Raw genomic sequence first — 144179 nt, 5'->3', positions numbered from 1 at the left:
CCAGCCGTCAAGCCCTACTAAGCCTGCTGCGCGCTACAATCTTCGTAAGGACGGTGACAAAGCCGCGGGGTCGAAGTGAATAGCCGCGCCACATCCTGGTAACACTGTGTCTTCAGTCGTATCTAGCCATTTTTTACGAATACGGAAGGTTGTCGAGAAGCGCACTGGTTACAAAATGCATGCGTCAACTCTCAAGACGTACATAGATAATGGTGTAGTTACGAAAGGTTTAAGAATTTACGTAAATCCCGCTACTTCCAAAATGTCCGCTAACAACGCTTCTACGATGCTTCTAAAGGATGCTTCTCTCGGATTAGCAGCTGTTCTTATTAATCACCACCAATCAACTAGTAAACACTTGCTTAATAAAGAGAACCAATTACGACGCGCATCTGACCTAACGCCATTCGAATGCGACGCGTTGGAAACATATAGGCAGAAACAATTCCACGAAATCAATGAAACTAATGCAAAAAAGTTATCGCGCGATGGTATATCCCCCTTAAATATTGCGTACACCCCCGCATATGCCCCGATCGGTCGTCAACCTGATTTCAGCGCAAAACCTGATTGCCTATCCAGTGTAAACATTGTCAACTTGTCAAGTGTAGATTTATCCGACGCAGAAACTAGTGTCTTGTCGCACGGGTTAAGTTTTTGCCCGGCCACTGGCGGTTATAACGAGTTCCAGTTGCTAAAAGATTTAGATGACTTCGCACGTAGGATGCGCCTGCCTACGAGAATTTTTTCACGACCGTCCGGCTTCAAATCACGAACCTTCGTTACTCCCTTCCTGCAAACATTGGACCCCACCCACCCAACGAGATAAGTTCCTTGATATTTACATTAAAGCAGTACAGCAGGATGTTATCGAAAGCTATCAAGGCCGCAGATCTTTCCGCAGAAATCTTTCTAGTAATGAAACTACAGCTACTGATAAACTGAGAGAGCGGTGTGATATAATTATTAAGCCTGCCCATAAGGGAGGCGCTATTGTTATAATGAACACCAGTGACTATGTCAATGAAGCACACAGGCAAATTGCTGATAATTTGTTCTATAGGCGCCTTGATTACGACCCAACGCCAGAATTCAAAGCCACCATCTAAAATACTCTTAAGAGCCTCTTAGAGACAGGGAATATAACTTCGCATCTTGTTAAATCGCTCATCCCACTCAGCCGTGTTGCTGGTCGTTTTTATCTGTTACCCAAAATCCATGAAAAGACAACCCGGGGCGTCCCATTATTTCTGAAATAGGCACTGTGACACAGAATCTCTCGCGCTTTGTTTATAACCTCGTAAACAAAATACCTCCAACTCTGGCGTCTTTCATTAAAGACACGAATCACTTCCCATCTGATATAGCCGATCTTAACATTCCCCATGGCTCGCTTCTTGTAACTCTTGACGTGTCGTCGCTTCACACTAACATCCCACACGCAGGCGGTATACAGGCTGTTCTTCACTGACATGAACGCTCAGTTGATGACAAGCCGATTGATAGTTCCGCGCTAGCAACCATGCTCAAATTAATACTTGAACTAAACAATTTTCAATGTTCCGATGACCACTACCTTGAAGTAAGTGGAACCTCTATGGGCACAAGAGTGGGCCCTAATTATGCAAATATCTTTATGGGTGTCCTAGAAGACAAATTTCTTGCTGACCGCTCCCTTCAACCATTTTTCCGCAAGCGTTTTATCGATGATATCTTCCTGATTTGGCAACATGGGGAATCTGAGCTTTATTCCTTTATCGCTGAGTTTAATAACGCCCACCCGTCTATTAACTTCTCGCACAATATCTCAGAATCTACAATTGACTTTCTCGACGTGACCGTGTCCCTAGTTAACGAAAAATTGTCGACTAAGCTCTATAGAAAGCCCACTGACAGGCATCAGTATCTGCACTTTGAAAGCTGCCATGTTAAACACAATAAAACTAGTATACCATACAGCCAAGCTCTTCGTTTCAAAACAATATGCTCTGAGCAATCACATTTTGTTGATAACTGCGGCATGCTCCGTGAATCTCTAACCAAGCAAAACTACCCTAATGAATTAATTGACGATGCTCTGAAGAGCGCGGATTCTCTGGACCGCAAAACGCTTCTCGAACCGCAGAATAACCCATCGCCTTATTCACAACCTAATCTTGTACTCACCCACTCTGATTCTGCGCTGAAAGTCACAGCTATTTTAAAGAAGCATCATAATATCCTTATGCAAAGCCAGCGACTGAGAAGAATTTTTAAAGAGCCTCCGCGCGTAGTCTATCGCCGTTCAAAAAACCTACGGGACATGCGATTGCAAAAAACCTACGATCGCATCGCCACCTTCGCATGGATGGTTTCCTTGCCAAAAAGCACGTTGAAAAGTGTGGGCTCATATGACCACGTCACTAACAGTAAACAGCACAGCTTCTGTTTTTTCCTTAAACATTCAAGGCGATTTTAATTGCGATACGTCGAATGTAGTATACCTCCTAGAATGCTCAGTCTGCGCACTCCAGTATATCGGCCAAGCAGAGACGTCTTTCAGGCTCCGCTTTAATAACCACCGGGCGCACGCACGTTCCTCTCCTGGGCTTCCTTTCTCTAAGCAGGTAATTATTCCCCGTCACTCTTTCGAAAAAATTAGGGCTACTATACTGGAATCAGGTTTCCATTCGCATCACGAAAGGGAAGTACGTGAGTCTTTTTTAATTCACAAATTTAAAGAGTAAACGCGGTATCAATCAAAGTGTAGGAAAGTTAACGTGCCTCTTGCCCTGATATGCCGGCGTCATTGCATTATTCCTATGGAAACCGTAGAAGCAGAGCCACCAGTTTTAATGCGGCTGTACCGCTTTTTTTTATTGCGCTTACGAAACTGATATAAAGTGTTTCCAGTAACAATGACATCTTTGCTTTTTTTTATATCTCTATACCGCTCCTGATGTGTTTGCGTATGAAGTGCTAAGCTGCAATACCCGAACGTTATTATTTTGTTTCAAAAGGGCAGGTGTTGATCCCCCTTGACCCGATTCAATATTCCGTACAAGTTCCGTATTTGAAAACTTCATGTTAATTCACACGTGCACAAACACCACGTGTGCTCTTCTTCTCTCTCGTTTTTCGTCTTTTTTCTCGCTTTTTTTCTTTTCTTCTTGTTATTTTTCTTCTTTTTTTGTGTGTGTGTTGATTTGTATCTGCAAAGTGGCAAGACTATTCGTCAGCCTTTATCATTTCGTGCCTATATATTCCGCGCGCTAAATTACCGAAGTTTACTCTGACGAAGACCGGACCCCGGTCGAAACGTTAGTTCAATCATCATTTTCATACGTGTGTCTACTCTCTCGTGTATTTTTGAAACCAAATCCCGGGTCTTATTCATTTCTCTCTCTCCCTCTCTCTCTCTCTCTCTCTCTCTCTATATATATATATATATATATATATATCAGGCACGTACCCAGGATTTTTTTCGGGGGGGGGGGGCCCAACCCAAGGTACCTTTTCTATGCAAATTAAGGGAGAAGGCGAGGGTACCCGCCGTCCCACCGTTACTGGTACAAACACCATGAACGCCCAGCGTTTACCATAAAGGCACGTAAACCTGTATGGAGAAATGAAATTAAGTCTATCCGGCCTTGTGAGGGAGGCGAAAAGGGAAAACACTCGTATGTTCGAGATTTCTGCGCACGTTAAAGATCCCTACGCGAAGTTTGGAAAATTAAAAAAAGAATGGCAGTAATTACAAAATTTACAGGAAAAGATACGCGTACTGCACAGTAGATATACAGTCCCTCTGCTATATTTCCGGAGCATCCAACACGTCATATGTAATCGAATTCGGCAGAAATGGAAGTGCATGTAGGCACTCGAGAGTTCAGATCTCCGTGGCAAACCTCTTGTGCTTTCATTTTTTTCTCCAAACAAAACCTGTAGCTACTAGTTATGAAGGAAGGAAACAAAATTCCAGGTGAATCGCAGATGTCATCAGCCTAATTCCACGTGTTATTACCCTAAACACTCTCAGAGTTCGGCGTTTAACGGTCTGCCATCCAAAGCGCCAACGATTGAGGCCTCGGAAATTGCAGTATCGAGACGCACTGGACTGCAGTAAATTTAGATAAAAAAACGCTGGCTGGCAAGCGCCAGCGCGTCAGCGCTTACCTATGGCAGTTTTGTAAATAGCCTTGTTATATCCATGCATGCGCCTTGTCGCTTCCTCGGCGTCGCAGCGTCTGTTCTCCTGCAAGGGGGGGAATGAGCTTCTCCTCTGTGCTCTCGTGCCACCCGTTGGTGAAGTAAACTAGTTGCTCTCTGCCGACACCTTGACAATACTCCGACATCGCGAGACTAAGCTATCATATGTACCCGGGGTTTCATAACCTCTCTAATACAAAGAGACAGTTCGCAGTCCAATTTTCAAGCCGAAATTTCTCTCGGATAAAAGTCTGGTAGGTGTCCGTCGAGATGTCCAGCCCGGGTTCATTTTCTCCGATCAACCGCTGCACACCCGTCTCTCTCATGTTGACCACTGGCCACCTTGACTCGGTTCCCTTCCCCGCTTAAGCCCGGAGTTCTCGAGGTCTGTTCATAGGAATGCAGCTCGGGGTACGTAAACCCGCCAGTAAAGTTTGGTTCGTTGTTGAGGTGGGTGGTGTCGTCGTGGAGGATGGTGAAGGACCCGATGATGAGGCAAGGCAAGTAGATGATGAAGAAAAAGTCTACACTTATTTACAGGAGACGACGAAGCATGAACATAAGATAACACAAGACAATGAAAATTGGATTACAATTAAAAGGTGCTGCAGCGCACAAAAAGGGTATCGCGGCATGATCCTGATGGGGGCCCGCGGGCCAAAAAGGGTAACGAACCGCCGCGCAGTTGGCGAGAAATTCGTGGGGCTCTGGCGCCCAGAAACTGCCACGAGAGCAAGTATTGATGCGACCGCTCTTGGTCGCAGCTCCGGACAAACTCAGCAAACTTCCGCATGCAGTCGCAAGCGAAGCAGCCTCCACACAGCAACACACGTACCAATTAGGACTTTGACCCCCGCTCCGCCCTGTCCGCCGCCCCAGAAAGTCGGGAAAAAACGAGTCTTTCCAAAAGCTGCGTAGAAAGTCGCCGGCGAGGCCGTCCCAAAGGGCTGCCACTCCGTGACGGCTTGGGGGACACGGCAAAGTGACGAGAAGGGAGGAGGGTCATCGCCCCGACGGGGTCCACCGGCTCAGGCATCACTACGCCGCCGTTGTGCATAACAGCCATTAACCACAATGGCTGTCAAAGAACAGTGCCGCTGTCGCTGCCTTTAGTTGTCCAAATGAATGCCGCCGGTGTCTCTTGCCGCCGTGCAACTGCGATGCGCGCCTTCACTTTGTCACCCTGCCGTCGCCGGGCTTGGTAACGTTCTTGCGCTTCCTTTTTGAGCGATCCTTCTTGTCCAGACGGACGCGCCGACTGTGGAATAGGGCTTTTGTATTCAGACGGTAGCTTTCCCTAAGCGGGCGTAATGTTAGAGGCGCCGGGCGATGGGGTCACGTATCCCCTCGCGCCACTCCGCTCGTCGCCATCCGGTTCTAAGCCCTTGTGTCGCCTTGGCTTGTTCGGCGGACGCTGAACACGTGCGCGAGCCGGACGTTGGAAGGCATTGCGTAGAGTGCGCCGAGAAACCCTACAGCGGGTTTCTCTGTGGCAAGTAGACTTCTTACCCTTCTTACCGACAAACGCAAAAGCAGCATTTCCACGAAAACTAGTGAAAAATGCGCTGTCAGTTCGGCTCAGTTCGGTTGAGCCACAAACACCAGGCATGGGCGACAGTATCCGCCGACACCATTGCACTAGGATGGAGGGATTTGTTGAATGTTTAAAGACGAAAATTTTCTTCCCCACCAAAACATATGCGACCCGAGCCGCTGAAACCGCCACCCTGGCGAAACAAGCGATAAGTTACTGCTGTCCCAGAGGACCCAAACACCGATTGCAGACGGACAGGGTAAAGGGGGTGCAGCGAATTTTAAGTGGCAGGCCGGCAGCAGAGCACGAAGCCAGTGTACAGCGGTACTGGCTTCTGCGTAAACGGAGCAAACAAACCTCGCCTGTTTTTGTTTTTTTAATCCCACGTTGACCACCAGATGAGGCGTCTTTTTTTACGAAATGAACCTAATCCACAAACCAAAACTAAGTCAGATAAAACTGCACTGCCAAGAAAATCCCTGGAACTTTCCCCTTAAAAAATGCGGCAAATAAATAGTTGAGACCATTCCCTGCAAACGTGTAGGCAGATCTTACTTCGTGTGGAAATTGAGGCAGACCCTGCTGTGGCACGGATCAAAATGAGACAAATTCATTTGCCCAATCGGATTTCCCGTTTGGTGTGACGTTTCGGGTGGTTTTGTGCGTTTTTGCACCAATTTCTTTTCTGCTTTTGAGAGCTGGCTTATCATGAGTTCAGAGAGCAATGAGGAGATCGGTAAATGATCTGCGGCCACACGTCTACGATAACGTGAACGGAAGTGAACGAAATGAAACTGAGAGGTGTGATACTATCATTTTATCTCGTTTCCCTCGTCTTTACGGAGTACATCTGGTTATTATTATTGTTATTACTCCCATATTTCCCATTTACGTACCTAACAAATTAGCTACCTCCTACAAGCCATGGCAAGCCATGGAAGATGATATGAGCAGGCTTCTTGTGAAGCGTTTTGGAAATTTATGGCAAGGCAATGAAGAGCTTCATGAGTGTTTTCAGGCGTGCCCAAAAAAGTACCCTACGGAGCCATTCGAAAAGAGCTGGTAATGCAGCCAAGAAGACTCACCGGCTCTTCATGTATGGTTTGACTGTTCTTTAAGCTCTGTTGCATATTTATTGCCTTTTTTGCCTAAACCTCTATGTACCGTTCCTTAAAGTCGATTTCAATAACATTTTCATAAGAATGCCGCACCAACTAGTCTGTTTCAACTGAGTACGAGCCAAATCTGAACTTATCTTAATATTGCTCAAATTCTCCTCATAATTCTTAATTACTTGTCGCTATAGATTTCCCCTAGCTGACATGTGAAACATGACATTTAATAATTTTGACAGCACTGCATTTAGGTCCGGTCCCAAACTTTCGTTTTTTCCCCCTAAAAAAAATGGCCGCGTCTCTGCTCTTTTCGTAGCAAATGTCGTCAAAAGACGATAGTCTTTATCGACTTTGGCCAGGTAAATGCCTCCCTTCGCTTTCCCGCTCACCTCTCATGTTCTTCCTCTTGCGTCGTGCTCCTCCCAAGGTAAATACGCCAAAGGTTTGCTTAAATCATTTGAAATTTCCCGCGTTCCACTGCTCCAAACCGGGTGTCCCGATGCGAACGCTGCCGCACGGCGAAGACGCGCGTTAATCGAGGCGCCCTACTTCAGGGTTTACAGAACCGCGTTTCCCTACTCCAGGTGCGTTGCAAGCAGAACGTGGAACCTATCTAGTGGAACCTTGCGTAACTGTTGCCGGTTGATTTCTTAAAATGGCGCCAGAAGCTATAGTGGCGCGGGCGACAGCAGGCGACGGCGGAGCGAATTCTTTTTGTACAGTTGATGAAGTATTTAATTTGGCAAATTCAAGCATGTATGATTTTTTATAAAGGAACACTGCAAATTTCACTTCTGTATTGATTTGTTGTCTCATATTTGCGTAATGTCTTGTTCTTCTTCAACAATGTTGACAAGTATGAACATTACACCGCACTTAGACGGGTAGATTTAGCTGTGACTATTTAAGACTATTGCGCAGGCATCGTTTTACTTTGGCCGGGTGGCTGAATCGAGTCACAGACAGACAGACAGACAGACAGACAGACATACAGACAGATCAAAATTTCTGGGTTTAAGTAGCCCAAGAAAGACTATCGTCTTTAAAACGCCTGCAATAGCTATCAAGCCCAGTATTCATAAAGCAGCGCTTTAGAGTGTATGAGAGGGGAGAGGAGAGGTGGCGCGAGGAAGGGGGTATGGCCCAAAAAATTTCTGGGGGGGGGGGCTCTGGTGGGCGCCCGTCTGGGTACGTCCCTGATTTGCCAATATATATATATATATATATATATATATATATATATATATATATATATATATATTGTTGCGACCGGGCGGGGCGAGCCGCAGCCGGGAAGAGGTCCAGAAGCCGTAGGCTAACGTAACTGTTTACTTCATAGCGAGAGGTGAGCCGAAGCCAAAGAACAATGCCCCGACGGGCGAGGTTACAAAACAGGACTCGAGCAGAGCGACAACATCGATTCGCTGCTCTAACAGGAATGGTTTACATTGCTTTGGCAGCTCTATTTATACCCAAGAGCGACAACGGTCAAACGAAACAAGTGGGAACAAGCACAACCCTCTTTCCAGAGTTCGTAAGCCGTTCATAGCCTCGGGCACGTTGAGTCCGAGAGAGGGGAGAGAGGAGGACTCCGTTGCGATCGACGGGGCCTCTGTGTCCTTGAAGAGCGTGGAGACGAGCCACACAGGCAGCCGCCGAAGTTCAGCCGCCGGCAGCCGCCGAATGCGCAGAGAGCGAAGCGTCTGACGAGGCTTTGTCGCAACTTGTTGCCGACATGATTGCGCCTGTTTCCGAAGGCGCCCGAGTGGCTTCGCCGCACAGCCGAGGAGCGATGCGGGGAAGTACTGCGGCGCTGGCCCATTCGTAACAGCTTCTCCGCCGGGGGTCCGAGATCCCGATGGATAAGGGTTTGCAACCGTTGTCCGGAGGGATGCTGTCGAAGTGAAGTATTCGGCAGACGCTCGACTCCAGGCCTTGGCTGTATGACACCGTGCTGGAGCTTCACCGGGCGGGTCACTGGACGAGTAGTGGCTCCCCAAGAACGTCTCTGGCTTGGTCAGGCAAGCAACAGAACAACACAGGAAGACACAACCGCATCGCCGGCAAGTGCGAAGACAAATCCACACTGAAGATCTACCAGGCTTTTAGTTGCGATAAAATACGCTAATAACTAACTACTCTAGTTATATTTTGGCCCAGCAGTACTTCAGACAAGTAACAAACTTGAAAGGTGACATTTCGCGTGATTGGAAATGTCCCACACAAAAAGAAATGTAATCGTAAAGGGCGAAACCTGTTCCAGGAAAAACAATGAAATTGAGAAAGTCAGGCGTCTACAGGCCATTTCTTGCCTTAAGGACTCCGACTTAAGCCATCAGCATTGCCATTCAGCTTCCCCTTTTTGTACCGCACTTCAAACGTATACTGCTGCAGAGCCAGACTCCAGCGTAGGAGGCGACCGTTCTTTGAGGACATCGTGTGCAGCCACGTGAGAGGGCAGTGGTCGGTCTCTACTATAAACTTCGAGCCGGCGAGGTAGCAGGCCAGTTTTTGCACCGCCCAGACGAGACACGCACACTCCTTTTCGGAGGCGCTGTACGCTTCTTCACGAATCGTCAGCTTACGACTTGCGTACAATACTGGGTGCTCCTCATTGTCGTCAGCTTTCTGACACAAAACTACGCCCATCCCACGGTCACTAGCATCACACTGGACCACGAAGGGCTTTGTGTAGTCTGGCGAGTTCAGTACAGGGTGGCTAGTTAGAGCGTTTTTCAGGCCGGCGAACGCCTGCTCTAGGCTGGTCGGTTCCCGACTTCGGCTCAGCCGCAGTCGACACCGCAACCTCAACTAGCTCAGCCGATGTTGGCCTATCATCGGGAGCATCAGCTGGGAGTGACAAGGGCACGACGTGCTCATTAGACACCTGGTAGCTTCGAACAGTCACTACCTCGTCGTCCCTAGCGCTTTCGGCGACAGCCTCAGCAAGCGAACACCGAAGGGTGTTTTCGTTCTGTTTTGCGGCTGTCAAGGCTACACTAGATCCAAGCGGCCCTGTCTCAAAGGACGGCTCAGCCGCCCCAGACGCCTGAATCTCTACGAGCTCGGCTGGCCGTTGCTCGAGATCAGCTACCTGAGCTGGTGGCAGGACGGAATCGGCTTGCTCAGTGGCGAGATCGTCATGACTCCCAGCTGAACCGTGCAAACCGTTTTCTGCCTCGACTTCAGGCTTTCCCACCACGTCGCTCGTTTCCGCACTACCGTCCGAAGGAACAACTTCCGTTTCAGCGGACTCGTGCGGCCTCTCGGTAACCTCATGGTTTACGCACTCCAGCGAAACCTCGCTATCTCGCGAAATGTTCACTTTCAAGTCGGTAGCCGTTCCCAAGGCCTCCCGCGAATTTGACCCGTCCGAACACTCCGCCGAGATCTCCAAAACAAACGCCGACACATTATCCCACTCAGTGAACACGCACTGCCCTCTGCCGCCTCTGCCGACAGTCTGAGCTAATGCGCCGTCGTTATCTCTCTCAGCAACCTTGACGCGCTGCTGGGCTGCAACCGTCACCTCCGACTAGCGCTCCCGAGAGTCTGCTACTGGCAGCGCTGGCACGGTGCTTTCCTGGACAACGAGGTCTTTCTCGAGCAACAATTCTAACTCAAGCTTCACGTCTTCCTGCTCGAGTTGAATTTCATGCTCTAAATGCTTGTTCTCCCGTTGGAGTCTCTTTTTTTCGAGCCTCTTTGCTTCCTGTTCAAGGCGCTCGAACTCGAGGTCGTACCATCGCATCTTTTCCTCGTGCTTGAGCTTGCGTTCCTGATCTTGTCTCTGCCACTCGAGCTCCTGTACTCGCTTTCTTTCCTCGCGTTCCTGCCTTTCGAGCTCCTCACGCTGACGCTCAGCCTCTGCCTCCGCCTCTGCGGCCTGACGTTTCGCGGTCTCCCTGCCATTGATCCGCTCAATGCATTCCGACAGCTCCTCATCGTCAGCACCAACAGCGAGTATAGCCTGTATCAGCTCTGGCTTTCTCAGCGCGTCCGTAACATCCAAGCGCAACTCTTTTGCAAGCTCCAACAACTGCGGTTTTTTCAACGCCTTCAAATTCATGGCCGGTCTAGAGTACTGCTTTCCCACTGCTCCAAAAATGTTTTGCGCGAATAACCCACGCGACAAAAACACGCCCTACCAGCTATCCTCGGAAGCCTGGTAAAACTCAGTGAAGAAAAGTCCCGCACTCACCCTTGACCGCCGTGAATTCTGCGAAGTCTGAAGCCGCCTTGACGTCCGTTGTGTTGGGTCTCGCACCGCTGGCTCCAGGTGTTACGAAGTTGCCATCCGACCGCTGCCAACCAGTTGTTGCGACCGGACGGGGCGAGCCGCAGCCGGGAAGAGGTCCAGAAGCCGTAGGCTAACGTAACTGTTTACTTCATAGCGAGAGGTGAGCCGAAGCCAAAGAACAAAGCCCCGACGGGCGAGGTTACAAAACAGGACTCGAGCAGAGCGACAACATCGATTCGCTGCTCTAACAGGAATGGTTTACAACGCTTGGGCAGCTCTATTTATACCCAAGAGCGACAACGGTCAAACGAAACAAGTAAGAACAAGCACAACCCTCTTTCCAGAGTTCGTAAGCCGTTCATAGCCTCGGGCACGTTGAGTCCGAGAGAGGGGAGAGAGGAGGACTCCGTTGCGATCGACGGGGCCTCTGTGTCTTTGAAGAGCGTGGAGACGAGCCACACAGGCAGCCGCCGAAGTTCAGCCGCCGAATGCGCAGAGAGCGAAGCGTCTGACGAGGCTTTGTCGCAACTTGTTGCCGACATGATTGCGCCTGTTTCCGAAGGCGCCCGAGTGGCTTCGCCGCACAGCCGAGGAGCGATGCGGGGAAGTACTGCGGCGCTGGCCCATTCGTAACAATATATATATATATATATATATATATTTCAGCATTTTTTTTCCACTTGATAGCTCGAAAAAACGATGCGTCAGACTGTCATCCTGCTCTAAACGAATACATGCCATTGCATGTAGCAGCAAACAGTGTTCCCTAATGGTTTCTGCGTGATTTTTCGCGTGTCTGGTTGTGGTTGTGGCGTTTTCTGGCTTCTATCTTGGTGCTTCGTCCATACGAAACATGACCGTGGTTTTTCCAGGCTTTGCTGCGCCTGTTTCGCCCGCTTTTTTGCTCTAATCCTTTTTTTTTTGTAGCTGCTTGAGCAGCGCCTGTTCGCTCTGTCTTACCTGTTTTTGCCCGATGCGCGCATGTCCTGGCGGTTCCTTTGGCAAGACGAGCGGTAGGAGGAATGAACTAATATAATTCGATGCTACAAAAGAAATTTGCAAAGAGGCTGGGCCTTTTCTTTTTCTGTATCGAGAGAAGATAAACGAAAAGGTAAGTTTCCGCGGCCGGTCCCGGAAGCGTTCGCTCCCAACCATGTTTTCTGAGCAAGCGGGCGCTAAGCGCGACTTTCTGTTTGTTCTTACCTAGGTTGTCGTTTTCAGGCGGCTCTATCGGAGCATCTTTCTGAGAAGTGCGTTCCTACGAGCAGTTAGCAGGAAAGCTTCATTTCATCAAGCGATGTAACGTAACGTAACGGAACGATCACAAGTAACGTAAGGCGTAGCGTTATTTTTTCCTACATCTTCGTTGTTTTGATTTGTTGCGTACTTCACCATGCACTAGTGTGTGATTGGGGAGCTCCGGCTGTGAGAGCAGAACATCGGTTGCGATGTCGCATCCACCCAAGCACACCGAATGTCTTCCCAAATAGATTCAAGTAGTCGTTATCGTGCTGGCACGGAACAAGTTACCAACAACAGCTTGCACCTTCCAATGGAAGGAACAGTATAGTACCAGTGCATACTTCTGGGGGCATCTTACAGGATATTTGCCTGGGAATTTATCGATTATCCACCTTGCTGTCAAACTCGCAAGCCTGAGGAACGATATTTAAGGGAAACGCTTAGACAGTGGACACGAGAGTCAATAATAAGAAAACAAACGTGCGCAGAAGACATCCTCAGGTGATAATTTGAAACAGAACTCAGTATAGTTTCACGCGGTGAATAGAAATCGGCGCAAGAGATGAACTGCGAGCACGTGGTGACCGCTAGTGAACCTTTTAGCGAGGACGCAGTTGTAGTGAAGGTTGTTATGAACATGCGAATGAGCAAATGTGTTCACACAGCAAAATTGTCTTCGGTCGTAATCAGGTATATAGCTCCGTAAGCACACATTCCTCGCAGCTAGGCGATATAAAAAGTTGTGCTGCCGCTTTGAAAGATGAACCGCCCTTTTCATGCTGGCTCGGCCTTCTTTCGCTCAGCAGGCGCGTCGCTCTGCGCATGCGCGATGCACATGAGCGTAGCCTGGCAAGATTTCCCGATGTGCCCGTGTCTGCACTACCTTAGCATGGTTTAGCAAAGCTGCAGTATTCACTGTATCTGCGCCAAGGCGAAGAAAGCTTGTCGCAGGGCTCGACAAGGCACCGGGGCGGTCCTCCGCTCCCTGCTTTCGTACAACGGCGGCCCCGTCGGTTTCAATTTGCTTCTGCTCTCTTATCCCGGCGCTATGCTTTACGACCAAGTGTCGACAGGGCCCGTCTATCCGTGTTTGCAACTGAGGCGGCTTGTGCGCGAACCTGAGAGAACCGGCGCCGTTGCGGCTAAGCACCCGAGAGCACACAAGCAGCAGACAGGAGCCGCAGTGTCCTTGGTGCACGCGCAACACACTCAGAGAGAGCTGTGCGAGGCGCCAGCCTAACTTGCTATAGTCGCTTTCTTTCTGGTGCGTCATCCTGAACTCCGTTGCCTTCATTGGTTTGTTCAGGAAGGTATGCATACTGGAGGGAATAAACATTATTACACTGAGCTTGTCCTCAGCGTGAGAAGTTGGTGTTTCTCTAGTGACGACGAGGCGGCCCTGACGATCAGGGGGCTCAATAACTGCCTATTATGGAAGGCGCCATTGCTATTATGGAAGGCTTTTCTCCAATGATCAGCCGTCGGTATTTGAGTGCATGGCTCTTGGGGGCACGCCCACCTTAAGTTGGATAGGTGGCACGGGCTGTCCAGATGGCGAAGCCTTGAAAGCACTTTTAGATGCGGAGCATCTCTTGCTCGGGGGATGTCACTTCTCCGTGCCCCGTCCGCAGCGCCTCTGATGAAGATTGTGGCAGGATGCCCCTAGGGATTGGCCAACCAAAAAATCCATCACGAGATAGCTTCGCGTTCAACCACCGTCGTCATCTTCCCGTAGGGGAACCGCTGAAGAAGAAAAACCAGAAGAAGACGAAGGTGCGAAGAGGAGGGCGTGTACGTTGCTCTCAGCTGGTGCACCAACGTCAACAACGTTTACCTCACCAACGCTTAGAGGCGAAGCATCTCTTGCTCGCTCGGGGGCATGTCACTTGTCCGTGCCCCGTCCGCAGCGCCTTTGATGATGATTGTGGCAGGATGCCCCTAGGGATTGGCCAACCATAGAATCCATCACGAGATAGCTTGGCGTTCAACCACCGTCGTCATCTTCCCGTAGGGGAACCGCTGAAGAAGAAAAACCAGAAGAACACAAAGCTTCGAAGAGGAGGGCGTGTACGGTGCTAATCCATGACGACATAGCTTCGCATTCAACCACCGTCGTCATCCTCCCGTAGAAGAACCGCTGAAGAAGAAGATGGAGAAGAAGACAAAGCTGCGAAGAGGAGGGCGTGTACGTTGCTCTCAGCCGGTGCACAACCTTTATCTCACCAACGCTGACGGAGGCTACCGATGCTACCACAGAGACGACAACATCGACAAGAACATGATAGACGAGTTTCGGCGCCTCGAGAACCACCACCTACTCACCGTGACACAACAGTACTTGCGTGCCTTTGCCACCGGTGTGGACGTAGATGCGGAATTCCCTCTGGCGCTACTAAACACCAGATCACTCACCATAACGGCAACACAATGGAACCACACGGAACCCCCATGATGCTTCGCATCCTCATCAGGGTGCACAGGAATCAATTGTTTCATTGTGGGGATTAAATAAAGTTCCGGTAATATTTCTCGGTGACTAATTTTTAATGGCTTAGAAAACCCTTTGTGCGCAGCGCACAGAAGCAGGACGAAAAAAGAGTCGCGGACACAGCGCTGTGATGCGCTCCGGTGTATTCACGTCCTGTTGCTGTGCGTTGAGCATAGAGAGTGTCCAAATTACAAAACAGCCCATCAGAAAACACGCCTCCACTTCGATAAGGCCGCGGTCGTTCCTCAAAGATCACAAAATACCAAAAGCTTCCTGTTTACGCCTAAACTTCCAGTTCAAGTTTCTGCGTCACTGTTGCGTAGGAGAACCGGCACGTCAATCACGATTTTGAATAGACTAACCAAAACGGGGGCTGTAGTGAAAACTGCGCAAAGTCACTGGGTCGACGCCAGACAATATCGGTTGCTTTACTAGACCAAAATTCGAAACCATTGTGGGACATAACAATGCAAAGAAGCGGGTTAAAGAAGCGGGTAGGCCCTATTAAGCTTCATGCTTTCCAGCACGGCGTGTCGCACGTTGCCGCAGACCTGCTTCTAAGCCTAAATCTCTGGTTTTCCCCCCTTTTTCCTTATGATTGGCGATGGCGGGGGTGGGGCGGAGGTCACAGTGGTTAAGGCGTCTCAGTTACGTTGTTAACATGCACAATGGGTTCCCTTAGAACGAGCTATGCTGCGTTGTGTTTCGCCTCTAACACGGCAGGAGCACACGAGACTGCTGTCTACCACAAAGGAAATGGAAACTCAAATTTTCAAGAGGCCTTAAATGGGCGTATGAGGAGTTCTTGAGAGGAAAAAAGGAGTCGATCAGCTCGTATACGCTGTCCGTAGTTCTAATGGAGACCAGCGAATGCTGTCCAGTGAAGCTCTTTCGCCACCCTATAAAAGCCCCGAATTATACGCTCCAGGAACTCTGGAGAATGCGCAGGAGCGGATGCAATAAGCGGGCCTCAAACACCGTCAGCCTGCCTTTCAGTGGTGTTATGCCCTAGATGACGAACAGGGCGAAGCATTCAAATAAACCAATGAACCGCTGGACAGCAGCCCCCGGTGGAAAAGGGAAATAGCAAGTTGCGTGGGCCGCAGCCAGCGCCGCCGCATGCCGGCTGCGCTGTTCAGCGCCTTCCTAATGAAGGCGTTTCGAGAACGCTCCTAACGACCACTTTAGGGCGAAGGCCACTTTCGGCGCTTTGAAAGCCCAATTCTCTCCCGCGCTGCCGTTTACCGCTTCGGCCTCGCTGAGGCGTGCATGCAAATCATACGGAGCGGTTCGCTAGGGTGCACTCTCCGAAAATCCTCACTCCAGGTTAGCTTCGATAGCGTCTTGATGGCCATGATTCCTCGCTATGTGCGCAGCGCCGCTCGTGGCAGCTGCTCGCTGGGCTGCCCGGGCCATCGTTTCATTAGCTCGGTGAGCGCGATGAACAGGGAAAGAAATAAAGACTAGTGTATGCCGCCGCAACGCGTGTGTAAGGTAGAGTGCTCAAAGTTCCGTGATGCTTAATTAATTAGCAGTTGATGCAAAGAATTTTTCTGTTCATAACAGGCCAGATGAAAGAAGGCACATTTCGTACCTCAGGTGGGAGTGTTCTTATGCTTGGATCGTATCTTGGTGAACCCCAGCAGGTTTTTGGCTCGACATTTACGCGTATTTGAAGCCATGTTCTCCTGCTGTTTCAGAAGCATTTCGGTCACAACAGAAAGGACGGCGTGAAGACGAAATATTCATTCAGGCAAGGACTTTGCAAACTACTAGCACTGGGGGCACCGCTTGCAAATGTCTTCATCGCTTAGCGCAAAGCGAGGCTTGGGCATAGTTGAGCCATAATATAAAGGAGCGTAACAGTGTTCCTTCATTTAAAGGTGCCACGTTGGGTGGGTTTTCGCGACCAGAATTCCAAACACAATTAAGTGACCCGGGTGTAAAAACTGCGTCGAAGAGACACGATATAAAAAAATCCGCGCCAATTTACCCTGTTAAGGTGGTTGGAGAGTGAAGCTGTAAGCGACACCCACAAGATTACCCATGCGACATCATTTGAATTCACACACATGGCTCTACAGAGAGTGAAACCAGAGACAAGTGAAAAGCCCTTTATTACTTTGAAGAAGTATTTTTTCGTAAGGATAAATCAATGCATGATTAATAAACGGTGATTGGTTGAGTTGTATTGGTGAAGTACATGAGTGGAAACTTTTTTTTATAAAATAAAGCAATACCATACCCGGTGTTAGACGATCTCATTTGTCCTCCGTCTTTGCCGCCGACGACGAAGGTGACGAGATCGGCGGCAGAGACGGAAGAGAAGAGAGATGTCATGCCTTGGTGTGAGCTTCCTTTAATTTTTATAACTCCTAGCGCATGCGCAAGGCGCGTGCACTGCCGTTACACTGTGCCATAGGCACTACAGCAGCGTTTTTTTTCTTTATTGCCGGTCTTCGACAGTGCAACACAACATAAGGTACTACAGAAAACACACAATCTACAAAAAGGCCGCCATGCCATGGTGGACTGGCGTTGTCATTTAAAATTCCCTAAGCATGGCGAGGGGTTCCACCCTTGGCAACCACTCAGGAGCAGAAAACTTCGCTCTCTGAATTTCAATGAACTTGGAAACAGTTTCGCGCAAATATTGTCGCGTTGGCCGCGCGTCTACATCACAATTGAGCCATGCTATGAGCGACCGCCAAATACTGTGCAGGCCCAACAACATGACGAGATCGTACGGCACCCCATCCTCTCTCTCGATACATAAAAACCGTATTCCATGGGGGTTCAGTGGAAAGTCCTTTCGCAGTGTCCTTTGGAGGACATCCCGTAGAAACACTGCTGCCTAACAATGGAGAAAGACATGGTCCACCGTTTCCGGTTGTTTGCAAATAGAGCAGTCAGTTCCTTATGGCATAGAAATCCCCTTACCCTCCATTCATGTTGCAACTGAAAGCGTACTCGAGTGTAGTTTAAAGAAGAAAGACTTCGCTCCTGGTGATACTTCCATTCGCTTAACCCTTTTTAGAACATCTTGTCCTGGGCCTGCACAGTATAAAACTCTATACATTGGTACAGGTATGACCTCATCGCATGCATCCTTATATAATTTTTTCCGCGTGACATTATCCAAATAGTGCATCGAAAATCGAGCAAACAAAAAACGGGATGACACAACAATCTCTTTAAAGTATCCATAGATGCCCCCTGTCATACTACTCGTAGAAACTACGAATTCAGGCAAAGCCCGCATTAGCCGCACTTGAAGTACTGTGCGCAGAAAAGGGTCTTGAACGTCCCGCAAAAACAGAAATCGATTCACAAGCTGTCTTACAAAAAGGTGCGTCAGCCCCAAGCCACCATCGCGGGTTCGTCGAAACAAATTCATTCGACTGGTCCTCTCCCAAGTAGAAGCCCAAAGAAATACAGCGAACACGCGGTGAAGTCGTTGTATCTTCACCCGAGAACAATGCAGCGCTTGCATAACATACCATAATTTGCTAGCCAGAAAAATGTTGCACACAGTTGCCCTAGCAAACATAGACAAACCATTGGCTCTCCATTTATTTGCTTTCTCACGCAGCTCCTGAGCTTGCGCACGCCAGTAGGGCTCGCTGTCTCTGTAAAACTCCAGTGGAATACCCAAGTATTTCACTGGATGGGTGACCCAAGTGACATTGGCGAAAATGTCTGGGGTTGTCAGCCAATCACCATGCCAGAATCCCACACACTTTCCCCAGTTTACAAAGCTACCTGTTGCAACACCGAACCGTTTCACGATTTCTACGACAAGAGTGACACTTTCCTTGTCTGAACAGAAAACTGCAACGTCATCAGCATAAGCGAGAAGCTTGACTTCAGAAGAGTGTACACGAAATCCTCGAACCTGGTTGTTTTGTATGATGGTTAAACACAACGTTTCTATGTAAATAAAAAAACAGCAGCGCGAAAGATCGCGTGACACCATCACGTGGCATTCGGAAAGAACGCACATGTTCTCGGTGAGCACACCGTCCGTCTCCCACGTGTCGGCGTGGGCTCGCAGCTCAATCGCTAAGACAACGGGCTCTCGTTCCGTTTCCCTATCCGTTCCAGGTTCGATTCCGGACGGTTCCAGCAACTTCTTTTATTGAAGACGATAGTCTTTCTTGGGCTTCTTAAACCCAGAAATTTCGGTCTGTCTGTCTGTCTGTAACTCGATTCAGCCACCCGGCTAAAGTAAAATGCTTACTGCGCAACAGTCTTATATACTATCAGCCAAATGTAAACCTCTAACCCCGGTTTATATGTTCATACTTGTCAACTTTGTTGAACAAAAACAAGACATTACGCAAATATAAGACAGGAAATTAGCACGCAAGGGATAGTTACTGTGTTCCCTTATTAAAAAGTTCCTCGATGCTTGGTTTTTCGATAGCAAATGACATTTTGCATGTACTGCAGAACAACGCGTACCGCCTGCTGTTGCCCGCGCCACCTCCGGGCGGCATATGAGAAATCACTCGGCAACAGCAAAGAAAGGTTCCACTAGCTAGGTTTCACGTTCTGCTTGGAACGCCCGTGGAGCAAGGCAACGCGGTTCTATAAACCTTGAAGTCGGCCGCCTCGATTCCCGCGCGTCTCCGCCGTACTGCAGCGCTGGCATCGAGGAATCCCGCCTGTAGCAGTGGAAAGCGGTAAATTGAAATCGCCTTCAGCAAACCTTTAGGGTGTTTACCTTGGAATGAGCGCGACGGAACAGGAACAATATGAGAGCTGAGAGGGAAAGCGAAGCGGGGCATTTCCTTGGCAAATGTCTGCAAAGACTATCGTCTTTTGACGACATTTGCAAGGAAAGGAGCAGATACGCGGCCACTGTTTTTGTTCCCGGAGTTTTCTGCTGACACCAACGGTCGGGACAGAACCCTTGGGGGTTGGAGGTAAAAAGCTTAGCTTTAAAAATAGTGACTGGATGAAAAAATCTTCGAACACTCAAGACAGCTCACGGGGTTAAAAGGCTAGCGATTATAAGAGAAAGTTGACGTGTCCGCGCTATTGCACAACGAAGACTTCCAAGCGTCTGGCGGCTGGATTCACCAATTTAAGGTGCGCCCCGAATTGTCGTACAAGGCAGCGCCCGGCGAAGGGAAAAATACCGCTAGCTTCTTTTTTGACGTTGCAATAGAATCTACTCCTGGACGATGAAAAGAAACAGTGCCGCACAAAGTGACCAGCAACTTCAACGTTGCTTAGTAAACGGAACTTTCTGACGGAGTATGCATATTTTCCTTCTGTTTTTAACCTGTTTGGATAATACGATTTTCGCGTAATATGTTTTATTTTTTATTTTCCGGTTCCCGTGAAAAATGTTGAAACGAGATTTTACTGTACACTGCAAGCTTCGCCCTTCCCCAGCCTTCACGTTAGGGGAGATGGTCCGGTCTTTCTTTCTTTTTTTTTTTGGTTGCTCCCTTTTCTTGCACACGTTCGCCTGAATAAATCTCTTTTCGCCCTTTACGACCCCGCTCCTATCTCCTCTTTTTCGCCTGCCCTCTCTTTCATCCCGAGTGTCGAGTGGCAATCCGGGCTCGAAAACTGGATAACCTCTCGGCCTTTCCGTTCGTTATTCTCTTCGTTCTCCTCCCGAACTGTCAATGCTTGACACGCAACAATATTGGGATGGCTCGTCCTTATAGGAGTCGCCGCTTCTGGCAGACGTGCCGGGTTCCACTCGACACAGATTCTGGTTGGCATGGTTGGTTGGAAACAGCGCGTTAAAACGGGATCACGAAGAAAAGAACCGGGCAGGACGAGCGCTAACTATCAACTGAGATTTATTGAAAAAGAACAAACATTTATACATTAAAATTCAAATCTGCGCATGCGCAATGGTGAGACTCACACTCAAACGCTGAACGAGATAACAGGAACGATTTACCCTTGCTTCGACGTTTAACAACAATCAAGGAAAGCCGCTTCTTTCTCAGAGGACTGACTAACACGCTTATCACTAAGCCTGGTTATGTTAAATGCATCTATAATCTCTGGCTTAAGCCGGTAGACATAAGTGCTCGGTTAATCACAAGAACAAATATGGGCCATGCTGTGTTGGTGTTGTTTACAAAATCCCTCCGTCATGTGGTCTGTTTTATGTTGGCCAGACGGGCCGGTGCTTAAATGTGCGTTTAAGAGAGCACTTAAATTCATTTTTAGGGGCGAAGCTCCTTAGGGCGTGGGTCTGTCCATCCTCGACGTATGTATGTATCCACCTCTAGTTTAGTTCTTGGATTGTTTACTAGATGGCGTGGCTACCTCTAGTTTAGTTCTTGGATTGTTTACTAGATGGCGGTACTTGTATATGATGAAAAGATGCGCTTGGATTGTTTACTAGATGGCGTGGCTACCTCTAGTTTAGTTCTTGGATTGTTTACTAGATGGCGGGGAGCGTTGTAATAAAATCCGTTCGCTGTTGGTGCGCGCTCAGAGTCGCCCGATGGATAAGGCTGCAGATGTGCGAGCCCGCGAGGCAGAAGCGCTCCGTGAAGCTGCGCGACGCCGCCGCCAAGATGCTGCCGTACGAGAGCGGGAGGCCGAAGCGTGTCGTCTGGCTGCGCGACGACGCCGCCAAGATCCCAGCGTTCGAGAACGAGAGGCCCAAGCGTCACGGCAACGGCGCGAGGACCCTGCCGTACGCGAAGCGGCACGGCTGCGGCGCGAAGAGGATCTCCAAAACGTCAGAGAACGGGAAGCGGCGAGAAAGCGCGCGTATCGGCAGGCAGACCCCGATGCAGTGAGAGCTCGTGAGGCGTCTGCAAAACGCATCAGGCGAGCTCAGCCCCAAGGTGCCGACGCGCGGTTTAAGCGAGACTTTCTAGACGTTACGTTCGGACACAGATGTAGTGGGCGAACTTTCACTGAAGAGTCACGGTTTTACCGATGATTTCCCCTCAGGAGCTTCGCCCACTCATCATCATTCACCCCGTGGATATGCTGTGAATTTTTTAAAATGAATTACACTATTTTAGCACTTGCCTTCCTTTGACAACTCATTTTTATAAACAGTGACTTGTTCTTATTTCTGGAACAGTGATTTCCTTGTTAATCATGTACCTACAAGACGATTACGACACCATATGCGCTTTGATGTACCCAGATGCTTCACCCGATTTGGACGCTTCGTTAGAAAATATTATGTTCCCGCCACTTTCAATTCACTTCCTGGTGCCATATTTTCTGTGCAATTAAAACGATCTTTGAAATTATTTATCCGTGGAAACCTGTTTTGGAATGTGAAATGCTTCGTGTCCTACGTGTTAGTTCAGTTTTATTTTATTTTCTTTTTTTTCTAGTTACCGGCAGGGATTGCAGTGCACTGATGTATACGCCTTCTATTTCTGCCTCTGACTGCCGGGTACAGCGCGACAAGCCTTTCTGGCTTGGGCTGACCCGACAATAACTGTACTATCACTATGCATCAACAAACAAATTATTAATAGTAATATTATTATTATTATTATTATTATTATTATTATTATTATTATTATTATTATTATTATTATTATTGATGGCGCAAGATGGCGCCTAGTGCGGATTTCTTTATTTTGTGCTCCCAGGCTTTCTTCGGTTAGCAAAAGTTTTTCCGGTGTGCCGCCTGTAAAAAAAGTGTGCACGCGAAGTGTGTTGCGTGGCCGGACGCGGAGCTGCAACTTCTGAAGTCCGGTGCCCGGCCGTTCAAGTGCAATCTGTGTGAGACGGCCGAGGCGGCGGCTAGGCCTAGCAGCAGAGCTTCACTGGCGAGCGACGACACCGGCCTATCCGCCACCAGGCGATCTTCCCCCTCTTCCCTCCGACGGAGGTCGCCGGCCGAAGAGGCCCCTGTTTCGCCGTCCCAACCGGTTGGCGTTGGGGCTCATGCTGCTGTCCTCCGTGCGCTCCTCACCGAAGCATTGGAGGGCATTTCTTTTTTGAGTGACCAAATGGCCCGACTGCGTGACGACAATGATCAGCTGCGCCGGGAGAATATGCAGGGTTTTGACAGCCTTCGTCGGGAGATTGAGCGGGAGCGGGCCCACTACACTGCCATCGTCGTTTCCCTTCGGCAAGAGGTACGCACTTTCCGAGAAGAGCTCGCCGCGCGGCAACCGGTTTCCCTGCCGGCCTCCCCCAAGGCCCCCTCTTCTCCCGGCGTGATGCTGTCAACCGTGGCGTCGGGTATGGCTGGGTGTGGGTCACCTGTAGTCCCCGTGACAGCGTCGTTCGCCGCTGCCGTCGCAGCCGCTCCTGCTGTTACTGTTAGTGGTGCGCCTAAAAACGTTGTCCACCGTCACCAGCCGGTGGCTGAACACGGACAGCAGCGTGTGCAACGGCAGCTTGCGTCGACCGGCTCCAGCCCGAATGCTGTCGTCACTGGTGCCGATGCGTGTTTCGCATCGCAGCCGTCAGCTGGAGGAGGAGGATCCACCGTGCGCCACACCAGCATTGGTGATGTCAACGGCAAGGCTCGTCAACCCGCATCCTTCGGAACCTCGGACTCATCTGAACTCACGGTTGTACAGCGGCGGCGGCTGCCGAAGGCTCTGTTTGTCACGAAACTTTCACCCGAAACAACGGAAGCCCAGCTGTGCTCGTACCTGACTGCCAGAGATGCTGCTCCTCTTGCTTGCAAGCGGATAAAAACTAAGTGCAATACCTATGCCTCCTTCTATGTTGCCGTAAGCAACGTGTGCTATGAATTACTGCAGGATCCAGCTCTGTGGCTAAATGAGTGTCTTTTTAAGCCCTTCCGGGGCGTACTACGTGAGTACATGCTGCACCTGTCTGAACTTTCCTCGCCCGCATGATCAGTGTTTGTTACCAAAATGTCCGTGGTTTGCGGACCAAATCTGCTGAGTTCTTTTTCTCTATAGCTTCGTCTTCACATAATGTAATCGTCCTCACCGAAACATGGCTATCCTCCGAAATTCCGTCTAGCGATTATTTTACCGATAATTATGTTGTTTTCCGAAGTGACCGTACTGGCCCCACTTCTAAAAATTGCGCTGGACAAGTCGTTGAACTGCCGTCGTCGGTCAGACCTCGAAACTGCTGCAGAATCAGTGTGGGTGGAGGTTCTTGGAGGTAGAAAAAATAGTATCCTAATTTCCACCTTTTATATACCTCCATCCATAAACTACGCCGAATTTCAGCGCTGTGTCACATCAATAGAGGATGTTGTTAATGCCTACCCGGACACTAAATTTCTTATATGCGGGGATTTCAACGTTCCCGGTGTAGACTGGGATGATCGCACTGTCAGACACGATCATCATTACATTTCCCAGAAGGGCTACTGTCTGTTAGACTTTATTTCTTTCACTGGTCTGGAACAAAGTAATAGGTGTAAAAACATTTGTGGTAATGTTTTAGACCTTTGTTTTTCCAACCAGGCGGACCTTACCATTTCTCTGTCGGATACCTTGCTGGTCCGTCCCGACAAATTTCATCCTGTCCTTCATATCTCACTGCCGTATGTGTCGGGGCAATCGAGATGCTCCGGCCATTCTGCACATCCGACGTACAATTATGCTGCTGGAGATTACGTTGCTTTTTATAACTACTTATGTAACACTGACTGGTCTCTCCTCGTCAAACTTCCCTCTGTTGATGACCAAGTCACAAAACTTTCTACAATTATTCAGCAAGGAATGCAAATGTTTATACCAAGAACGTCCGGAAAGAAATCTAAATTTCCGAGGTGGTTTTCTGCGGAACTGCGAAAGGCTTTAAAATGTAAAGCCCGTGCTCACAAGAAAATTCGCGGGCTACAATCCGAAGCTTGGAAAAAAGAGTTCAAGTATTTCAGAGCCCTGTGTAAAGAGCTGTATGATCGCGATCGGTCAGACTACATAGCCAATGTAGAAATCAGCGCTACACGCGACCAGAAAAGTTTCTGGCAGTATGTTCGCTCTCGACAAGGTTGCCGAAACCATTAACCTTCTAGACGACAATGGCAACCCGATTGGAGACGTTGCTAATGCCTTTGCGGATCATTTCAGCTCAGTATTTCCAAAGGGTAAAGTTAACATTTTGTCCAACTCTTCCTCTGAGTCGTCTAATTTCTGCGTTCCCAGAATAAGTGAGGGCGACGTTCGGAAAGCCCTGAAGCGCCTCAAACCGTCATTTTCCTGTGGCCCTGACGGCATTCCTCCCGCAATATTAAAAACCTATGGGGATCTTCTGATTCCCTCCCATACTAACCGCTATATTTAATAATTCAATTCAATCTGCTACTTTTCCAGCAGCCTGGAAGTTAGCACGCTTGGTCCCTGTCTTCAAAACTGGCGCTAAAGATAGTGCTAGAAACTATCGGCCTATTCGCTACTCTGTGCGGCGTCTAAGCTTTTTGAGACTGTGTTGCACGATGTTTTAATGCCCAGTGTTAAGGGCATACTAATTTCCGAACAGCACGGGTTTATGTCCAGACGTTCCACAACCACTAACCTCGTTTCTTTCATGCAGCGAGCGTCCGAAGCGGTTCATCATAGGAGGCTGCTTGATACTGTGTACTTTGACCTGAGCAAGGCTTTTGATGTGGTCAGTCACCCATTGTTAATTTCTAAACTGTCACTCCTGAACATAGATAATTCGATTCTTGACCTCCTAATTAGTTACTTGCGTGGGCGGACCTGCTACGTAAATGTTAACGGCCAGCAATCCTATCGGCACTGCGTTTCAAGTGGTGTGCCACAAGGGTCTGTTCTAGGCCCTCTTTTGTTTTCTTTATTTGTCAATGATGTTTCAGCTGCTATAAGGCATTCTTCTTTTTTACTTTATGCTGATGACATCAAGATTTTTAGGGAAGTTTCGGCTCTTAGCGACTGCGGGCATTTGCAAAGAGACGTGGATGCATTTACACTCTGGTGTAAAGAGAACGAACTGATAGTGAACGCGGCGAAAACCAAAGTGTTGTCATACACGCGTAAAACAGACTGCCTGCTTTATCACTACTCCGTTCACGATGTTACTTTGCCTTGAATCTCGACGGCAACTGATCTTGGCGTGCTCTTTGATAACCAGCTGACTTTTACACCGCACGTTCGATTCATCAAACAGCGAGCTCTCCGCCGCTTGGGCATGGTCTGCCGGATGTCTAAAGAATTCCGTAGTGCAAAGTCCTTCCTGAAACTGTACTCCGCTGTCTGTCGTCCAGTGCTGGAATATGCCTCGGTTGTCTGGAATGGTACATGCAAATCTAACAGCAGGGCCATTGATAAAGTGCAGAATAAGCTGCTGTCCATACTTAGACATCGCTTCCCTCACGAGTATCACCGTCTTGACTCTGGACCACGGTACTTGCAAGTGCTGCCTGAGCTAAAGGCTAGGCGCGATACAGCTGACCTCTTATTTCTTTTTAAGCTCATACATGGACAAATTAGCAGCGCGGAACTTCTTTCTGAGCTCCAACTAACAGTGCCTCTTAAAATCACAAGAAAATGTCATCCTTTTCGTACTCTCAGCTCCTGTAACCGACATTGCCCGCTGTTCAGGCTGCAGAGCACGTGTAACTTCTACTCGGCAGACGTAGATATTTTTAACAGCTCCCTGTTGGGACCGAGCGGGGGCACCCGGTCCTTTCTCCGTGGCCTCCAACATACGATGGGTAGCGTGTATGAAGCGAGCGGCCAGCCGGTGTTGCAGCCGTGAAGAAGTCTAGAGCAGTAGGGTAACGTAACTGTTTACTTCATAGCGAGAGGTGAGCCGAAGCCAAAAAAACATACAATGCCCCGACGGGCGAGGTTACAATACAGGACAGGAGCAGAGCGACCGCATGGATTCGCTGCTCAGACAGGAATGAATATCAGCGTTTGTGCTGCTTCTTTTATACCCAAAAAACGCCCCCAAGAGTAACACGCCACGAAATCTCAGACACACACACGCACAGTCTTTCCAAGATCGCGAGTCATCTTCGCCCCTCGTGGCGTCCGAGAGAGGGGGGAGAGTGTCCTTGAAAGGTGCCGGGGTCGCGCTATCAACTCTGATCGCGCTGATAGCGAAACGTCTAAGCCGGGAAGGTCAGGGCGGGATTCTCCGAAGCGCAGGTGCCTGAAGGGTGTGGCGCTGGCAGCCGCCGGAGGCACATTGCAAAGCGAGGTGACTGACCCGGCATGTCGAGACACGAAGTACGATTCACCGACACGTGGGCGCACATGGTAGATTCCCACGTGGTCGCTGATGCGGAAAAACACGTGTTGCTGGCCGATTCGTAACAGCTTCTCCGCCGGGGGTCCGAGATCCCGATGGATAAGGGTCTTACACCGTTGTCCGGAGGGATGCTTTCGCAGTGAAGTGCTCAGCAGACGCTCGACTCCAGGCCTGGGCTGTACGACACCGTGCTGGAGCTTCACAGGGCCGATCACTGGACGAGAAGTGGCTCCGCAAGAACGTCTCTGGATTGGTCAGGCAAGCAACAGAACAACACAGCAAGACACAACCGCATCGCCGGCAAGTGCGAAGACAAATCCTCACTGAAGATCTACCAGGCTTTTTGTTGCGAAAAAAATACGCTAATAACTAACTACACTAGGTATATTTTAGCCCAGCAGTACTTTAGACAAGTGCACAAACCTGAAAGGTGACATTTCGCGTGATTGGAAATGTCCCACACAAAAAAACGTAATCGTAAAGGGCGAAACCTGCTTCAGGAAAAAGAATGAACTTGAGAAAGTCAGGCGTCTAGAGGCCATTTCTCGCGCCGAGAGCTTCGATTTGAGCTCTCGTCAATGCCCCGAGCTTTTCCCCTTCGGTACCGCACTTTAGGTGCAGCCGTTCTCTCAACACTGCTGTGACCGCGTGACATGACACCGGTCGTTTTGTTCGACAAAGGTCGAGCGCGCGGAGGAGCGAGCGGGATTTTCCCCCGTTCATACGTTAGGCGTGCACTGCTTCTAGGCGGCGTTCCCTCGACGCGATGCGAGCTCACAGCTTTGCTCGCACTGAAACACGCGCCACAATTACGCGCTGAAGTTTTTGCTACCTCCTCGTTGCTCGCCTTTTTACGAACGCGTTTGGCAAACGAACCTCGGAACGCGTTTACGTTCACTCCTCTAGGCTGGTCGGTTCCAGACTTCGGTTCAGCCACAGGCGACACCGGAACCTTAACTAGCTCAGCTAATGTTGGCCTATCGACGGGAGCATCAGCTGGGAGTGAAACGGGCACGACGAGCCCATTAGACACCTTGGAGTTCCCAACAGTCACTACCTCGTCGTCCCTCGCGCTTTCAGCGACAACCTCGGCACGCGAAGACCGAAGCGTGTTTCCGTTCTCCTTCCTTCCTGCCAGAACCACACTACACCTAGGCTGCCCTGTCTCAAAAGACGGCTCAGTTGCCCGCGAACTGCTCGCGTTCGGGTCGACAGCCGTTTTCAGGGATTCCAGTGATCAAGCGCACTTTGAACATGGCGACGAAACATCTCCGCTCACCGTAGGGACCTTACACACAGTGTACTTACGCTGCCCTCCGTCGTGAGTCTCTAGAAATGCCCCATCATCGCTTTCTGTCTGAGTTTCGCCATTCCTCACAGAGGTGGCGACCCTATCGTTCCTCGATCTCTTCGCAGCGAGCCCCGCTGGTTCTTTCCTCGGCAGTTTCTCAAAATGGTACCCCTTTTCCCTTAACAGCTGATCCGACCTGTTCGAGAATAGGTACTTGTACTCCGGAAGTAGTTGTGGGGATACTGCTGCGTGCGTCACAAGTTCACCAAACGGACCTCCGATGCTGACCTTAGCAATCGGCAGACGAACGTTTCGTGCACCTACGGCTGGCTTCACCCAAACACACTTCCCTGTTAGCTGATCCGGTTCCACGTACGAAGGGTGGACCATGTCTACCGTCGCTGCGGAGTCACGAAGAACTCGGCACGGTTTACCATTGACGACTAGTTCCCGCACGTACGGCTCTAGAAACTGCCTGCTGTCCTCACTCTGATCTAGTACGTGAAAGACTAGTTTTCCCTTCTTACAACTGGCAGCAAAATGTCCCGTCTCGCCGCAGTTGTAACACGCAGCCTGTCTGCGTGCTTCGAAAGCATTTTTTCTGCGCTGCTCCGCAGCGTCTGCTGCTCTCTCTTCGTTATCGTGGCCAGTTTCTCTATCCACGAGAACGACTTCCCTTGCTCCACCGTCTACCTGGGGAGCTCTGCCTTTCGGCCCTGACTTATCAGGCCTCGGCCTGAACTCTTTTTGGCCGTCTTTCGGCCCCTGCGCACCTCGACGTGAGACAAAGTCGTCGGCTAGCTGAGCTGCCTGATCCACAGTACTTACCCCTGGCCTATCTTGCACCCAGAGTCTCAGGTTCTCTGGTAGACGGCGGTAAAACTGCTCAAGACCGAAGCACTCAACTACCTTGTCGTGCTCTCCGAAAGCTTCTGCCTCTTTGAGCCACTCTTCCATATTTGCCTTAAGCTTGTAGGCGAACTCCGAGTACGACTCACCTCTAGCTTTCTCGGCTTCCCGGAACTTCTGGCGAAACGCCTCTGCTGATAGCCTGTACTTACGCAGGAGGCTAGACTTGACTTTCTGGTAGTCCTCCGCCTCCTCCTTTGGCAAGCGGGCCATCACGTCGGATGCCTCACCTGGCAAAAGCGTAAGCAGCTTTTGCGGCCATGAGTCTCGGCTAAACTGGGCCCTCTCACACGTACGCTCGAAGTTGACCAAAAAAAGACCGATGTCTTCTCCTACCTTGTAGGGTCGCATTAGGTCACACATTCGCAACGTAGGTCGGTCAGTCGCCGCAGACTGCACGAAGCTGCCACTCTGACGTCTAGTTCGAGACGCCTCGACGTCTGGACGCTTCATTTCCAGCTCATGCTGTCGCTCCCGTTCCTTCTCCTCGCGTTCCTGTTTCTGCCTCTCTTGCTCCTGTTCTCGCTTTTTTTCCTCGCGTTCCTCACGCTGGCGCTCAGCCTCGGCAGCCTGACGTTTAGCGGTCTCCCTGTCATTGATCAGCTCAATGCGCTCAGACAGCTCGTCATCGTCAGCCCCAACAGCGAGTATAGCCTCTATCAGCTCTGGCTTTCTCAGCGCGTCCGTAACATCCAAGCGCAACTCTTTTGCAAGCTCCAACAACTGCGGTTTTTTCAACGCTTTCAAATTCATGGCCAGTCTAGAGTACTGCTTTCCCACTGTTCCAAAAAAATGTTTTGCGCGAATAACCCACGCGGCAAAAACAGACGCCCTACCAGCTATCCTCAGAAGCCTGGTAAAACTCAGTGAAGAAAAGTTTCGCACTCACCCTTGACCGCCGTGAATTCTGCGAAGGCCGAAGCCGCCTTGACGTCCGTGGTGTTGGGTCTCGCACCGCTGGCTCCAGGTGTCACGAAGTTGTCATCCGACCGCTGCCAACCAGTTGTTAGGACCGAGCGCGGGCACCCGGTCCTTTCTCCGTGGCCTCCAACATACGATGGGTAGCGTGTATGAAGCGAGCGGCCAGCCGGTGTTGCAGCCGTGAAGAAGTCTAGAGCAGTAGGGTAACGTAACTGTTTACTTCATAGCGAGAGGTGAGCCGAAGCCAAAAAAACATACAATGCCCCGACGGGCGAGGTTACAATACAGGACAGGAGCAGAGCGACCGCATGGATTCGCTGCTCAGACAGGAATGAATATCAGCGTTTGTGCTGCTTCTTTTATACCCAAAAAACGCCCCCAAGAGTAACACGCCACGAAATCTCAGACACACACACGCACAGTCTTTCCAAGATCGCGAGTCATCTTCGCCCCTCGTGGCGTCCGAGAGAGGGGGGAGAGTGTCCTTGAAAGGTGCCGGGGTCGCGCTATCAACTCTGATCGCGCTGATAGCGAAACGTCTAAGCCGGGAAGGTCAGGGCGGGATTCTCCGACGCGCAGGTGCCTGAAGGGTGTGGCGCTGGCAGCCGCCGGAGGCACATTGCAAAGCGAGGTGACTGACCCGGCATGTCGAGACACGAAGTACGATTCACCGACACGTGGGCGCACATGGTAGATTCCCACGTGGTCGCTGATGCGGAAAAACACGTGTTGCTGGCCGATTCGTAACATCCCTCAATCAGTTCAGTTCAGACACTTCCAGAATTCTCATTCGCTAATATGCTCCCTCTTATTCACTTACATGGAACTATATGGAATATTTCTTTGCTCAGTCATGCTGAATGGATCTTGTTCTAGTTATAGTAACTTCTTTTTACCTGCTTGCCTTACTGTATAGAGAGTATGCTGTTTATATGACTCTTTTGTTGTTTTCCATTTTATGGATTGCTGTTATAAGGTTACACGATTATCTGTAGTGTGCAGATGTTCTGTTTCATCGGTACGATGTAATTACCAATTCTGGTGTATCCTGTCAGTTTTGTTTGTGTTCATTGCATGTAGTGTATACGCTATCTACGTTTTGTAGTGATTTGTACGGTATACTTTGTAATATACATTCTAAAAGTTATTTTTTTCTACCTTTTATTTTATACGCGGTCAAAGTGTTCTTTGCTTTCAATTTTTCTTCTTTTTTTTTACCTGTATCCATCTGTGTACCAGCACCAAGGCCTCACGGCTGTTCCTGGGCACAATAAATATACATGATTGATTGATTGATTGATTATTATTATTATCTTGTGCCGAGATGTTTTTTACGGCAGACAGGAGTATTTTCGATGCACATCGTGCAAAAAACGTGCGCATTCCAAATGTATTCAGCTGCCCGACATGGAGCTGCAAGCTGTGAAGACTGGTGAGAGGCCCTTCCAGTATAATCTGTGCCTGTGTTCGGCGTCGGAGGTGGTGAGTAGGCCTAGTGACGATTTCGTACACGAGAGCCTGCCGGCCACGCAGCCACCCGATCCTCAGAACAGCGCTCCTCGACCAGGCGACCTTGGAGAGGACGCGACCGACATCCGCGAAATGCTGCTCCACGCTGTCGAGGGCCTTTCATTCCTGACGGACGAGGTGGCAAAGCTACGAGAGGCCAACGACCGCCTGAGCAGGGAGAACGCGCGTGCTTTCGTCCAGCAGTCAGGCATAATTGCTTCTCTGCGGGCGGAGGTTCGCAGGCTTCGAGGGGAGCGGCTCCCGCGGTTACCGCGGGCCGGTCCCTTGCCTCCCGAGCTGCCTGCCCCCTTCGACACATGAGCTCAACGTGACGATGGCGACCCCTTCCACGCAGCGAGTGGACCTTTCATCCTTTGCCACTGTTGTGGCGAAGATAAACGCAGCGTCTACGCTTTCAGCGAACGAGCAGCTGACCCCAGCCCCTTCCGAGGCTTGCCTTTTGTTAAATGATGCATCCGGCAAGCCACCTTCCAACGACTCGGCCCAGTCAAACAAACGCAGAGGGAGTGCAGTGTGTGTGGGTGCGTCAGATGCGTGTAGCATCTCCGTCGTTCGTCCATCTAAGCGTCCGAGACACATCTTCGTGTCTAAACTGTCACCGTGCACCACTTCAGCCCAACCGACGGAGCATCTTTCGACGGTACATGTCATACCTCTGGCTTGTCAGCGGCTGAAGACTAAGTACAGTTCATATTCTTCCTTCTGCGTTACGGTCGATGAGGACTCCTTCGAGCGTTTGAGCGATCCTTTGTTATGGCCGAAGGGCTGCCTTTTCAAACCTTTCCGCGGAAAGCTGCATGCCGAAATGTTCTATTCCACTGATGTCCCACAGGATGAAAAAAACTAACAATAGGGTGGACATTTATATCAAAATGCGCGCGGCCTTCGCACTAAAGCGTCCGAATTTCTTGCTAATGTACTTTCCTCAAATTTTCCAATTATTGTAATTTCTGAATCCTGGCTCTGTAGCGACATTAGCTCAAATGATTATTTCCCTCCAAATTACCAAGTTTTCCGCAAAGATAGGAACTTTACTGGGGCTAAACAAAAGGGAGGGGGCGTATTAGTTGCGGTCGATTGTGGTCTTCAGTGTAAGAGGCGTCAAGACCTTGAGGGCGACAATGAGTGTGTCTGGCTGGACATCCGACTGACTCGGGGCGAGAGGCTCTTAATAGGGGCGTTATATATTCCCCCCGATGTTCCTATTTCTTCGTTCAATGAGCTACTTACTTCTGTAGAAGAAGTTTGCGCTTCACACCAAAATCACCATTTTATCATTCTGGGGGATTTCAATGCACCTGGTGTACAATGGGACAGTCTAACTAACCAGCATTACAATTATTACGTACAGCAAAAATCTCGCATTGTTTTAGACTTCCTAGATTTCACATCCATGGCACAACTGAATAACATCAAAAACTGCTCCGAAAATATCTTAGACCTCTGCTTCTCAAACATTCAGAACGCGCGAGTATCAATGGTGGATATCTCTCTTGTCAAACCCGACAAGCTTCATCCTCCATTTTCAATTTCGGCTCCCGTTTCGATTCGGCATTGTGGTACCTCACTAAAGTATAATGAACGCTCTCCCTTCTGTTATGCACGTGGGGATTACATTGGCTTGTATAGCTTTTTTTTTCTTCGTTTGATTGGTCGGAATTTCAAAAACTCTCTGATTGCAATGCACAGGTCGAACGGTTCACCGGAATTGTGAAAAGCGGTATGGACCAATTGATTCCCAAGTATAAACCAAACCACTCCAAGCACCCACATTGGTTTTCGAAAGAACTTCGTACGACTCTTAAATTAAAAGACCGCTGCCACAGAAAGTATAAGAAAACCGGGAGTGACGAATGGAAACAGAACTTCTGCTCTTACCGTAAATTATGTAAAAACCTTTATGAGCAGGACCAGCCCTTCTATCTCAATTCTGTAGAGAGCAGTGCGAACTCTCAGCCTGAAACATTTTGAAGATACATCCGGTCCCGTAAGAACAACTCACATGATCTTATCAATCTTGTAGATTCCACTGGGGAAGAAGTTCATAATGTCGCCAACCACTTTGCTCAGCACTTCAGTGCCACATGCGGCCAGCGTGACGTCTCTGAAATGAACATATTGTTAAATCGCGTAGAGGGCTCTAGCTTAGTGCTTTTGGACGAGCAGTTGGTTTTGGAGAGCCTAAAGTGCATGAAACCGTCATTGTCGTGTGGAGCTGACGGAATACCTCCAGCTATTCTCAAAACATACGGCAGCATTTTTGTACCTGTTTTGACGGTGATATTTAACCAGTGTCTAAAAACAAACGTGTTCCCTCTCGCGTGGAAAATTTCTCGGGTGCGTAGTATTTTCAAGTCAGGCTCCAAATCGGATGCAACAAACTACCGAGCAGTTTCTCTCCTTTGTGCTTGTTCCAAGCTGTTTGAGACAGCGCTGTACAAATTACTGTCAAGTTCTGTACAGAATCTTCTTGTAAGTAAACAGCACGGCTTTATATCAGGAAGGTCGACAACAACTAATCTCTCCTGCTTCATGGAGCAGGCCTCGGCAGCCATTTTTGAGAGGGGCCAGCTCGACGTTGTCTACTGTGATCTGAGCAAAGCATTTGACGTTGTCTGCCACACGCTGTTACTTAAAAAATCTTTTACAGGTAGGAATTGATACACCACTCGTGGCATTGTTGGGTAGTTATCTAGATAACCGGTTCAGTTTCGTTAGCGTTAACGGGCAGACGCCTGCTCTGTACAGATCAACAAGCGGTGTGCCTCAAGGCTCCGTGTTGGGGCCTCTCTTGTTCTCCATTTTTGTTAATGATGTGTCAGCCGCAATTAAGATGTCTTCTTTCCTTCTTTACGCTGACTACATTAAAATATTCAGACGGATTGAGTCCATTAATGACTGCATTGCCCTGGAGCAAGATATATCCTCGGTTTCCAAGTGTTGCTCAGAGAATAGATTAAATCTTAACTCTACAAAAACAAAGGTCATGTCTTATAGCAGGAAAACTAACCGCACTTTATTTTGCTACAGTATTAACGGCGGTTACGTGTCTAGATTTGAAGAAATCAGAGACCTCGGCGTGCTTTTCGACAGTGCCTTAACTTTCTCACCTCATGTCACTCAACTTACTAGGCGGGCGCTACGCTCTCTTGGGGCTGTATTTAGGTTTTCTCGAGAATTCCGGTTTCCTTCTTTATTCCTAAAACTATTCAGAACGCTTTGTATTCCGCAACTAGAATATGGTTCTGTCGTTTGGAATGGAACCTGTAGTTCCAACTGTCAACGTATAGAGCATGTACAAACCAAATTTTCATCAATATTTAGGCATCGTTTACCTTCCGAGTCTATCCCTATAACTGTTTCTCTAAGTTCCCGGCGGACCCACTCAGACCTTCTTTTGATGTACAAATTGTTTCATGGTATTATTTTATGCCCGGAACTACTTGAATTAATCAGTTTTCGCGTTCCACAAAAAGCTACAAGGCTCGCCCACCCTTTTAAAGCAGTTGTAGCTCTCAGCACACGTTCTCCTCTTCAAAAGATGCAGCATCTGCATAATGTTCCCTCCGAGAAGCTCGATATCTTTCAGCGTCCTCTTCGGGAGTTTTTGGCCGGGTTGTTAGCTCTGACACACTAGGTTCATCTTGGCAGTGCTCTTTTTCTTCACTTATCGTCCTGACGTGTGCATTGACTTCACCGAGCTTGTTCTTGTTCCTGGTTATTCGTGTATTGTGCTGATACTGCGACGGTCATTATCGTAGAATTTTTCTTTTTCTGCCATTTTTATTATTAAAAGTTGCCATATCCACTTCATGCGTCCATTTGAAACTGAAAATGTACGCTTCCCGAATCTTGTAAAAACTTTCTTCTTTTCACTCACCCTTCCGTGTAGTTAGGCTTATTGTAAGATGTGTTCTTGCAATTGACCAGACATTACAGTTTCTATTGATTGTGTAATGTTGCCTAAAATTACAGTATGGTATTTTTATTCTTCTTTGAAGTTGTAGTTTCTTCTTATTTTTTGCTCACTCACTGTTCTTTTGCCAGCTGTTGATGCATTTCATTGCTGTCTTATACCTTTTCTGTGCGCCAGCACGACTTGATTGTGTAAAGTCGGTTGGATAGCACTATTTTATTTCTAATCTTATTTGCCATTTTTTGTAGGTCTTTCTTTCTTTCTTTTCTTTTTTTTTGCTCACTGAGTGTTTATTAGCAAATTGTTGATGTACTACAGTGCTGCATTTTCACCTCTGAGTGCTCCAGCACGAAGGCCTCCGCTGTTCCTGGGCACTATATTAAACATTGATTGATTGGTTGATTGATTATTATTATTATTATTATTATTATTATTATTATTATTATTATTATTATTATTATTATTATTATTATTATTATTATTATTATTATTATTATTATTAATATTATTATAAAAAGGCACACCCACATCTCATTTGTCGGATCATTGGCGTTCATGCTCCTCGCGCGCCTGTCAGCCCCATTTCGATAAAACAGTTGTATTATTCCGTCATCGCATTCAGTTTAAGTGAGAGAATATAGAGGCAGTTAACATAACCAGGTTTGGTGATAAGTGTGTTTGTCAGCCCTCTGTACGTCCACATGAGAAAGAAGCGGCTTTCCTTGATTGTTGTTAAACGTCGAAGCAAGGGTAAATCGTTCCTGTTATCTATTTCAGCGTTTGAGTGTGATTCTCACCATAGCGCATGCGCAGATTTAAATTTTAATATATAAATGTTTCTTCTTTTTCAATAAATGTCAGTTGATAGTTAGCGCTCGTCCTGTCTGGTTGGCGTCGGATTGCCGCCGCGAAAGCGGGAGAACAACGGATAGCCAATCTCCGGCACTGGGCAACGTTTTCAGCATGGTCAACAGCGCACCCAAAGGGCGTCTTTGGCGCATGAACTTAAGAAATCGAAGCACAGAGCGCATTCAGAGCAAGCCTCTTCATCATGTTAGGGCACCGTGATGGGCACAACATCGTTCGACACAACATCGTCACCGGTAACCGGTATCGAAAGCGCCACAAACTATGCTTGAATTCGCCGCCACTGGTGCACTTCTTGGCGTGGAAAAGGTTCACTGGCCGTCACTGTGAGGACGCTGTGCGGGTGTAAGGGCGGGTGCTCTGAAGCAAGCGTGGAAGCACGAATAGGCTGTGAGTGGCTGTCGAGAATAGAGCCGTGCAGCCGTTGATTGATCCTATCCGCCCTGCGTCTGCAGGTTAGAACAAGCCTCCGCGTGCCACCCTGCGTCTGCCGCCTGTGCCTGCCTCGGGAGTGCCAGAACCAAGAGGCGCAGACAGCGCCCGCAAACACTGTCCGCCGGTGGCATTGCTCGACAAACCCAGCGGGGGCAGTGAGAAATGGCGCACGCGCGATCCAATATCGCCAACCCGGGAGCAGATGCTCGAAGGCGCCCCCATGGGTGCCACTCTGGCCGTTGCTTTGAAAATTGTCGCTTGCACCGGCCATTCTTCAAGCGTACTTCCACCGGAGGCACGATGCGGGTGAACGAACGACCCTGGGGCGGAGGACAGGCCGAGGAGAATTTCCCAATATTAGCCCTCCCCTCACCCGATGCCCGCGCTCTGTGTCGCCTCTCGTCAGCTTTAATGGTGCGCAGCGGAAGAGATTCATGCCGCCGGTGTTTCCCGGCGCAGCAATTTCACCCGAGGCACGACGCGCTCTGGTCGGGGCGGAATCGCCAAGCAAGACATGAATCGTGTCAGCAATAACGCAATGCAAGAAGTTGAGAAGAATTTATCGATGACCGTCTAATTTTGTGGCGGCGATATCGGGCCTCCCCTTCTAGAGAAATCTAGGTGATTCAAAACTGGGTCGTTTTCCCGGGTTCGGCTAGAGCCACTAAAAACAGGCATAGAAAAATCGCGGCTTGTTCGGTCTGGCCGGCTGCATTTTAGCGGGCACATAAGCGCAGCCATGTTGGCCGACGTGACGTCACTGGGCATCGCTCGCCTTTTCGGCGTACCGGCGTTATGTGGGAATTGTGCAATTATTTAGGACTGTCGCTGTGAATGACGACTCATCGGACGCCTAGCTATTGTGCGCGAACCTTCAGAGAATACTTTTGTGCCGAAAAATGACCCTTAAATCTTCGGAAAAGCGCCCATCCCCAAACTCCTGTTCACGCGTGTTATAGCTCTTTGGCGGCATTTTTCCCCGATTCGCACGCACACAGCAACCATGTATATTGCCGCGAACCATGTACGGGTTTGTTTATTTATTGTTTGTTTTTAATGCCCGGCCGCGCGCGGCTTTGTTATCTGTGTCCCATGCGAGGCGCGTGTTCCATTCTTTATTTTTATGCCGGACGGGATATCTCATTCAGATAAGCAGACTGTTTCGCCCTAACACGTCGCTAGCCCAGAATAATCTTCTGTGATGTACAATGTTCTGGATGTGAATCGACGGTTCCACAAACACTCGCGCCGAAAGATAAAAGCCTGCAGAGCAGACGCCGCGGCATTCCTTTCGACGACACTCGCCCGCGCAAGTCAATTTGTTGACCGCTGCTTCGCCGCCACTGTATTCTTTCGAGTTGTTAGGGGAGCACAAGTTCGCTCCAATAAACTTGTTTTTCCTTGAAGACAACTGCGCCGTCTTTGGCCACGTGACAATATCAGGGGTGGCAACAGCGCGGGCCGCACGCGAGGAAATATTATGCGGACCCTAGCAAGACGTCACAACCTCCCTCCCGTTGTCACTTCTGAAGGCTGACATGGCATTCATTAGACAGGAGCAATTGAAGCAAGAACGCTTCCAGTTGTCATTGCTACTCATCTTCACACTTCACAAAATAACGTTTTCACTGCCTTTCTTTGCACCGGTCCCAATAAATCACCCCCCCCCCCCCCCCGACCTATACCTATTTGCCGTGCAGCCCTTGCCGTTTCGACTTCATGCAACTCGGCCTCCTCCACCTCGAAAGATTACCGATCCCTGACGATAATCGGACGGCTTTTAGCCACTGGTTGCCACAATTTTATCTCAGGAGCATGCACGGGTTCATTCGCAGACGGATTATTAACAGAGTTACGTCGAAGCTGCAGCGTAGAAGCTGCAGCCTCCGGCACCACGTACCTGCCGCGACGGCTTATATCTGATGCAACAACGTGCATAACACAGTCCTGCGCTGGGACGGAGCACATGCAATGCTTACTAAATCCAGGTTTCTGCGCTGGTAACGAATAGGAAGGGCGGGTTAGCGGCAGCGCCGAACGGCGGGGCTCCGGAGACGCCGGCGGTGCGATGAAAGGCGTTTGGTGCACAGTACGCCATGGCAAAACTGACATGCGCTGACTAGAAAAGGATCTGGAGCCCCCGCTCCGATCGGCTAGGTTAACGGGGACTCACCCAATTATATTCCTACGGCACTTACAAATTCATGACCCACTGGCTTAAAAAGCATCGTGTACCGATACAAAACGTTTTGCAGATACATGACAGTGTTCTTAACGGCCCAGTGTGTACGTTTAGAAATATATGATTTCTTTACTAAAATAAAAAATCAACAAGAAATACGTTTCGCTGTTTGTTAACCCGGGGTACGTTCTTAGCAGTCAGTTCTGGAGACCATAAACCAAAATGTTATGTAAAACAAAGCATAAACCAAAATGTAAGCGTTAGTTAACATTCAGTCATTGCATTATTAATTTGATCACTGGAATGCATTTTGACATAGCTATCACAGATCTCTGCGCCACTTTCATTTCATTTCATTTTACTCTCAGGGCCGTTCAGGCGTTACAGAGAGGAGTGGGGTAAAAAAAAGGCAAAGTACATAACAAACAATGGAGGGTTCAGTAAAAATGATTGGAAATTGCAGACTTGAATTTTTACAGTTCTGTCGTAGATACGATGCCTGTAGGAAGACTTCCAGTCCACACTGGTTTTCGGGAGGAATAAGCCGAAATAAAGGTTTGTGTGGCTACTTGGCACACCTACTTTTAAATGGTGGTCAAGGTGGGTAGACATGCATGCAGGGGTGCTGAAAAGAGACTGTTTTAGAGTTTTGTTGTCGTAAAAAATTTGTGGAAGAGGCACAATCGTGAAATGAGAACTTGGAATATGTCTCCGTTCCGCCTGAAGCCACTCATCATTCTTTCTGATAGACTGCGTAATCTCATTACAGGTTATAAGGTTGCGAACTTGCAGAATTCTTTTAAGCGGGAATGACGAGATGCATTCTTTTAGGGAGATGCTCTTTTATTCTTCAATAGCAGTACTCCCCTTCCGAAACGATTAGTAATAGTAGTTGATGAGCGACTGGCAGTAGCAAGTGAGAATTTATTTCCGAAAAAACAGGGCTAATAGAAACAAAAAAGCAGAACAAGCAGAAAAGATGAGCCCAGATGGGGCATTGTGGGGCCTTTCAGAATGTGTTATCTACTTTGGTGCTGCAAGGTCGGGGGTAAAAGTTCTGGCATCAGGATGAAATACGTATCATACCCTAACATTTTTCTCTGGTATGTCTATTATCGATCATTACTAAGATGCGCCAAAAAGCGCAAACTTGTACGCTCTACGCGTCGTGAACAACTGACGATTCAAGCAGGCACCACTGCGCTAGCTACATTTGCAGTGATGACATGTTTGGCTGTGAAACGTCCGACGTAGAAGGCGATGTTTAGAGTGAAATTTGCCCTTCGGTTTTCGGCTTATTGGATGGCTGAAAGCAGCAAACAGCAGAAATGGTTTGCTTATGAACCTTGCGCGAAATAATTTAAAGCCTCGTAATAGGGCTTTTAATTATTCTGCGTACTTCCTTGAAAGCGCACTTATGAAAAATATATTCGCTCGTTCTTGCCTCGGAGTACTCCTGCGCGTTGAGGCGCACCGTTTACTGCAGAGTGGCGGAGTGATTTATTTCGCCTGGGGATCTTTAACGTTCGTCGAAACTCTACGCATGAGCATTTTCGTTTATATTCTGCATCAGAGAAGCGGCTGCCATGTCCGCGATCCAACCCGCATCCTTACGGTCAACTGCCGACGGCTTAGCCACTGGAGCCACTCGTGCGGGTCACACTTGTTAAGTTGTTATACTTTACAGCTGTGCGGCTTTATAAAGCGCATTGTGAAATTCAACGAGGTCATACGTCTCGTGTGCGGGCCTTCGCCGCTGCGCAGTGCAGCAATCTTCGGGCCTGATTGCCCCTACACTGTCCGAACGAAGGGAGGACAAAATTGGCGCAGGCTGGCCAGAGTGTGACATTTATTTGCGCAGCCTCCCACTCTGTTCATACGACTATCAGCACCAACAAACCATTTCAATATCGGATTTTGAAGGTACGTTGCGCTTGCTGTGAACACAGAGACGGGCACGAGAAACCATGTTACACCAACTATCCCGACATCAAGCTTTACTGAACTCAATATCGGAGCGCATCCCTTGCCCCATGTTGCAACCACGAAGAAAGCGCTGTAGTGTTCTGATTAATCTTTCTCTTTTCTTTTCTTTTCTTTTCTTTATTTATTTGTCGTCACAAAAGTGGGAGGTGATTAGGGTGAAAGCCGTTCTGCGACGGCTTGAGGGTCCCTTGGCCACCCGCGGCAACGACTGGCGCCGATCACAAGCAAACACACATAGTCGGCATGAACAATTTCTGGAATTATTCAAGAGTACGCGAGAACAATCATCAAAACAACACTTACACAGCTACAACTGCAACTGCAAGTACGATAAATACGGGAAAAAAGTTTACAAATACAAGCGCTAAACAATTTTACATGCTTTAGTCTCAGAACTTGACATAAATCAAACAAATCATAATATACTTTTACAGGAATTCGCAAAACGTACAGGCACATCTTGTTCAGGTTATAGAAGGGTGGAATAGAAAAAGATATACAAGCATTTAGGAAACGATGCAAAAACTATATGCGAGTTCCGCGAAAATAATAAAGGACAAGACAGTTTCAGAAAGATGCAATGACAGCAAGGAGTATTAAAAGCACCTTCGTGTTAGGCTGTGTATAAATTAGTTAAATAAGCAGTGCGTAGCAATGTCAGCTCTATTCCCTGGCTACCAAACCGATTCAGCAAACGTGGCAGGTTATTTTCAAGCATTTGCATTGCATAGTTTGTGAAAGATTTTGGAACCTTCCATTTCTCTGCTTTTCTAGTTTTGTACAACAGTTCATTATTATCCAAATCAACTATTTCAGTTAATAAGGGCTAGTCAATTATTAAGGGCTAATCATTAAGGGCTAATCAGCTTTTTCAGTTAATGAGGGGAAAAGTGCGTGAGAGATCACGAAGCTCATGGTACGCAAATGAGCAAAGGCACTAATGACATTGATCGCGCATTATAAACAACGGGTGGTCGAACAGTCTGTTTCGTCGCGAACGGCTAACCGTTTTATCTTTTTTCGATCAGTTCCGGTTCTGGTTCAGAGGGCTAAAAATATAACGGTTAGGGTCTGCGTTGAGTTCCAGCGAAAATACCGGTTCGGTGCAGGTTCGACACACCGGGTTAAACAAGTGTCACGGTAGTTTCGTGTAACCATACGCACTCCTTAGAGGGCAACGTATTAATAATAATCAATCAATCAATCAATCAATCAATCAATCAATCAATCAATGTTTATTATAGTGCCAGGACCAGCGGAGGCCTTCGTGCTGGAGCACTCAGAGGGGAAAATGCAGCACTGTAGTACATCAACAATTTGCTAATAAACACTCCGTGAGCAAAAAAAACTACAAAAACGGCAAAGAAGATTAGAAATAAGATAGTGGAATCCAACCGACTTTACACAATCAATTCGTGCTGGCGCACAGAAAAGGTATAAGACAACAATGAAATACATCAACAGCTGGCAAATGAACAGTGAGTGAGCAAAAAATAAGAAGAAACTACAACTTCAAAGAAGAATAAAAATACCATAGTGTAATTTTAGCCAACATTACAAATCAATAGAAAATGTAATGTCTGGTCAATTGCAAGAAGACATCTTACAATAAGCGTAACTATACGGAAGGGTGAGTGAAAAGAAGACAGTTTTTACAAGATCCGGGAAGCGTACATTTTCAGTTTCAAATGGACGCATGAAGTGAATATGGCAACTTTTAATGATAAAAACGGCAGAAAAAGAAAAATTCTATGATAATTACAGCCGCAGTATCAGCACAATACACAAGCTCGGTGAAGTCAATGCACACGTCAGGACGATAAGTGAAGAAAAAGAGCACTGCCAAGATGAACCTAGTGTGTCAGAGCTAACAACCCGGCCAAAAACTCCCGAAGAGGACGATGAAATATATCGAGCTTATCGGAGTGAACATTATGCAGATGCTGCATTCTTTGAAGAGGAGAACGTGTGCTGAGAGCTCCAGCTGCTTTAAAAGGGTGGGCGAGCCTTGTAGCTTTTTGTGGAACGCGAAAACTGATTGATTCAAGTAGTTCCGGGTATAAAATAATACCATGAAGCAATTTGTACATGAAAAGAAGGTCTGAGGGGGTCCGCCCGGAGGTTAGAGAAACAGTTATAGGGATAGATTGATTGTAGGGTTTAACGCGCCGACGCAACGCAGGCGATGAGGCGCGCCGTAGTGGAGGGCTCCGGATTAATTTTGACCACCTGGGGATCTTTATCGTGCGCCGAAATCTCGTACACACGGGCGTTTTTGCTTTTCGCCAGTTATAGGGATAGGCACCGATTAAAAACAACAATCAATCAATCAATCAATCAATCAATCAATCAATCAATCAATCAATCAATCAATCAATCAATCAATCAATCAATCAATCAATCAATCAATCAATCAATCAATTAATCAATAAACCTTTATTTTCGGTGCCCAGGAACAACCCTAGGGTCTTGGTACTGGTACACCATATACAAGCATTCATAAAAACAAACTAAAATCAAGACAACACAACACAGAAAACCTTTTATGTGAAAGAAACAATAAAGTGAAAATAGTTACAGAAATCCCAGAAAGCAAAACAGCAAAAAAAAAGAAGCCTAGTGTTAGAAGCCATGACACCCGGCCAGGAAAACGCTGAAGGCACATGAAAAATTGAAAATACACAAGCAAATACTCAATGAACATGACGGAGATAGATTATACACATAAAACAAAGGTTTTCTAACAAAATGTTAGGAAATTTCAAAATGGAAAAACGAAGTTCAGCGTTACAAGCCCTGACACTTAAACCGACAGAAATTCAAGCAACACAAAATCAGGAAAAGTGAAAAACAAACAAGCAAGATGATGATTTGCATAAAATAAATACGGAACAGAAATACGGCACATAAATGACATAAAGGCACTTCAGCTACAACAGTTTTCAATTTATTAGAGAACAAACACAAAGAGCTCTGGAATATATCAAGACGATCGGAATATTCATTATATGCACATTGTATTCTGCAGATGAACGAGCGTCGTCTACTTAAAGCATCTGTTCTGAGAGTTCGAAATCTTCGGAAAAGTTTGTTCGGCAAGTTGACATTGATAAGTGCAACCAAGTCATCACACAAAATATCACCATGAAGAAGTTTATAAAGAAAGATAATGTCAGCTCTCATTCGTCGACACCAAAGGGAAGGAATACTTTTGAGACAAGACCCAAACAACAGAACCATGTTCGAGATGAGGTAAGCAGAGAGCCGAATACAACTTTAAGAAAGGAAGATGACTTTTAAACTCTCTAGAATACCTGCAAACAGCACCCAGACATCGAAGAGAGCGTCCGGTAATTTGTGTAACGTGGGAAGAGAAAGTCAGAGAAGAATCAAATAGTACTCCCAAGTCACGAATTTCGGTCACCCTCGGCAGTACAGTGCTTGCTATTTGATAGGAGTATTGCAGCTGTTGAGTTTTCCTACTATAGGAAACAACTTTCGTTTTTGAGGGGTTCAAAATTAAGTCGTTTCTGGTGCACCAACGATGGAATGACAGGATATCAGCCTGAAGAGAATTACAGTCCTGAACATTACGCACTTCTCTGAAGATTTTCATATCATCAGCATACAACAAAAAAGAAGAATTTTGAATGGCAGAAGCAACATCATTAATGAAAATGGAAAAAAGAAGGGGGCCCAGAACGGAGCCCTTGGGTACACCACTGGTTGCTTTGTACCTAAATGATGTTTGACCGTTAACACTTACAGAGCAATATCGCTCCTGGAGATAGCAACGTATAAGACCCACTAAAGAAGCGTGAACATCTAACAGAATGAGCTTGGCAAGCAATAACGAGTGGTTGACTACATCAAAGGCCTTGCTCATGTCACAGTAGACCGCATCAAGCTGGCTTCTACCAACGACTGCTGGGACAGCCTGCTCCATGAAGCATGCGAGGTTTGTGGAAGTTGAGCAACCACGCATGAAGCCATGTTGATTAGGAATGAGGACGTGTTTAAGTGAGAAAGACAAGACCGTATGAAGATTGATTGATTGTGGGGTTTAACGCGCCGACGCAACGCAGGCGATGAGGCGCGCCGTAGTGGAGGGCTCCGGATTAATTTTGACCACCTGGGGATCTTTATCGTGCGCCGAAATCTCGTACACACGGGCGTTTTTGCTTTTCGCCTCCATCAGAAAAGCGGCCGCTGCGGCCGGGAATCGAACCCGCGACCTCGTGCTCAGCAGCGCAACGCCTTAGCCACTGAGCCACCGCGGCGGGTGAGACCGTATGAAGAGATAACTCGACTATTTTAGAGGCAGAACAAAGGAGCGACACTGGCCTATAGTTCATGGGGTCCGTTTTTGGGCCTGGCTTGAAAACAGGGAATACACGAGAGATTTTGCATGAACGAGGGTACGTGCCAGACCGGAGACAGTTATTAAATATTGCGGTGAACACAGGAACGAATTTATTTGCATACGTTTTTAGAATTGCAGCAGGAATACCATCTGGCCCAGAAGAAAACGAGGGCTTTAGCCGCTTGATGCTGGTCCGCACGATGTTCTAATACAATAATAATAATAATAATCAATCAATCAATCAATCATTTATTTGCGTGTCCAGGAACAGGCGGGGGGGCCTTTGTGCTGGCGCACGGAAACAGAAACACACGAAACATAATGTACACATCTCTCAAATACAAAATAAAATACAAAATACAAAGGGAAAAAAAACGAAAGGATAGCTTATGTTGAAGTTACGGAATGAAAGTCATTTAAGTGCATGAACCCAAGGATAAAAGACAACTGCAGAATAAGAGAAGTTGGCAGTTACGTCAATACAAACTCACAGACATGTTTGCGAAACAGAGTAGGGCAGAATAATAATCAATCAATCAATCAATCAATCAATCAATCAATCATGTTTATTTACGTGCCCAGGAACAGCCAGAGGCCTGGGTGCTGGCGCACGGATAGTTACATGAAAACAAAATACAAGAAACATATTGAAAGAAACAAACAAGCGACAACACACACACAAATTGAAGTAGCGAAAATTACAGAAATAAAGCACAGGCGGAGCCTGGGTACAGGTAAAAAAGAAAAAGAAGATGCCTTTGTGGCTCAGCTTATTGTAATGAATACACAACAAGCAGAGAACAAAGTTTAACAGTAAGACGACAAGAACAATGACAAAGTATAGAGACAAATGATAAGACAACCATGATAAGTAAACAGTTTCAAAAACAGGCAACTATATTGGTTAAACAGAACCACAGAGAAACCAAATTTCAGCAATAAAAAAAGAAAAACGAACGACAGAGATATCCTAGATGTTTAACATACTGTGTTCAACAAAGCAGTACGGTAAATTGTAAAGGAGCTTTGAAAGATGTCAAGGCGTTCAGAGAAGCGGTTGTAGCAATTCTGTATTCTGCGCACTGGAGAATGATTGGAGTTGCGCGCAGCGGTCAAGAAAGGGCGATGCGACCTGGTGGGCCTCTGTGGAACACTAAACTCTAAACAGTTAAGCAGGTCTGCACAAGAAAGGTCACCATGAACAATTTTGTGAAGAAATGTAAGGTCTGCACGCATACGTCTGCAGGTCAACGAAGGAATGGAAGGAACTATGGGTAAGTCAGAATCAGGACCCGAACTGTGATTGTGATGACGGTGCTTAAATATGGATAAAAACTTCTTCTGCACACGTTCTATTAATTCACTACTAGATTTGGAGATGCCGTTCCAGGCAACAGAAGCATATTCTAACTGGGGGATACATATTGCATTGTATAGCATTAGAAATGGATCTGGAGAAGAGAATTCCTTTGTAATCCGACACACATTTCCAAGACTTCGGAGCGCTCGCCGGGTGATGAGCCTAATATGAGAAGAAAAAGAGAGGGTACTGTCGAAAAGAACCCCGAGGTCCCTAATCTCCTCAACCCTTTGCAACGGAGCTCCCGCTATACTGTAGGAAAACAGTAGACGATGGGTTTTCCGGCTGTACGTGACAACCTTTGTTTTAGCTGGATTTAAAATTAGACAGTTTTTGCTGCACCAGACCGATAATTCCGACACATCCCTCTGCAAGGCACAGCAGTCCTGAAAACTGCTAATGTGCCTAAATAGTTTGACATCATCAGCATAGAGAAGAAATGAAGATTTTGTTAACACTGTTGACACATCATTGATAAAGATAGAAAACAATAGTGGACCCAGCACAGAACCCTGAGGTACACCACTCGTTGCAGTGTAAACACTAGACCTTTTGAAGTTTACATCTACGTAAAAGGACCGGTCAAGGAGATAGTTGGACAACAAGGCAACAAGACTTGCATCAACACCGGACATAGTAAGCTTGTTAATTAATAATTTATGGTTCACTACATCAAACGCCTTACTGAGGTCAAAATAAATTACATCCAACTGGCCGTTTTCACAAACTGCAGCCGAAGCCTGAGTCATGAAGCTTGCAAGATTTGTAACCGTCGATCGACCCGAGAAAAAGCCGTGCTGATTTGGTATCAGAACGTTCTTGACGCAGGCAGCAAGAACGTTGTGCAGAGCTGACTCAAAGAGTTTTGAGGCGACACAAAGGAGTGAGATTGGGCGATAGTTGGTAACGGCTGACTTATCACCAGACTTAAATATTGGAAAAATTCGAGCAATCTTCCATGCACGAGGAAACTTGCCGAAAAGCAAACAGTTATTATAAATGGAAGTTAAGACAGGCACAAAAATGTTGCCGTAAGCCTTCATGAGGGCTGCTGGAATTCCGTCTGCACCACAGGAAAATGACGGTTTCATCCGTTTAAGGCTATCATTGACAAGTTTTTCATCGAACATAAGTGTACTAAAATTAGACATATTATTAAACGATAGGCGTTCGTCGGGACCATCTGGCAGTTGAAAGACAGAATGAAAGTACTGAGCAAAGCTCGTGGCGACATCCTCAACCTGTTCCCCATCGGAATTAATCAGACTAATGTGTTCTTTAGACACCTTAGAACGGCCGCGTACATACCTCCAGAAGTCAGCCGGTTTCTGAGACGCAGAAGCCTCTAACGACTCTATATAGAGCTGGTGGTCACGCCGGTAGAGGCTTTTACAAAGTGAGCGATACCGACTAAAATCCGCTTTCCACTTGTCAAGCCCAGACCGCTTGGCCTTTTTGTGGGCACTGTCCTTAAGTTTAAGCGAACTTCGAAGTTCTTTAGAGAACCAGTGGGGAAATTTGGAATGAACAGGCTTATAAAAAGGGATGTACTTTTCCATGCCACTCCTGACAATTTCGGTAAAACGTCGAACCTGTTCGTCAACATCATTGACATCAAAAACACTAGACCATTCAGCAGATGAATAAAAGTGATAGAGCCCAACATAATCTCCACGCTTGAAAGCATATCGCGGGACTGCACAATCGTCAACACCACCATAGCAATGGTGGGCAGCGACAGAGATAGAGACAATAAGAGGGGGGTGAAACTTGTCGGGGCGTACAAGAGATATTTCGGAGGCACACACTTGTACGTTTTTCAAGTTCGAGAAGCACACATCTAGGACATTACCACAGAAGTTTTCTATGTGGCAGAACTGCTGCAAGGAGGTGAATGATTGAAAATCTAATAACATGGTGCATTTCTGCGCTGCATAATGGTTTTTATGCTGAAATGAAAGACTGTTCCAGTGAATACCTGGGGTGTTGAAGTCCCCAAGTATAATTAGCTTATGGTTGGAGTGTGAATTGGAAACATTTTCAATAGATGTGAGCTTGAGATTATATTCAGCAGGTAAGATATCCGGGGTTATATAGAATGCACCGATGAGCAGCTTCTCGCCCCTCTTGAGGCCTACCTCAAGCCAGACTGATTCCTCAGTCTCGAGGTCTGCACGCCGCACGCATTGCACTGAGCGATCGATGGCAATGAGAACACCGCCACCCTTTTGCTTAGGCCCAGTTAACTTTCTGTCACTTCTAAAAATTTCATAGGTCGGAGGAAAATAGTCGGAAGATGAGATATCATCGCAAAGCCAAGTTTCAGTAATAACAATAGTAGAAAATTTGGAGCACACAACATTTCTAAGAAATTCGGAGGACTTAGTACGTAGACCCCGAGCATTTTGACCACCATAGCAATGCTGGGCAGCGACAGAGATAGAGACAATAAGAGGGGGGTGAAACTTGTCGGGGCGTACAAGAGATATTTCGGAGGCACACACTTGTACGTTTTTCAAGTTCGAGAAGCACACATCTAGGACATTACCACAGAAGTTTTCTATGTGGCAGAACTGCTGCAAGGAGGTGAATGATTGAAAATCTAATAACATGGTGCATTTCTGCGCTGCATAATGGTTTTTATGCTGAAATGAAAGACTGTTCCAGTGAATACCTGGGGTGTTGAAGTCCCCAAGTATAATTAGCTTATGGTTGGAGTGTGAATTGGAAACATTTTCAATAGATGTGAGCTTGAGATTATATTCAGCAGGTAAGATATCCGGGGTTATATAGAATGCACCGATGAGCAGCTTCTCGCCCCTCTTGAGGCCTACCTCAAGCCAGACTGATTCCTCAGTCTCGAGGTCTGCACGCCGCACGCATTGCACTGAGCGATCGATGGCAATGAGAACACCGCCACCCTTTTGCTTAGGCCCAGTTAACTTTCTGTCACTTCTAAAAATTTCATAGGTCGGAGGAAAATAGTCGGAAGATGAGATATCATCGCAAAGCCAAGTTTCAGTAATAACAATAGTAGAAAATTTGGAGCACACAACATTTCTAAGAAATTCGGAGGACTTAGTACGTAGACCCCGAGCATTTTGATAATAGATGTCGAGAGTGTCGTTCAATAATAATAATAATAATAATAATAATAATCAATCAATCAATCAATCAATCAATCAACCTTTATTTTCGGTGCCCAGGAACAACCCTAGGGTCTTGGTACTGGTACACCATACAAAAAAAAAAACACTACAATTAAGACAAGACAACACACAAAAACTATATGTATGACATAAACAATAAAGTAAAAATAGTTACAGAAATCTTAGAAAGCAAAAAAGGAAAAAAAAAAAAGAACAGAAAGTCAAAAAAGAAAAGGCAGGCTTAGTGTTGCAAGCCATGCCACTCGGCCAGCGAAAGGTTCAGTAAATGTGGAAAATAGGAACTATACAAGCAAATATTGAATCAACATGACTTAGAGTATACGTATGTAACCAAGGTTTTCTAACAACATATTAGGAAGTTCCAAAAAAAAAAAAAGGGGGAAAAAGCTTCAGCATTACCAACACTGACACTAAATAAATAATAATAATAATAATAATAATAATAATAATAATCAATCAATCAATCAATCAATCAATCAACCTTTATTTTTGGTGCCCAGGAACAACCCTAGGGTCTTGGTACTGGTACACCATATACAAGCATTCATAAAAACAAACTAAAATCAAGACAACACAACACAGAAAACCGTATATATGAAAGAAACAATAAGATAAAAATAGTTACAGAGATCCCAGGAAGCAAAACAGCAAAACAGCAAAAAAAAAAGGAAGCCTAGTGTTAGAAGCCATGACACCCGGCCAGCAAAACGTTGAAGGCACGTGAAAAATTGAAAATACACAAGCAAATACTCAATGCACATGACGGAGATAGATTATACACATAAAACAAAGGTTTTGTAACAAAATGTCAGGAAGTTTCAAAATGGAAAAACGAAGTTCAGCGTTACAAGCACTGACACTTAAACCGACAGAAATTCAAGCAACACAAAATCAGGAAAAGTGAAAAACATACAAGCAAGATGATGATTTGCATAAAATAAATACGGAACAGAAACACGGCACATAAATGACATAAAGGCACTTAAGTTACAACAGTTTTCAATTCATTAGAGAACAAAGACAAAGAGCTCTGGAATATATCAAGACGATCGGAATATTCATTATATGCACATTGTATTCTGCAGATGAACGAGCATCGTTTACTTAAAGCATCTGTTCTGAAAGTTCGAAATCTTCGGAAAAGTTTGTTCGGCAAGTTGACATTGATAAGTGCAACCAAGTCATCACACAAAATATCACCATGAAGAAGTTTATAAAGAAAGATAATGTCAGCTCTCATTCGTCGACACCAAAGGGAAGGAATACTTTTGAGACAAGACGTGCTGCCGTTTGCGTCTTCTTGTACATGACGGAAACGGTGCCTAAAAATAGAAAGGAACTTATTTTGAACCCTTTCGATGCGGTCACTATTGGACTTGCAAGTTCCATTCCAAACAACAGAACCGTATTCAAGAAGAGGTAAGCACAGAGCCGAATACAACTTTAAGAAAGGAAGAGGACTTTTAAACTCTCTAGAATACCTGCAGACAGCACCCAGACATCGAAGAGAGCGTCCGGTAATTTGTGTAACGTGGGAAGAGAAAGTCAGAGAAGAATCAAATAGTACTCCCAAGTCACGAATTTCGGTCACCCTCGGCAGTACAGTGCTTGCTATTTGATAGGAGTATTGCAGCTGTTGAGTTTTCCTACTATAGGAAACAACTTTCGTTTTTGAGGGGTTCAAAATTAAGTCGTTTTTGGTGCACCAACGATGGAATGACACGATATCAGCCTGAAGAGAATTACAGTCCTGAACATTACGCACTTCTCTGAAGATTTTCACATCATCAGCATACAACAAAAAAGAAGAATTTTTAATGGCAGAAGCAACATCGTTAATGAAAATGGAAAAAAGAAGGGGGCCCAGAACGGAGCCCTGGGGTACACCACTGGTTGCTTTGTACCTAAATGATGTTTGACCATTAACACTTACATAGCAATATCGCTCCTGGAGATAGCAACGTATAAGACCCACTAAGGAAGCGTGAACATCTAACAGAATGAGCTTGGCAAGCAATAACGAGTGGTTGACTACATCAAAGGCCTTGCTCATGTCACAGTAGACCGCATCAAGCTGGCTTCTACCAATGACTGCTGGGACAGCCTGCTCCATGAAGCATGCGAGGTTTGTGGAAGTTGAGCGATCACGCATGAAGCCATGTTGATTAGGAATGAGGACGTGTTTAAGTGAGAAAGACAAGACCTTATGAAGAGATAACTCGAATATTTTAGAGGCAGAACAAAGAAGCGACACTGGCCTATAGTTCATGGGGTCGGTTTTTGGGCCTGACTTGAAAACAGGGAATACACGACAGATTTTCCATGATCGAGGGTACGTGCCAGACCGGAGACAGTTATTAAATATTGAGGTGAACACAGGAACAAATATATTTGCATACGTTTTTAGAATTGCAGCAGGAATACCATCTGGCCCAGAAGAAAACGAGGGCTTTAGCCGCTTGATGCTGGCCCGCACGATGTTCTCATCCAATTGGAAACAAGCGGAGTAACCGTCCTGGTGACAAGAGACGCTGCCGTCATCACTACCACCGCTACGCCCAAACAAAGAAGAAAACTGACGAGCAAAGCAGTCGGCCGCATCTGCAACCTCATCGCCGTTGGAATCCAGTAGACGAATAGATTCTTTCGTTGTACTAGATCTAGAATGAATGTACTTCCAGAAGGCTCCCGGCTGATGAGTTGCTTTAGCTTCAACTGACGCCAGGTACAAAGCATGATCACGTTTGTGCAATATTTTGCATAGGGCACGTAGGCGCCGGAACTCCTGAACGAACTGATTCGCACCAGAGCGCTTCATCTTTCTGTGCGCGCGTTCTTTGAGTTTCAGGGCATCCCGCAATTCAGAAGAAAACCAGTGTGGGAACTTGAACTTCTTTGGTAAATATTGCGGGATGTATTTCTTCATACCCAAAAGCACAATCTCAGTAAAACGGTCAACTTGTTCATTGACATCAGAGTGGTCAATGACTGTTGACCAAGGGGCAGCAGAAAATTAGCCATACAGTCCAACGTAATCTCCCCGGGCGAAAGCGTAGCGAGGTTGCGCATTGCTTGAAATTACAGAACGGTGGAGCATTGTAGGAAGGCAACAGGAAATAGAAAGAGGAGGATGATATTTGTCGGGTATTACTAAAGCACAATCAGAGCGCGACACATTAACGCCATCGAAGTTTGAAAAGCACAGGTCCAGAATGTTTCCACTGCAGTTTTTTATGTGATTACGCTGTGCCATGGAAGTGAAAGACGAAAAATCTAGTAACCTATTACCCTTCTGTTGAAAGTGGTGGTTGTAGTGGGAACAGGTGAGGTGGCTCCACTGAACGCCAGGAGCGTTAAAATCTCCAAGGAGGAGGACCTTGAGGTCGCAATGAGTAGTGAGCACCTGTTCAATGGAGGAGACTAACTTATTGAACGCGTCAGGAACTACATCAGGAGGAACGTAAAAAACACCAACTAGAAGTTTTTCAGTTTCAGAGATATGAATTTTGACCCATAAAGACTCACCTGCGTTTTCAATATCGCTACGTAGCACACACGGGAGAGATTTGTTAACTGCGAGAAGTACCCCGCCCCCCCTTTGTTTGCATCCAGTTAAGGCACGATCATTACGATATACATGGTAATTTTGAGGAAAATAGTCATTGGATAGAATATCAGGGCACAACCAAGTTTCAGATATAGCTATTAACGGAAAGCAAGAAGCCAGAACATTACCAAAAAATTCTGTCGCCTTAGTTCGAAGACCTCGCACGTTCTGATAAAAAACATCTAAACTAGTCATTATTCTTTTTCTGATGTGTTGCGCTCAGAGCTGTGAAGCATGCCTTCGCGAAACATGCCTCGAAACTCCTTAAAGAGGCAGTCTTTCGGCCAAACAGCGGGGTCATTCAAGCGCTCGAAAAACTCTTCACTGACGGAAATATAAAAGGATGCGTACGTTTCAAATTTAGTTTTCAGTCGTCGGCAGTTCAAGGGCGAGACACCTAAGGTTAACAGATGGGTTTTAAGGCTAGCAGAGGTGGTGGATGGGGAAAGCTTTGAAACGAACATTGCTTTGGGGCGCTTCGGCTGCGGAACGACTACCAGTCCACATGTGTCCGATGCACCTACACATGCCCGGCTTCGACGCTTCTTCTCAACAGTAGGAGGGAGACAGTCAAGCACAGGCGCAGAATGCACCGGGGAAAGTTGGGACGGAGTAGGAGGCAGTGCAGGAGAAGCCGAAGACACCGACTGCAGCGGAGCAGACGTAGCCGAAGGCAACACTTCCTTGTTTACAGCTTGGGCAAAAGAAGGCTGCCCTGATCTGTGACGCACTCCTTCCGGCAACACGGCGGGGTGGTGAAGTAGTTGGGCACGCAAGGAGGACACCTCCGCTCGCAAGGAGGCAACCACCTGCGCATAATGGGCGCGGTCACCCTCCCTCCCCTGACGGAGACAGTCGAAAGCCTGCGCGTTTTCCCGGCGTAGGAGGTCGTTGTCCTCCCGCAGCCGGGCCACTTGGTCGCTGAGGAAAGAAATGCCGTCCAGCGCGTCGATGAGGAGTGCGCGAAGACCGGCCGCTTCCCCTCCAAGGTCAACCGGTTGGGACGGCGGCGGCGGGGCTTTCTTGACGACTGCCAGTGAGTCTCGTCGAAGAGAGGGGGAAGGAGCCCTGCTTGCGGACGGGCCGATGTCGTCGTTGGCTACGCTAGGCCTAGCCGCGGCCTCGGCCGTCTCACACAGATTGCATTTGAACGGCCGGGCACCAGACTTCAGAAGTTGCAGCTCCGCGTCCGGCCACGCAACACACTTCGCGTGCACACGTTTTTTACAGGCGGCACACCGGAAAAACTTTTGCTTACCGAAGAAAGCCTGGGAGCACAAAATACAGAAATCCGCACTAGGCGCCATCTTGCGGCGCAAGAATAATAATAATAATAATAATAATAATAATAATAATAATAATAATAATAATAATAATAATAATAATAATAATAATAATAATCAATCAATAAATAAATCAATCAATCAATCAATCAATCAATCAATCATTTATTTGCGTGCCCAGGAACAGCCAGAGGCCTGAGTGCTGGCGCACGGGTAGTTACATGAAAAAAAAAAAATACACAAAATACAAGAAACATATAGCAAGAAACAAACAAGCGACAAGACACACACAAAATGAAGTAGTGAAAATGACAGAAATAAAGCACAGGCGGAGCCTGGGTACAGGTAAAAAATAAAAAAAAAATATTAATATTAATAATAATAATAATAATAATAATAATAATAATAATAACAATAATAATAATAATAATAATAATAATAATAATAATAATAATAATAATCTGTTTATTGCCATTCACATGAGAAAATACATAGTGTTCGGGCCCGTCAAAGCCAATGGGAGGCTTGAGGGACTGGGCCCGGCAATCGGCGAGTCAAACAATGGCCGAAGAAAAAAAAAACAACAGAGACACAGACTAAGGAACATCAACGAACACTGTGAATGCTGCTTTTTAGCACTCTTTAAAAAAAAAAACTTTAACGAAGGGATTGTAACAGTTTCTGCAGTTGTCGTCTTGAGGTCGCAGTAAAAAAATCTTCAGATAATTGATGAAAACAAACAGGCACATATACATTTCTTGTTGCTTTACCGTATCTGGTAGAGCACCGGGGTACTGAAAAACGAAACTCGTTTCTTAACACTCTTGAAACATTGGGTTGAACCTTGAAATCACAGCTCCAGAAATGCTTGAGAATGACAGTCTCAAGAAACAAAGAATGAAACGACGGCAGTTTAACAGCTGTGAACAAATTATCAGAAACAGATACGGAAGAATTGTAAACGATATTTTTTAACATGTTCTTCAGTAGGCTATCAATTCGATCCTTCCAGTTGGAAGAACAATGTGCATAAACTGTGATACCATATCTAAGGACACTGTACGCCAGGGCATGCATAACCATTTTTTTCACCGGTAGTGGCACCAAAGATTTCATGTTAAACAGTGCGCACGCAGCCCCGCGCAGTCTACCGCAAACAAAAGCTAAGTGACTGTTCCACGATAAGTCACTGTCAAAATAGACACCCAAGTATTTTATCGAATTTACGTAATCCAACGGAACACATTGACACTGGAAGCAGTTCTGCTCATGCAAAAAAATTGGCACGTTTAGGTTTACCCTTTTCAACGGATTACGGAAGCATAACAGTTCAGTTTTTTTCATGTTAACTAACAAACCATTTTCCGCGAACCACTTCATTGACCTGCAAACATTGCTTTGCAATAAACATGCTGCTGTCGTGAATGACAAATGTGAAGTCAGTAAAACTGTATCGTCTGCATATTGGAAAACGGAACATTTCCAACCGGAACTCATAATAATAATAATAATAATAATAATAATAATAATAATAATAATAATAATAATAGTAGTGTTGAAAGCAGACATCAATTGTGCAACGTTTACATCTTCAGTACGAACTAACTGTGATACCTAAATGTAATTTAGCCTAATTATGTCGAATCGTCCTAGCGTCCAATAAAGTATGATTTCTGGAGATAACTAAATATATTAGATTGAGAACAACAGAGCATTTTATACGAGCTATGGAGTGACGGCATGCCGCTATTGTACAGCCGCCCCCAGTAATACCCTGCTTGACCGGGTGGAAAAGCCCGTTTCACATACGCATATGCTAATTGTTCCGAAGGGATGCACCCGAATAAGCTACACAGACACGCACATGCGTGCGTGCTCTTAGGGATACTGGTATTCATAAAAAATTACGGTTCCAAGAGTACGCGTTCCGACGTCTCCTCAAACAACAGTAACAGTGCGGAAATGCGCATGGCAGGATGACTGCGATAAACGCAAGGAGCGAATAATGTCAAGGTTAATCTTTTGCCCGGGGGAATTGATAATAGCCTGGAATATTGTGAACGGTGATGGGCCTCGTCGGATCGCTCCCAGGCGGGCGGTGAGCGGCTGTTCCCTCACAATGACCATGTCCCGCGTATACGGACCACACGTTCCGTCGAGCCAGCCATTCACCCTTTCGGGCGTTAGAAACTGACTCCGGCGGAATTTCAAGGACTACGGCCGATATATTCACCGAGGGGGAGAAGAGGTTGCGGTGGGTCACCGCTTCCTATTGAGACTGGGGTATCCCAAGGGCTGGATGGGCAGAATGACTCGAAATGCCCGCTTTGACCGGCACCACCACTTCGATATACAGGAAGGCTTGGGAATGCTTCTGAATTAAAAACGCACGGCACGAGGCAGACACGACCACCAAGCAAAGACAGGGCGCAAGCGTTGTGACCTGTTTTCGTCCAAGCTTGAACCATCGCCTCCTGTATTTTTGAACACAAGTACACTGTTGCCATGAAGATAGGTGTTAGGGAGACTAATGAACTGGTACACATACCGCATTTTAGCCATACAGCCGCAATGCAACATCCATTTGGCATTTCCAAAGGGCCGCTGCAACACGGCAGCTGAGTGGAAAACAGCAGTAAACACAATTCAACCCTAATTTCCTCCCCCTTCCCCGGCTGGTCTTAGGTTCCCCGAGCGGTGTTTTTTTTTTCCTCCGCTGGGGAGAACAGCCCGGGCGGAGGCTTTACGGCTGCTTCGTACAACGTCTGACCACGAGTCTACCACCGTCACGCTCTTGCGAGCGCTGCACGCGGATAATTGAATTTCACGCCTACAGGCAAGCGCGCTATAAACCACACACACACAGCACGCCTGGCTGCTCCGACACCCCAGCCCTTGGCGTGACGGTATACCAGGTGCTCGGGACGTGCAGAGGCCACGCAGCGCTGACCACGAAATGAGGCCAAGTGTATTGCGCGCACCGACAGCTGCAGGCGAAGCTAGCCTCCGTTCGACGACAACGCGAGGCGTGGCACAAAGGCCAGGATGTTTGGTATGCCAATGCGTCCAATCGCTCAACAAGCGAATGACTTTTACGAGTGCGGCGAACTGGGCAAGTTGGTGTACGTTCATGGTGAAAACCGCGCAGAAAGACGTAGACAGGGATAGGATAAACGCAAAGACGGCGGTAAAATATGTTGTCGGGCTAGTTGGTGCATTATGAATTACGAAAATTGCGCTGACTGGACATACAGATGAAGAAAGACAAACAATGCGCAAAAAATGCGCAAACAGTTGCGCATTGTTTGGCTTTCTTCCTCTGCGTATCCAGTCAGAGCAATTTACGTAATTACAAAGACGGCGCTGTGTTTGCGTTTGTCCTATCCCTGTCTTCATCTTTCTGCGCTGTTTTCATCATGACGCGAACGACTTCCCCGATCTGGTCCCGCCCATACTTCGGCAAAGTTGAACCGGCTAACTCGAACTCAATCACAATTTTTTTTTTCTGAATTCACCACTCACTAAATCTCATACTCAGTATTGCATAAGTAATCTACACTCTCTGAAACTTAAACTTACAGAGAGCGCAAGACTCAGAACTCATTCGTGCGCAGAACTCAAAACGGACTCAGAACTCACTCGGGCTCAAAACTCACTCGGGTTATGAGATCAAATAGTCAGAGATGGACTGAGTACGCAGACGGACTCAGAACGCAGGTGGATTCAAAATTCAAAATTCACGCGGGTTCACGACATATACTGGGGTGCTCAAATTCTTGCGTTTAGTATGACGTGATCTTTTAAATCCAATGAGGTCGGAAACAATTTCAGCTGCAGATTTAATACAGCTACACTTGCTAGGTCATGATGGTTAGTGGCGTTTGCAAGCAAATTTAAGTATTGATACGGGAAGCAGAAGTGGTCACTGACACATAGCCCCAGGGGACCCACGCCGACGACGGTAAAGCACGGGGTGGCACGCATGGACTCAGCTCGAGCTCTCATTGCCGCGTCGTGAATTGATTCCTTCTCTTTGTAAATAGATCGCTTCAACCCCTAACCATCGCTTGTCTCATTAGTCATGTAGCCATGTAGCAGTATGTATTCGATACCAAACCGTTGATATATACTGCGTGTTCATGACAAGAGAGGATTCAGGCGCGAGGGCGTGCTGTATAACGCGGAGCTCGTTTACATCGCAGCTGCTTATTGTTAGGGTCCCTCAAATTCTTGTTCTGAATCCACAAAATACAACTTGCGGCAAAGCCAGCTTCCCGCGAGTCTCAAGCGCGAGGCGATCGTGGGTGGCCCTTTGTTTCCAATGCGAATAACTTTAGAAGGTCGGAGTTTCGTCTTAGCTCCTCCGGCGTCACGATATCTGGCCACCCCAGTCACACTGCGTTACGCAGGCAAAAAGAGGCGTCGAAAAGACCACCCCTTCCCCTGGTCTAGATCGAACCTGGGAATCTCGCGTTACGAAGCCAATTTCAATCCCGTTGCGCCACCGAGGCGCATGTTACTCATATGCAAAGTGATATATGCGCTGCGCTGTTGCCACAGAAGCGGCCGTTCCTAGGCCCCAAATAAGTACACCTTAACATAAAACTCTAGAAATCATGAATCAACGCATTAATTACCCAGTGAATGAAAACTCAATCCAGTGTGTCTTTACAGGCGCCCTCTCTTGATTTGTTTCAGTATCAGCTCCTGGCTGATACTATTATTAGTCAATAGAGGGCGGCACAGCCCCTCTGGGGAATCACTGCTCCGCACTTAACAGCTTTCACGTTGAGCGAAACCGCTCGAACGTTTTGTTTGCGTGCTTTCTTGCTTTCAGCGGCTGATGCCGAAGAAGGCGCCCGCCGGGGGAGAAACTTTAATTCAGCCGGACGAATACGTGAGAGGAAATTGAAAAGATGCCATTGTGCGTTTCTGCATTGCGCTTGTTCTGTCTCGCCGTATTAGGTGAGCGGCGTATAATACGGATCCCAGGATGCTCAGGCCGTCAAGAATATCCGAGTATGCGGAACACGTTAACTCTGTGCTTAAGGGGGCCATCATCCGATTCTCCACTACAAACGGATGTGTTTACCCTTCTATTATAAACAATTTATGAGATGGAATGATGCCGCGGACCGGCTAGTCCCAGCACCGCATCCTTTGTTCAAAATCCTTTAGCTCCTCACCTTGTCGGTCACCCACTCGCACAGAGGGAACGGTTCATGATTTTAGATGCGACGCTCAGAGCATCTCTTGCCGGCGGCCCTGTCCTTCCTGCGTGCGTCCGTTGTTGTCCGCGTGCGTCCGTTGTCCGCAGCCACTCTCCCCCTCTCCTCTCCGATAGCTAACACTCTCTCGCGAGGGGCATTGGATTGGATTGGATTGGATTGGATTAAAGTGGATTGTGTTGGATTGTGTTGCGTCATAGCCGCGGCACTATCTCCGCGGTCTCCTCTCCTTCGAGAGCGCTGCGCATATGACCGGTGTGCCGCCCTCGGGCGGCCTTTCGGTCGATGGTTGCTCTCCGCTTGAGCTTGAACCCCCTCAGCGTCGCATCACACCAGGGTTCCCGCGAGGGGAGGTAGGCGTAATTTTTTTAAAGTACGTTTTGTTTGATGCGTACACGGGGTTGTGGTGGCTACATAAAAATTGCGTGTAGTGCAGCGTAGACACCGCGACATCACTGCAGGCTACAGCATTCTCCGGCAAAAAGGACTAAAAGTTCGCAAGATGTGCTCAGTGTTACTTGGGATGTTGAATGCGCCCAACGGAACTCTGACTCTCGCTTGCGTTTCTAGCCGGCTTTTGGGAATTCCGTGGTTATGTGTTTTGTCGAGGACTGGTATTTTTCGTCCGCACGGCGTGTTCTGTTTCCGTGCCATAGCTCCCTACGTTTCGCTTGAATTTTGGTGAGACACAAAAAAGGGCCCATCTCCCCGCGAGGGGGACTCAAGTAAATGCGTCGCATAGGGGGTGGGTGTATTGCGTTAACGTTTAGTGTTTGGGGAGTTGGTGGTAGTGAATGCGTTGTATCAGCAGCTTCTTGACGTAGTTTGAATGAGTCAAGGATATAAGGCGCTTTCGTAGCCTTCCATTCTGTGTCGGCTTTGTGGCGCAGTAGGTAGAGCACCATGTACCTTGCGTTCGGCCCGCAGGGTCGTGGGATCGAAACCAGGTGCCGGTAAGTATTATTTTTTTATATATTGTAGGGGGAGGGGTGCGGACCTGTTGTTGAGAGCGAGGAGGGTAGCGTGATGCGGGAGAGGAGGAGTGGGGAGAGGGCGCGCCTGCGCGCTGAGCTGTTGCGGACGCACGGCGGACGCTACATGTGAGTTAAAGAAATGATCTGCATTTAAAACATTTTACAGCGAAAATACGCATATCCTCCCAGGTTCTCGCGGTGGTGCGGACACTTGAGGTATCCGTATCTCCGCTCGCTCGTTCGTTCATTCCTTCGTTCGTTCCTTCGTTCGTTTGTCACTTCGTCAGTCAGTCCGTCCATCGGTTAGGTTCGGCTCAGTTCACTTCGTTCGTTCGTTCGTTCGTTCGCTCGCTCGCTCGTTCGTTCGTTCGCTCGTTCGTTCGTTCGTTCGTTCGTTTGCTCGTTCGTTCGTTCGTTCGTTCGTTCGTTCGTTCGTTCGTTCGTTCGTTCGTTCGTTCGTTCGCTGGCTCGCTCGCTCTCTCGTTCATTCGTTCGCTCGCTCGCTCGCTCGCTCGTTCGTTGGTTCGTATGCTCGCTCGCTCGCTGGCGCGTGCGTTCGTTCCTTTGTTCGTTCCCTCGCTCGCGCTTGCTTGTATTTCGCTGCGCACGTCAAGGTTACAGTTATTCGTTTCGAATTTCACTTCTCTCTCATCGTAATTTGTAGGCCGCGTCTGTCCGAAGTCACGGACGCCGGGGACGCCGAACATTTGCAGCTGTGCGAGAACCGTGTAGTGTCTGCATAAAATTCTGTGCCTCGGTTCTCCACCACGAAGCTCGACCATCTACCGAGACTGAATGACGTCGAGAATAAAGTCGCCGCAGGACTTCGGGCGAGAGTTTATGCCTTTGTTTAAAAGTCGGTGCCGCCTCAGGTTCACTGGTTATCCACCTTCACACACTGGAATGGCTCATTTTTTCAAATGTATACATTTGCAGCTGATCTTTCTCGGTCACATTTGCGGCATAATTAAGGCAAAACCCTTATATGTCTTATTGGAAGGTTTACCTCACATAACCCAAACCGAATAGCTGGGAACGAATGATGCAAATAGCTAAGGGAACCAAGGAAGGCCTCAAGCAAACCAACGCGTCAGCTGTGTTTAGAGATGACCAACAATTGCCAAAGTTGAGTAAAAATTGATTAGGAGAAGATAGTAATGATTCGTTAGGTGGTAATAAGGTGGACTGAAATTGACTAGGGTGGACCAAGATTAATTATACTGTATTAAGGGGAATTAAATTGATATAGGATGGAATAATGATTGATTACTATTTTGGAGTAATGATTAATAAGGTGAACTCAATGTTATTGGGATGAATTATACTGTATCAAGGTAGACTAAAATAATATAGGATAGCATAATGATTTATTAGTAGTTGATAGTAATGATTGTAATGTGGAATTAAGGTTATTAGAACAAATTAGGATACATTAAGGTAGGGATTAGGGTGGATCGCAGTTGATTAACATAAATTAAGGTAAATTACGCCGGGATTAAGAGCGCTATGATGAAATATAATGAATGAAGATGGAATGAAACTGATTAAGATGAATTAACTACCGTAGATAGCGTGGCAGCTGTCTCGACTTGTGGACGTATGCATAAAGGAACCCTGATAATATATCGCCTGGATTTCGCCTTCAAACCACGGTAGAAGGTTAAAGTGTCCCGAGAAATTTGTAATAGCAGTGAGATGGGACTTCGCGGCCGTATACTTCCGAGTCGACGCCACGTAGACGTCTCACTGGTCTGTGTACTCGCATGTACTAATGATCATCGATAATTTAGACCTTCAGATTGCTTCGTACTTGAGGTTCAGTCATCGTCTTGGCAGAAATAGTGGGAACGTGAATTATGGTGCGAATGCGATTAAAATGTAAGCCATATCACGGTGTCCTGCCCTCACATGAACAGTGAGGTTCCGGAGAAAGGGTGGAGGTGGAGGTTTCAGTTGATGTCCGGAGTTCCGCTTGGCGTTAAGCAGTCCCGGAGTTGAGGAGGAGACGGGTCATGGCTCTGTACATTGTGTGGCGAGCTGCTTGCTCGTTCCGCTGCAGGCGTCCATCCAGATCACCACATCTTTAGAAAGTTGCGCCGCTCCATTTACAAACCCGCACGCTCGCGTAAGACACACTGAGGGAATTTAATCTGCGGGTTTTTCAATGCGCACGGATGTCAATGTGCATGCGCTTAGTATTTATTTCCTTCGAACTGGCTGTATATCGCTTATGCTAGGGTCCTTAGGTGAACAGCCCTGGTGGCGACGGCTGGTTTTAACCAAACGCTTGCGAATTGCGTGAGTCGGCAGTTCAATAGACAAACCGCCTGGTCCGTGGCGGCACGTTTACTTGGGTTTCCTTCCCTTACAGCTCGATAATCAAATCTGGAGCTGGGTTTTTTGGCTGTGGATCCTGCGTTAGAAAAGCACGGTAAACTGTGGCCAACAGACTTAGAGAACTAGCAGCCATTATGTCGGGTGTGATGATGTTGAGGTTGGGAAGATCTCATATGAGGCGGTAGTTGAAGCCAGGAGCAAGAGATTGGGACGCGGTCTGACAGACAAGGATGACGAACATTTATGCAGGGCGGGACATAAGGACAATTTTATACGCTAACCATAAAAAGTACAGTTAACAAAAGCTACAAGCGAGAGTTCGACGGAGCCAAACTAGCGTAAAGAGTGAGTAATAGTCCCGCACGCATGCTCGCGAGCACGCACGCACGCACGCACGCACACGCGCGCCCTGGCGGGCGCGCGCGCAGACACTCACACACTCTCTCTCTCACACGCACACACACGCACACGCACACGCACAACTGATTCAAGGTTCTCGCGACTAGAAACAGTATCGCATGGTTTATGCACGGGGATGTCGTTGAGGAGCCTGAAAGCCCGAGCGACGCAGAAGTCGTTAGAATTAACAGCCACGGGACAGGGCTGCAGCTGCTCGCAAAGCGAGAGAGGCAGCAAGATGCAGTGGCACCGTCAGTGGAACAATAGACGCACTGGAGATATACGCCCGGCACGGCGTTTCCACTGATGAGGTGGTGTCAGTACTGTATGAAACTGCAAAGGGGAACGCAGGATTTGCAAAGGTGCAAGTGCGCATAGTTCTTCCGCCCTCTCCCCTTTCTTTTTGTCGAAGAATAAAACAAAGCATTTGAATTATTGGTTCACAGTGACGTCTGGGTCACATGTTTGCGGAGTGTAAACATGTGACCCAGATATCTGTCAAGACATTTAAATACATCGACCAAAGCACCATGTTCGTCAGCGACAACTTTTCAGATAGCCAGCTGTATTTTCAGTATTGAGCAGCAGTTGTGGCGGCATGAACATTCAGCAGCTTCTCGCACCATTGAAGGCTTCAAGATGAAAGTTGAAACCTTTTTGCATGCATCCAAACTCTACTGAATTGTTGCTGCAGCATTGCAAAAAACTCCGTCCTCGTGAAGAAGAATTTCAGCCCCGGAACGGGAACGAATTATCTACTTGTCGTCCCCGCAAACTTTCGTGACGAAATTTTGGAAGCGTACCACGACGACCCGTCTTCCGGACATCTCGGCACAGCTCGCACTATTGCAAAACTATATTCAAGTTTATTTGGCTTTTATGTTTTGATTTTTTGACAGCCTTTGTAAAACATCCCCCTCGCGAGGGGCACGATCAAATGCAGAGCATTTCCGGGGGCGCACCACGTTAAGTAGTTTGCGTTACGTTAATGTTGTTGCACTTGTTGCTGTTGGTTGTTATATTGTAATTAAATGAGGAGACGTAATTACGTGGTCACGTGACATCATTTATTAGCAGGTGGGTATGATTATTATTATTCTCTTCTCTTCTCTCTCTTTTCTTCTCTGGCTGTTGTTGTTGCGTCGTCGACGTCTAGATGCCTCTGGTTGCGTTAGTCCCCCCATTCGAGGGAGTCGATGGGAGACGTCATTGTTGAAGTTGCTCTTGTTCTTGCTGCTGCTGTTGGTGTTGTTGCACGACACCGAGGACGACGGCCTTGTGGTCGCTGAACCACAGATGTTGTTGATCCCGCGACGCGCGCGCCCCCACCTGTTGGGCGCGAACCGACCGCGGAGAGAGCGCGGGATGCGAGCGGAGAGTAGGCGAGGAGGAGCGGGGGAGAGGGCGCACCTGCGAGCGATGCGGACTACTACGGACGCCTAGAACGGGTGACATCGTGAGTTAAAGAAATGCTCTGCATTTAAAACTGCTGCGAGCTCCAGATTCGCAGGTAGGAAATTTTTGAAACGTGGCAGTCATGTAGTTGTGTTTAGTTATTTTTCTGCTCTTTGTGTTGGCTTTCATATATGCGTCGGAAGAATGACTCACTTCTTAGGCACCCCAAGCATTTTCATAACGGCCTGTAGTTTACGTATTGATGAAAACGTTTATTGAAATACAGAATATGGGGAAGAAGGGAGAAAAGCAAACGAGCTGTGGATGGCCATCCTAGTCCGGTAAGCCGCGTTGTAGTTTACGTATCACATGTTATTTTTGCGTTGCCTGTAGCCAGTCCCGTCTTATTGGACGCAGTAACGGTGTACTTTTCGGAAAGGTAATGCCCTCCCACTTTTTGAGGTATTCCCGAACAGCGTATCTTACACCACAGTTACTTTCAAAGAAACGGGGAGCTTGACAAAGCATTTGCATTCCCGCCGAATCAAAATTAGCGTTAGTGGTCTGAGAACAACATTCGTGACGGACCTGCAATGTGAAGGGAAAGCTGATGTTTTGGTAATTTTTGTCTGTTAAAATATCTTGTAAGATATGTAAGGTACCTCAGCGCGTTCAACGCGCGTTCAGCGCGTTGCTTTATTCGCTGTGCAAAGACAGTGTTTCGCACTGAAGAAAATGAAGGATTTTAAGTGCCCAGTATAGGGCTATCGAAATACTTTCTCTGTATTTTAGGCGGCATGCTAGACCCTGTGCTAACCTTGGGGAACTGAAGTTCACTCTGGGATTTCCACAGTCCCTTCTTGCCACCTTGAGTGTAGTCTGCAGCCGACCAAGCTGAACTCAGCTGTAATCTGAATGGCTGTGCTTGGTGCCTGTCCCTTGTACTCACCGCGCCCCACTTTCTTCAAACGAGTCTCTGGCACCTTGTGCAAGAACGGGAGATATCAGTAGGGGAATCCGAATTGACGGGGAGCATTTTTTTTGGAACGACGATTGATACACACTCGCATAAAACAAGATCAGCGACAGTGACGCAGAAACTAAATACTCACGGACCACCAAATAACTTCGCTGCGAAGTTGGAAGAAGGCCGCCGCCAGAGGCAAACGGCCGTTTACTTTTCCGCCTGCGGAAGGCGGTTAGACTGATGGCCGTACGTGCTGCTTCAATAATAACGCACGCCGAACCAGCCGCCTCAAAAACAAGTCCATTTAGAGGCCCGAGAAGGTAACCCTGGCCCATCAGAGAACAAGGAAGGAAGTGGGGCAGCTCTGCCGGACGTCGGCCCATCCCCGCTGCTAGTATACTTCTCCCACGGCAGAAACGATCCAAAACAAGACGCAGACATTCGGCTAGCCGGACCGAACATAGATCTCCGTTTTGTGCAACGTCGGCGCGGCAGGGCTTTATTTTTTTTTTCCTCTGCCTGCTTTCTCGGCACAGTTTTGGTCCCCGCTGACTCGAAGCCGAGTCGGCGGACGAGGGACCTCCGGAAGATTTTTGTAACGCTTGTGGCTGCTTTGTTTACGCCGTTGCCTGGGCGACCGTCCTGCTCACGGCAGACAGGCGAAGAGAGTGTTGCCGATCCTAATTCTTTGCGTCAAATTGATTTACGCGCGCTGTCCGTCCGCACAGCGCTCCCTCCGCGAGGCCCCGTTTTGCTGGTCAGCTGTGCTCCTGTTTTCTCTTTTCTCGGAGCGAGTTGTGGGAGGCGATTGCCATGCAAGGCGATTTGTGCGATGGGCCGGCCTTCTGGGGGGCTCGATTCCTCGCCGCCTCTGGCGCTCCCATTTCCCTGAAAGCTTGACCGCCGATAACGGCGGCCGCTTCATTGTTATGAACAACCCCGTGGGCTCCGGAAGCGCTTCTTTCCCCTCCTGTCTATCGGTCTTCTTTCCGACTGCTCGCATCCGCTAGGCCCGTGAGGTTGGCACGGGCTTCCTTGTTTACGATACTTCCCGCGCCAACAGGGCGGCCTCATTGCATGCACTCTGCTCGGAGAACTCACTTGCTCTGCCAAGAACGAGCGGGGATTTCGCCAATACCTTGGTGTCTCTTTTACTTGACTCATTCGAACCAGTCGGTCACAATGGTGTTTACAGTAATCTTCAGAGACATTTTTTATTGTTAGTATATGCGGCGGAGCACGACATTGAGGAAGAAAAGGCTAGACACAAGTGTAGTTGGCGTAGTTCGCTTTGAAGGCTATGCTGTACAGTTCCATGCAGGCAGGTGAATGTCGAAACGTTTGCAGAGCCTAACAACGATGACGAAACAAGAACAAAAGAAGACGAAATGTCGCCTACTGACAATACGCACACACGCACAGATACATACAGGGTGATCAAAGTTAAGTCGACAGGTTATTTTAAAAATACGCTCTTAGATTTACGCGAAGATGACCTCTGCAGTGTGGTTAAGCACCCAGGGGGACACATAAATAGGAGGTAATTATTAATTTCGGAGGGTTAATTAACTAAAATTCATTAATTACCTTTTCAGTGGCTAGAGTAACCAGGCATTTCCACGCAGTTTCAATTGACAGAATTCTTCCAGTGCATCCGTAGTCTGAGATACCAAACGGAGAAGTTTAATTGCCGTTCGCATGATTACGCATGCAAGACAGTCTGCACCGGCGCAAAGCTCCTCCCTTCTGTGACGTGCCGGCTGTGCACAGTGTTTAGTACGACAAAGTGGGTGGAGACAAAGGAAAAAGTGATAACTGGCACCCATTCATTCTTGGCTGGTGTTATCGCAATCTGCAGTACTCGGAAACGCTATCGAAACACAGAACAAAAGGCAGGAGCTATGCGCCGGTCTTGACTTCTAGCAAGCGTAATCATGCGAACGGCAATTAAACTTCGCCGTTTGATATCTCGGACTACGGATGCACTAGAAGAATTCTGGCAATTGAAACTGCGTAGAAACACGATTGCGTCTAACTTTCCAATACAAACATGCCTAGTTACTGCAGCCTCTATTAATTAATCAAGTTTAGTAAAAAGCCACTTACATCAATAATTACGTCCTATTTATGTGCCCTTATGGGCGCATAACCTCACTCCAGAGGTGGTCTTCACGGAAATCTAAGCGCCAATTTAAACAAAAACCCTGTCGACTTAACTTTGATCACCCTTTGATACCCTGTATATATATATATATATATATATATATATATATATATATATATATATATATATATATATATATATATATATATATATATTGTAACGCTACATAACTTGTTGAATTTTGTGCACAGTAGATGGCATTGACTATGTCACAGGCCAAACCCGCCGGCGAAAACGGCGGGGCGACGAAGAGACGAACGAGGTGCTTTTTCGCGTATCCAGGGCTCGGACACGACGCTCGGCGACGGTCCTGACCCAGGTTTTTTTAAATAAACCCTCAGCTCACCCCTCAAGGCATCAGCGTCACCGTAACAGTTTTTGGTGGAGGTGCTGGGTACGACGCCGCGGACAACAGAGTCCCTGGATCTGCGCCGAAGCCGTCGCATTGCTGGCCTCCCGCCCTTCCAAGAAACGATGACTCCGCCTGCAGGCAGTTCCCAGAAACCACCGACGGGCAGCTGGCAGCCCCATCGGGAACCCCGGTCATTTTCAGGGAAGGCCGGAGAAGACGTGGATGAATGGCTCGCTCATTATGAAAGAGTGAGTAAATATAACCGCTGGGACGCTGTGGCCCAACGCGCGAACGTCGAAATCTACTTGGGCGAGACAGCACTGACGTGGTTTGAAAACCACGAGGTAGCGTTGACCACATGGGAACGGTTTGTTGAAGAAATTAGGAAGAGATTTGGTGACTCGATAGCGAAGAAGAAGAGGGCCGAGCAGACGCTTCTCCAGAGGGCGCAAGTGCCCGGGGAAACATGTACAACTTACATTGAGGAAATCCTCAAGCTGTGCCGGATCGTTGACGCCAGCATGCCAGAAGATGACAGAGTTGGGCATGTCCTCAAAGGGATTGCAGAAGACGTATATAATTTCCTTATCGGCAAGGACAACTTGAATACGGTCACCGATGTGATTCGCCACTGCCGTACGTTTGAAACTTTGAAGGCGCGTCGGATTACACCCAAGTTTGGCCGACTGGCCAACGTCACAACGCTGGCCAGCGTGGACGTCAGCTCGTCTGCCGACCTCTCTGCGACTATCCGACAAATCGTTAGCGAGGAGCTCCTGCAGCATGGAGACGTAACTCGTTGCTGGACACCCTCTCGCGACGGAAGCTTCATCTGCGATGCGTCATCTACTTGTTGCCATTCAACAACACATTTTGGCTCCTCACGGCCGTCGGTCAACGTTGGTGACGTGGACGACTACCAGCGAAGGGGCGTGTACACTATGGCGCCCCACTACCAGCCACGGGAAGATTTTCTTCGTGATTCCCATCGTACACAGGGCGTCTACTACCCGGAAGAGCACCATCGCTCGAGTTTTCCAAGGCCATTCTCGCCTGGTAAGCAGGATCCTCGTCGCGAACCACCCACCTGCTATCGATGTGGACTAGTCGGCCATATTTCGCGGTTTTGTCGCTGTCGGCGCCAAGGACCCAACGACGATCCCACGTTCACGTTTCCTCGGCCCAATAACCTCAACCCTGGCACTCGATGGTATCCACCACTGTCGTCAACACGTAACGACCAGCCGACCGGTCCACGCAATGGCTCCCCCGCTTCGGACAGAAGTTTGACTCCACCGCCTCTACGCCAGCGCCAGTCTCCATCACCTCGGCGCCGTCCAATGTCGCCACCGCCGGGAAACCAGCCGGCGCGGCCGATAGAGGTGAGGTCGCCGGACAGCCTTTACGAAATATACCTCTGCCCGTTTACATGGTCAAAAAGAAGATTGAAGTTTTAATTGATGGTGTGCCGACGATGGCTTTGGTTGACACTGGGGCAACAGTTTCTGTGATGAGTGAGGCATTTAAAGACAGCCTTGGGACTAAAGTAATATTCAGCTGGGATCGCAGTGCCACATTTCGAGGCGTTGGTGGTGAAACGTTGTGACCCCTTGGTACTTGTACAGTGGATGTGTCATTAGGGGGCAAAAGCTTCAAAGCAGAATTTGCGGTACTTCAGAAGTCTACACACGAAGTTATTCTCGGTATTGACTTCTTGGAAGAATGTGGTGCTAAGTTAGATTGTGCGACTAGCGAACTCTGTGTAAGCAGTGTTCTTTAATCTGCACTTGCCGAAGAATCTTCACGTTCGAGAGAACACGCTCTGGTTGTTTCGGAAGACATTATTCTACCTCCCCTATTGGCGTCCTTCGTACCTGTCATGGCCTGCGGTGCTGTGGATCCTTCCTTTTGTGCAATTGTTGAGCCCATTCTGCCAAACTGCGTCAAGAAGGATGTTTTGTTGCCGCACTGTTCGATTTCCGTGCACGGTGGGCGCAGTTCCATATGCGCAGTTAACTGCTCAGCAGCTAGTACCGTTCCGCCGCTGGGGATGAAGCTTGCGCTATTTGAAAAGGATACCAGAGTACCCCTTGCAACAGTGAGTGACGAAACTTGCGATTCCAAGGGTGACTGCGCTACGCGTGACGAACAGCCTTTGAAGATGATAAACAAAGGTCTTCCTTCTGCCGAGAGGGAGGCGTTAGCCCATGTCCTTTCAAGGCATGCGACAGTGTTTGACTTGTCCACCAGCCCCGGCAACAAGACCGAAATCCCGCCTTCTCGCACGCGCCACAGCATAGACACCGGAACCGCCCGCCCGCTCCGGCAAAAACCGTATCGGGTTTCTCCTGGAGAGAGGAAGGTCATCGCAGACCAGGTCAACGAGATGTTACACAAGGGGGTGGTACAGGAATCAGCTAGCCCTTGGGCAGCGCCGGTAATCCTGGTGAAGAAGAAGGATGGTTCCTGGCGATTCTGTGTTGACTACAGATGCCTGAACGCAATTACAAAGGACGTGTACCCTCTTCCTCGCATAAATGATGTCATTGACTGTTTGCACTCCGCCTCTTACTTTTCGTCAGTTGACTTAAGATCTGGTTACTGGCAAATTCCGATGGATCCGGCCCACAAAGAGAAGACGGCTTTTGTGACTCCTGACAGGCTATTTGAGTTTAACGTCATGCCGTTTGGCCTTTGTAACGCCCCAGCTACATTTGAAAGGTTCATGGACACAATTTTGCGCGGTTTAAAGTGGGAGATTTGTCTGTGCTACCTCGACGACGTAGTCATTTTTGGACGCACTTTTGAAGAGCAAAACAGCCGCTTTGACATGGTCCTGAACTGCCTGGAAAAAGCCGGCCTTGTGCTAACTTAAAAAAAATGCCGCTTCGGCGAGCGCCAGACCTTAGTGTTGGGGCATCTAGTCGACAAAGATGGCGTTAGACCTGATCCACAAAAGATTGAAGCCGTGAGTCAGTTTAAGCAGCCAAAGTCTGTGCGCCACCTACGAAGTTTCCTGGGGCTATGCTCCTACTTTCGTCGGTTTGTACCAAACTTTGCAAAGCTCGCTTCTCCCCTGTCTTCTCTGTTACGCAAAAATGCTTCTTTTTACTGGTCATCTGAGTGCGAAGCCTCCTTTTCTCAATTGAAATTTCTTCTCACGTCGGGGCCAATACTACGCCATTTCGATCCGGCTGCTCCTACAGAAGTGCATACGGACGCCAGCGGCATCGGAATCGGAGCAGTCCTTGTGCAGAGACTTCACGGCACTGAGCATGTGATCGCCTACGCCAGCCGCACCCTCAACAAACCTGAGAAAAATTATACAGTGACTGAGCAAGAATGTTTGGCTGTCATCTTTGCTGTGCATAAGTTTCGCCCTTACATATATGGAGGGCCTTTTACAATTGTTACCGACCACCACTCCTTATGTTGGCTCGTTGGACTACGTGATCCATCTGGACGGCTCGCCCGCTAGCTCCAAGAATATGATTTCGTTGTTTCTTACAAAAGCGGCCGCCGACACACCGACGCTGACTGCCTTTCCCGGCTCCCAGTTTCATCTACCGCCTGCGACGCTGACAATTTCGACGACTATCTTGCAGCAGTCGTTGAGACATTCCCTGACACAGAAACCTTCCGGCGAGAACAGGAAGGTGACCCCAAGCTAGCGTCCTTCTTCGCCACTGCTCGTGACTGCACCCATCCCAACCGCTTTTCTATTCGGGATGGTCTGCTCTACAAAGCAAACTACAATGCGACTGGAGCGCGGTTCCTTCTCGTTGTACCCGAGCGGCTGCGCCCTTGCGTACTTCGTGCTATGCATGATGACATGACGTCTGGGCACCTTGGCTTCGCTCGCACATTACACCGCGTACAAGAACGCTTTTACTGGCCCAACATGCGGCGCACGACTGAAAAATACGTGGCCAGTTGTGTGGAGTGTCAGCGCTACAAGCGTCCTGCAACCACACCGCCCGGCCTCCTCCATCCTGTGCATCCACCCACTACTCCATTTGAGAAAGTCGGGATTGATTTCGTTGGCCCACTTCCATGGACGCAAGCCGGAAACCGCTGGGTTATCGTCTGCGTGGACCACCTGACGCGTTACGCAGAAACTGCGGCTGTACCAACAGCCTCGGTTTTGATGTCCCTGCTAAATTTTATGATTCTGAGGCATGGCGCTCCGCGCGTGCTTATTAGTGATCGTGGCCGCCAATTAATTGCGGATGTTGTAGAGGAGCTACTTCGCCTTTGCACCTCACAGTTTCGCCATGCTACACCATATCATCCGCAGACCAACGGACTTGTTGAACGCACGAATCGGACACTTCTCAACATGATTTCAATGTACGTGGCATCAGACCACAAACTGGGATGAAGTATTGCCTTTCATAACTTACGCGTACAACACGGCCAAGCACGAAACAACCGGCTACAGTCCCTTCTACCTCGTCTATGCACGCAATCCTCGCACTCCTCTGGACACTATCCTGCTATTGTCGTTGCACGATGAGGGGTCAGTTGCCAAGACTCTGTGCCTGGCCGAAGAGTCCCGCCAATTAGCTCGCCTGCGCACCCTTGCATCACAGTCCCGGTTTAAACAGAGATACGACGTTCGCCACCGCAGTGTATCATTCTGTAAAGGTGATTTGGTGTGGTTATCGACTCCCTTTAGGAAACGCGGACTGTGTAGCAAGTTTTTGTCGCGTTACACTGACCCATTCGTTATTCTCGACCGTGTAAGCGACGTGACCTACGTCATTTCGCGCCTCACAACACATGGTCACCGGTCCAGCAAGACCCAACATGTGCACGTCGCCCGGCTAAAGATTTATCACCCTCGTGCTACTGAGTGACTCACCCGGCGGGTTTCGTCTGCGGAGGGGGGAAATGTAACGCTACATAACTTGTTGACTTTTGTGCACAGTAGATGGCATTGACTATGTCACAGGCCAATCCCGCCGGCGAAAACGGCGGGGCGACGAAAAGACGAACGAGGTGCTTTTTCGCGTATCCAGGGCTCAGACACGACGCTCGGCGACGGTCCTCACCCAGGTTTTTTTAAATAAACCCTCAGCTCACCCCTCAACGCCTGAGCGTCACTGTAACAATATATATCAGGGTGTCGAACCGGAACCGAACCAAACCGAAAACCGGAACTGAACCCGAACCCGAACAGTTATTTTTTGAGCACGCTGAACTAGAACCGGAACTGAACCGAAAAAAGAAATAACGGTTACCGGTTCATGCCGAAACGGTTCGACCCTCTGTTGTTGACATTGCACAGTCAATGCAATTCAGGCCTTTTTTTCTTTCACGTACCATCAACTTCGTAACTGCTCGCGCACTTTCCCCTCCAGACAATTGAACACTATCACGTTCTATGTAACAACAAGGGGAATGAATGAGCACCAATGTAGCAATGGTATGTTGCGGCTGGAAGCGCGAGCGTAGTGGAAGCTGACCAAACGAAATGTCATTCTCCGCAGCTTGCAGGGGATATAAAACGACTTTGCCCTTCCCTAGCTGCAACTTTAGTGGAGCAATCAGGCTGCAGGAGTGCTCCAGTGCGCAGCAGCGAAAGCCCGATGTGTGCAAACTTTTTCCATTTCATAATTCGTTTAAAAGGTCCGACACCTCCAAATTGTAATATTTGACAAGTGTGACCGCAGGAGCTGCTCAGTGGCTAAACCGCTTGCTGCTGACCACAAGTGGCTTCGATGTCCCTTACCCACGACCGCTTTTCAGGACCGTACAGTGGACAAGCTCCGCTTTTTTACAAGTACAAATAACAACAGATATGTCAGGGAAAACTGTTAAGGTGCGCACTTAATCTCTTGGCAAGAAACTGCAGTCCTCGACCTTGTCTTGGAAGCAGAAACAGTAATAAAGCAGATGACACGTGCAGAAGGGAAGGCCGGTACCTCACACTGTCCCATTCGCCGAGCGATCATCTTTTCTGCTTGTTCTGCAGTTTTGTCTCTTTCAGATCTGCTTTGTTTTTGAAGGTGCACTTGTACTGACTGCTTAACTCGCTACATTACTTCTACTGCTACTCGTTCCGGAGGGGAGTACTGATTTGATTTGATTGTGGGGTTTAACGCGCCGACCCAGCACAGGCGATGAGGTGCGCCGTAGTGGAGGGCTTCGGATTAATTTTGACCACCTGGGGATCTTTAACGTGCGCCGAAATTACGTACACACGGGCGTTTTGCTTTTCGCCTCCATCAGAAAAGCGGCCGCCTCGGCCGGGAATCGAACCCGCGACCTCGCGCTCAGCAGCGCCTTAGCCACTGAGCCACCGCGGCGGGTCAGAGGGGAGTACGGCGGTGGACGAATTAAAGAGCGCCCACCCAAAAAAGTTCTTCTCGTGCTCCGCGCGTCAAATTTCCCTTTCATTTTGTAACAGCATAATCTGTTATAAGATTACGCAATGTAGCACACGGAACGATGGCCGGGGGTCAGGCGGTACGATGACATACTGATTGTAATGCACACATCCAGTATAGTTTTTGCAAAAGGAATTGCAGTGGTCAGAGGAATAATGCAGTGACTGAGCGTTAACTAAAGCTTACTTTTAACAAAAGTGTGGCTAACACATTCGATAGGGTGACAGCTAACAAATTATTCAGCGTGATCAAATGATCTAATTCATTGGTAGTATTTATGTGCCTGTAGTAGGATTTTTCTGTTTTGTTACAAATATAAAAAAAAATGTGCGCCATTGGTATTAAGCGCTGATATTTGAACACGCCAGTACGCAGACCTAAATTTAAGGCTTCAAGGTTAACGTGATGGGCGATTCCATAGCGACGATTGCTATTTCAACAAAAAATGAAAGGGCAGAAAATATATCCCACCGTCATATCTCTTGATGGTGGCTTTATGAATAGTCGCTAGGACAACATAAAGTCTGGACGAGAAAGTAGGTGGTAAATCATCACCACTTCATCTGTTTTTCTAATATCTCGTGATTATTTAAAGTTTGCTTTGCAATTGCTCCACTGCCCTTGGAGAACAGCAGAAGTTTGAATTTTTGTTTGTGTTTTGATTTTACTGTCGCTTTAAACTACTAAATGTTTTTCTTTCTAATTTCAGTGACAATTCAACTCATCGAACCGGTTCGCGAACCGGTTCAAGCTCCCGAACCGGTTCGCGAACCGGTTCGGCACGTGATTTTGTCGAACCGGAACTGAACCGGAACGACATTATTTCACCCGAACCCGAACCGTAACCGAACCAGTATTTTTTTCGGTTCGATACTATATATATATATATATATATATATTTATATATATATATATATATATTTATATATATATTTATATATATATATATAGCGAATCAGAAATGGGAAATGAGGGGCTAGGTGAATTAGGACGACAGAATAAGGGTTGCCAGTCAAGAAAACCTCGGAAAGCATAGGCGGGAATGCGGTAGGTCATAGAAACACATGCAGAATTTTTTGAGTCAGAAAGAAAGTGGTGAAAAAATTCCCGCTGGGTGGTATCCGAACCGACGACCTCCAGAATACCAGTCTGGTGCAGTGACCACTACGCTACCGGCGGGGCTGTTTCCCCACCACTTTCTCGGGTATTTATGTTAAGGTATTTTTAGCTTCCTGCGCACCGACGTTGCCGATTCCTTGCTTCACAACGTCATCCTACAACACGGTGCTCCCCGTCAGCTCCTTACCGACCGTGGCCGGTACTTCCTGTCTCGGGTTGTTGACGACCTCCTCCGCTCTTGCCACACGAAGCACAAGATGACCACCGCCTACCATCTGCAGACTAATGGCTTGACGGAAAGGCTTAACAAGACCATCACCGACATGCTCGCGATGTACGTTTCCGCGGACCATCTGGATTGGGACGTCACTTTGCCGTATGTTACATTCGCATACAACTCGTCCCGCCATGACACCGCCGGTTATTCACCATACTTTCTTCTCTGCGGCCGTGAACACACTCTTCCCTTAGATACCCTACTTCCTGATGCGACACCTCTGGCTACCGAATATACCCGCGATGCTGTCGCTCACGCTGATGTCGCCCGCCAGGTTGCCCGTGTCAAGCTCGCGGCTTCCCAGTCCTCTCAGAAACACCGCTATGACGAGCAACACCGCACCGCCCACTTTACGCCGGGCTCCTTGGTTCTTGTCAGCAACCCTTGCCGCCGCATTGGTCCCTCCGAGAAACTGCTGCCTCGCTTCAAAGTCCCCTATCGGATTACGCGTATGGTCACACAAGTGACGTACGAAATTGTTCCCGCCGCTCCTTCCTCACCGTCACTTGACCCATCAGCACAACTCGTCCACGTCGGCCGCCTCAAGGCGTATTACTCAGCGGCCCCACCTGTTCCCTGACCCTCGATTTCAATAAGCACCGAGACGGCGCTTCTCCGCCGAAGGGGGGTCATGTCATGGCCCCCTTGATATTTCACAAGGAAATGCACTGGATCACCTGGTGGTCAATCCATCGTACATTTCATCTATGGGTACGTGCCGCATCAGTGGGTCGCGCAAGGCAAGCCGAAGCGAAGACGAAGAGGTCGCGCAGAGACAGACTGACTCGAGCTACGCTGGTATCCTCGGCTTCGGACCATACGCCTCATTCTTTGAGAATAGATCGCTTTTAAGCACAGCGTGTAAATAGTCCGCATCTGCCTCGTAACAATATATATATATATATATATATATATATATATATATATATATATATATATATATATATATATATATATATATATATATATATATATATATATATATATACATATATATATATATATAGAAAATGGGGGTTGGCAGTCAAGAAACCCTCGGAAAGCAAAGGGGAGGTTGTGGTTGGTCATAGAAAGAGATGAAGAATTTTTTGAGTCGAAAAGAAAGTGGTGAAAAAATGCCCGCCGGGTGGGATCCGAAACCACGACCTCCAGAATACCGGTCTGGTGCGATAACCACTACGCTACCGGCGGGGCTGTTTCCCCAGCACATTCTCGGGTATTTATGTTAAGGTAATTTTGTTTCCTGCACTTGGGGGTGGTAGCCAGGAGGTCGTGGGTTCGGATCCCACCCAGCGGGCATTTTTTCACCACTTTCTTTTCGACTAAAAAAATTCTTCATCTCTTTCTATGACCCACCACAACCTCCCCTTTGCTTTCCGAGGTTTTCTTGACTGCCAACCCTTATTTTCTGTCTTATTTCACGGAGCCCATCTTTTCCCATTTTCTGATTCGGTACATGCTTAGCGAGGGCCTCTGTTCTGGCAGTCTTGGTGCCCAAGGGAGCTTAAAAGGGTTCAACGCTGGTCGACCACTCTCGACATGGCGTAGACACTCGAGTCACGGCCCGGGTTTTTTTTAAAAAGAAGGTCCCCTTCACCCCGAGTAGTCGGAGTGGCGCTGGCTACCACACCCAAGTGCAGGAAGCTAAAAATACCTTAACATAAATACCCGAGAAAGTGGTGGGGAAACAGCCCCGCCGGTAGCGTAGTGGTCACTGCACCAGACTGGTATTCTGGAGTTCGTCGGTTCGGATACCACCCAGCGGGAATTTTTTCACCACTTTCTTTTCGACTAAAAAAATTCTTCATCTCTTTCTATGTTCCACCAAAAGCTCCCCTTTGCTTTCCGAGGTTTTCTTGACTGCCAACCCTTATTTTCTGTCTTATCCCATTTTCTCATTCGCTGTATATATATATATATATATATATATATTCCTGTGTACCAAAATGATGGGTAGCACCCATGGGCTAGAGGAGGGTTCAATAAGGGAGGGTTCAATAAAATTTCTTGTGTACATTGGTCTACTTCCCCTGAATGACACTCCGTTCGGCCTGATGCACATGATATGGGTGTCGGCGTAGAGGGCTCGCATCGGCGTTTCTATAATCCGTCCCAACGGATGTCTGGTTTGCAGTGCAGCTATTGAAGTAAAAAGTATCCCAAACCGTGCGCAAGGAGACAGGGAGCTCATGAGCTTGGGATGTGAAAAGGTCCGGTGAAATAATCTCGGCAGGTGTTGCAAAGTACTGGTGTCGCAAGGTTGTTTGTCATCGTCACCTGTGTCAAGGGCCATGGCGGAACGTTCCCATTCGTGCAAGGGGGAAGCAGGGCAAGCGCCATTCTTCACTCAAGTGGGGTAAAAACTCTAAAGTTCAGACGCAGGAGTCTTACGCGATTCTAAGAAACCGTTAAGGCCGAGAACAGAAGAGTCCCGTCGCAGACGAGCAGCACGCAGGTATGTGGCAAAACAATGTAATCACCATCCAGTACCGCGGAGATGAGGTTTGCAGAAGGTAGGGCCAATTGAACGCGCCCGTGGTACGAAGCGGGTGCGGAAGTTTGTTACCTGTAGCAGGCGCAATCGATTAAGGCAGCGTGGTCGGGGAGGAAATCAACATCGATGAGGGCACGACAGGTTATCCCGCCATGGGCGACTCTCAGAAGACCGGATGGGGGAGGCGTGAGGATTTTCGTAAGCGACGGCGATGGGATAGCTCATTTCAGTCAACATGACGTCCTTGACCTTATTCTAACTACACATCCTGATAGAGCCGATGTGCATCTACTATAATGTATCAGCGACCATCACATTGTTTAGGTGAGCTACGAAAACAAAGTCACCCCGGAAGGAAATTGTGCACGACTTTGCTGAAAGAAATTTCGAGGGCATAAACGCAGACCCAAAACGGTTCCTAACGTCATTGTAGCAATCATACAAAATGAGTTCGGTCCGTGAAGACTGGTCGCTGGTCCGAGATAAGCTGCGAACGGTACGGGACAGATATGGCCCCCCAAAAATTACACCATCTTCCCGTAGGGGAACCCTGAGTAGTATGCGAAGCAGGCATGGGGTCGATTCAAGTGCCCATTAGTTTTCAGTTGGTCGTTTCCGTGAGGTTGAGATACGTAGCTACTATTATATTTACCGTCTTGTTTCAATGGTAACTACCACACTTTTCACTTGCCGGAACTACGAAATGGGGAATTGCGTTGACCCCATGGCTGTTTCGCATACTACTCAGGGTTCTCCTACGGGAAGATGGTGTTATTTTATTGGAGTTAGAGTGGAGAGGCATTAAAGAGAGAGAGAGAGAGACGTTGTACGTAGTATGAGTTTGTCTTTAATAATCATTATCATCATCATTTCCGTGAGGGGTAGGTACGTAGCTACCTTCCGTTTGGTTTCCACGGCAACTAACACACTTTTCACTTACCGGAACTACGAAATGGGAAATTGCGTTGACCCCATAGCTGTTTTGCATACTACTCAGGGTTCCCCTACGGGAAGATGGTGTAATTTTATTGGAGGGGGGGGGGGGGTGTTAGAGTGTAGAGGCATTAAAGCGAGAGAGAGAGAGAGAGACGTTGTACGTGGTATGAGCTTGTCTTTATTTGATCATTATCATCATCATGTTCAACGTAGGAGATGACGAGCTGTGGTTGGCGTTCCGCTTTGATTATGACCGCCTTATGGTCAGTGAAATGTAAAGTCAAGGGCTGTTGTAGTGGAAGAACCCTAAGCTTGCTGAAGATGAGGTCGATGCACGTTCCCCGGATGGTTGTGGGCTGCTTGTAATCACGGACCGCCGAGACTCGCCGACGCACGCTGCTGCCGACGACGATGAAACGTCGAAGGCGCGTGAAGCGTGCTCGTCTCGTGCGGGGTCAGGAAGACCCCGGCGACACTGTCGCTCCAGGACCGATAGAAGGGACCGGGCGTTCAGCAAGCCGAGCATGCGCAGTGGGGGTGTGGACGTTGCAACAACGACGACGAGAAGGGAGGGACATAGCCCCGACCATGGGATGCTTCGCATCTAAAAACGCCTTTTTAAAAGTACTGATAGGCCTTCGTTTTCTAGACATATGAACCGATGTTTGCGTAAAAACAAACGCTTGTACGCCAAGGCCAGGCGCAGCAAAAGAGACAAGGACCGGACTGATTATCTTGATTATGCTAAAGTGTGCAAGAAACTTATCGAAGCCAAAGACAGATTCTTGAATGTCGATTTGCAAACGGTATGAAAACCAACCATTCAAAATTTCGGAAAATGTTTTCTCCATTACCTTCAAAAGAAACACCCCAGCTTGTCCCTGAATCAGACTCGAATCGTTAAGGGGTGGTAAAGTCCTTCAACCCTTTTTTGCAGTGTTTTTTGTGGGCAAGAGAGAGAGAGAGAGAGAGAGAGAGAGAGATAATACTTTATTTCCTTTCGAGAGTCCAGGGCCTACGGCAACTAGTCTTTAGCACAACATACTTTGTATTCTGGTTACCTCCGATGCTCTTATAAAAGCAATCGAGCGATTGCAAAGGTCTTCAAGTCGCGGTCCTGATGACATCAGCACTAGACTACTAATAATTACGAAATAGTACTCCACACTAATCCTTGTCGTTGTCTTCAGCAGTTTTTGGACACAGACGTAATTCCTGGTGGTTGGAAACTGGCGTAAGCGGTACCAATATTCAAATCAGTAGATAAAATTGAATATACTACAACTGTAGGCCATTCTCCTTCTCTTCCGTTGTGTGCAAGCTTCTTAACCACATCCTGTCGTCCCGCATAATGAAATACGCGACAAATTGTAACATTTGATACCCGAATCAACATGGGTTTCAGCGAAGGCGCTCTTCTGAAACCGAACTGTTTATACTTAGAAGTATTATTCATGACTCCCTGCATCAACTTCAACATACGGATGCCATTTACAGGGATTTTTAAAAATCATTCGATTGTGTACCCCATAATCTCCTCCTTCGAATGAAAAAACGTAAAACAGAAAGCAACGCTATTAGGTGGTCTAAGGAATATCTCCGTTACAGACAACAGGCAGTTATTATATATGATATAGGCTTCAATTCAGCTTGTGGAATCATGAATACTTCAGGGATCTGTGCTTGGTCCCACACTCTTCTTAATTGACATAAATGACATCTGTGCTGGTATTAATTCTTTTCTTGGGTAATTATCTGACCATTGCGTAATTTATCCGCGTGTATTGAACCATTATGATTGTGCTAAACTTCAATCTGAATGGTGCAGATTGAAAAAGTGGTGTGCTGACTGGCAAATGAACATTATGTTAAAAAAAACTATACTTAGGCGTTTCACTACGCGCAATGAAGTCGTTTCATTGGGTTATACACTGAATAGCGCTATTGCTTAACCTGACAATTTGTTTATATGCAGTAAACCCTCATTATAACAAAGTTGAAGGGGCGATCGTAATTGTTTCCTTGTAACCACTTCTTCGTTACGGTGGGCAGAAACCTAGATGGGCAGATGAGATCAAGAAGTTTGCTGCGCTAAATTGGTCGCAGTTAGCACAGCACCGGGATAATTGGAGATTAATGCGAGAGGCCTTTGCTCTGCAGTGGGCGTAGAAAGGCTGGTGATGATGATGATGATTAATTCGTTACAGCCAATGTCCATTTCTACCGATAATTTACATGCACGAGAGGATGTACCTATTACTGAAAGTGACAGCATCCCACGAAAACAAGGAAAACAAGCGAAAAAATAACGGCAAAGAATCGTTACTTTATTCACGCCACACGGATCATTCATGGTCATTCGACATCACATGAGCTGGCTGCTCACTTTGTTCTTTGGTAAATTTTTGCCGCGTTTTCTTCAGGCGATGGAGCGCCTTTTCTTCTGTACGCGCGATTTCGAGTCCATCCTCGCCGTCATTGCGAGCGCCAAGGAAGCGGCGCTTCAGGTCTGCTAAATACCGGTGGGGTACCAAGAGGAACATCCAGGAACCCTACCGGTCGCCCGTGAGACTGGCGCCCTCGCTCGTGTTGCCAGGCGCTTGCAGCGACTTTAGCGGGCTGGTGTTGGCGCAAGTTGCGCTAGTGTCCATGATGCGACATAAACCATCGCGCGCTTTAAGGCATTGACAGGACTGGTACGAAAATGGTGCGTCAACGCTCATTGTGGAGAAAAAGGTTCGTTATAAGAAGTGCTCAAAATTTTCCGCTTCATTAAATCGAGGTGTTAAATACGTGGACGTCTATGGGAACTACGATTGCTTCGTTATATCCGTTCCGTTACAACTGGGTTTTACTGTACTTTGGAGTCCGCCTCACGAACAACCTCTCTTTGAAAGCGCGTATTGCTTCGATTTTGGTGATTCCTTCAAGAAACTTGGTTTTATTCGTCCCTCGTTACGTAAAGCCAATAGAGACACCAAGCTGCTCGCATTTACCTCCCTCATCACACCAAAACTTGAATACACTGGAATTATCTGGGATCCTTATCAATCGTAGTAGCCCCAAAAATAGAATCTCTGCAAAACGAGAGCGTCCGGTTCATATCACTCACCTCATTCAAGCATCTCGTTGATAAAAATTCCCGCGCCCTCTCCACAACCGTGAAATCCTGGGAAGAGCGAAGCGTGCAGTGTATGAGTGTAATCTTGGTGCTTTGGCGTTGTTGCCAACAGAGATTGAACCGTTGGGGGTGGAGGTATACCGCTTTTCTTTAAAAGTCTTTGAAGCACGAAGCTCTCTAGCGCGAGGCGTAAATGGTGTCCCGGTGGTTTTTAGTACGAGTTACGTACTAGCGCGAGGCGTAAATGCGTTTCCCGGTGTTTTAGTACCGTAACTACATAAAACGACGATTACGACGACGATTACGATGACGACGACGACGACAGGAAACGCCAACAGCACCAGCTCCTATGGGGCTTCGGCCCTCAAGGAAATCTCGGCTCTTCAATATCTACAAACAAGACGCAGAATTGCCCGGCTTATATTTTTTCATATTCTCTACCACCAGCCTAACAATTTCAGTGCCTCAAGAATAACACCAGGGCGACATATTTCCGCACGTGCAGGGCGCCCAAAGTATAGTCTGATTTTTCGCGTACCGACCTACAACCGCCTTTCTGTGCTCCCGTTAGCCATTAGTGAATGGAATGCCCTCCCAGCGCGTAAAGCCATCATTACTAAACACGAAGAATTTACCAACGAAGTTGTTGAACTGTTCCAGTGCGTGTAATAAAAAAAAATTACTCCCGCATAGGTCCTATTTTTGGTTGGAACTATCCACTGTCTTCAGTTTGGAATTTGTTCGAATAATCAGAGTTTTAGCGTTTAGTCTTGTTTTGCTACTTCTACGGGTTTTCCTCGCGTATTTACCTGTTTATTGTAATTTTTTGCGTATCGTTTTCTTAACAACTTTACTGAATGTACTTTGCGGTTCAGAGTGCATTGTGCAAATCTGTTGTTCCCCCCTATGTAATGTCCGCAAAAGTCTTTCGGGTAATCAAAATGAAAGGAAAATAGGAGGAAAAAATGTGCACCTGTACCGATTAAAGCAGTAACAGGTGCACCAACGACACGCAGGGCTAGAAATGTGTCCGCGCCAGAAAGCGTAGGTGGGCGATTTTAAAAGCAGGTCTAAAAGGCAGCATAGCATCCGGGAGTTGTGCTGCCTAGTTTTCTGACGAAGATAGGGCGCCGTACTCGGGAGTAGGGAAGTGTGGCGGGACTGGCGACGTTTGCGCAAGGGTGAGCGCTTTAACTCTTTCGCTACCGCGCCTATCAAAATCGATCAATTCGATCAATACTTTTGGGAGCACCTTTTCATAGCGTTCCAGGCGTTTCTCGAACAAGTAAAGATGTTCGGAGTTAGATAAGAAAATGGTCTTTCAAAATCAGTTTTGTTTCCATTTTTGCAACGGAAACGTGATTTTTGACACGCTTTTGAATCACCTGGGTGTGGAAAAGGTGCGTGGTAATCGCGCGTCATGGCTACCGACGAAGAATGCGTGCAACTCGTAATTACTCTGCACCAGCGCTTGTTTGTTGCTATCAGGGCGTGAATGGGGAACTAGCAAACGATTTTCAATCGTCAGGTTCGCGCTCTGACAGTAATAATCCCAGAAATCGGCTGAAAATGCCAAGCAGTGCCTGGTTGCAAAGCTACTTTATGATTTTAGGCAGTTTTATTGCCTTTGCGCACGTTGTTCTAAGTACTGTGGTAGTTGTACTTACCCCAGGACCATTCGCAAACAGTTTACAACAGTTTTGGTTTCGTTTTTGCATCGCGAAATTTATATTTAGCGCTACTACGCAGTTACGCAACTTCAAGGCTACCTCCATGGCGCCTGAAGCGTCCGCGACTGATCCTCGAACAAAGCACGGCGCTCCTGATTTCCCCCCACCCTAACCCAATTTCTGCGATAAGAACTTCAGATGCAAGTCAAAAGGTCACACCCAGTCGCCAGATATCCGTTCCGCCGAGGACAGCGCTTCAAACCGGCCTTACACTGGCAGCTGTTCGCCTTCCAGTTTCGTTTCCATGCGAGGGTATATTCGGGTGTCTACTAATGTTGCTGCTTAGTTGAACTGTCTATTCGGACAAAGTCAAATGAAAAATGTTAGGTGGCGCTGCAATAGAGGAGGCTCGTTGTGCTGATCTTTTTCAGCGCGCCACTGCTACTCGGCCAAAGATCGCAGGGCACGATTCTAGCTCATCGTACCTCATTTTTGCGAGCAAGGCTGCAATTGCGAGTAAGAAGATGATAATAAAGCTCAGCTTTATGTTTTGAGAGATAACTGACCGTGAACGACAAGCGTCAGCCACGGCGTTCCGTTTTCAACTTCATACATGTTTTTTTCCGCATCGCGTGCTTGTCCCAAATATTGTGCTCGCTGTAAATGCAAAGTCAGCCGTTGACAAGATGTTTTTACGTTATGTGGGGGCAAATTGGTGCCTCTGATAATGACAAACCGCCAGATTTATTGCAGGAAACCACCCGAAATTGCACATTTTGAATTTAAGGTTGGGCTTCACCGCACGACATGAGCACCGTGCATGCTAACATTTGTTTGTTATATGTGACAAACTGTACCGCGCAAGTCGACATTTTTTCTAGGGCGTGTTTTTGAAATGTTTTCCTACAAAATGTACATTCTGATTTTTTTCTACTACCGGTGGTTTGATATACACAACTCCTTTTTTATCATTTGTTTTTCAACAACTAGACAAAAATTTTGGTTTTGATATTTGTTTTACAACTATGATGTATAAAAACCTTTAAAAAGCTAATATTATTGGAAATGCCGTTAAATAATCTGCATTTTGTGCTCCTGCAATTAGTGCCTAACCAATTTTTTTGCAGGAAAAAAAATGTTTTCTTGGACCCCTAAAATTAGTCAATTTTCCAGCGGTAGCGAAAGAGAGTCCGCGTTCTGACAGAGTCTGCAAGTGCTGCGTTGCATTGGTCGAATGGAACTGGTTGGGTGACATTGGCCGAGGAAGGTTAAATTGGTTGAATAACGTTTCACCCGTAGTGCCAGCCAACTGTAGCCAACACGTTTTCTCCCCACGTGCACGATGGAAGTCCGTCGCCTCTTCTCTGCCGCTCTTATCTCGAGAAGCGCTCAGAATGCCCTGACCGGTATACCAAAAAGACGGTAGTGTTGTCATAGGCCATGCATGTGTGACGTGTATGTTATTCACCTTTTGTTCGTGAATAAATGGCCTGTGATTCGGACATCTGCTGTTAAACCAATTTTATATTGCTACGAGACCAAGGACTACCATTACAGATTTCCCCCTCGCACGCAGAAAAAGGGCGTCGTTGATTGTTCAATCAGCACATGATACTTCGAAGTGATGAGTTGCTTTAAGACTTTGTTAAGCCCTTCCAAAGTAGAAAAGTAGACTGGCGTGCATTCTGTTGCTTTTGTTACTGAATTATTTTTAATTTCCGTCGTGCACATCAAGGGTGGAAAAGAGGTGTTAGCGTGATCCTAAAATTTCTTTCTTGTACATCGTCCTTAAGAGCCGGCGTGGGGATAATTCTAAAATATATAGGCCCATTCCCATGGACTGCAGGTTAAAGTGCGTACAAATACTGCTACGCGGCGGCAGGACAAATGAGACGAGCGATAGTTGATGGTGAAATGTCGTTTTACATGATGTTGCCACAGGCAGATGCTATCGATTTACAAGCGACCATGATAGTTCGAGGTGCGAATCCGTGCCATCCACTGTTTCATCGTCGTCCCCGATAGGAACCTTGTAGCTATGAGCCAGTATCCTATTGCGCTTCCGGTAACCATATAGGCAACCACCAACGCACCGGTCTAACAGTCCGTAAACACTTCGCACTCGTTTGACAGTTCCTTCGAAGTTGGAAGCACAGCGCCAGGTCCTTCCTAACGAGTTCATACTTAATCACAGCGCGAAGGACGGGACAGACAGAACGGGACAGGACGGGACGGGACAGACAGCGCCTGTCCAGTGGTTAATCTTTCTGTCTGTCCCGTCCTTCGCGCTGTGATTAAGTATGAACACGTACCAACTCGCCCAACTTGCAACTGTCCCTTCCTAACGAAATAAACCTAGCCTCGTGACTGATTTTGGTGGTCCTTTGGTGGTGATCCTTTGAGACTTTTATTCACTGTATGGTTCATGTTCCTGGCCATATTTGCGTAGTCAAATTGCTTGGCCAGGTTTTAACTGTGCATTTGTATTTTTCTCTTTTTTTCAGGTGAGTTGATTTTTCAGCACGAGCGTTCCTTCGGTACCGGATAGGATGCTCGGTAAGTGGCAAAACTACTGGTCACGATATGTACGTGCCCACACTCAATCGCTGTAATATATTTCATGAGCTGCAGCATGTTGCACGCTTGCCAAGGAAATGCAGGTAATAAATGAAGAATCAGAGACTTATATGCAACAGCGTCATCCAACTGGGTGGAGCCAGCATTTATTTGTGGAGAAATTGAATTATAAACTAGCTGTGGAATATTATGTTTGGCACGGTCGAAGTATCCAACACTCTGGCGTAAGAAGATAGGCAAAAACTGAGCAAGCGCAAGGAGAACTCGGGAACAGCCAACAATAGGAGACGCCAACAATGTAAAAGCTGAAAATGTTTGACCGCGTATCTGCTCCCTTCCTCTCAAATGTCGCCGAAAGACGATATTCGTCTGGCGCTCCTGCCAAGCAAATGTCTCCCTTCTCTTCTCCGCTCCTCTGTCATGCTGTTGCTCTCTTGTCCCCCTCTTCCCAAAATAAACACGCGAACGGTAGGCTCAAGTCAATTTAAATTTCCCGCCGCGTTAAACATCCACACGTTGGGACCGTCTGTGTCATTGCCGCCGTACGACGTAGACGCGCGTGCATCGAGGAAGAGGAGGACGAACATGCACCGTAACTCCGCGCTACTCCACACTAGGGTGCCTGGATGCACGCGCTCGCCACCACTCCGGAGAGCTCGTGCATCCAGGCACACACACGATGATTATGATGCTTAATAACGAGGTAATGATGCTTTGTAACGAGGTGGCATTCCACAGCAACCTTCGCTGTTACGCCATTGTAAAATCACCTCTCCAAAAAACACCTTTAGGACATTTTTGTGCCAGTGTGACTTCTATGTTCGCATGGCTTTCCAGATTCTTCGCTGATCTTTCCCCACCAACATTCTAACGTTCTTTTACTAAACTCTACTGCTGCCTCGACTCACTGAGGACTGGACGGATACCTTTGCACTCCGTTACAATATGTCGCATGATTTCGGGATCCCTGCCGCAACATGGGCACAGTTCTTCTTGTACCGGCTCTCGGATAAGCGTTTTTGTCCGCAAGCAAACCGCCCAGGTTTAAAAAAGCAATACACTCCCTTTGGTTTTATCAAAGGACATTTCCCTCGTGATCTCTCGATTCTCTATATAATGCCGTGAACTAGGCATTGGGTTTGTTTTGTTTGTTTTCTTTTTACTGCCCGGCCCCACCCGGCTGTGTTATCTGTCTCCGAAGCGAAGCGCGTGTGATTAATCCAGATGAATGAGATCCGTAGTCTCGTTCAGTCCATTATGCTAAAGCTCCCCTCGAGAGAAAACTCTAAGGAACCGCCAAGCAAAGTATCCATTCGGCCCAACAAGCAGTCACAATGAACCGGTCACCGACAGTATTGCAATGGAACTGCCGCAGCTACTCCCACCAGCAAATTATTTTAAAGCAGAGGATTATCCAGATCCAACCACTTTACATACTACTGCAAGAAACCCGCAGCACTCCTCAAATTCCGGGATACATTACTCATGTTAACCCATCTATCGCACCAACCACTCGGACTGCTTCGGCACACCCCCATCCACAGTTTGGAGCAATCGCTTCCCCTTCCACATGTCACAGCAATCATCGAAGAGGTCGAAGCACAGGCCTGCTTCAAGCGGCCGCTGACCCACCAAGGGCTGTCACTGATTGCATGGGACGAACGCAAAATCCCCACAACGTGCACATTTCCAGTGCCTATCGCACCTTGGACACAATCAGACGGCGTCACAGCGCCGCACTCGCACCCCATCGGACACAGAAACCCTCAGTTGTGTAGACAACGAATACTGCAGATGCAATCAGCGCAGCAGGAAGGCGCAGTTGATATATACACTGATGCCAGCGTGACCCCTCAATGTGTTGGCCTTGCATGAACGAACTTCCTGCTCTGTCGGGATATTGCACCATGATGGACCCCACCTTAACAAGTTTTGAAGCAGAACTGCACGCTTTGAACGCCGCTGTATCATTCCTCCTGTATGACTCTATTACAGCCCTCCCACCTTCGCTTCGACTCATCACGGACTCTTACGAGGCCATACAGGCACTTCGCTCCCATACCACCACTAACCCTATTGTGCATGAAATTCTCTACCAAGTGCAAATTCTTCAACGGAACCACATCACTGTCCGCTTTGACTGGATACCTGGCCACGAGCCGAACTCGACTGCTAACCAGGCGGCTCAAGCGGCCGCACAGGAGTGTACATTAACTCAAACTCCGCTGGTCTCTGCCGGGGAACCGTCTCGTTCGTCTGCACCATCTCCGTCGTTGCGGATTCATCGCTTCAAAATGAATAGATGCCAACGAATAAATAACTGCCTGTCAACAAAGAACTTCTGGTAATTTTTTTGTGCGGTTAAGCTACGCGCCAACCACATGCTGTTTCGATTATGTAAGTTCTCACCATCTTGCGATTTCAGTGGGAAAGAAATGAACGAAACAATCGGAAAGTTATGTGGAGTATGACGTCATCTTGTAGTCTTTATACGTTCGCACGCTCGCAGATGACAAGGCAGGTGACGAAATTGACATTTACACCGACGCGTCTTTGAGTGGGATGATGGCGGCAATTGCCTGGACAGTTACAGACCTGCCAGAATTGAATGGATCCCGGCAAATTTCCAACACATACGGCCTTGTAGAAGAAGTAGAACTTCTGGGAATTCTGGCAGCCACCCGGCAAATTTATGACCATTCCGCCAATCTTAGCGGGAAGAAATTTCGCATTATCACGGATTCTTATGTTGCTGTCCAAAAATTGAACCGTCCATTTTTCCCGAACATCACGGCGACAAATATCCTGACCACGATACGAGACCTACAAATTGAAAGATTCAAAATTCGCATTGTTTGGACTCCGGGACATACTTCCGGCGCACAAGGCAACCGCATGGCTCACGACGCAGCCAGGGAGAGGCTACTATCACCTCCCACGGTGCCCGCCACGCCCGTCCCCTCTCTCCAAGCAGATTGGCAACTCCGGCTAGGTCTCCTCAAAAAAGAAAGCAGTAAGCGTTTGCAAGCTGAAACTCCGGTTGGCATCCTTGCGCCTCTCAAGCCCTTTTCACGTTCGGGCGAGGTATTTGCCAATAAAGTGTATGCAAATGCAGCGTACACACCACACATTGTACATAAGTGGTCAGCCCCGGCAGGCTCTCAACTGCACCGATGCCCCCACTGCAATAGTAATGCCATACCAAATCTATTCCACTTAATTTGGGTCTGTCCTATATTCGCCCGTAACCGCCGTCAACTGCTAACTGTGGGTCCTGCACCCACGACTGAACTGGAGCATGTTAGTCGCGTCCGTGAAGACCCCGCTACTCTAGAAATAGTTACCCAGTACGCGCTTGAAAACGGTCTGTACAAGGTGGTATAGCGGTCTGACAGACTTTCCCGGACTGGCCATTCCCATCCACGACCAATGTCAACAGTGCAAACTGTGCATTTTGGTGCCACTGACAGAGTGAAATGTGCATCTTGGGAATAGGACCTTACAACTAGAAGTGTGTCCACTGTGTGAATTGTGATGAATTGTGACCTCTCCCTTTCTGCTCCCCCTCCGCCATCCTCACTTCCCCACAGGGCCTCATGGCCTCTCGTCCTTAATAAAGTATTTCACTCACTGTGTTAATTTGTATAAATTCTTTTCTTTGGCTTTGTTTTATTCTTTTTCTTGTTGTGTTGCAGTTTTTTTTGTTTTTATGTTATCCCCTTCCCTTTTTCCCATCTTTCATTAAAAAGAAACATCCCCCTCGCGAGGGGCACGATCAAATGCAGAGCATTTCCGCGGGGGGCGCGCCTGCAAGTCGTATGGATTACGTATTGGTTGTTGTAACTGTTGTCTTCCAGCGTAGACATTGTCGATGAAGTCGATGGTGAAACGTGAAACCTGCCGTGAACCCCCTGCCGCGGCTATGACGCAACGTGGAGCGGCTATGACGCAACGTGGCGCGGCTATGACGCAACACAATCCAACACAATCCACTTTAATCCAATCCAATCCAAACCAATCCAATCCAAGCCAAGCCAAGCCAAGTCAAGCCAAGCCAATCGAATCCAATCCAATGCCCCTCGCGAGAGAGTGTTATAGCGCCGAAATCGCGCCACCACACGAACGCGTGATGTTGACGTCATGATCACGCCACAGATGTTAGCGACCGGAGCGCGCGCGAACGACATATGTGGTTTAAGCGCGAACCGACCGTGGCGAGAGAGCGCAATGCGAGCGCCCCCACCTGTTCTTGCGCGCGAACCGACTGTTGCTCAGTGCGAACCCAACGCGGCGAGAGAGGGTGTTGCGCACGTCCCCACCTGTTGTGCGCCCGAACCGAACGGGGCGAGAGAGGGTGTTGCGAGCGGAGAGAAGGCGAGAAGGACGCGGGGGAGAGGGCGCACCTGTGGCCGGCGGTTGAATGAGTCAAGGATATAAGGCGCGTTCGTAACCTTCCGTTCTGTGTCGGCTTTGTGGCCCAGTGGGTAGAGCACCATGTACCTTGCGTTCCGCCCGCAGAGTCATGGGATCGAAACCTGGCGCCGGTAAGTATTATTTTTAAATGCAGAGCATTTCAGTAGCTCGCGATGTCACCCACGTTGACGTCCGTAGTCCGCACCGCACCCCTCCCTACTATATAAAAAAAGATACTATCAGGCGCCCGGTTTCGATCCCTCGACCCTGCGGGCGGAACGCAATGTACATGGTGCTTTACCCACTGCGCCACAAAGCCGACACAGAATGGGACGCTACTAACGCGTTTTATATCGCTGACTCATTCAAATTGCTGCTGACGAGCGCTCTCTTGTCAGCAGTTGCCACAAGTGCAACAACATTAACGTAACGCAAACTACTTAAAGTCGTGCGCCCCCGGAAATGCTCTGCATTTGATCGTGCCCCTCGCGAGGGGGATGTTTACTAAACGCAAGATGTGGCAGTGCAACGCCGGCACGTGCAGGGAGGAAATCACAAAGAGAACAGAACTCAGGCTGGCGCAGTTTCAGGCAGGGGGCGCGCGAGCACTGCAAAGGCGGGAAATTGGAATTGCATTTGGTGGTAACAGTGAGCGGAGAACGGCGCTTCCGCCCGTTATGGCGAAATCACTGCTCTGCGCTCCCCACAGCTTTTTGTCGAACGGTTCTGACAACCACCTCAAAAACCGAGAGGCCTCGTACGATCAGCAGAAACTGCGAAATGGCAGGGGCGCCTTTTGCTAGAAATCTGTGCCACTACAGAGCATGCGTCATCATATCGGCCACGATGGACACGCGCCAAGATATGTGCGATAACACAACGACATACGCACGAGAAAATCTGCATTTGCACTAATTTTATTAGAAGGTCCTGAGACTATACGCAAATGATCCCCGAAAGGCGTACCTTTTTCTTCGAGACCAAGCTTGAAGATGCGGTCTTACAATCCACCAGGGCTCATCTCTCAGTGTTAGTACAAGATCGTGACGAGGAGGCAGTTTTACTCCTGAGAAACCACGCTCAACTGCACTCACTTGTCTCCTCTGATTTGTCCCTTGACGTTAACGCACACCCGCCATTTACCTGTCTTCAGGACACACACGAGTACTACAGGGGTGTTTACGTGAAAAGAAACGCATCCCACAGTCTGACAATGTGCGCGCCAGCCAGTGACGCTTTTCCGCTTGGTGGAGCAAGGGACGCTTCGTTTCCCGGGCAGTACGGGGCCGCCTTTGATCTAGAGATTTAAGTTTTTTATATAGTGTAGGGGGAGCGATGCGGACTACGGACGTCAACGCGGGTGACATCGTGAGTTACTGAAATGCTCTGCATTTAAAACACCTAATAGCTGTTCACACGGTGCGGACACTTTTCGTTCTGCTCGCGAGTGTGAATGAGTGAGTGTTCTGCTCGAGACACGCGCAAATACGCATTGCTTTCACACCGTACGGCCTCCCCAATGACTCTCCGGTCACGGCGCCTTCTCTCACGCACACGCTCATCTCGTGTGGCGTAGAATCGCCCGTGCAGTGAAGCGGGAAACACACTGAGTTCATTTGACACTAAAAGGGACACAAGTCTCCCAAAATGTTGGTTACAGTTAAAAAAAACGTGCAAATCTTACCTTCAACCACCTCGCAGATGCACAACCGCGTTGTTTTTAACGAGCCACTCTCTGTTAGCGATCACTGCATTTAGGCCTCGCGTCGGCTCGCTGGCGTACTTCGTCGGCTCGAAGGTCGATGACTTGGAGGCGACGTTGCAGTGAGCGCACGTTAGTCTAGGCTGGTTCCTTAATGTTCGCCACGTGCTTTGGTTGTCGCTTCACATCCATTCGTTCGGCCGCAAGTTTACATCGACAATAAATTTTCGGGGAGGCGGGAGCTCACACGACACACGATACCAACTGGCAGCCATTTTGTAAGAAAGCGTAGAGGAAAAAGGGCTGAATGAGGAGGAGAAGGAGGATGAGGCGTGGGAATTTTTAATACTCCCATTAAGACAAACGTAGTATTCAGAGCTAGATACTGCGTTTTGTTGGGAGGTACAATCTTGATAAATGCGCCTATTTGCGACGGCTCGTGGCCCACGGTGTAAACTGGCAGTTTTTCCAGTATCATACTACCACACGTGGAAGCAGGCCGCCTGCCGTGAGGAGTTTAAAAGACGTATTCAACCCAAAAAACTCCCATTCAGGTTAATTTGGGTTGTGTAGCGGCTGACAGTCCATGTTTGTGGCAAATTGGAATTTTTGCATTTACGAAGGTGCGTCTTTTTTCTGTTAAGCACACGTTGCAAGGAAATGTTAAACCAAGAGGATCTCTTAGATGTCACTTAAACCAGTGGGATATATTTCTCCGAAAGTGGCTTAATGTGAATGACACGTCACGGCGGTAGACGATAAAGAATGGAGAGTACCTGGTCGTTCTTTAAACAACAGTGTTATATGCAAAAGTAAGGAATGGGAAAATCGCGTTGCAGTTGGTGTGATCAAGCCGAATGTACATTGAAGTCATGTCAGGGAGAGTTAGATGAAATCTTTCAGCCAGGCCATTCGTTGGCGAATGGCAGGCGTAATCGGTCTTGTGTACTTTGTTCTAGGCGCGAAGAACTTCGACTGTGCGAGATAAAAATGTCTTGCCGCTTTTGCCCAAGAGACCACCCGAGGTTCTATGATGCAAGTGTATGGCACGCAGGAAGAAGTCCGTGACGTACGCAGCCAGACCGACTGGGTGCTGTTTCCGTGTACCGCGCTAAAGGTTCACAGTTGTTACAATCCACATTTAGCCAGTAGCTGTACAGGGCAATGGTCCGTAATGCTGTACGCCGCCCGTTTGGAATGACCAGAAGTGCAAGGAATTGGCTGCAACGATCCGGCCGGTGGAGCTGTGCACTGTTTGAGCAGCCAACCCGATGTGCGTGGAGCGACGTGGCGGGCGATGCAGGCCTAAAGGCCAGATCAAGAGAAGCGACCATCGACGTGATCGTAGGTTTTGTTGAAACTGAAATGACCCGTTGCGGCGTCGTCATGAAAAGCTTCCAATATCTTCGGGCGGATGGGGCGGAGCGCCACGATAACCCATTTGTCGCCAGATGAGTGGTGTTTCGAATGGTATACAGCAATGCCGTTTAGAAGTAGAAAATGATGAAGCTGGTGAGGAGACCGACTGGTAGAAGGTTCCGTTGAGCCGCTAAGGCAGTCGATTATCATTCGGCAGTACGGATATGTCCTCTAAAGATAAGAAAGGGTAGACAGGTGAAGCGTCGTAGAGTTCGTTGGTGCGATGTGGAGTACCTTGTCGGGTCACACTAACGTTGACTTATTTTCAGGCGTCTTCAGCGGGCAACGCGTAAGTGCATCGGCATCGCAGGGCTTTTCCCCGTACCTGTATATCACATTGAATTGATATCCCTGTAGCCCAAGTATCCAGCGTCTGAGGAGTCCTGATAGATTTTTCAGCTTCTGCAAACCAACCTTGAGCGCGGTGCTCAGACACGAATTTAAAGTGTCAGCCGTTTAGGTAGGGTAGGTAGTCTACCTGTACGGCCAGGCACTCATGCTTTGTGATAGTAAATTTTTTCTCAACGAAATTTAATGGGTGACTGCCGTAAGAAATAATCTTCTCCCAAGTTTGTTGTTTGTCGATACGGCCGCGGGAGAACCGCGCAGATCCCTTTATTCATCAAAATCGCACAATACTGGCTTTGAAGTGAGCGCGGCCTCTACGCAGGCCCCTTCCTCTACGCGATGTTTCAGCACAAAAATCATATTATGAAGCATCCAACTACCCAAACTCAATTTCGGACACAATTGTGATCTGTTGAACTTAATCGGGATAACGGATGATGTCTGGAAACTTGAGTTGCACGGCGTCAGGCTGCTTTGTTCAGCTGATTCGTTGAGCTGCTCACAAGCCTCTCTCGAAGTCGTCCGACTACTCAAGGGACATTCCGGAGTGTAGGAGCTTGGGCAGGGGCAGAGAAATTGTAGCAAAATTGCGTACAAAGCTGCGGAAGACACCGGGGCAAGAAAAATACGCAGATGTTCGTGTCGGTGAGGCGCGGAAACTCGAGGGCGGCAATAACCTTGTCCGGGTGGGGACGAATACCCTCGCTGCTCGCAACGTGGCCTCAAACATTGATGCTTCAAGTCGCGAAACCACATCTCTTTTGTGTTCAGTACAGTCCCGCACTGGCAAAGCAGGTGAGAACGTAACCCAACCGTCTCAAGAGCTCCGGGAACTTGTACGCAAAATGAGACGTTTTTTTTTTTCGAAATGAGCCGGATCCAGAAACCGAAACTAAGTCGGATGAAACTGCAGTGACAAGAACAATTCGGCAACTTTCCCCTAAAAAAGGGGTGACAACAAAATAGTTGAGGAAACTCCCTGAAAACGCGCACGAAGATTGTAGTTGGTATAGTAAATGAGTCAGATCCTGCAGTTTCACGGATCAAAATGAGCGAAATCCATTTTCCCAGTGGGAGTTCGCTTTTTGCTTGACTATTCTGGCTGTTTAGTAGGTGTTTCCAGAAGTCTTTTTTTTTTCTTTTCGGAGCTGTCTTTTTATGAATTCAGATAGCAATTAGAAAATCGGCGAAAGATCTGTCGCCAGTTGTCAATAACGAAGTGAACGGAAGAAGTGAACGAAATGAAGCCGAGAGAGCAAAATTTGAGTTCGTCTCACGCGTCCCCTACGAAATAACTGTGGTTATATTTAGTTCGTTTGGTCCAACACTTACCAGTTTGGTACTTCACTAAATAGCCGCTGATTACGAGCCTTGGCAATCTGCCGTCCCTCCCTCTGAAGGTACGAACCACTTCATTAAGGTGAAGAAGAAATTAGAAATTAGCAGCAGTCGACCGTTTTGGAAATTCATGGCAAAGCAACAAAGAGCTTGCGTACTTCGTGAGTTCCTCCAGGCGTGCCCAAGGAATAATTCTTCGGAATAATTCTAAAAGAGCTGCTAATGGTGCCAAGAGTTCTCCAGGCATGGTTATACTTTTCTTGAAGCCCTGTTGCACATCTTTAATGCCTTTTCCACCAAAACTCAATCGCCCCATGCTTGAAACTCAGTTTAAATAAAGTTTTTTTTTAAGAATGCGGCGGGAACTTGAGTGTTTCAATCCAATATGAACCAAATCCAAACTTATCACCCTAATATTGGTCAAGTTCACGGCATAATTTTTGATTACTTGTGGCCATAAAATCCCATAGCTGACATTGGGTCCGGTAACAAACTTACGCTTTTTTCTCAAATTCGCGTTAGCTGGATCTGGCTCATTTAGAAAAAAAAACGCCTCAAATAACGATATCTTTGAGATAAGAACGGCAGGTTCTTCATTAAAGGTCCCGGGGCGCAGTGGGTATCATGCTCTCGAAAGCTGCAGGGGCGTTACAAAGCCCAAACGGCATCACGTTGAAGTCGTGTAGTCCATTATGGGGGCGCGAAAGCTGTCTTCTCCTTTATCGGCCTGGTGCACCGGAATCTGCCAATAACCAGAGCGGAAATGGCGACGGAGAAATGTTCCCCTCCTTGTAGGAATTCGAAGGCACCCTCAATGCCAGGCGTAGGGTAAACATCCTTCGGGGTCAGTGCGCGGTATTGCGTGCAAATTTGAAGGGATCCGTCTTTTTTTTTTTTTTTGCACCAAAACCACAAATGAGGACCAACGGCTGTTGGATGCATGTAATTTTGCGCTTGGTCATGTCGGCAACATTGTCGTTGAAGAGTTTCATTTCGGAACAAGACACCAGGTAATGGCTGCTTCGAATTATCGGGAACCCTCGGTTACAATTCGATGCATGGCACGGATATGTGACCAAGTGCGGAAAAATGGGTATCGAAAAGGATTTGTACCTGTGCAAGAGGGCCAGTAGTCTTTGGCAAGCATAATATAATTAACGCATTCACTCAAGTGCGTCAGAATGCCGAGAGTCGTCAGGTTTTATTCCCTTAAGGTTGAGGACATTTGATGTCGTGAAATCAGCCAGGGCCAAGAGGACGCTTTTTGCTGTTGGGAAAAGCGCTTCTTACGGATAAATTTTGCTGGTTCTTTTTTTACCTTTAAGCAGCAACAAAACATTTTGGGGCTTCTCTGTAGGCATTCTTTAGCTGAAGCTTGCGCGGTCAGCCAATTTTGCTCTTCGAACTTCCGCGCTCCAGCGAAGGCAGAGGGGCCCCCTGTACGGAAATCGATGCGTTAACGGCTCTTCTCGGGTGCTTCGTCGCAAGCGCAGATGGCGCTAGCGCAGCGGCCAGAGGGCAAGTATTTTAATTCTTGCGTGCATGCGCTTATGTAGCTGCTTGTTTGCGATGTAGCCTTTACTGTAATATTAGGCAATATTTTCCCCTTAGTTCTCTGCTAAATACGGCAGTCTTTCTCGGGCTCCCTAACTTCTGATACCGCAAAAAACGCACAATCACAGAAAGAGGTGATGGGAACAAGCGCTTGTGCCCCTGACCTCTTGCGGAGCTTTTACGCTTTTTTCTTGTTTTTTATTTTTTGGCGCTACACGAAATTATGGGTTACCGACACCAACTAGCCCAAACCCAAATTCTGCTAAGCTATATTTCTTGGACGATATTCAAACGCAAAAGTTGCGTGTATCGCCTGCCCGCCTATCTCTCGCTGAATCTTGCGTGTATCGCCTGCCCGCCTATCTCTCGCTGAATCGACACAATTAGGCAAAGACTATTGGCGGTGAGCGCTAACACGGGCGGCGCTGCGAAGCGCGCCTCCGTGATGTCGGCTTCGGGATTCTCGCATTTGTCGTCTGCTTCATTCAGGCTCACTCTCCCTGCTGTTTCCTTGCGCTCGGTCAACGTCTGATGCTTCTCCGCACCAGAATTGGCGTGTGGGTAACTTTTTATCACAAGAATCGTCTTAAAATCGTATACAATAGCTCATGGTGTGAGTTAAAGTATAGTTTTGGATACCGCTACTGAAGAAACATTGCCGACGTCGCCCCATTCCACGCGAAGCCGGTCCTGTGCGGAGCGCGAACAGTCGCAGCTAGGCGTCAGCTTCTGTATTAAGCCATATTTCGAACAAAGGGAACAGTCACCTGCTAATAACCATAGAGTTTCATGCAAATAAGTAGAGGGGAAACTGGCGCTGCGATCGTACGCCTCAATGGGCGTGATGGGTAGTTGTGGATTCGGATTGGCGCTTGATGGCTTGTGGAACTTCTTATGGATTGCAGGCAGTTTCGTTTTCGTTTTGGATTTACATTAATGCATTTTTCTATGCGGTGTGTTGGAAGGAGCTATAAAAATACGTTTCTCCTTGAACTGCACGCCGCGCGCGCACTGACGCCACCCTGAGTAGAAAGTTTAATAACTAGAGTTGCGAATTGGGTGGGTTATCAATTCGTTGCCGGCACAGCGAGCACGAAAACACAAATGACGGCGCTCTGTGCGGTGAAGTTGTCTGCGAATTAGGAGTTGCGGCGCTGCTTATTCGGCAGAGCAAAGTATTGTCGAAGCTAACGACGGTTGCGAATCGCTTGGAACAGCCACACCTTCTGTGCGAACGCCGGCTCCTACGGCGTAGACCAGCAGTATCGGCGGTTGATAGGAACGCAGCTTGATGAATGTCACTAATTCAGGCAAGAATAACTTCTCCAAAGGTAATCGGTTTCTTTTTTTTTATGAGCACAAAACGTTTCGCTTCCTATTACAAACCACCAGCGCTGAAACGTTTTACAAGTAGTTTTTAAAGAAGTCCGCGTCCTGCTGTAGTTGGCGGCAAATGGCAAACCTGCTCCGCCAACCTCCTCGACTCCGCGTCTGCTTTTTATTTAACGCGGCGTTTTATTTCGTACAAAACCAATTTTTTGTCAATAACTTTTTTGTTCGCCATGTAATTTGTAAACGGAGAACCGGACATTAAGAGTTTTTTTGTCAAAAAACACAATTTGCGCAGCCAGAAGCTTGTTTAGATCCCACGCAATCCGGTTCCATAACTACCCATCATTCCCATTGAAGCGTAAGCGCCGCTGCCATGTTCGCGTTGACACTAGCGCCAGTTTCCCCTCTAGTTATTATTGTATGAAACTCTATGCTAATAACCAACAACAGAGAAAATGGAAGACCAAAAACAAATTGCAGGCCTTCAAAGCTGCCGGCTTTGGCAGAAGGCATTACGATTCCCGGTAATCACCAAGTTCCCGGTAATCACCACCCGGTCATCACCACCCGGTAATCACCCGGTAATAATTCCCGGTAATCACCACCCGGTAATTACCTCACCAAGTTCATTTGATCAACGCCATCGAAGCAGTGCAAAATCGCGCCGCTCGCTTCATTCATTCTCTTATTCTTACGATGTCAGTGTTTCATCCCTTAAAAATGAATCCGGTCTGTCAAGTGTTTCCCTTCGACGCAGGATTGCTACTTTGTCACTGTACCACAAGTTGTACCACAGCTCACTCCGCCAACCACCTTACATCGCTCCCGCCGCACACATTTCCCCCCGAACGGGCCATCCACTTCAAGTCTTCCGACCCTGATCTGGCACCTCAACATTTTCTGCATCATTTCTCTTCCGCACCGCCAAAGAATGGAATGACCTTCCCCACGATGTAGTTTCAATCACTTATCCATCACGTTTTATTCAAAGTGTGTCTATGCATCTGCAATGTTAACCTGTGGCTTTTGCATCTATGTTCAACAACCCACCCCTTATGTAACACCCCCCTGTGGGGTCTTTAAGGAAATAAAGTGAAAGTGAAGTGAAGTGAATCACATGTAAGGTGAAACAGTTTTTGCAACCTTGCCGAAGGCGCGAGAAAATTTTATTACATCACTTTACGTTGTCATGGCGGGAAAGTATGCCAACCTGCACTATTGGCCGCGCAAAAACTGCAGGTTGAGTTCCAAATAACCGACTGTGTGCATAGGCGCGTGGGGATTTTATACCGCGCTTATAACCAGTATGGAGGTTTTTGAGCAAAACGATTCACGTGTACGTTAAAGATACAGTAACACTATCTTTGTTCAGATCTGGAGGGATATTTCAGTACATTTTCCACAGCCGTATCTTCCCGAAATTCGGATCTGCGTTATAGGAAAACTGCACTCAAGAGGAAGAGGAGCAGAGCAAGGAGGAAAAAACTTCATTTAACAATGAAATCGATCTGCTTAGTGGGCCGAGTCCTCAGTCCAGTACAAGATAGTAAAAGTAATTTTCTTCGATTCATAGAACCCCATACCGAGTAGAGTAGGATTTGTTCTTTGCGCCTGGAACAGCTGGAAATGAGTAAAGAGTTGCTTGGAAATATTAATCGGTTGCGGTTCTTGTAATATATGCAGGTATACTATTTATTCAGTTAGCGAGTATATCATGCCTTCAATACCATAATCATGTCATCATTGTTCGGGTTGAAAGTCAGTTCGTTATGATCACGATGGTTACGGTAGAAATTCGGAGTACACAAGCCGCCTTCGTGTACTGTGGACAACGTTGTTTGGGGAGCGATCGCGGTGGCGTAGCACAAACCTTCTTATTGTATTTGCATGTGAATAAACAAAGCATGCTGCGGATATGCACCTTCTTGCAGGCAGCCGGAGCGAAAGTCAATTTCTTTTTTTTTTCTGAAGGTGGGAATGTATGCCATACAACCTGAAGAAAATATCCACAGTATCTTTGTGAGCCTCCCAAACATCCCCAAACCTCCTAATAAGAGGCTTGTGACCGTGCAGAAAAATTAAAACGTTGGGCACAAAAAAAAAACAAGAAACATTAATCTGATACAAGACAACAGCAACGAAAGAAATAGAAGACAGTCGTTTTATTTCCTGCTGTGTGATGCGGGCGTGCAGGGACCCGGTGCTTGGTACGTGGCATTAGACTGTTCATTCTTCATAAGAGCATCTCAAAAATACTGCAGGGAAGCCTGCGCATTTTGATTACTTATGGAGGAGCTCTGAGTGCTGATCCTCGCGAATAAGCTAGAAAGGATGAGTTACACACGCTCCTGTGACCGATGCTCTGAAGAAAGTTGTTCTCTCTCTCCTCGTGGGTTGCAAACTTGGGGAGGATACATGATCAAATTATTCAGATTAGTCAGAAGCTGGTAAAATAACTTAATCACTATAAATACGCTTGTTAATGCGCTACAGCAACAAAACGGGCGATTTCTAGCACAGACACTGCCGCTTCTCACAAGCGGAGTGTAGCAGACGACAGCGGCGCGAGTCCCTAAGCCGACGCCAGAGCCAGGGGGCGCCACTCAAACATCTCACCGCCAATACATGGGCAGAACCATTCCAAACTCGAGGTACTGCCGGGAATAGCCATACATGTTCTCATTATTCCGCGCAAAAGAAGACTTGAGCGCATTCGAGGCAAAACTTAAGTACTTAACCGGTAGTGCGGGCGTTCGGTTAGTTGAGGTAGCTTTTGGGTAGTTTTTTTTTAATAGCAATAAAGAACGAGACGTAGAACATGGCTAATAAATGCTCCATTATGTTCGAGATGAGAGCGAGAACAAAGAAAACGGAACTCCCGCTCGTGCTGTACCAGTCGGAGCAAGGAACAAAAGGTAACAAAAGATGTCCGTTGTCCCAATGTGTGGCGGACGAGCATTGCGAAGGCGGGAAAATTGAACTTTATTGAGCTGGAATTCATCCCTAGAGGAGCGAGAGGAGAAGAGAAGATGGCGAGATATGGGAGCGCCGATCGGAAAAGCAGTTACGTCGCAGGCGCGGGAGACTACTATTATCGTTGTTTCCACGGCAGCTGTTTCGTGCGCCAGATAGCAGCGTTCGAAAGAACACAAGCTTCGGAAAGAGGGTGTATCTGGATGCGGCGCACGTGATCGGCAGCGCTGCGGCATCTGTCTACAAAAGGAACCGTTCGTCGGCAGCATGCTTCACTTGGCAGTGGCGGCGACACCTCGGACGCACCAGTAAGCGCATGTCGACCTTCTTTGCCGCAGGTTAGTTACGGTTTACGACAGAAAATTTTCGTTCCGTATTTGTCGCCGTGACTGCCAAGTTCAAGTGTATCAGTTTCTGTATTTTGATGAATATCGTGTACCTGCAACATGTCGAAAGAGTCAGCTAAGATCAGAGACGAAATGAAAGCGGAATTTCTAAAATTAAAGGAGGAGCTGAACCAAACACTAAAGACATTTAAGGAAACCCTCGAACGTGACTTGAGGGGTGACATACGAGATTTACGCCAGGAGCAAGAAGCTCTAAAAAAACCATTGAATATGCTCACGAGGAAATTACGGATCTAAAAATGTGACTTGAGACTGAACAATCAATAACCAAGCAACGAACGCAAGGGAAGCAGGAACGGCAGGCAAAATGTGACGGCCTTGAAAGGAAAGCGTTTGACCTCGAGAGACGACTCACTCAGTCAGAGCAGTATTCGCATTGCACAAATCTTGAGATACAGGGTGTTCACAAAAGTGAAAATCAATCCGTTTTCGAGATCGTGTCCAAGATAGGGACGGCAATAAGTGAGAGTATAGCTGCCTCTGACGTTGAGGTTTGTCACAGGGTGGCCACTCGCGATCCCTTAAAATCGAACATCATTGTTCAATTCAAATCGCGGAAAAAACGCGACTGGGTTCTAAAGAAGGCAAGGAAAACGAGGATCAACCACAAGGACATTGGTATCGACACCGTGGCCCCTGTGTACGTGAACGAACATTTATGTCCTGCTCTGAAAAGGCTTCTCGGAATGGCTGTGAAACGAAAACACGAATGCCTCTGGAAATCGGTTTGGAGCTACAATGGGAAAATCTTTGCAAAACAAACTGACAATTCCGACCCTCTACACATATCAGATGAACGTGATCTTGCCAAAATGACCCCTAGCTTGCCTGCTACCACGCCAGTGAAACAAAACGCTGTCCCTGAATGAACTACCAGTTTACCTTGCCTGAATCCCTTCCGTCCCCGCCGCAGTCCCATAACTCCATTCTGCACGTGAACGCTCGTTCTGCAAACAACAAAAATGATCACTTAGAGTACTTCCTTAACCAGTTTTCTTTTCGTTTCAATGTAATCATGCTCACCAAAACTTGGTATAGTAATGACAAAAGTGCTGCATTTAGATGGCTATAAAAAAATTTTCATTAATAGAACTGGCAGACGAGGAGGTGGTGTTGATATCTACGCACACTCTTCCGGATATTACGACTTAGTTCCCGAGTTCTCAACAATCAGTGAGGACTATGAAATGTTGACCTTAAAATCTAATACAGAAATTATATGTGCAATATATCGTCCACCAAATGGGAATATACCATGTTTCCTGCAGTTTGTTGAAAGGTTCTTGGATTATGTTAGTAAAAACGATTTTTTTCTAATATGTGGAGGTGATATGAACGTAAATATATTAGATGACAGTGTCATGGGTGGTAGTTTACTGATGACGTTACAATCCGCTGGTTTTGTAAATTTGATTAATACCCCAAAACGCGTCACCCAGGCCACTTCAAGTTGCCTGGATCTCTCAATAACCAATCCCGATACGCTTGTGTCCGATCGCGGGACGATTACATCAGATATAAGTGACCATTGCCCAATATTTATGTTCTATCATAGTAAAAATCAAACCAGAAACTTTCAACGTAAACCATTCCTTACACAACATATAACGGCCAAAACCCTTCAATCCTTTAAATTAGACGTCGCTTATAACTGGTCTCGCCTCTTCGAAATAACAGATCCGAATCTTGCATATTCAATTTTCCTTGCAGCATTGCTTCAAATGTATGCAGCCCACTTTACTTTTAAGCCTTTTTCCCGTAATAAACAAACAAGGAAACCATGGATTACGGTGGAACATATAAAAAAAATTAATGAAAAAAATAAACTTTACCATCTCTTTCTTAAAACACAATCTGTAGATACCCTGACAGCTTTCAAAAAAGCACGAAACAAAATAAATAATCAGCTAAGACAAGCTAAGGAAGCATATCACCAGCAGTTGTTTGATGACATTTCTTCAAAACAACCAGACGTTGCTTGGAAACTAATAAATTACTCCCTAGGCCGCAGCAAAATAAACACACCAATCAAAAGCATAGTCCAGAATGGCCATAAACTATCTGAGAAAATTCTTGCGGATTACTTCAATGGGTACTTCACAAACATTGACGTACCAGCTGGTGAAACTACTGCTCTCCAAATTCCTATTAGTGGTCCTACTGGAAGCGTTTTTTTTTTTTGGAGCCTACTGATGATTTCGAAGTATACGGAACTTTTATGAGTATAAAAAATAGTAGAGCATTAGATATAGACAACATTCAAATTAAATCTGTTAAGTACGTCCTAGAATTTATGACCCTAATTCTAACTCATATTTACAATTTAATTCTTCAGCATGCGTTGTTTCCAGATAAAATGAAGCGAGCAAGAATAACGGTAATTTTTAAGCATGGAGATAAAAATAATCCTAAAAATGACAGGCCCATATCTGTTATACCAGTCTTCTCCAAATGCATAGAACAATTAATCTTTTCGCGTATGTCTAATTATCTTGAAGCAAGAAGTATCATTATGAATGCACAATTCGGTTTTCGCAAGCTTACATGAGAAAGGAGTTAATGATGCGATGGCGGGTTGCATTAAAAATTGTCATCTGCACTGCTTACGAGAGCGGCACTCGAATATCCGCCGCAGTGCTTAGGCGAACACATCTGTAGGCGGACCTGTAGGCAGACCGGCCGGCTGCTCCCAGCGCGCGTCTTGCCACCCACCGTCTCGAGCGTCGCGCGTCGTTCTTTAGCCGCGGTAGCATTTGCACTCTCAGCGCCTGCGTCACATCCACGGCCGCTTTTTAATTAAGCGCCTCACGAAATCAGTACATGGGGGCATTCGCATAAACTGCCGTCGATGTGAATTCGACAGTGCTACGGCGGCTCTGCTCTGTGATATCCCTCCGACGGTCACGTGGTCAGCTTTGTTCACACAAAATCCACAAAATCCATCGTTTCGCGGCACTCGCTGAAACCGAAACTGCGACTGGCCGCATTGAAAATGCCTCTAATTAAACAACCGTCGCACGCTGAAGCAAATGAGGTTTCTACAGGTTATAAGTAGGTCACTAGATACTTATCGCAACAACAAAAAACAAGATGCAAAATTTTTGTGTCAGTGCCCCTTTAATGAACGGGGGTGCTGCCGGTTAATTACATATATTTTGCGTCAAACGTACCTGCAGTTATTTTTTTGCGCTAAACAACGGGGAGATGTATGACAAGCGCCAGCATTTCATGAGTTTCGAGCGGTTATGACTATATAAACAGCCTGTTTTAGCCTCTGCGGGACGCGCTACGACGGAACGCCTGGCTCCACTTGGGTCCTTTATCTCGCGGTACGGCCTGATTCTGGCAATCGTTTGACATAGACCGTTATAGCGAGCTAAAAGTGCTGTGCACTTTAAAAAAGTCTTATGCCAGGTACGTGGGGCTATTTATTTGAAATCTGCGTTGTAGATTCGGCGTGAAGTAATTTTTCAGAATTTTCTGAGGAAAACCTGCGCGCACGTGACAATCCGGGCCGAGTTAGAATCATGAAAATTCGATAATAGCGAAGCTAGGTGTGCAATCCTTAGCCCCATCAAGCCCACCTGCGACAGCACTGTAGTGCCCGCGGCTAAGCTGGCGTGCTCCGAGTGTCGCAGGCTGCCGGTATTCCTGTGGCGAGACAGACCAAATTTGTGTACTGTAGGACCCGAGAAACTCTGCCCGGCCTCTTTCATGAAAAACCAGAACATGGGGCACAGAAAGGGCTCACTCCGAGAATGAATATCTAGTGGCTCCACCTGCACCAGAGCACTCAAACTGTGCTATGTGCCCAACGCGCTCCCTTGTGGCCGCGATGACCGGCTGAATGCTTCCCGCCTCCTCGCACACTCGCCAGGCGGTGCTAGGAGCACCGGCAGAATCGATACTCCGGCTCGGCCGGCAGGTCTGTTGCCTGTTGATTCGAAGAACATAGAGATCGCATTGCGCATAATGCCCATGGCATGAATGTGGTAAATATTCCTTCAACCGCATGAAAAGCTTTAACGGCACCAAATTGTTGAAGACCAGGAAGCAGACGTATGTTAGAGGACAGCGGTTTAATGCGACCTTCGAGTGGGTAACTCGGTAGAGGAAGAAGATGGTGTCACGAGCCTCGCTGCCTGTGAGGTGGCTTCGATGTCTTCGTCTTCTCAACCAGACCACATTTTCCTTTACATTCTACCAGCACATATCTTTTGAGAATATTGGCCATACCGAAATCATCGATGATTATTCATAAGCGTGCTAGTTAACGTTATGCCAACATGGATGAACTTCCGTCAAGCGCTGCAAACACACTTGTCTGTATAGTTTCAGGCAATGGTTTTTTTTAAGTGGCCACAAATTTCGAATAGTACACTGGTCAATGTGTAAGAACTAGCCTTTGGTAACTCACGGAGCGCCATTATAGCCGCAAAAGACGTTTTATAAACGAAGAAAAACTCGCGAAGCTTGCACTTACTTTCGAAAGGCTTCAACCATACCGAAGCTGCAGAATTTCTTTCTACGTGAGCACTGAAGGACACATCGCCACGCATTTGTACAAGGACGAAATCATTTATTTACATGTTCCGTCGTCGCGTGGCACTGTAGTCATCGTCATATGCATCCATATTGAACAAGTATGAAATGGTTTATTTACACGTTCCGTCGTCGCGTTGCAATGTGCTACCAGTAGTCATCGTCATATGCATCCATATCGTCGTGTTCTTCATGCGAAGCATTAGATGCGCCGTAGCGTTGGACGACAGCTGGGCCGCAACCGGCGCGTGCGTGCGCGATGCATGCGAACCGTTCTGGCAGTCGCGTCGAGATTACCTGCAGCAGGTGCGTGGCGGGGATGGTCGGCGGTCACCGCGAGCCACGCGCTCACGAGCGCTCCACATTTTCTTTGCATTTTTAAAGTGCTACGCCTCACGCTCCGCTCATTACGACCAGCAGTAACGGCTCCTCTGTTAAAAGAACTGAAGAAATGGTGAACAACTTCCACATTTTGCGCTACCTCATTTCAGCAGTGACGCAATGAGAAGCGTAGTTGTCAGTTCTCAGGGTGTAGCTGACCGAGTAGCTTCTAAAAACATAGTAATCCATGCGCCAATTGCACGCTAGCTTTAGAGTCGTACCATCAAGCGCCACTGCCAGCCTCCTACAATCCCGCAGTCGTGCTTCTTGGCGGTGGGTTTTGTGGGCGGCTGCCATCGCTCTAACAAGCTTCTCCGACATGATAGACAGCTCTCAAAAATTGGCCTGGGAATCTCAACTGCTTAATCGGTATTGCTCAATATCTTCACTGTTCTTTAACACTGGCGTCAAAAGCCGACTTGCGCGCGAACAATACAGAGCAGGGCTGGCCGACGACGGAGGAGCAATACGCGCGTTTTTGTAGTTTACTGCGACGAACTCTTAGTTAAGTGAACACTCCAAACACCAGTGATGTAATGATGTTCTTCCCCAAATAATCCTAAAGAAATTTAGGGAAGCTTGAATGGCGAAGCTCTTGTAGGTGAGCATTGCCCAACACATAGTTAAGCTTTGGTATCATTGTTTATTTGCATAGTTGCGGTGCCAGTAATCGTCATCATATGCATCGAAGAGGTCGTCGTCGCCCTCACTGTGAGTGGTGGATGCAAAGTCACACTCAGCATTGTGGACTTCCACCAGCACTTCGGCTTTGACTCGAGGGAGCGGTGGCGGGATCTGCAAGTCTTTTCGGGAGGGATTGGCACACTCGTAGACATAGCTCCAATTATCCGTAAAGGCTTCTAGAGAATGCGGCGGCCAGGGTGACTCCTCCCAAATTGGAGGTCTTTGCAACTTTAGCATTAGCCGTGGGCTTCCCTTTTACATCCTCGGAAGCTCTTGACGGCATCTCTGGAGTTTTTTTTTGCTAAAGCCACTGCGCAAGCCGGGATCGCCGCGATCAACGCTCTCCCGAGCGCGCGCCATTTTTTGGTATTTTTTTGTGCAACGGGTAACGTATGCTTGAGCAACAGTTTCGCTGTAAAAATATCTCTTTGTTGTACAATGTTGACAATTATGGAGCATGTATCTAAATCTATAAATGGAATTTTTTATATACTCTCGCTTAAGAATTCTTTACGCTTTGGCTAAGCGGCAAATCAAGGGGCGCATTTAAATGCACACACATACATACATACATACATACATACATACATACATACATACATACATACATACATACATACATACATACATACATACATACATACATACATACATACATACATACATACATACATACATACATACATACATACATACATACATACATACATACATACATACATACATACATACATACATACATACATACATACATACATACATACATACATACATACATACATACATACATAGTGACAGACAGAAACATTTTTGCGTTTGAGTAGCCCAAGAAAGGCTGTCTTTAACATACAGTTGTTGCGGTTAAGCTAAGCTTTAATTAAAGGCGACCGGCGCTGTTAAAGCTGCCAGTGATGTTTTGAAATAGCTCGAACACCGGGCTCCAGACAGCAGCTCACAGCTTCACGATGGCGGTAACTCCAAAAACGAGTGTAATGCTCTTCCTTCGTCGTTCCGCCGTGCTCCGTATTGTTCGCGCGCAAGGCAATGGCCAATAGGCTCCTTCATCACAACCGCCGCCTTTTGACGCCAAATTAACCAGATTATTAGTGTGGAGTTTACGATGAAGCATGTTTCATTGTTATTGGGACAAAGGAGTCCATGCAGTCATGCAGCTGGTCTTCAGTGCCCGTATACTGTCTATCATAGGCCACATTTCCCGTTGGGCAAAAAGCGGCGTTCTAGCTTGCTGCAGACAATCCCTGTTCCTGTAATGAGCAGAAAACACCAAAATGTCGGAATTCGTGACACAGTGTGTATGGGGATTAATTCGCGTGTACCAAAGGGTTTAGTTTTGGAAGAGAGAGAGAATAAACTTTAATTAATCCAGAAACTGCTTGAGAGAGGCGTCCTCATTCCAGGATGCCTTGAGCTCGGGCCGCGTCGACAGCCCTTTCGATCAGGCGCAGCTGATCTTCGAGGCCGGAGCTGGCCAAGGCTCTCTCCCAAAGCTAGGTGTAAAGGTGGATGTTAGGGGGGTCTAGGGTGGACTTGTCGCAGCCGCCCACTATGTGTCTGAGAGTCCCGGGCTCTCCACAGAAGCGGCAAAGGGGAGAAACGTGTGTCCGGTCAAAGAGGTGTAGTCTGGTGGGATGCGGGAAGGTGTTGACCTGCAGGGCACGCAATAATCTTTCCTGATCTCTCGGTAGCGATTTTGGAAGAAAACTGGGTTCGTTGGAGTTCGCATGAGAATGGAATCCGCGTCTCCAAACTAGAAACGAAGTGCTTTGCAATCGCACAACTTCAGCACGTTGCCAGCCGCGCTGCAAGCGATTGATTCCGGCACTGATGTTACATTGCGTGCCGGGTGAATGTGGCGGCACGTGAGTGGAACAGGCGCACCCCAGCCGCGGATGAAGTTTTATTTTTATTTTTTTATTTATTTTTCACACACTGCTAGCCTAAGAAATGATTTGGCAGGAAAGGGTGTGGTAGTGAAAGGTCAACAACATACATGATCATTCACACATAGTTCAACAAGAGTAGCAAGAGGCCTTGGCCTCGGTTTAAGCAGTCATAACGATAAGACCCGTGCAGAGACATACATGATGCGACATCTTCTCGACAACAGAGTTTGAAAGCAAAAAAAAAAAAAACAAGCGTACAATATTACGTAGTAACAAGGTAATGGTCATACAAGCCCGAAACAAAAGAGACAAGAGACGTAGAATCAAGTTGTTGGGTAACACATTCCTTTCTCTGATGGCTTGCAGAAAATAAGAATACCTGAAAGTGTCGTTGTGAAATCTATATTCGAGTACGGTAATTGTTTATTGTGTTTCGTTCGAAAATTCCTAGTATCAGAACGTGTAGAAACCGGTGTTTGTGTGTTTTTAGTGAACTGCTCTGGAGTAGAAAAAGATATTTTACCCCAAGGTACCTTGCTCGATCGCTGGTTGTTGGGTCCAGCTAATTGTAAAAATTCAGCTGGGAAATCGTGACGACGGTATTTGTTACAGATGAATCTGGCTGCTCTTCTTTGTGCGCCCTCTAACTTTTCTATTGCATACTTGACGTATGGGAACCAGCATATGATGCCATATTCTATGATAGAGCGAACGAGTGACGTGTACGGTTTTTGCCGAAGCGTGTCGGAGAGGCCGTTTAAGGGAAAGAAGCGCTGCGAGTGATTTAGTTGTGATGTATGACACGTGCTTGTTCCATTTTAGATCAGAAGAAATAATGATACCGAAGTTTTTTGACCCTTTATAGTTGGCTTTGCTGGATTTGGTACGGAAAAAATAAAGTGTTTATCTTTATCGTGACAGTCATACAAACAGTTTTTTCTACATTTAGCGTCATCTGCCAGTCCTGGCACCGCTTAGCAATTTTTTTGAGAACAACGTTCAAAACTAGCTGATCATCTGCGGTCTGTATTTCTTTGTAAATGATACAATCGTCTGCAAACATGCGCACTGTTCCTTCTATATGTTTTTGCTATATCGTTGATGAAACATTGATGGATGAAACAGGAATGAAACAAGACAATATGGGCCGCGAAGTGTCCCCAGACTGCCTGCCTGAGTGTGGGCACAGCACAGCACATGCACTGGAGGCAGCTAGCCCATTGCGGCTAGCACTTCAGCAAGCACGCGACAAATCGATGCGGTAGGAAGCACTCGGCTTGGGTTACTTAGAGGCTTCCTCGTTCGGAATTCGAGGTTTGTTTATTTATGCTTATTTTTTGTTTGTTTATTACTGCAATGGACTTTGGAAAAGTCACAGCCTTCCGTAAATCCAAGGCGGCCCCAGCTCCAAAACAATGGCTTAAGGGCAAATATAAACTCCTTGTAAGACAAAATGGAAGAAAGGCACTTCCCATTGAAGAAAAGTGGGTCCGAGCAGGCATAGTCCTAGGAGGCCAGGTGTTTTTTAATCACGCAGTTACACCTTTAATCTAGGAAGGAAAGGAGGAAAGAAGATTTGGAAATAGAGAAATGTCAAAAATAGCGATTACTTAAATATAAATTTAACAACTTACACGCCAAAATGCTCTACGTTCCAGGGGAACCAAATATGTGTAGCTGCAGCTTTGGCGGTGTTTATAGTGCATAAACAAAGTCATCTTTCTTTTTCTGAAAGAGCAAGTTGATTTCCGCGTCTTTCGGCGTACCACTGGCTCATCGCTTTTGTTTCCTCAAAAGCGGTTGGTGAATTTCGCAGCCAATACGAGAGCGCGCACACCAAATTGGCGGCGCTTGTTTCATCGGCAAACATAGCAAACGGCCTTTCACAGATTCAATTCCCCGCTGCTGAGCACGTGTTCGAATGCGGTGCTCGGTGAACTCCCGCTCCGCGCCCAAACGAAGATCAAGCGGCGCGGGAAAAACAGCGCGTTGAAAAAGCGGAGCGACGCCCCGACGCACGCGCCGTAGCGAAACAAAAGACGAAACGGCGCCAAGGGGCCCGGTTCGCGCGGGCGTTTACCGTAGGGCTTATATCGGTTACGCGCTTCACAGTCCCCCGGGCGGGCAATTTACGGAGGCGGGCGACGCATTCGTAATAGTTTGCATTTGCATTTCCAAACAAGTGTCATTATTCCACGCGAGGCTCGCTTCAGATTGAGCCGCGCAGAACAAGGGCGGCTACAGCGAAACGCCCTCGGCGCAGGCAGCGCAAATCGGTGCACGCAAGAAGAGGCTCTCCGAGAGTACACGCGGGCGACGGAGGCGTCGCGCGAACGGATCTGCATGCATAAACACGCAGTCAACAAGAACCGGGCTCGTTCTGCAGGCGTACGCGCCCTGGCCTGGCCGCAATATGCGGAACCCACAGGCGGGCGCCGTGCGCGACTTCGCTTCCGAATACGAAGCCATTCCGATGCGGACGCACGTCGGCCGAGCGAACTTGGCCTTTTTCTTCTCCGCCCCCCGGACGGTTGAAAACAAACGTAACGTACGTGATCCGCGCGCTCTTTCAATTTTCTCCTCGAGCGCGCGCGCTGACACGTCGTCTTCCCATCGCCCGTGCCGTGGCACTACTGCTTCACGAAGCCGCCCTCTGCGCCTGGCGGCCGAGTCTCGCGTGATTCTGCGCTACGCGTTCGTCACGTGGTCGTACCTCACTGAGTCTGCAGCAACCACGAGCGCGAATGTCCAAGTATTGGGCTGCTTCTAGGTCACCCGATGAGCGCAGAAGCCTACTTGCCGCCCGCACGCCAGGGGCCCACAGCTAACCGTGACCGCTTGCAAAGAGAGATTTCCAAAATGAGGGATCGGCGAAAATTCAACGTCAATCGGGATCTGCCACCGCTGCTTACAGGTAGCAACGTGCCCACTGGTTGGCTCCTTTTCGGTTTGGCTGCGCTCTTATTGCACGGTCAGACGATCAGCGCAGGGTAGCTAGTTAGTGACGAGACACGTACGCATTCAACGAATCAAATATCCTCCAATGTAGAAACGTCTTTGAAGATTCAGGGCCTAATCACACTGACGAGACAATAAGAAGCCGGTGGGAAGTTGGCCGATTCACTGGAGAAACATGAATAAGGTGGCACTACGAACACAGCGCTTTGCCCTACCCTATGTACTACAATCGTCTCAATGTTTTATTTCTTTGTAAGCAGTATTCATGGCCTGTGTCGCAAGTGATTATGTTCGACCACTTTCGCACATAGCGCTTTGGCGCTAGACAGCAGGAACACACTCGCTGGTGTGCCTGTCATGTACCTGGGAGCGCGCTCGATGGGTGTGACATTGGATTGGAAAAACATTTATTGTGCCTGCGGTTGAAGTCGAAGTTAAGACTGGTAATTTCATCTATTGCTTTCTGGTGCATTCTGCAGGCAGTGCAGCAGACGACAAGATTACTTCCCGAAACATTGCCGTAATCCGACCTCTTGCATACGATGTACTTCGCTGCTAGCTCGGTGATTTGCGTAATTAAACTGACGTTTAATTAGCGAAACCTGCTTTAAAACAGTACAGGTGATGTTGTCAAAGAGGTCAAGAAAAAATGGCTGAGGAATAATATACGCCCTAATGCGAAATTTGGGCGCAGCGCGAAATGCAGTCTTTTCGGTCACGGCGCATATCTGCTGTCTCCTAAGAAGTGATCGCGTGATCAGCGAACGCACCTCGGCGCGGCCTGCTATGCCATTATCTCGCAGAGTGTCGGCGCCGCCGAGCACGTTGTTCAGGACGTTTTGAAAAAAAAAAAGAAGAAAACTTGCGAGAAACCACGAACGCAGAATTCAAACATGGGACAACACACTCGCCTGACTAACAAAAAAATTAAAGCCGTTCCACTCAACGTGAAAGCTGTCGTAAATGCAGAGCAGTGATTCGCCATAACGGCCTGTGGCACCGTTATCCGCTTACTGCTACTACCCATCACGCTCTTCTCCTCTCTGTCTCACTTCTCTCTTGATGAATTGAACGGAGGTTTGTCCAAAGCAGTTCAAATTTCCCGCCTTCGCAGTGCTCGCGCGCCCCCTGCCTGGAACGAACAGCGTGAGCGGTTCTCGCACGAGCCGGCACCTTACTGCACAGTCCACAACGCGTTGTTTTTTGCGGTCCCATCTCCCCGCGAGGGGGACTCGAGTAAATGCGTCGCATAGGGGGTGGGTGTATTGCGTTAACGTTTAGTGTTTGGGGAGTTGGTGGTAGTGAATGCGTTGTATCAGCAGCTTCTTGACGTAGTTTGAATGAGTCAAGGATATAAGGCGCGTTCGTAGCCTCCCATTCTGTGTCGGCTTTGTGGCGCAGTGGGTAGAGCACCATGTACATTGCGTTCCGCCCGCAGGGTCGAGGGATCGAAACCAGGCGCCGGATGTATTTTTTTATATATAGTGTAGGGGGAGGGGTGCGGACAAGGACGGTGCGGACTACGACGGACGTCAACGCGGGTGACATCGTGAGTTACTGAAATGCTCTGCATTTAACTGAACATATAATTGAAGAATGCTACATCCTACGATCAACCAACCATCACGACCACCACCACCACGCATCGTGTTTGAACCTTCGGCACAAATGCCACGTGGTTCGGCTAAGCCATGAAAAGAGGACGACGACGCAAGGGGCGAAGGACCGATGTACGTTGTAGGGATTCTCCCCTGGGAGCGCTCGCGTTGCCCTGTTTGAACTACCGCGTGCCGGCTCTCCTGCCATCTGTGAACGAACGGTTGAAAGACTGTGAGATGGAGGGGGGCGTGGCACGTCATTGCAGTCGCCAGGCGGCAGTGCCGCCAGTTGCCGCCATCCACCTTCAGTCGGCCACACGACAGCAGGTGGACAGCCGTTCGTCCCGCCGTGCCGTAATAAGCCTCCGGGCAGGTGTGGCGAATGTATCCCCTGTGCCATTTATGTTTGGTTCTGCTGCTCAAGTAAATCCCGTGTTTCCTCAAGCAACGATCTCTGCGGTAGTGTTTCCACAAAGGCTGTTGTCTGAACCCCCGTGGTAGGCAGGACTACCTGCAACTGGCGGCACGGGGCGCGTGGGGAGGTTTTGTAAACATGAAAGAACAAGACGCTTGCTTTTCATGGATGTCAAGTTTCGCGTTTCCTTTCTCGGGTGCCACTAGACGCCGAGGCCGGTTGTCAGAGACATGTCGGGCGCCGCCTCGGCATACCGCCCTCCCCCTCGCACTTTCCCCACGCTTCCCTGCTCCGTTTTCAGTCTTCTATCCACTCGTTCAATCGGTAACGAGGCCTCCCCCTCACACTTTCGGAGGAGCGTCTCGCGCCGCCTCGGCATACCGACCTCCCACTCACAATTTCGCCACCCTTTCCTCCTCGGTTTTCTTTCGGTCTTCGGTGTTCCCTTCGTTCGCTTGGTAGCGAGGCCAACGCCGCCGTCAAACTACAGCAGCTGGCAACAAAGTGCTCTGAACTAAAAACAGTTGGTTTTATCCGGCGAGAGTTATGAGAACTCAAAGAAGAGAGAACTCAAAAAATAGTCGCCACCCCGCCCTTCGAAAGTACATGTCCAGCGAAGCTGTTGTAAACCATTACAAGGGCTGATGGTGGAGGGTACGAAGCGTTTGCGGGGCCCTGCCTAACCTAACGCATTCGCTCGTCGTCTTGGGCAAGAACTGCTCTATTTAGCGACACTTGTCCTGCCTAGCCTTCAAACATAATGCGCAAAGATAATCTTTACCAGAAACACATGGGGGGGGGGGGGGGGAGAGGGGGCGTCGCAGCTTTCAAGGGCGCTTTATCACCTATAAAGCGGATTCAATGCCTGTTTCGTGTTTTCTTCAAATTACCTTGACCAGATTACATTACCACATTACCTTGACGCATGCGCTTGGCGTCTCTGGCGGGAACTGCTGGGGCCCCCCTGGGTTTTTACTGCGAAGCAGTATACCTATACTATCCAGGAAGTTTTCGTGTCCCCGTCACCAGCAAACTTCCAGGTAAAAGAAAAGGAACTACTGGCTCCGCCAGTAATCGAACCTAGACCCAAGAGAGGAACGGAGCGGGAGCTCGCCGTCTTACCGACTAAGCTACGCCCACACGAAGAACGGAGATACAGACGGTGAGACAATGATCACAGCGGTGGGTTTACCACCTGCGCTCATTCAAAGCCCTCGTGGGAAGTGCGAACCGCATAATGCATGATAACGGCGTTCACGTGGTTTGGATTAGTGGCGAACGGAACAGCGTCTCGGGAGGTGGAGGGCGCTCTTTGGCGGCGACGCATGAAACAAAAGTGAGGGGAACTAGTGAGAGAGGCGACGCCGTAGGTGCGCATCCGCCCTCCCCCTCACCCCTCTCTAGACGTTCCTGTCCGTTTTCTTTCAGTCGTCGCTGCTGTGTTCGTTCACTCGGTTATGCGACGCTGCCCCCGCAACAACCCAGGGAACGGCTGCCAGAGTGTCTGGTTTCACTCTTTATGAAGCCATGTGTGCGAATTCAAGCGACGTCGCATGGGTAATCGTTGTGGGTGTGGTTACGACAGGAAATTTTCTGCCCAACTAGACGCCAACAGCTTCGCTTTAAAACCTGTGCTCGGTGCAGTGGCGAAACTCTTTTGTTCCGCACGCTGTCCCAATATAGTGAACCCCCGGCAATGTGCCGACGACAGCGTTCAAACATAACGTGTCATCAACGTGGCTTCCTCCACCACTCTCCCGCTGCTTTTCGGGCCCTCGGGAAAGTCGCCGGTGCGCGGTATCCTTTCTCATTCGCCCTTGTCCGAGCGGAGTGGCCGAAGCCTGCGCTCACCTGATGGCCGTGTACCGCCGCGTGTGGCCCGGCTCTATCGGCCTTTCTCCGAGCAGCGGCCAACAATTAGGGACTTCATTAAAGCGCACCCCTGTTCATTGCTCCGCGGCAGGCCTCGCTGGCTGATGGATCTCGGCCCGGCGTCCTAATGACGTTACGCTCTTTAATCTTCGCGGGGCCAACGGGGAGCCCCACCTTTGTGTCAGCGGGCACTTTGAACGCCCGCCTCCTGTGGGCTTTCACAGGCCGCCGAAACGATGATTGCCAAGTTTTCGCCGGCTCTTGAGAAGAGCACGCCTGCCCACCACCGGAAGGGCACTTGCAGCCTCACTCACGCTAAACACGAGTTCCCTGCTTCCTGTGTTCTAGCACAGAGAGTCTCCTGTTTTGCGCTGTTCTGGCCGACGAGGCAAAAGAACCGTGGACTTAATGCCTGGCTACAAGCACGGATTTTTCCGGGCTGCCAAAAGGGCCTACTTTGTCGGGGTTGCGTTCAGGGAATCTGGTGCGCCGTACTTTCGTCTGAAAGAGCACAACACCTCATATGCTTTGACCTTTACGTGTCCGAATATGTTGCTCCCACCTTTTCTAAGCGCACTTCTTATGCACCTGTTAGTCGCGTACGGGGTGTATTACGGAATCTTTCTTAGGAGCGCATGAAGGACACAGCGCAGGAGATGGCATAGAGTGCGATATGGAAAGCTGGTGAAGAGGATACAGGAGCGGCAGGATTCGAGAGAGAGGGCAGTGAGCACTGGTTTAGCAGCTGCTGTGAAACACGAAGCCCAACATACGGCTCAGCGGCGATGACTGGTCTCCCCATTAGTGAGGGAGCCGCGCAACACGTGGGCTCCTCCCCGTTGCGTAAATCTTCTGCAGGCAAACATTTAACACTAGGAGGCGCATTCTGCCACTTTAGCGTGCGTACTAGCCGTCCGCTCTCAGCTGTGCTCTTGAAGCGTCCTTGTAAAAACGTGAACGCTGCCAAACGAAAATTACGGCTGAGTCAGCCGGGTGCGAGGGCTTCTCTGAATCTGGAATACGGAGAAGCGAGATATCCAGTGAGGAAATCGGGCGAGGACACTATGGCGGAGAAGAGAATCAATTTGCGCAGCTCGCACAAGGGCGCATACCCAGCTCAGCAATGAGCAAGCGCGTACCTGGCGACTTCTTCAGGTTCATTCCTTTCCCTGCAGGGCGGTGCTCCATCACATCCACCCTTCCCTGTAGCCCTCACCTCATTGCCCCGCATGTGGCAAACGCACCACATTTGCCACTCTACGTGGGCATGTCCATCCAATCACTCCCCTTTAATCACCCGTGACAAGCAATGGGAGGGTGCGCTGGGTAGCTCCGACTCGGGCGTTCAAATCGCCTTGGTGGAACGAGGTGCCATCGTCGCCGCCGACCTCCAACCGGCGGCCACCACGCTTCCCTAACCCCAGTCGCTCAATAAAAGTTTTTCTCTCTCTCTCTCTCTCTCTAGCACAAATGGTGCAAGGTAAGAGAAACAGCTTAGCTTGGGGTCGACCTACCATCTCCCCGTACTGACAGCGGACCCTAGGAGACAGTGAGCAGCTGGACCCTGGCAGTGCAAAGCCGTTGGTCTGCACTGTGAAGTACACAAAATGCATGCAGTGTTTTATTCAGTAGCAATCACCGTCATTCCTTTCGTCGTCGACTTCCGACGACACAGCCGCGTAGGGTCAATTTTTTTGTAGCGCGTGCTGGCCTTGGCAGACCTCCCCTTCTTCGTGAGCGGGTCCAGTGGCCGTCTCCACGTGTGAACTGTGAAGGGATGCTTGGCAGATTCATCGTCATTATCTTCGGCGTGGCGTACGTGCGGCGCGCCGGTCGCTACCCGACAACAACGAAGGTGGGAGTTCCTCGTGTGGTGTAAGCCGACGCGCAAGCCTGGACGACACCGCGCGTTCGCCTTGATGCTCCCGCTCATGTGCGCTGGGTATTTTTTTGGCTAAGGCCACTGTGCGAAGGTTGGGCCAGGTGCCTCACGCAGGGGTCGCCGGGCTGTCGTCGTCGGGGACGCACTCACTTGCGCAATGGCTTTTCTGTCTCCATCGGACGGATTTGTGTCGACATAAACAGCATTGCTGTCAAAAGGATACGCGATTTCAGGGGGAACACAGTGGTGTTCATTCTACGCCCCGTGGGTGGTTGTATCGGCAGACACGGTCACCAGCCGTGCGCGAACTGAGGCCATAGCACCGAAGTTCCCCCTAGAACAACTGCTGACGGCACCAACAATGCGTCACCTAACTAAAAACGGGGCAAAAGGCTAACGCCGTTGTCACGAAAACCAAGGGAGGTCTAAATAATAAGCCGAAAAATTATGGCATCCAATTACGAAAATTTTCAAGTTACACTTCCAATTCCGGTGGGCTCTAACCGCAGGAAACTCTCTCCGCAAACAATAGATGATGCCACACAGCCGAGGTGAAAAATCACCCTAAGGTAGCGCAGAATGTTGATACTAAGAACTGACACCTAAAAATCTTCGGCATAGCCGCGTGCAAAAGCGGCAAAGGCAATTTCACACTCATTAGAATACAGGAAAACCTGTTGGACCACATTTCAACATGCCTAACGAGGGGAACAGCAGCATGAGAAATGAACAAACGATACTCATGTAGGCATTAAAGGAGCCATGAAGAGAAAACAAAAGTTTGTTTTATTCGAAAGATTAGGTGTTTCATAGTACCCCAAGCGCTTTCCCGGAAGCAAATGATGCTTTATTCACTGAGAAATAAGGCAATTTAAGCCAAAATTTTAAATCTCCCGCTAAAATTGCACATTTCGTCACGTGAACAATGGCGTCATACGAGCCGGTCCATGAAACAGATACTTAGTATATCGACTCCATATAGCACCCACACGCGGGAGTCGACCGAGACGGCGGCCATTTTAAAAATACTAGTAGAACCTAGTGCACCCGCAGCCCTAGTCATGGAATCGCCTGATCCGGAGAACTCTCGCCGAGGAGCTCGGGCTTGCATTTAACACCCTCACACCACTTGAACGCTGAATGCTTCAAAGTGCACGAGCGGCAAGAGTTGTGGGATACGCGGTGGACGGGAAAGCGACCATTCCGCGATAGCCAAAACAGACGAACGCCCAGCCGTCGGCACCGCTGCCTCGTCAGCCCCGTCGGGACGGACGAATACAGACTGGTACGTATGTGCCGTATTTTCAATTTCAGTAGCAGTATCGCTTATGCCAGTTGGCCGGTGTCGTGTATGGAAAGCCGTTCGCTCGAGCTCTCTGCTCCGACCAGAAAGATTCGAGCGTCAATGCGCGGTGTGTACGGCAATTTTTTTCCCCAAGGTCAGAGCGCTTTGCGGTGACGAAGTCGGCGACGAGCGCGAGCATGTCCGGGTCCCTGCCGTAATCACTTCCTCGGAAATGAAGCGAGCACACTCGTACTTCCTTTAGCTCTCTTTCTCCTCCGTTTGCAAAGTTCACAAAACGTAGCCACTTGCTTCGCCGAAGTTCGTCGTTGGGCAGCACATGAAAGGAGATCTCACCGGCGGGGATATCGCACTCCCTCGACTATTTGCCCGTACTACATGGGCATTTCAAAACACAGCAACAAAATTTCATTGTAAAGTACTTGAACAAACTGAAGTTTTCAGTGGTTGTAAACTGTAAACGAGCTGTAAACTGTAAACTGTAAACCGATATTGATTCCTTAGGACCTAATAAACCTTCCGTAACTGCGCTTCTGCAATTAACTGCGCTGATGTTTTCTACAAGCGTTGGTGGTCGCACACGAAATGCAGTGTGCAACACAAATTGTCACCAAAGCGAACGGACGGAGCGCGTCGTAAGCCGAAATACGGGTCGCATGTGTCGAGCTGTATGCACTTCATAGACCTTACCAAGTTGATGATACTGTAGCAACTAACGAAACAAAGCCGCTTTTATTACGGCACTATTGTTGTCGGTGGGCAGTTTTCGCTCCTCGGTTCATTTCCGACGCGGCCTATCGGTCGTCGTCGGCGTCTTCGGCTGGCGAGTCAGTCACACAACGCGGGCTTTCGGTAGGCCGGCGTGATCGTGTCGACGTCGGCGTCGTGTGACAAGGCGGTTGCCAACTTGGAAGTCGCCAACCGAAGACGCCGACGTCGATGTCGGCGTCGTCATGTCATGTCACGTCATGGACAAGGCTCAGGGTCGTCTCGCAAGGGTAAAGGCAGCTTTCCAGGCGTGAATTCCTCTTTCAAGGGTCCGCACTCGACCAGGGACGCCTGTACCCGTTAAAGAACCGGTGGGTGCCCGGCGGTACCAGGATTCGAACCCAGTACCTCCTGCATATGAGGCGAGTGCTGTACCTCTGAGCCAAAGAAAGGAACTTGTACCGACAACGATGGTCGAATGGTAAAACACTCGTCTCAAAGCGGGAAGTTCCAGGTTCGAATCCTGGGCCGCCAGATACCCACCGGTTTCTTTAAAAGGGTACATGCGCCCCTGTACCATAGGCTGGCTCGACGGTGGAACAAACTTCATTCCTGTTTATAAAACAGGAATAAAGTTTCAATATTATTATTATTAGATCAAGAAATTTGCGGGGTGAATTTATCGCAGTTAGCACAGGACCGCGATAATTGGAGATCTGGGGGGTGAGGCCTTTGCCCTGCAGTGGGCGTAGACAGGCTGATGATGATAATGATGAAACCTGAATATGCATCGTCTGTTTGGAGCGCTCACCAAAATTGCTTAACTGTTTCACCTTAAGCACTTCAAAATCGTGCAGCTAGATTTATGCCTTTCCAATACAAGCCACGCGCAAGTATTAGTAGTATTAATATATCGCGCAACCTCCTTTCCTCGCAATTCGCCGCAAAGCTTCCCGACTGTGCGTTTTACCCAAACTATATTGTAATTTCCCTTCACAACGCAGTAAAGTTCTCCTGCCACCTGGTCTTTCATCGTGTCGCCTCTTTAACTTGTCAAATAACGCTTTCAACATATCCTTTGTGGTGCAGCCATTGAAGATTAGAATAAACCGCCCGAAATCATAGTCAACGAATGCGGCCCCGTTACGCTCCAGTAGTTAAAGCGGCCCATAAACGGGTTTTGAGCACGCTAAATGAACCAGCGCAGTCGTTAGGTTGGGTGGTCAACGTCGTCAGTGCCAAGTACATTTTGACGAGCAGCGGAAAGCTCGTACTTTTGTCGCAAAGTTGGTTGTCACGTTCCCCACCCCTTCCTGCATGTTTCTGGGATCTGCCATCTTCTCATGTGTACGTCATCAGGTCTCACATTCGCGTCACGAAGGAGAAATCTTGCAATTCGACGGCTTTTTCTCTCACTTTCGGCGAAGAGAAGCGTCGTCTGCTCAGCGTTGACGGGTCGTGGCGGCGCCTTGGGTTAATTAGCGCTTCCTGCACGCTTGACGCTGTGGTGTTTTTCCATACTTACCTTCTGTACTCTATTATCACGCGGCCATCGTGCCGCGTTGCGCATTGCCGGGGGTGAAAGAACCTGGCGGCATGTCCTGCCACAGGCGGTTGCGATTTGAGCGTCCACCGTGGCTGTGGAAGGCACCATGTGCATTCGTGTGCCTTGGTGGCGCCGGGAACCTAACGGTAAAATAGGTACAAGCGCCTCCTCGGCCTGGCGCTCAGCCCTTGTGTGGGACTACAACGCTTGGGAAGTTCTCCCGGCTAGTACGGGAAATCCCCCCTATAGAAAGGGGCGGCTTCAAAAACGCAGGAATTATATTTTTCCATCTGACAATCTAAAGTTCTTCCTTGTAACTTCCAAGTTTAGTACGCGTGAAAGCTTCATAAGCCAGTTTTCGGGTTTAGGAGCGAGGGGGGGGGGGGGGCGGTGCAGGAGGTTAGAGGTTTGTTGATATAACCAAGTGCTTTTGACGAGTTGTATACGATCGGACCATGTTAGGTTGCTTGATATGACTACACCAAGATATCGGTACCAATAGGCCCTGGTGAGGAATTCTAGGAATCGGCAAGCACTTTCAACCCGTTGCTTCTTCGTAAAGATTCCCGCGTTAGAATTTCGTTTTTCTGCATGGATGTGATAGGGGAATGCTGTCTCTGATGGTGATTATAAACAAACCAAACAGGTTGCCTTTAAATTTGCTTAAGCTTGCCGACACATATCAACTAGCCCAACTTTCCGTTCTTCTGCAGTCGCATTTAATCCGGTTTTTAAAGAGGCATCTCGGTAGCCTTAACATCGACGACCCATTTATCACCAAGAATTCACTTGAAGTCATGGATTATATTATGAATGACGATTCGGTGGGGTTTGCCTTTTCTGTTGACGTTGAAGATTTATTCTATTCTGTGCTGCACTCTGAACTATTTGCGCCAGTTAGGCAATGCATTGATATAAACGGCGTGGTCAAGTTCCAGAATTCTTGTGGTATGTCGGTGGACTGTTTTATGCGTTTGTTGGAGTGAGCGCTTGTCCCGTGGTCTTTCTTTACTGCCGTTGTCCAAGTCGCGCTCAATTTTTTCGGAGTGGAGGAGTACGCCAGCAATGATCGCTATGCAACATTAGTGATGGACAACGAAAGGAAGAGAAGAACAGCAGCCAGTGTGAACAGCAAGAAGGCTGAATCGGCCGCCGGAATAGCCATTGCCTAGACCCTTGCTGATCAAGACTGCAGAACAAGCGTCAGTGAGTCAAGAGAAGCAGTCAAGAACTATGCCAAAGGAAGGATCAGCCCTAAGGCCCTCAACATCCCAAAGACGAAAGAAAAAAAAAAAACGAAACGTCAGAATCAAGTGGATAACGGCCAACACCGGGAAAGTATCGGAGAAAAGCACAAACCACAACGAAACGGCAAATGCTCGGGCACGATAACTAACGGACCGAGACCGAGAGGAATGGCCGGAGATGTGGTACATCAACAAAGACAGAATGACAGGATACAATAAAATCACCAAAATGTACCGACTGGCAAGAAGAGAAATACCACAACCGCACGAGAGCCTGAACAGGAGACAGGCTGTTCTGTTCAGACAACTGCAAACAAGGACGCTGCCAAACTCAGCACTACTACACAAGATGTACCCGGACACGTACCCAGACGACAAATGCAAGGTGTGCCGCGACGAAAGAGCCACCATGGAACACATTCTGTGGGATTGCAACAAGCATCCAGCTGAAGCACGAAGACGAACGTTCCCACAGTCGCTCGAATGGGTGACGCGGAAACCAGACCAAGAAACGCAACTCAAGGCCATCCAGCGGGTCCTCGAGGTGTTAGCCAGGCGAGGACTCGGCCAGCCTGAAAAGGCGAGTCGAGACACTTGCAGGTGCGCCAAGAATACGACGTAGGCCGCGTCCAAAGAGCGCGTGTTTTACTGCAGGTCACATAAACGTTTTTCCCAGCCAATCCAATTCTTTCGTGTTGCCGCGTGTTCTTTTATTCAATTTGTTTCCCAGATAACTTAATCGCGTGCATGTATACGTCAAAGGGGCTTTTGTTTTCTTCGCGGGTGAAGACAGGAGAAACGGCTAGTAGCAGAATAGGTGCAAACCGGTTCTGTGCCCCAAATCCGCGCTGCAGACGTGCCTAGAAGCAATACAACACCGTTTTCAGAAACAGCGAGTGCGTCAAGCTCGATGAGCTGAGTGCCGCTCTGCTGAGAACTTCCTGCATCCACAGGTGGCGTTTGCGAACTGCATTGCGCAAACTAAAAAGTGATCCCAAGGCGGCGTCCCTGGGACTCTCAGCCAAAGCGCAGCCCAGCAGGCGCGAGTGAACGGAGCAGCGCATGGCCAGGGCGGCCTTTACTTAACGGCGGCCGGTGTCCCTCGTCTCGCCCCGTGAGCGAAGCAGTCCAAGAAGCTCGGCACGCTGTCCAGCGTCGCAGCCACCGGTCGATATCGATCCCTCCCGGGGAGGCTCGGAGGCAAAAACCGGGAGACCACCTGACTAACGAGCCGCCCTCGATCCCTCCCGGCTGTTCTTCCTGAAGCGCTGGGGCTCGCTTCAGGGGCCCCCGTTTCGCCTCACTACCCGCGTCTCTTCCTCCTTCGCTTTTGGGTCGCGTCCCCTGAACGGACCACAGGCCGCGCAACGCTGAGCGAACAGCTCCTGGAGGCCCACGGTCTGCCCTGCCGCGTCCACTCCAGCGGCGACTCGCGCCACACGACGGAGCCAGGCGGCGTTGAAAGGCGCGCAGCCAGGTGTAACAGCCACTCAGGCAAGCCAACCAAGAGCCACCATGCTAAAATCCGACGAAATAACGTGAAAAGGGTTCGTCACGCATTCCAAGTAAACCAGTCAGCTATCGTTGCTTAACCAGCCGACCTTGTTTATAGAAGTGTATTATGTTTGGAAAAACGAATACTCTTCACAGAGGAGTTTTCATTACTGACGTTCGAACGTCAATAAAGAGGATTCGATTGGGTAAACCATGATCATACGTGCGCTTGAACACGTTAACGACCATGCAAGTAACGTAGGTGTGCATTAATTATGAGTTGATGAAACACAATGATTTTTTGCCAGTACACCTGATAAATGGATGGACCCAAAAACGATGAACCCCAATTTTGTCTGCGGCAAAAATAACAGCTGCCGCACTAGGCCGTAAATTTATGACACACAAACCCTGCTCTAAGGCGCCCCCGAGAACGGGAGTGGGTAAAGGAACTTCCCGCGGGAAATGAAATAGGCATAGGAAAATAAACAGCCATGACTGATCTGTCCACGGACTCCGCAATTGGGCCCCGTAAAAACGACGCGGTTCTCCGCGGTTCGAATATCAATGGCGCTGTTGAAACTTGATTCGCTGAACGCTGAAAACTTTTTGTCGGGTCTCCATTATTCCTGGCCCATCGCTATTGTGGCACCGCATTGGAGGGCGGGTAAACAACACGCGCCGACAGTGGCCGGAGGCGAAGAAGCGCCAAGGAGTGCCGTCTGGACGGAATCCTCGGAAGAATTGTTAGTGTGCCCAAGGGAGGCATTTCGCCCCCCCGTTCAGCCGATGGAGCCGCTGCCCTGCTTCACTCCGGCGGCTGCGGGCGAAGCAGAGGCGCCACCGAGCAAGCCGCAGAAAAACGCAGAGGAACGAAACTTCGCTGGGAGAAAAGGCATTGGTCTCTGGCGCTACCGGACTGTTTCTATAAATCGACATGACCACGGGCCGCATCGGTTTTGTTCTACGGGGAAGTCGTTACCCCGTGCCGTAGACAGAGCGCCGCCTGCTCCGTACAGAGACTGCATCGCAGATGAATGCATTTGGTGCTTATACGACCGCGGCCAGTGTGAGCGCTCCTCGCCTCAATTTCGTCAATCATACATTCAGGTTTAACCTTTTCTCGCATGCTAAATTATGCTTGGTAGAGCTACATCGAATAGAAATAAAACCTCTCTCTCGGGGAAAAAACAGCGCCTGGAATTTAAGCATCGAAGGACGGCTGAACCACACTTTGAAACATACGAAATGTTTTTGTAACATTTTAAACAAGCCCTTCAGTGTTAACATTAGGTGTCCTGAAAACATGTGTATCGAAAATTACGGCAGTACGACAGCAAACAACTAAATGACTGGCTTGCTGAGAAAAGGACACGCCGCGTTGGTTCAGTGTTAAGCTGTTCTGACTTTAATTGCGCGGGTTCGGTACCGGCCGCTCCGGCTATTTTTATGATGGAGGCGAAATGTGGAAACGCCTGTGTGCCGAGATTCCAGCGCGCATTAAAGTTTCCCACGCAGTTTAAATTAAGCGGTAGTTTTCGCACCACGTTTTCCTATGCACTCCACACCCTGTTCCTCTCCTTAGACTATTCCGGAGGTGTAGGAATGCGCGTCGACCAGCTCGGACCAGCAGGAGCAGCGCAGTCTGTCACGGCGGGCCACACGAGCAGGCGGCCTCCTGAACTAAGGAGGCCACCCACCGGTTCCCCCTTCGTTATTTTTGCTCAATGATGATGGTGATTGGTTTTTATTGCGCAAGGCCGACTAAGGGCAAGGAACGCCAAGGAAAAGGGGTTTTACGAGGACGAAGTGGTAGTATATGTTAAACATTTAACTAAAAATATTCGTGAAATGACATAAGAGACAATGTAGATGACTGGTGTAAACAGCCAGGGTGTCAACATGCATGGTAAAAAATGAGGTAAAAAAGGGCCCATCTCCCCGCGAGGGGGACTCGAGTAAATGCGTCGCATAGGGGGTGGGTGTATTGCGTTAACGTTTAGTGTTTGGGGAGTTCGTGGTAGTGAATGCGTTGTATCAGCAGCTTCTTGACGTAGTTTGAATGAGTCAAGGATATAAGGCGCGTTCGTAGCCTTTCATTCTGTGTCGGTTTTGTGGCGCAGTGGGCAGAGCACCATGTACCTCGCGTTCCGCCCACAGGTAGTGAATGCGTTGTATCAGAAGCTTCTTGACGTAGTTTGAATGAGTCAAGGATATAAGCCGCGTTCGTAGCCTTCCACTCTGTGTCGGCTTTGTGGCGCAGTGGGTAGAGCACCATGTACCTCGCGTTCCGCCCACAGGTAGTGAATGCGTTGTATCAGAAGCTTCTTGACGTAGTTTGAATGAGTCAAGGATATAAGGCGCGTTCGTAGCCTTCCACTCTGTAACGGCTTTGTGGCGCAGTGGGTAGAGCACCATGTACCTTGCGTTCCGCCCGCAGGGTTGTGGGATCGAAACCTGGCGCCGGTAAGTATTATTTTCTTATATAGTGTAGGGGGAGGGGTGCGGACCTGTTGTTGAGAGCGAGGAGGTTAGCGTGATGCGGGAGAGGAGGAGTGGGGGAGAGGGTGCGCCTTCGCGCTGAGCTGTTGCGGACGGACATCGGACGCTACATGTGAGTTAAAAAAATGCTCTGCATTTAAAACATCACATCTCTAGGAAACTTAAGAGTACACTAATTTATTTATTTATTTATTTTACCCTCAGGGCATAGAAGCATTGTAGAGGGGAGGGGCTCACATAAAAGAGCAAAAATGATGTCAGAAGCACGCGACAAGTGTTTAACCATTGTACAGACACAAAAAATACAGTAAAGAAAGTAGAGCAAATGCACTAAACGCAGCCGTACACGCAATCACTTTTGGAGCAAAAGAAAAGCAAATGGTAAACGTACATCATTCGCCGTAAAAGAACTAAGAAACGGCCGATCGACACAATCATACAATACACTACTAAAGGAAGAAACAATACACAACAAAAACGAAAAAGCACTCCTTACTAGGAAGCAGAAGACAAAAAAAACAAAAAAACTTACAACAAATTTGAATTTGACAATGCTTTCCGGGAATGGTCAGGGAATGGTCAGTAATGCAAGCTAATGAAGCAGGCAGGTGGTTCCACTCACGGCACGTTTTCGGTAAAAAAGAATGGGAGTAGGTGACAGTGTTTTAGTGCGGGATATGAACTTTGTGACGATGGTCAAGACGTTCAGATATGAAACGTGCGGGTTGTATCCAGCGTGATTTGAGTACATGGTTGTTATGATACACTTTCTGAAATATGCACAGACAGGACAGTTTTCTACGTGTAGCGAGAGGAGTTAGGTTCGGGCTGGATTTCATAGCAGTTACACTGGCCGTACGATGATAGTTAGAAAGTATAAATCTCGCAGAACGGTTTTGTACAGCTTCAAGTTGGTTAGTGAGATTAGTATATCCAGGATCCCAGGTTGACGAAGCATACTCAAGCATGGGGCGCACGTAAGTAACATATAACTGTTTTTTTGAGAGAAGAAGGTGCTAAGGAAAAATTTCGCTTTAAGGATCCAAGCATGCGGTTGGCCTTAGATGTTATAAAATCCAAGCATGCGGTTAGCCATAGATGTTACTTGTGGGCAATTATGGGGTCGTCTCTTAAAAGGTACAATGGGTGTAGTCGAATGTGTTTTTTTGTATAGTTGTGAGAAGTGTTCGTGTCGTGTTGTTTCTAGTGACTTGCATTGATTGCATGAGGATGTCGATCACGGATAGGCTGTCTCCACACCTGCTAAACAGAGGTCTTGGAGGTCCAGTGAGCAGGTGGAAGTGTTGCATGTGTGTGCCCTATCCGAAATCATGCCAAAACGGCTTATGTGTATCGATTGCGTATGTCACAGGTGTACCGTACCAAGTGTGGCTTTATTACCTGTAACTTGTTGTCTGTCTGTTCACTCCAGTGTGTTTGCCATGTTTTGCGAAGTTGTTGTCTGATGTGTGGCTTCAGGTCGGTGTAGGGTAATGTTGTTATGTCTACTCTATTCAAGAGTGTAGCAGATGCGGTCATTTGAACCGCGGCTTCGTTCCCCGCTATACTACAGTGGCCAGGGACCCAGCAAAGGGCCAATACAAATTTGTGGGCATTAACAGACATAATGGCATTGAACAGAAGATTGAGCACGTGTTTTTTGGAAGTCTTTGGAGACGAAAATGCACGCACAACACATGAGGAGTCTGTATAGATAATGAATTTCGGGCTGTGACTTCGAAGGATATGGCTAAAAACAAGAAGTATACCATAGGCATCTGCCTTAAAGCTACTAGAATTACTATTCAGAGTTTTAGTGAAATTGAAGCTGAGTCCATGCGTGAAATTGAAGCTAGTCCAGGAGACAGAGTGGCAGTTCTAGAGGCGTCCGTATGAAATTCAGAACACTGATACTTCTGCTGCAGATACAAGAAGTGCTGCAGGATTGCACATCTGGGCGCTAGGTTTTTCTCTGTATGTGTAAAAGATATGTAGCATGATACAGGGCGGAGATACCATGGTGCTATGAAGTATGTTACAGAAGTTTTGATGGTATCTAAACAGGAGACAGCAAGCTCTGCCGCTTCCTGTCCAACTCTGTAAGAGAATGGCCCAGAAACCGGGGGTCGATTTAGCAGGAGTTTATTTATTGATGTATCGTGAAGAACATAGTTAAAATGATGGTGAGGCATTGATTAGATTTTAAAGCATAAAGGAGATCTTTGTGTGCTCGCTGACGTTGTAAGTTCCATTTATTACACTCCACACGGAGGCTTTCAACCGAGATAGTGCGGAAGGTGCCACATGGCAGGCGAAGCCCTAGATGAAGCACTGGGTCCAGCATTTTGAGGGATGTTTTACTTGCTGACCCGTAGACGACGCTACCATAGTCCCGTCATGAGCCTACTAAGCTAGCAAAAACACGTAAAAGAAGTTGTTTGTCAGCACCATATGAAGTGTGTGATAGAACTTTTAAGATTGTCACTGCCTTTAAGCGTTTCTGTTTAAATTGTGTGATTTTGTAGGATCTGTCAAGGACTACACCTACAAACTTGTGTTCGTTTTTGGCTGGAATTGAGACACCATTGAGTTTGATGTCTGCAAACGGCCGAATGCCACGCCTCTTGGAAAACAACACAGACGTGCACTTTCCTGGAGTGAATTTAAACCCATTGTTCATTTTTATCTGCCCAGCCAGCTATATTGTTAACACCAAGCTGGACGTGGCGCTCACAGACAGATAAGTTACAGGATTTAAAGGACAGTTGAACATCGTCTACATATATTGAACAGTAAATTCGTGGTGACAATGCCTTCCTAAGAGAATTCACTTTCGCAACAAACAGAACGCAGCTCAAAATTCCACCTTACCGCAAGCCATTTTCCGGCACATGAACCCTATTAGATGCAGTTTCAACTAACACGCCAAAGGTTCTCTCAGAAAAATTACTGGGAAGCACGCTTATCATATTATCTGACATGCCAAAGGAGATAGAGAGAATCAACGTTTACTGAGCCCTTTAAAGTAGGTGTGTGCGCGCAGGCACCAGATGGGGTGGTTCCCTAGTCACGGGACCCATATGTATCTAGCAGGTCCTGGCCCCTGGCCACCAGTCTGTACTGAGTGGCGAGGTCGGGGCTGGACAGCAAGGTCTCCCATCGCTCGAGGGGGTTAAGGATAAGGGTGGGGGAAGGAAAGGTGGGGGGGGGAGTCTTGAGTTTCGTGCACTCCCCTATGATGTGCGCGAGAGTGCCACTCTTCTCCTTTCAGAATGGGCATGAGCTGTCGTGCTCGGCCGGGTGCATCCTGTTCAGGAGCACAGGATGCGCCAGCGACCCCGCTTGCATGGGACGAACGATCGTCTGCTCTCGTCTGTCCCAACGTTTACTGGTCTGTCCAGCTGCGGATACGGACCGGGAAGCCTACATCGCTCGTTTCGGTACATTTGGACAATGTCTTTGTAGCCCGTGGCGAGGTGCAGTAGCTCCTTCTCGGCCCGGATTGACATTTCTCGGGCGTGGTGGTCGTCCAGGAGGTTGCCTTCCACCTGCGAGTGAGGCGGGACCCACACGAGCTTTATCGCTCGTCCCGGTGGTCTTCGTTTGTTTAGAATGGCTAGTGCCACGGGAGAGACTTTCTCCCTCCGATAGCGCGAGTATGCCGTCTTAGAGTCGGTTACCACGGTCTTCGTCTCGGGCGTAGCCAGGTCGAGGGCCACGGCCACCTCTTCTGCTTCGCCGTGGTCCTTTGTGTGCATCGATGCGCTGGTGACCAGGTTGTCGATGGTGGTGACGACCGCCGTTGCCTTCGTGCCGTGTTTCGGGAGCGAAGCGTCGATGTAGAGTACCCGAGGGTCCTCTTCCAGCTCTCGTCGTACCTTCCTGCTTGCATGTTACGGGGGAGGGGTTTAGTCTCGATTGATTTTTGCCGCTCCTTAGGGAGCGCCACCGTCGCTGGCTGTGGTTCGATCTGCCATCCGATCTTACTCAGGACGGCCCGGCCGTGCTCGGTCTTGCTGAGCCGTATTTGTTGGTTCGACAGGTGAGCCTCGATCAGCTCTTCCGTGGTGTTGAGCGTGCGACGTCTCATGTCTATGAGACGTTGCGTCGACGAGTACATCGGCATGCCCATAGAGGCTTTGTTGCTTTTCTTATGGTCGCGCTGAGCGCTTCCCTGTCCGCTTTCGTCAGCCGGAGGTACGGGGTGGAGTAGGTGACGCGCGACACGACGAAAGCCGGCACCAGGTGCAAGGCATCTTCTTCCTTGAGTCCTCTGTTGCGGTTGGCAACTCTTCTTATCATGCTAGTAATCTGTTCTCACGTATTCTTGATTTTTATCAAAGCCGCAGTCGGCATGCCGTCGCTTTGCAGCACCAGGCCCAGAATGCGGATGTGCTCGGTCGGCTTGATCTGCGTGCCGTCGATTGAGATGGTCATGTTCGGCGACGCCTCCTTCTTCGGTCTGTCCGGTTGCACCATGAGCAGCTCTGATTTCTGTGGAGCGCAGCACAGGCCGCAGGTCTTGGCGTACTCGTGGGTGGTCGTTGCCACTCTCTACAGCGCCCACTCCAACCAGGCGTCTGAACCCACGCGACTTGTCCACACCGTGATGTCGTCGGCGTAGAACACGTGGTCCATGCCTTCGATCGGCTTGAGTAGTTCGGTTAGGTGGAGGAATAACGGTGAGGATACCATACCACCAAGCAGCCCTATTGAAAATGTGGAGTTGATGGAATCCATCAAAAATCAACATGGTGGATTATGGTAATGGAATTACTGATGGCATGATGGCAGATGACTGCATGCTGGCAGGGTGATGGATGATGGCAGATGACTGCATGCTGGCAGGGTGATGGATGACGGCATGCGTCGGTAGCTGATGGCAATGGTAGCGTCGATGCTGGCAGCTCGGGTGACAGTATGACGGCAGATATGCGAAATTGCAAAAAATGATGACGACATGAAAAGGAAAGATGCTATGCAATGCTAATTAAAAACTGGTTTCATTTCTTGCGAATAAATTTATAAAATAAGATTTGCAGCAAATAAGTAAGCTTGCGTATGCGTTTTGCTCTGTCCATTCATGTCGTGATCATTTTTCTGCTATCCTGCTACAATGATCTGAAAACTTAACCATTTTATGAGAGCTTAGATGTGTGTGCTGGGGTGCTTAAAAATATTACACAAAACAAACTTGGTTTTAAAGTTGAATATATTATCATTAAATATCAAATACGGTGACTATCTTCGAACAGGTGGGCAGCTGAAAAGAAAAAAAAACTGAGTTACACACTAAAGCTTATACAATCCAGATCAACTCAAAACAAATGTATATTCACATTTCACATACCTCCTTAAACATTCTGAGATGGTCACTCCGATGTGGTCCCTTGCTTCTGCCCTTCCTCTTTGCCATAAAAATAGAAAGCCTGCAGAAAAAAAACATTTTCAACAAATTAAGTGGAAACCATCCTGCTAGGGCTCCCTTCAGGTCATGGAAGGGTGCTCTTGACCGGCACTGCTCTAAAAGGCATCGCATGGTGGCAATGCCTTTCCCGGGAAAGGATTTTAGTAAGATGCAAGCGTGCATGCATGCAACCGAGAATTTCAAGAGAACATGCGTTAGCAGCAGGTGGGAAAGAAGCAAAACACCCTCGTCTAGAAGAATTCTATGCTCAAAGCGCAGCCAGCGAATACCAGGCGCAAAAAAAATGTAGCTTCAGGCGAGTGTGTTGAAGGTTAGGAACACGTTAAATTGAAAAGTGAAGAAGGCCAGATGACATTAACCTGGTTGGATGCATTGAAGCGACGAAAAGAAACGCACACAGTCTTGAGATGAAAGTGCAGACTAAACGAACGCTTGCAAAAACTTCAGCAAACTTGTGATGAATTTAGAGAAAGTTCAATACTATGAGGACAACCGAGCTGTGCAAGCACTAAAGACCCTTTCGGAAGCCGCACAAGAAGGAGAACGGGTGTGCCAAATTTGCCATGGAACAGATTATCAATAGTGATAAGGCGCGCTAACTAGACAGGAACCCACGTTGCGGCAAAGTGTTGTGGAAGGCGACTTCTTGTAAAGGATACGAGCATGTGAGGGACAAAAAACTGCTGAAGCTGCCGTGTCAAAGCACACTAAAAATCTTGTCGGACCTTCTGCAAGAGACTCGAGTAATAAACCTAATAAAGGAACGGCTTCAAGTGGAGGGACAAAGCTTGCGGTCACTAAAAGAACCATACTGCAGCCTGATTACTGACGAAATGTCAATACAGGAAAAAGTAATTTATGGCTGCCAAGTCGACATATTTTCGGCCTTGATATAAGCTGTGAACCTTGAACCGGTGGTGCCACTGAATTAGCCTGCAGGCTCCTTTGGTTTGTCCTGCGGGGGCTTTCCACGGCTGACGTTATCCCCTTAGGGTATTTTTTTACCGGGAACAGGAAGCATGACCGGCTCCGTAACCTGAATTTTAGTGTGCTCAACTGTGTAAGAGGTAGGGTTCTTCATTATCCGTATTGTCACAGACAGCCACCAGACAAACAGCGCCATGTTCCTAGGCATGTCGGTTGACAACACACTACAACATCAGCATGTTTTGCTACATCCAGCGCGGCAAAATGACCCATCGTTCCTTTTATTTGACCAAACCACCTCATAAAGAACCTTAGAACAAATTTTCTAGAGAGAGAGAGGGGGATGTTTGATGGAATGCAGAAAGTTAGGGACTGTTTTGTTCTCAAGGCCCTCTTTAAGATCCAATAAAAGTTGTCACTTGTGAACCCAGTTTGGCTCCTAAGCTGATCACACATTGAGCCGAACCTGGAAAAAATTAAGCTGTCCCACGCCACCTTGATATTTTCGCCTGTCGTCATCAGCAGCCCCAAGTTCCTTCAGAAAAAGCCCAAAGGTCACGAATAGGCTACAGAATAAAAAATTCCAGTAAAACAAGCTGAATAGTGCAATCCCATGTTAAGGACCATGCATCTACTCCACGTAAATATGTGATTGCAGCTGTTCAGCAAGGTGTCTGAAGTGAAGCATGAAGCGCAATAACACAACAGCCCAACCAAGAACTGTAGCGCGGATGGCTGATTGTGTGGCCACTTTCCGAATTGACGCCACCGCATCACCGATAGCGTGCACCACAGGCGACGCGGCGGAGGAAAAGAGAGCTATCGTTCTCACAGGCGGAGAGGAGCATTCGGTGGGCTGCACGAAAAGGGGGATATCAAGCAGCTGTGTCACTTCTAAATGTTGCATCATGTGCATCCTAGTTCTCTTTTTTACTAAGAACTCCCACCTTCGTGCTTGTGTTTCAGCAGTCCAATGTACAATGGCAGCAAAGGTTCATGTTAAACAATACATAAAGACGTTAAATACAATACATCCAAATTCACTGATTCCAAACTCGGAGAGCAATGAATTGCTGAAATGAAGATGCCGACCAGCATAGCATATATATACAGTGCTATTGGAAGACCAAAGCACTGCACTCTCGGTCAAATTAGGCAAGTTCTGGTAACTGAATTTCACAGTGCACGTCATAGCATTGCACTACAATTGTATAGAACTAGGTGCTCACCTATTGTAACCAACCTGAAAAACAGCCAGTGACATCTGATGAGAGGTCCATCCAGATAGGTCCATCCACCAAGTAGGGCATGCCAGCTGATCTCCACTGCAAGGTGTAACAGTCAGTAGCCTGCAAAATAGAAGTGAGTGGCAAACAACAAGCAAGTTGCGTTAGCCTTAATCCTTCAAAGTTCTAAATGCGATATTAAGGTGTCGAGCAAGGTGTTCTTCACACTCCAAGCGAAAATATGAGAACGTTAAAATACCACATTACCTGGATGTAAGGATGGCCGAAGTGACTATCACAGCATAGTGACAATGTCAACGATCAAGCTTCTAACTCAATTCTCTCTTTGGAAGTAGATGCCGTTCATTATGACCAGTTCATGTATGCGTAAAAAGGTGCCGAGATGAGCTCTCTCATTGCTATAAGGCAAATTGCTTCCACGATTCTGTGACAAAGCGCAGACCTAAATGATGATAACGTTGCCTTAACAATTAGGGAGTGCCTAGCGTTCCGTCCAGCCGGAATGCTAAAAACTGCTAAAGTTCCGTCCAGACTGAACGCCAAATCAAAACCAGCCAATTAGCCGCCATTTCTCATTCTGGGATTTGGTGTAGTGGTTCCGCGGCTGACTACGAACGTTGTAGGCCCTGGTTCGATTCTCGCACCATTTTTTTGTGTGTGTGTGTGTGGCCGTGGTTAGCGTTTTGTAATAGCAAAACTTCCCGCCCGCTTTACAATTCACGCGATGAGAGCAGTAGGTCTTGGTTTTTTACTCAAGCGGCCGAGCCGCTCCCGCTCACTGGAGCCAAGGCCGACGTAGCCATCGCCAGTTACACCCAATCTCCTCTAATTATTACCAGTGATTAATAATTAACAGTGACTCTGGCTAGTCAGTGAACGGAAGCGGTTTGGCCGGTTAGGTAAAAATCAAGACCGACTGCTCACGCTGAAATATTGTGAAGCGGGCGTCGGGTGGCGACTTGGAGATCTGTCCAGATTGAGCTAGAGTTAGTCCGATCATCTGTAATTATTAATAATGATTAATAATTATCAGTGATTCTGGCTAGTCAGTGAGCGGTAGCTGTTTTGCTGGATGGGTAAAAATCAAGAAAGACTGCTCTCAACGCGAGTTGTGTCTCCTCCGGACGGAACTTTAGTGACAGTTGCCGTTCCGTCTAGACGGAACGCTATACACAGCCTAACAATTCTGCCAAAGGAGGCTGGAAAGGCTGTGATGAACTGCTGAACAACAATACAAGTGAAGCAATTTTTTTTGTTTCTAAAGTCTCTTCTAGGTGATTGCAGCTTAAACCAAGTTCAATTCTTCTTCCCACGCAGTGCTTGAAGCCCACATGATGCGTCGGTGCATGTTTTCAGCTGGTACCGTCAATATCATGGCAACAATTTTTTTCCTTCAAAACATGAATCTAATTAGTCCTTAATAATGGCCGCGATGTCTTAGGGAAGCATAGGGAACCAGATTTAAGGTTGTGCTCACATTGACATCAAACCCATTGAAACGATTTTCAAAAATGATACACATTGGTATAGGCCGCAAAATTTGAAACATGACAATAATGCATTACTGCCAATAATGACAATAGCCAGTGCTTAAAAAATTATTGCGATGAGAAAGAGGTTATCCTCTTCTGAAAAATTAAGAAAAACTTTCAGTGTGATCTAACCATCTAGAAAAGGCTGTTCTCCCATCTATTCTCAGCAGCATATTTTCTAGAACGATATTTATTTACATCAAGTCGTGTTTTTAACAGAGTGTATTATTTGCTGTGCAATTATGTACACAAGCTACTAGAAAGAGACCTTCGGCCTTAACCAGTCCAGAGGAGACCCACTTTTTTTTTGAAGCATTTGCTCTTGTGCGGGGTGCACTCATCCACAGAATGAGAGCCCAATACAAAATTTAACTGAGCAACACGCGTGGCCGCGAATTATTCGGAGACAGTAGTGAATGTTGCAGTGCTTAAACGCTCCCCACGTGCGGCCAGCATTGCTTATACCTCTGCACCAGACGCACGATACGCATGTAGTTTCGACGTGGTAGCAAATTCGGGTTGAATGAACGTTTTTGGTGCTACTGATGCACATGCACAAACATATATGCGATTATCGAACGATTGGAACACTCAAACATTCACTGCACATGCGGGGCTTGCGAGTGTGACGCCAATTTCAGCCATCGTACCCTCAATCTGAACGCAGAGAGCCTTGTTTGTACCAGTGCACTTTTCTGAGTGACCGCTTTGAAAAATGACAATCCCTGCAGTGTAGTGTAGACTGCTATGTGCCTCGGCTAAAAGTTACCTAAAGCGTACCACTCCAGTCCAGGTACGAAAAATGATGCGAAGAACAATTTACATTTCCTTAAAAAGAACTACCCACCAAAAAAAAAAAACTTGCGAACTCAACCTGGAGCGGTCGACCGCGCGTATTGGCGATCGGTTGTTGCGAGCACCAAACCGTTTAGCCAACGTAGCAGTATGGTCCTACTTCGCTCAACAAAAAGCCTACAAACGGCACAAACAATGGACCTTTTTCCAGTAGCGATCTGCGCATGCGCGAGCTGCCGGTCCACCATTCTTGGCAGGCGCCTCCGGCAAAATTAACAAAAGGGCGCCCCTCGACTTTCTGCTCGGGGAGCGGCTATGCTTTCTAGCTCTGCGCTTTTGTATTTTTTCTCTTTCTCAGCTCGTGGTGGGTTCGTACGTGCACGCATACATACAAAGGCTTTCCAAGGAAAGAAGCAAAGATTTCTCAGCAAAGGTGCAGAGGCTGACCACACTGCGAGCACATGCATGGCTGCCAGTGAGGGAGTAACGAAAAGGAACAAAAGTAATGAAAAAGAGGTCCTTCGACCACTGCAGATAGGGGGACGTGCCCCTGCTGCCGTGAAATTCATGTGAAAGGGGGGGAGGGGGGGGGGGGCGCGGGAGGGACTGCAGGACCAGGATAGTATTTTGTGCACGAATTCTCCGAAAGCCCGCATTTTGGGGGCCTGCCTTACTGCCATTTTTAGTTCGCAGGGGCGGCCGCTAGGAGGACCGGTACTGGAAAAAGGTCCATAGGGCTCTTCGATTTAAAGACTCGAATTCACCGCGGATATTCCGCCGGAGTCCGATGATTCCCCGAAGCCATAAGGATACACAAGAAAATCGAATGCCTGACTGCTTTCAGGGAATCGGCGGTGAGTCCGGGACTGTAAATCGAACAGCCCTACTGTTTCTAGTCCCGCACGCAATATCCGCGGTCGAAAGGCAGATCTACGTAACCCTCAAAATCAGTCGCTGTCAAAAAACATTAGGGCTAACCGACGACGCAAACGTCTAACACGGAACGGAATAGCCCTGCCCCGTTAAATACACAAGTAAAGTGCAAAAAGTTGACTAGTCACTTACCTTAAATCACAGGCGACATATCTGTCTTCGCTGTCTTCAAAACAACCACAACAAAGCCACTCGACAAGCGCGTACAACTCCACCGTCTCGGCGGCCAGGAAGAAAGGAATGCGGCGGCGTGATGGCGTGGCGATGTTGCTGGATGGAGCAGTGGAGTGCTGAGGCCGAGGTTTCGGTTTCGGCTGTGCCTTGGTGTTTTCGTAACGCAGTTCATACACGGCGCGAAGTGAACAAAATGCGTCGAAACAAATTCTGGCTTGAACATAGACACATAAAGCAATGTAAATAGAAAGATAAGGTTGCCATACCCAGCAAAAAGTTGAGTTTGTTGGGCTATCCTGAATATGAGCGATTGAGTTGTGGAATAAACCTCCGACATCACTTTGGGGGAAATCACTTTTGGTTAAAAACTACCAAGAACAGGCACATTTTTCGTTTTAAAAAAATGATATCGTGCTGTTAGCAAAAAAAAAAAAAAGAAACAGACCACCGGAGGATCGAACCACCAACTTTGCAACAAAAAACGAGCGCGTTACCACTGCACCACCGCTACAATTGGAAACCAAGCCCGAACAAGTGCCATTTAGTTGGTTTGTCAACCTAAATCGCCCATGAATGCATAAATATTGTGAGTTATGTTTACTGCTTCTCGTATATAACCCATTCCGGCAGTCATACCGCTTCTTGGGCACGCACCAGTCTCCGAAACGAGGCTGACCTTGAGAAGTGTAGCCAGCTATCTCAACCTAAAAGAGATATCGCACATCCCCGTTCTCCGTTGGTTCTCCCCGACGAAAGCCAACGTAGCTATGAGTGAAATGGCATAGAGGGAAATGGCATGCGCGCCCGGAATTAAAATTATGTTGTGTAATAATACCGTGCTTAGATCTGTCTCAAGGCAGCTGATTACAACTAAGGAGGATAGGCGAAGCGCTAGACCCGTAGTCTGCCGCGTACAATTTAAGCCATGCCACGGACGGTTCTGTCCGCGGGCTCAGCGCAGCGAAAATGAACACGTACGGTTTGACGGTTTGACCCTGTCGCAGCGAAAAAAAGCTGCCCATGTTTTCAACGTAAGTGTCCGCACTGCCATCCTTACACCAAAAACGGCGAATAAAGGGCATACAGTTTCATACCAGCCCTCCAAGTTCTGGCTTAAAAACAAGAAGCGCTAATCAAAGTAGCTTTTCTCTAATATGCCAAGTTTTCAGCAGCACCTTATCAAAAATGCAGTTATTGTTTTTTCTTCTCGAAATTCCCAATGCCACCGCTATGTTTCTGTTATTATATCAGTCCTTCGCTATCGAATGAATTTTGGCTTGCTGCCAGCATTCGTTCGGAAAATGCCTTTCCATCATCAGTACAGCAGTCAAGCTTGCCGTCACGCGAACATCTGCCGTCATCGCGCGGTGTGCGTGCCAAGTTTTCGTCAACACCTTTTCAAAAAGGCAGCTTTTGTAATTTTCTCGCAACGGTCAATGCCAAAGCTATGTTTCTGTTATTACAAGCGCTTCGCTCTCGTATAAGTTTTGGCTTTCTGCCGTCATTCATTCAGAAAATGCCTTTCCATCGTCAATTCAGCAGTCAAGCTTGCCGTCACGCAAACATCTGCCGCCATTGCGCCGCAAGCCTGCCAGCATGGAGGAAGGTGCTGGAAGGTGCTGGCAGGCATGCCATCATGCCTGCCAGCACCTTCCAGCGTCTCCTTCCAGCAGCTTCCATTACAGTTTCTTACGTACATCAAGCTTTCCAAGGCGACCATCAAACGCAATCAACCTTTCCAGCAATGAATCTTGATGGTTGGTTGATGGAATTTTCAACAGGGAGTATCATACGCTTTTTCAAGATCAAATCGAATGAAGGGCTCGGGTAGCTGATCGACAAGGCGCTCGAAATCAGAGATAAAAAGCTGGAAGTCAGGAAAGATGTAGAGGGAGCATACCGTTATCAACCTCTTAAATATTATCGCGTGGATAGCTACAGCTGGAAGGGCAGTGTTTAAAAATACACGGTGGCATGCTAATGATTTCCGGTGACAATGGCCGCACCACCCGAAGAGTGTGTGCAGCTAACCCTATCCTTCCTGAATACCATATTAATGAAGTTTTTGTGTTAAGGTGAGTTTCCTGCGGACACATGACACTTGGCTGATTAGCATGCAGTATGTCGTATACATCATCAAGATTTTAAAGGGGGCCTCTGCAGAAGTGTTCGGAGCTACTGGACTGTGTTGTGTATTTATCGTCTTTCAGGGAGTGAACTATCGGGGGGTTTTTTTCGGCCTCTTTGGAGGTTTGGATGAAAAGGTCCGTTCCTTACGCTGCGAAGCAGACAGGAACGGTCCGACATCCATCTCTTCATTTATGTCCGGGGAGTGCCCTGCGAACCAGGCCCCCTGGACTTGGCACCCTTTCGGATGCCCTTCGTTTCGGCTGCCACCATCGCGGTAGTCGGAAGCGCCATGGTCGGGGGAGGCGGTTGGGCGCGGATGGGGGCGGCCGCGGGCCCTCTCGTATCCATGTTTTGCGTGCCCTCCGGTGTCCCCCCAGCAGGGGGAGTGGCAACGCGGGTTGCAGCAGCGCTCCCAGCAACGATCGCAGTCGTGTCGGCTGCGACCATTGAAGCCGCCACACTGCGCCATTCCTCACGGCTCTGGACTGCCGAAGGCGGTCAGGCAAGTGGCGGGACCACCACAGGTGGCTGCTCAGCGGGAGGCTGGGACAGCAACACATCAGCAACGAGGCTGCACTGTGTCGGTGTGCTGACCGAACGCCGCCCCAGCCACTGTCGGGCAGCGTCTGCAGAGGATGTGGCCGAAAGCAGCCTGTGGTTTTGGCGGGCCTCAGCAAAGGTCATGTTTTCTGTGACTTCCATATGAGAATTTCTTTTTCAGCTTTGTATTTCGGGCAGGTTCGCGAATATGCAGCGTGTGGGCCACACGATTTTCGGCATTTCACTGTGCTGTTTAGACAGTCATATGACGAATTATAAGTCTCTGCACATATAGGACAAGTCAGATTTCCTCGACACGATTGAGTTGCATGGCCATAGCAGTGGCACTAAAAGCATAAACTTGGATTAGGGACATATGGTTGCACATTACAGCTTAGGAAGCCTACTTTGATCTTTTCGGGTGGGGCTGTGAAATGGAATGTTAGGACAAGATGCTTTCTTGGAATTTCTTCATTTGCTCTGAGGATTGCAATTCGTTTGACAGAAGTTACTCCTTGAGGTTGAAGCGCCTGAAGAAATGCTACCTCTGTTTCAGACTGTAAATCTCTTTCTGAGATGACGCCTTGAGAGGAGTTGAGAGTTGTGTGTGGAGTCACAGTAGCGGACAGGTCAACCAACGTGGCCTGTTTCAGGAGGTTTTGCCCCTGATATTTTTTCTTTTTACTTCAGCAAGTAGGTCACCGGATGGAAGATTTTCAGCATCATAATCTCAACCAACAACAGACTCAATGCATTTGGCCAAAAGAATGACTGACTTCTTTGCAACCGGGGTGTCTCTGTGTAGTGAACTACAAGATATTTATGGAACTGTTCTGCCTTCTCTTTAGCAAGTACTTCGGTGGGCCCTCTTTTGGGAGTCCGATCATTGGAAGGGAGTTGTAGAAACTTCCATACAACATAGTATAGGAGCATGGGACGGGGGTACTTTTTTCGTCAGCCTTACCCTGATAGCTGAAGAGGTCCCGGAGCTCCTGCCTGGTAAACAGACAGGGAGCCCATTTCCCGGAGCTTGACCATGGCTCCGACGGCCACCGTTTGTGGTTTCTGCCCTTCACCTTAAAACTCCTAGCCACCGTAGTTAACAGCGTGAGTATGGGGGCTCGGGGTCCGTGGTGTCGCCAATGCCGTCACCAAGACTACTCAAGGTGCCCCGTGCGGGGATTTTTTTTTTGCTCAATGAACTTTCTGTTTACCTTACATAATGTTGGTGCACGTTCCCACACATCTAAAATTCTGTGAATCCGTTGCTTCCTGTGCCTCGCCAAGGTAAAAAAATGCCTGTGTCATCGGCCGCCTTTCCATTTCAATGACAAATTTCTCTTGTACTTGGTTTGAAAACACCGCGACTAAAACCGAACAAAAAATTGACGTAAGCTAGGTGAGTATCTGCGGTTTCGAGCCAGTCACAGTACGTTCGTGTCTAGCGGCCCTTCCAGAATTAACAGCAGTAGCGGTGAAAAGTGGGCTAGTTGCCAAAGGTTCATCATCACAACTCTTGTACTGTGTTTTCTTTTCCTCGGTGTACCGTACCTTCTTGCATTGTGAATATGAAGGTTTCCAGGCGTTTGCAAGCACGAAGGAAAGCGAGCGCTTTTTTCCGGTGCTCTTCCTGTGCCCGTCTCAATACCCAGGTCGAATGTGATGCTTTCACCACTGGTAGCACTACAGGACGGTAGCTCCAGGCTTCTTTGCGTAAAAGAACGTGGCATAATGCCGTAAACATGGTTGAGGCCATTAAATAAAGAGAGTTGACTGTACAGATCTTTGTACGAGTGGAACTGAAGAAAGAGGGACAAAGGAAGAAATAATTTCGATTGGGTCATCAGAATGATTCACCCTCATTCATCGTCGCTCATGTTGCGATCACCTGGCCCTGCGGCGCTATTCCATAAAGCCTGAGTTTTGACTACTGCCGAGTTGCCAGCTGCTTGTGTTATGAAAGTAGTGATAGTTGAGTATCCGATACACCACGAGCGAAACCGGCGCAATTGCACGCAGCATGCTCGGCATATTCAGCGCGCAGTGTCCGGGCCGCTTACTTTGATAAAGTACGGCTTGTGCTATCATCTGCTTACAGCGCCATCTGAAATCGATCTGCAATCCCATTTCCAAGCATAAAGTAGATAACCCCACTACTCCTTTGAAATCCCCGGCCTGGCGGTTAGCCACGCCCTGCGCCTCCGTGGAAAAATCGTGTAGTTTGACCGCTCCTATCGGCTCGGACAAGAGTGAACCCCAGTTCTGACCAAACACCCCCGCGACTGTGGTGTTATTGGCTAACGGTGGCCTGGGGGCTTCATTTTTGTTGGGTCCTAAGTTCTTGCCTCCGAAATTAAGTGTGCATCAAATGACGACTTCGTGACTACGACGCTACGCCATCGACAAAGTCGACACTATGGGTGGATGTGGCTTCGGTCGCTACGGCGCGCCCACGAATAGGCTGGGTGTGTTTGATTAGATCTCGGAGAAAACTCGGGAATGGTTTTCCGCGGTCGAGTTGAAGTCGTGAAGCTCGTGGCGGCCGCTGCTTCGTCACAGTTTATTGTGCATGGCTGCTGTAGCAGGCGTATTTCGACCCCAACAAGTTTTTACGCGTAGTAAGGATCTGATATTGTTTTTAACTCTGCAAAAATACCGCCCTAGTGAAAATGTGGAGTTGATAGAAGCCATCAAACATCCACCTAGTGGATTATGGTAATGGCATTTATGATCGCACGACGGCACACGGCTTCA

General features: G+C 48.0%; 1 protein-coding gene and 1 long non-coding RNA gene across 3 annotated transcripts; one reads left to right on the top strand and one right to left on the bottom strand.

Annotated features, from left to right (window-relative positions):
• Positions 1-68733: 68733 nt before the first annotated feature.
• On the top strand, positions 68734-130297 carry LOC144180083 (uncharacterized). Its single transcript, XM_077708491.1, has 3 exons — positions 68734-69667; positions 125083-125217; positions 130245-130297. The coding sequence occupies exons 1-3, from the start codon at positions 68734-68736 to the stop codon at positions 130295-130297; spliced, it is 1122 nt and encodes a 373-aa protein (XP_077564617.1).
• Positions 130298-132424: 2127 nt separating this feature from the next.
• LOC144179487 (uncharacterized) lies at positions 132425-138811 on the bottom strand. Of its 2 annotated transcripts, XR_013324259.1 has the most exons (4): positions 138714-138811; positions 135304-135423; positions 133070-133148; positions 132425-132982 (listed from the first exon to the last, which is right to left on the bottom strand). It is a non-coding gene; the product is annotated as an uncharacterized LOC144179487 (long non-coding RNA). The 2 variants fall into 2 exon arrangements; XR_013324258.1 differs by lacking the exon at positions 138714-138811 and having other exon boundaries at positions 135304-136182.
• Between the last annotated feature and the right edge of the window lie 5368 nt (positions 138812-144179).

This window comes from Haemaphysalis longicornis, unplaced genomic scaffold, assembly GCF_048455015.1.
Source record: "Haemaphysalis longicornis isolate Haplotype H1 unplaced genomic scaffold, Haemaphysalis longicornis Haplotype H1 scaffold_4, whole genome shotgun sequence".
Classification (NCBI taxonomy): Eukaryota; Metazoa; Arthropoda; class Arachnida; order Ixodida; family Ixodidae; genus Haemaphysalis; species Haemaphysalis longicornis.
This window is presented reverse-complemented; position numbering and strand designations above follow the sequence as displayed.

Excerpts from the sequence above, each read along its gene's own strand:
- LOC144180083 (XM_077708491.1), top strand. The coding sequence starts at position 68,734 with ATGACTCCGCCTGCAGGCAGTTCCCAGAAACCACCGACGGGCAGCTGG. Across the intron at positions 69,668-125,082 it reads TCCAAGGCCATTCTCGCCTG|GCCGCGCAACGCTGAGCGAA; the intron begins GTAAGCAGGATC and ends AACGGACCACAG. Across the intron at positions 125,218-130,244 it reads CAGGTGTAACAGCCACTCAG|GATCTGTCAAGGACTACACC; the intron begins GCAAGCCAACCA and ends GTGATTTTGTAG.